At 39.6% G+C, this 142,465-nt stretch overlaps 9 protein-coding genes and 2 long non-coding RNA genes across 26 annotated transcripts; 8 read left to right on the forward strand and 3 right to left on the reverse strand.

Annotated features, from left to right (window-relative positions):
* The first annotated feature begins 4,379 nt into the window (after window positions 1-4,379).
* plac8.2 (placenta associated 8, tandem duplicate 2) lies at window positions 4,380-9,726 on the forward strand. 2 transcript variants are annotated; one of them, XM_044012032.1, is made up of 5 exons: window positions 4,380-4,499; window positions 4,744-4,836; window positions 6,958-7,082; window positions 9,393-9,501; window positions 9,615-9,726. In XM_044012032.1, exons 2-4 carry the CDS (start codon window positions 4,746-4,748, stop codon window positions 9,495-9,497), a joined length of 321 nt encoding a protein of 106 aa, XP_043867967.1. In that variant the 5' UTR covers window positions 4,380-4,499; window positions 4,744-4,745; the 3' UTR covers window positions 9,498-9,501; window positions 9,615-9,726. The 2 variants fall into 2 exon arrangements, with proteins under 2 accessions (XP_043867967.1, XP_043867966.1); XM_044012031.1 differs by having other exon boundaries at window positions 4,381-4,499; window positions 4,737-4,836.
* A 335-nt stretch (window positions 9,727-10,061) lies between these two features.
* On the reverse strand, window positions 10,062-17,631 carry cops4 (COP9 constitutive photomorphogenic homolog subunit 4 (Arabidopsis)). 2 transcript variants are annotated; one of them, XM_044012029.1, is made up of 10 exons: window positions 17,487-17,631; window positions 16,540-16,619; window positions 16,284-16,435; window positions 16,061-16,164; window positions 15,824-15,977; window positions 15,160-15,310; window positions 13,898-14,068; window positions 12,932-13,047; window positions 12,742-12,826; window positions 10,062-11,013 (listed from the first exon to the last, which is right to left on the reverse strand). In XM_044012029.1, the coding sequence occupies exons 1-10, from the start codon at window positions 17,558-17,560 to the stop codon at window positions 10,880-10,882; spliced, it is 1,221 nt and encodes a 406-aa protein (XP_043867964.1). In that variant the 5' UTR covers window positions 17,561-17,631; the 3' UTR covers window positions 10,062-10,879. The 2 variants fall into 2 exon arrangements, with proteins under 2 accessions (XP_043867964.1, XP_043867963.1); XM_044012028.1 differs by having other exon boundaries at window positions 12,932-13,053.
* Window positions 17,632-18,396: 765 nt separating this feature from the next.
* Window positions 18,397-29,510, forward strand: lin54 (lin-54 DREAM MuvB core complex component). 3 transcript variants are annotated; one of them, XM_044012025.1, is made up of 14 exons: window positions 18,397-18,522; window positions 20,745-21,508; window positions 22,256-22,367; window positions 22,469-22,611; window positions 23,321-23,476; window positions 23,688-23,889; window positions 24,461-24,534; window positions 24,615-24,803; window positions 24,896-24,984; window positions 25,496-25,567; window positions 26,278-26,380; window positions 26,462-26,599; window positions 27,169-27,371; window positions 27,658-29,510. In XM_044012025.1, exons 2-14 carry the CDS (start codon window positions 20,768-20,770, stop codon window positions 27,857-27,859), a joined length of 2,424 nt encoding a protein of 807 aa, XP_043867960.1. In that variant the 5' UTR covers window positions 18,397-18,522; window positions 20,745-20,767; the 3' UTR covers window positions 27,860-29,510. The 3 variants fall into 3 exon arrangements, with proteins under 3 accessions (XP_043867960.1, XP_043867962.1, XP_043867961.1); XM_044012027.1 differs by having other exon boundaries at window positions 22,481-22,611; XM_044012026.1 differs by having other exon boundaries at window positions 20,748-21,508.
* A 147-nt stretch (window positions 29,511-29,657) lies between these two features.
* On the forward strand, window positions 29,658-30,862 carry LOC122758470. The gene is made up of 3 exons (XR_006358152.1): window positions 29,658-30,114; window positions 30,533-30,576; window positions 30,786-30,862. It is a non-coding gene; the product is annotated as an uncharacterized LOC122758470 (long non-coding RNA).
* Window positions 30,863-31,715: 853 nt separating this feature from the next.
* Window positions 31,716-53,855, forward strand: sec31a (SEC31 homolog A, COPII coat complex component). 4 transcript variants are annotated; one of them, XM_044012390.1, is made up of 28 exons: window positions 31,716-31,915; window positions 33,271-33,350; window positions 33,801-33,924; window positions 34,361-34,559; window positions 34,653-34,748; window positions 35,739-35,879; window positions 35,979-36,121; window positions 36,722-36,821; window positions 37,236-37,397; window positions 38,061-38,213; window positions 38,314-38,544; window positions 38,653-38,727; window positions 38,823-38,864; window positions 40,097-40,396; window positions 40,638-40,773; window positions 40,893-41,071; window positions 41,730-41,856; window positions 41,992-42,137; window positions 42,688-42,861; window positions 43,277-43,528; window positions 44,445-44,549; window positions 45,562-45,664; window positions 47,672-48,028; window positions 49,033-49,088; window positions 49,250-49,522; window positions 50,477-50,596; window positions 50,696-50,767; window positions 51,218-53,855. In XM_044012390.1, the coding sequence occupies exons 2-28, from the start codon at window positions 33,272-33,274 to the stop codon at window positions 51,395-51,397; spliced, it is 4,125 nt and encodes a 1,374-aa protein (XP_043868325.1). In that variant the 5' UTR covers window positions 31,716-31,915; window position 33,271; the 3' UTR covers window positions 51,398-53,855. The 4 variants fall into 4 exon arrangements, with proteins under 4 accessions (XP_043868325.1, XP_043868326.1, XP_043868328.1 ...); XM_044012391.1 differs by having other exon boundaries at window positions 49,253-49,522; XM_044012393.1 differs by lacking the exon at window positions 47,672-48,028.
* Window positions 36,623-38,349, reverse strand: LOC122758336. Its single transcript, XR_006358143.1, has 3 exons — window positions 38,282-38,349; window positions 38,069-38,193; window positions 36,623-37,342 (listed from the first exon to the last, which is right to left on the reverse strand). It is a non-coding gene; the product is annotated as an uncharacterized LOC122758336 (long non-coding RNA).
* An 836-nt stretch (window positions 53,856-54,691) lies between the features above and the next one.
* Window positions 54,692-58,421, forward strand: tmem150c (transmembrane protein 150C). Of its 2 annotated transcripts, none has more exons than XM_044012436.1 (8): window positions 54,692-55,000; window positions 55,996-56,104; window positions 56,380-56,433; window positions 56,518-56,553; window positions 56,643-56,710; window positions 56,995-57,122; window positions 57,221-57,398; window positions 57,947-58,421. In XM_044012436.1, exons 2-8 carry the CDS (start codon window positions 56,028-56,030, stop codon window positions 58,141-58,143), a joined length of 738 nt encoding a protein of 245 aa, XP_043868371.1. In that variant the 5' UTR covers window positions 54,692-55,000; window positions 55,996-56,027; the 3' UTR covers window positions 58,144-58,421. The 2 variants fall into 2 exon arrangements, with proteins under 2 accessions (XP_043868371.1, XP_043868372.1); XM_044012437.1 differs by having other exon boundaries at window positions 55,999-56,104.
* Window positions 58,422-60,105: 1,684 nt separating this feature from the next.
* On the forward strand, window positions 60,106-64,486 carry si:ch73-234b20.5 (uncharacterized protein LOC449923 homolog). Of its 2 annotated transcripts, none has more exons than XM_044012439.1 (3): window positions 60,106-60,205; window positions 60,895-61,065; window positions 63,780-64,486. In XM_044012439.1, the coding sequence occupies exons 1-3, from the start codon at window positions 60,203-60,205 to the stop codon at window positions 63,915-63,917; spliced, it is 312 nt and encodes a 103-aa protein (XP_043868374.1). In that variant the 5' UTR covers window positions 60,106-60,202; the 3' UTR covers window positions 63,918-64,486. The 2 variants fall into 2 exon arrangements, with proteins under 2 accessions (XP_043868374.1, XP_043868373.1); XM_044012438.1 differs by lacking the exon at window positions 60,106-60,205 and adding an exon at window positions 60,223-60,516.
* Window positions 63,968-70,433, reverse strand: LOC122758330 (heterogeneous nuclear ribonucleoprotein D0-like). Of its 7 annotated transcripts, XR_006358142.1 has the most exons (9): window positions 69,758-70,432; window positions 69,445-69,613; window positions 69,113-69,274; window positions 68,808-68,939; window positions 68,624-68,723; window positions 68,013-68,168; window positions 66,053-66,155; window positions 65,578-65,679; window positions 63,968-64,776 (listed from the first exon to the last, which is right to left on the reverse strand). XR_006358142.1 is itself a non-coding variant. In XM_044012429.1 (8 exons), exons 1-7 carry the CDS (start codon window positions 69,922-69,924, stop codon window positions 66,082-66,084), a joined length of 960 nt encoding a protein of 319 aa, XP_043868364.1. In that variant the 5' UTR covers window positions 69,925-70,433; the 3' UTR covers window positions 63,968-64,776; window positions 66,057-66,081. The 7 variants fall into 7 exon arrangements, 6 of the variants coding, with proteins under 6 accessions (XP_043868364.1, XP_043868362.1, XP_043868363.1 ...); XM_044012429.1 differs by lacking the exon at window positions 65,578-65,679 and having other exon boundaries at window positions 66,057-66,155; window positions 69,758-70,433; XM_044012427.1 differs by having other exon boundaries at window positions 63,968-65,679; window positions 66,057-66,155; window positions 69,758-70,433.
* Window positions 70,434-71,230: 797 nt separating this feature from the next.
* Window positions 71,231-76,184, forward strand: enoph1 (enolase-phosphatase 1). The gene is made up of 6 exons (XM_044012434.1): window positions 71,231-71,652; window positions 72,724-72,825; window positions 73,104-73,306; window positions 73,780-73,912; window positions 74,038-74,161; window positions 75,264-76,184. Exons 1-6 carry the CDS (start codon window positions 71,569-71,571, stop codon window positions 75,401-75,403), a joined length of 786 nt encoding a protein of 261 aa, XP_043868369.1. The 5' UTR covers window positions 71,231-71,568; the 3' UTR covers window positions 75,404-76,184.
* Window positions 76,185-78,866: 2,682 nt separating this feature from the next.
* On the forward strand, window positions 78,867-103,365 carry LOC122758316 (aryl hydrocarbon receptor-like). Its single transcript, XM_044012406.1, has 11 exons — window positions 78,867-79,381; window positions 85,727-85,905; window positions 94,572-94,675; window positions 94,773-94,862; window positions 94,971-95,067; window positions 95,541-95,680; window positions 96,448-96,650; window positions 97,400-97,509; window positions 97,594-97,735; window positions 98,044-99,568; window positions 100,024-103,365. Exons 1-11 carry the CDS (start codon window positions 79,323-79,325, stop codon window positions 100,123-100,125), a joined length of 2,751 nt encoding a protein of 916 aa, XP_043868341.1. The 5' UTR covers window positions 78,867-79,322; the 3' UTR covers window positions 100,126-103,365.
* The last annotated feature ends 39,100 nt before the right edge of the window (window positions 103,366-142,465 follow it).

Raw genomic sequence — 142,465 nt, forward strand, 5'->3', positions numbered from 1 at the left:
GCCTACGCTAATGGCAACCCCATGCTTTTTGGTATAATTTAGCCCTCGTCTATCTTTAGTCTGTCGGAAATTGGAAATCATGCCTATTCCTGAGCTGCAGTTACAGCTGCTCATTATGTAGTAGCCTATATCATTACAGTCAGGTCATCATTACTGCTGCTGCTGCTGCACAGACTGCAGAGGGCGGCAGTCAGACGGTGGGAAGCGGCGCCGCCGAGTGTCTGACAGGAGCACTGCAGGGCCGTGTATGTTTTGTTTTTTTATATGTCTTTTTTAAAGAGAATCACGAGCATATTAACACTCATTTACATTTAATTAGTGTAAAATGGAATGTCTCTTCAGATTACCTGCAGTATTCTATGCTGCTAGGAACCGGGTCATGGTGTTACAGCCACATAAACTTGATGTTTTATGAGTCTTTATATGTACAATAAAATGGGCATAAACACACAGCGAGAGAGAGAGAGTCACATCTATGTTTTTCTGTCAGAAAAGTGTCAAGGAGACTACCACAGAAAAACAAGAAGGCTGCAAACACAAAGAAGCGCCCGCAAAAAGTTTCACAAGTGAGTTCTACTGCGGGGAAAACCCAGACGAGATAAATGCTTCTTTTCAAATGAAGCACGCAGCATACAAATAATCCATCCATCCATCTTCTACCGCTTTATCCTCCACATGAGGGTCGCGGGAGGTGCAGTGCTAATCTCAGCTGACATAGAGCGATAGGCGGGGTCACACGTAAGGACACATATAGAGACAAACAGCCATTCACTCACACACTCACACCTAATTATTGTGTCTAATTTACCTAATCCCCATATTGCATGTTTTTAGACTGTGGGAGGAAACCGGGAAACCCGGAGAAAACTCACACACACACACACACACGGGGAGAACATGCAAACTCCATGCAGAAAGGCCCTTGCCCCGACAACCCGGGTCTTCTTGCTGCAAAGGCAAGAGTCATTCAAATAATGTTAAATAATATTTCTGTTCACAGAGACCAAGCAGAGGCATCAACAACAACCTAAGGTTACTAACTACAGCTTTAACAAAAGGCTTGTTATTATACCACACTCGCATGTCAGCAGCATTTTAATGTCGTCAAAGATAAGGATGATTCTGACAGGTGTGCAGGTGTACAGCACAGGTGTAAATAATCAAGTAAATGATGGCTACTCTTTGGCTCTTTAGCTTCCTCATTGTCAGGGCACACGCTGGCTCGTACCCTGGCTCACTGGCTGCATTCAAACCGTCAGATTAGCTTCAGAAGCTTCCTGACTGAGTGACATGAGCAGCATCAGTTTTAGCTAAAACAAGAGCTGTCCAAATGCTACATACATGTGCGACTTCCTAACGAAAGGACAATTATCTAATGCACTTTACGAAAATGAAAAAACAACAAAAGGGCGGCTAAACTAGACGGCAGTATAAAATATTATCTGCTTACTATGCATTTTCTATCTTTTGTCATTTTCTAATATGATCAAAATCTGGTCACTCAATTATTATTGCCTGGCTTTATGAGGAATAATTGGATTTCAGTCACAGTTGATGACACCGTTCCCTTAACACACACACACGAGGAGACATATTTCAACATATTTGTAATTTAAGAGTTATATTAGTGTTGTATTTACTTATTATTGATGGTTGTTGTTCAGAGATGTTCTGTCTCTAATTGGAATTCATATCGATAAATAATGTGATTTTTAATTTCAACTGCAACCGGGATTTTTATGTCACATTTTCACTGTGTTACAGCCCACGTGAAACAACACGGAAAAAGACCTCACAGGCCTCTTTGTAAGTCCATCGTCAGAACCTTGAAGGTTCAGTTGGAATTATTGAGTGTGAGTTAAGAGAGCAGATTACCTTAACACCTCATTTGTCTTTTAAGGAACCATCTCTTCATCTTTCCATGACCTCATGACATTTTTCCAGGAAGTCAAAGCCAGTCGTGCCACATACAACGTGAACAGTGTCATCGTTCATTTTATCCGTAACACCTGTGCTTTTCCTGCTAAAACACGTGTCACAAAGTACGCTGTGTGTGTGTGGGAATAATCTATGAAATAAAAACGCTGAAGTATTGCACCTGTCCTAAAACACATATGATGGAAAAATACACCTTTACCTTTAAAAACAAGGCATAAGAAAACAATAACAGCAGTGCATTTATATTTATTTTGTATTTTTTTTTGGATTTTGTACATTTTCTATGATATATTTTGTAAGTGGGCCAAATGGTTGGTGTAGTGGTTAGCACTCATGCCTTTGCAGCAAGAAGTCCTGGGTTTGAATGGTGTGCGACAGATGATTTCAATTATCAGGCGTTTCTTTGTTTCAATCATCTTCAATTGCATCAATTTCATAAAGAATTCAGAGCCTTTATTCTGACAAAATGTTAACTAACTCAAAGAGATTCTGTTGCTAGAATTGACATTTAACTGACAAATTGATCACCAGTACAAAAAGGAAAACTAGAGTTTGTTAAGAGATTTTTTTTTGACATTTTATTCTCCGCATCTCACACACATTTGAAGACAGCAACGTCCACATTATCACCAGGAGTATATTGGTTTTTGTCTCTGACTTTAAGACATTTTAAGACATTTTTGTTTAATAAATCGTTTTATTTAGAACAAGATTGATTACTTGAGTTAAGATAAGATATTCAATTGCTGACCCCTGGTGTATGTGGCATGTCATATGTCAGCAACTGGTGGCCCGTGGACCAAAACTAGCCCGCCAGTATCAGTATCTGGTTTCAAAAATCATAATAAATCATATGTTTGGTTTAAAAGACAAAAATTAAACACTGCTGTTGTAGGAAAGGTTGGAGAGTAAATGTCTGTAAAATAACTATAAGCATTATGTTGGAATTCAAAGATACAATGTTGTGGCCCAAAATACATTTGAAAAAGATATTTTAATACTCTAGCAACGTTTAAATATCTCAGAAATGTACTTACAGTAAATTGACTGTAATTACCCTTCAATGCTGCCTGACTTCAGTCAGTGTGGAGTTCTTCCTTTCTTTCTTTCTTTCTTTCTTTCTTTCTTTCTTTCTTTCATTCTTTCTTTCTTTCTTTCTTTCTTTCTTTCTTTCTTTCTTTCTTTCTTTCATTCTTTCTTTCCAGCAGCCATTCAGGCACGTTTCAGCAGGAAAAGCACAGGTGTCACTGATCAAACGAATGACGGCTAAATGGAGGGCGCTTGTTTATTCGATTATTTACACCTGTGTTTATCCTCCTGTCAAAATGTCTGCCATGAGAAAGACGCATCAGGTCAACTGAAGTAAACAAAGAAAACGAATGGAGTTACTGTGCATCCATGACTGATTATATCACACTGTGCAGTTACTGTCAGTGTCATTAGTGTTTTTTTTTCCCCCTATTATGACCTGTCACAGTGTCTGCAATCATTAAAGTCTGTTGTGTTTCCATGAATAGGGTACACAATCCCACGGGAAGCCATGCCCAGTGTGCTACATCCAACATAAAAAAAACATCCTTGCCAAATGAAACATCGAGAAAATGGATGTTGTATATAAAGAAATGAACGAATGGATTGGTAAGCAGGAAGCTAAATAAATAAAATTATGTAAATTATGTTGAGTTGTGGAAATTGGGGTGGGAATAAATAAGTTGAAACTTCCTGCCACTCCTTTTTGAACATGTAAACCGATAGATTTTGTGTACCAATGAGGTGGAATGCGTATTTGCATTTGTTTTCTTTTGTATGTTTTGTTTTTACATGTTCGAAATAAACGAATAAATACTAAGTATGATGATCATCCACTGGTGCGACACCTATATATGGAAGTGTATTAGGGGGAAAAAAATCTAATAAAGCAGCATGAATTCTGAGATTTAAAAAAAAAAGTCAGAATTCTGATTTTCCTCTTTCTTTCAATTTGTGTGGCTCTCAGTGATGTGGCACTAGTACACTTCCGTACAAAACAAATACAGCAGCATCATAATGATTTTAAGTTTATTCTTCACTTGACCACGTGGGAAAAAAACGGCTGTTACTTGTTTTTTCTCTTTCATTTGTGTATATTTTCATTTTGATTTGACATGTTTTGTTTATAATTCATCAATACAGAGCTGTTTCACTCCAATTTCCCCTGTTGTTTGTGTGTGTGTGTTTTAGTCCGCTTTATTGATGAGTTATACATACATTTATTTGTCTGTCTATGTTTTGTGTTGACTGTTGCCCAAAGAGAGAGAGCAGGTGTTAGTCATATGAACAAAGGGTGCAGTTGAAGTTTATTGCAGTAGTTGTGGGTTGGGTGTAGGTGTGTGTTTGTGTATGTGTGTGTGTGACCTCTATGCTGAGACTATCTGCACAATAAAGCATTGATAAGGTCTACACAGCCACATTAGTCACTGGCTTTGATCACGTATAAAGACTCTTGCTGCCTCCTGGTCTCAATCTGTTGTCCAGGAGCCTCCGCTGTCGGCCGCACCGTCCTTCAACTCTACGACCATCTGGTAAGATTTACCTCGTAAGCACTTGGCTGGGAATCCCAAATGGATGGCTTTACTGCATGTTCCTTTTCCACGTTGTTTGATGTTCGAAAAAGAGGTGTAATTTATGGTTATCTCTGCTGGGGGAACACACAGAAGTAATGAGCTCAAAACAGACCTCAGCTCCTCAGCAGTTGACCCAAGATCAGCGATAAGAACTAATACTAGGGATAAAAAAACAAACAAAAAAAACCTTTTCAGTTCACAGAAATGGCCTTCACTGTGACTGTCCAACCTGGGAAATACCAACCCTCTGAGTTCCAGACCAGCCTGTGCAACGTCTGCAGTGACTGTTCAACCTGTAAGTATTCAACAATACCAACAATTACTCTATCGTTCACATTTTCCTCTTTTTTATGTAAGAGAACAACTGACGTACATTCAGCGATAGATGAAAAATTACAACTTTTGATGGGGGGGCGCAATAGAGCGCGGGTCCTTGCACACATGTTCACATGTTCACCACACCTGAAGTTTCCAAAGCTTTTATGCATACGAATAATAATAATCTGAAGAAAAAGTTCAGACTAAGAACCGTTTTGGCCCTGGCTCTCATGTGCACGGCCCTGCATTTCATGATTTAATCAGTGACATGACGTCAGTAAACGTTTTCCTGATCTCTCAATGGTCTCAGTCAGATTTTCTTATTACAATTAGTCAGCCCTATAGATTTATCATGTGTTGGTTAACTGCACACAGGAAACACTGGAACACACAATATGTCTGTGTGTTTTAATCACTGTGAGTGATTTATGATTTCATTTTCCGAGGGCTGGGCGATACGGGAAAAAAATCTTACCATGATATCGGTGTCTGTGAGTGTTTGATATCACAATATCGAGATATAACCCGATTTTTGTCAAGCTTAAAGCTGGGCGATACAACTTATGAAATAATATCTCCGTATTTTTAGGCTATATCTCGATATATAGAGAGAGATATGTGCGTATAAAGCTGCACACAGGTTGTTGCTCAACATTTGTGCCAGTGACAATACACTGTAAATACAGTTGAAACCAGAAGTTTGCATACACTATATAAAAAGACACATATGCTTTTTTTCCTCACTGTCTGACATGAAATCAGACAATCCCTTTTCCTGTTTTAGGTCCGTTAGGATTACCAAAATTATTTCTATTTGCTAAATGCCAGAATAATGAGAGAAGGATTTTTTTAGACAATTTTTTATTACTTTCTTCAAAGTCAGAAGTTTACATACACGAAGATTATTATGCCTTTAAACAATTTGGGAAAGCCCAAATGAAGATGTCATGTCTTTGGAAGCTTCTGATGGGTTTATTGACAACATCTGAGTTAATTAGAGACACACCTGTGGATGTATTTTAAGGCACACCTGAAACACACTGCTTCTTTGTGTAACATCATGGGAAAATCAAAAGAAATCAGCCAAGATATCAGGAAGAGAACTGTGGACTTGCACAAGTCTGGTTCATCCTTGGGTGCAATATCCAGATGCCTGAAGGTGCCGCGTTTATCTGTTCAAACAATTAGACGCAAGTATAAACACCATGGGAATGTCCAGCCATCATACCGATGAGGAAGGAGACGGGTTCTGAAATGTGCATACATTGTGAAGATGCTGGCTGAAGCTGGTAAGAGTGTGTGGTTATCCACAGTGAAACGAGTACTGTACCGACATGGGCTGAAAGGCCACACTGCAAAAGAAACATAGGGGAAAAGGGGGAAGCTTGCAAGCCTGAGAACACCATCCCAACTGTGAAATACGGGGGTGGCAGCATCATGTTGTGGGGTTGTTTTGCTGCAGGAGGGACTGGTGCACTTCACAACATAGATGGCATCATGAGGAAAGAACATTATGTGGAAATACTGAAGCAACATCTCAAGACATCAGCCAGGAAGTTGAAGCTTGGGCGGAAATTGCACGCAAGGATGAACCAGACTTGTGCAAGTCCAAAATTCTCTACCTGATATCATCAATATCCATCCATCCATCCATGTTCTACCACTTGTTTCCTCCATGTGATGGTCGAGATCGTCCAGATCGCAAGTCCATCACAGGGCCACATAAAGACAAACAACCATCCACTCTCACTCTCACACTCAATTTAGAGTGTCCCCAAATCTGCATGGTTTTGGACTGTGGGAGAAAACCCATGCACACACGGGGAGAACATGCAAACTCCATGCAGAAAGACCCTCAAGATAAGATTATTTATGCCTCAAAGGGGAAATTGACTTCACAGCAGCAAAAAGAAAACAGTTAAGACAGACGTGTGCAGACATAATATGATGATGATCAATGCAACAGCATTAAAAAAAAAGAAAATCATCACAGATACTCACGATATGACGATATCCAAAACTATATATAAAGATATGATATACATGTATTGTTCGGCCCTAACATAGTGTGTATATAACTCCTCCACCTTTGCCTCAGGCTGCTATGGTTTCTGGTGCTTCCCTTGCCTGGGCTGCAGCATCGCCAGTGCCATGGACGAGTGCTGCATGTGTGGCAACACCATGGCCATGCGCAGCGTCTACAGGACCAAGTACAACATCAAAGTAAGTTTACAGAAAACAACCTGAACCTGAAAGTGTTTTATTCTTCCTAGATTTAGTCTCTGACAGAAACAAAATGGATAATCTTGTCAATCTGAGCTGTTAAATGACTGGTTGTGAGCTCAAGAATCTTCTCGTCTTGTTGTTAAATGCTTGGGGTTAACAAGCTCTAATCGTTAAGTGTGTGGGGAAAAATAAGTGAACATACATTCATATACCTAAATAGTGTTCATCTTAAGGGAATTGGTTTTATTTTGCATGTAAAGCAATGTATACAGAACTTTATGTCTGATTAACAGGTCTCTGAAACATAGCTGTGACGATACGGTGATCTGAGTGTTTTATTTTGAAAACCGGATGTCAATGTCCTTCAAAATCAACTTGACTGCAGGGTTTTTACCATAAATCGCTTTGAAAATCAGAGTAAGATAGTTTGACTACAGAGAAATGAATGTCAGATAGTCAGACGCGGCTCCTCCTGCATGTGATTTGGGTTTTTGCTCTGCGTTTGCTCCTTGTCGGCCACCGTAGTTACATTTGTGTTAATAATAGTCAAGCACATGATGTGTCCAAGGTTGTATAATAATTCAGCTTAGGGCCCCACAAAGGCTTGGGCTGGCCCTGGTCAAGGTCCTATAAAAGGTCACCAAATAAAGATAAGATAATATTTTATTTGTACCAGTATTGTCATATTATCCCTGGTTATGCATGTGAGAACAAAGAAAAACTTCCACAGACCCTGGAAGAGTACAAGGAAGGAAAGAAAATAAACAAAGGTTGGGGGGGAGGGGGAAGAAAAATGTACACACCCATGGGAGTGGTTTATCCTTTTAATTTGAGTCAAACAACCTTTTCTTTCCATGTCCCTTCCTCACGGGCCTCTGTATTGTTGTGAAATAACTGCACTTGACCCTGAAACGATGAATTTTTAAAGAATCCCTTTGTCATGAAGTGTTCTGTCAAACTTATTCAGGTTCCTGCATGAGCAGCCACAGTCCCGATCATACCGGTCATTAAAAGTTAGGTTTACATCAAGAAAACAAACAAAGGAGTGAAAAACGTGTCTGAATCATTCTTGTCGTGGCTTCTCGTGAGGATTATATACAGAAGCACTTTACATAATTATCCCTTATCTTTTGTGTCATACTGAATATTGACACAAAACTGACGTGGTTTACGACCCACTATGCCGGCGTTACCTCAGCACACATACACGTATATATACATACACTGATCAGCTTAGAACACAGAGCATTCCAGCTGTTTTTTTCCATTTCTATGTTTAAACATACAGTAAATACAGAGGCTATAAGAATGTGCAATATAGAGTGTCTTATATCCTTATCTCCTGCACAACCTAGGCAATCTGATGACAAAAAAAAGAATTTTCACCAACTCTATAAACACAGCTGAGCAAAAAGTACTGAAAATGTTTAAAACCGGGTTGAATTTATGAAATATGAAAATACATCAAAGTTCACTTGGCTCGTTTTTTTATGAACAAAAAGAAAAAGAAAGCGCCTGATTTTGTGACTTCTGCACAATTATTGCTAATTTATATCCCTACTAAAAACGCGATATAAAATGAATCATAACTTTGACTCAATAATACTCATTTTAAAGCCTTAATATGTGACCTATAAACACACACCACACAGGATGTCCATATAAGGAGTTGAGTATTATTCCCAGAGTTAAAACTGGTTTCTGGCTTAATATGAATATCTGCATCTTGTTTCTAATGAATTTATTTTGAATAATGTGATATACAAAATGGGTAAGAAAAGTAAAAAAAAAATGCAGGACAAAACAAGGACAGAAAAAATTATAGGAATTCTTAAGATAATGATTCTAGGAATTTAAAATCCTTTGTGATCAAGTGGGCACAGATCTTATGTTGACATGAAATACTGTGGTTTTTGTATAACAGTTATAACTCAAATCCAAGGATGGATTACTGAACAGGCCTGAGGGGCCCAAGGCCTCAGGGGGCCCTGAATCCCAAGCCTCTGCCCATACAATACCAAAAGTCTATCAATTCTTACACATGTGTAAGACTTGATATTGTTTTGAATTAGTATATGAATTATTTGATTCATTAAATGTCAACGGCATGTTATTTAAAACGTATAAATCTTTTTCAAAAATTGAAAATGCTAATTTGTTTGCGGACCCTCTGTGTGCCCCAGACCCAGTCTTTGGGAGTCACAGCTCTTGTTCAAATGGAAACACATACTCTCCACTGACCTGTGTTAAACGGTGTGAATGAGAACACGGCTGCACCTTCTAAGATAACCTTTTTTCTCTTCCTAGGGTTCAATGTGTAACGACTTTATGGTCTCCTGGTGTTGTCAATGGTGCTCAAGCTGCCAACTGATGAGAGATATCGACCGCAGAAAGGAGCAAGGCATTTTCTGAGTGGGTAAGCATCTGGGAAATTGAAACACATCCACACAAGCGAAACTCGTAGAGAATAACCGTACACACTCTCGTCATGAACTTGAAATTCACACATTTCCTTTACGCCTTCTCCAGATGCTGTTGTGCCACTGCGGAAACACCTAGAGTGCGATTCCTTCATTCAATCCACTGCCTCTGATCCATAATCACACAGTGTATTATTCAAATAAATCAATCTGTAATTGAATGTTTCTGTGAACTTTTTATTTTAATTTTTTTACTTTTTTATTTTTATATTTATATTTTTTCCTTGAGGTCATATATGGTCGTATCTTAAATCCGGTTAGACATTAACTGGCGGTGACACACCATGATGATGGAAAACAATTTCATTATTTATGATCACAATAAAATGTCATTGCATCCATCTTTCCCGGAAGAGTTGACTTTTGGCTCTGAAAGTCAAAGTGTGCGGCATTGCCATGAGTTTGACCTCCGACATGAATGTGTCATGATCCGTTTTTCCCTTCTGCTTTGGTAATACCTTATACAAATGGAAAATATGAATTACATGAAACCCAATTAACTTCTGTGTTGTACCTTTAATAAAAACCTCAAATAGAAGTACAGGTAGATCTTTGTTTTCTTCATCTACATCAGGGGTCTGCAGGTACGTTTGACCTAATTGAATACTGGGCCTAAACCAGAAATCCTATCTTTCTCGGGCAAAACCTTTCCACAAGGTGGCAGCAGTACTAAATTACTTTGAAATGAAAAAAAAAGCATTATATATATTTATATATTTATATAAGAATGCCCCAAAACAGATGCTGATAATTTACATAACAATTTAATTAGTTTAAGTAAAAACTGAACGTAAATAACAACCATGCGGCTGAACTACTTCTCTCAGCTTTGAATTTAATTCCATACCCATGGAGTGAGAAGTGTACAAATGCAAAAAAAACAACAAAACCAGAACAAAACAAATATCAACTATACAAATATTGTCATTTCATTATGATGCATTGAAAAAAATAATAATAATCTGATGGAACGCAAAAGCTTTAACAGGCCAAAAGCTTGTATATTTTTTAATTCAATAACATGACATGACAGTATTTGAAGACTCATATCCAAATTCCCAGTCCAAGTTTATGTAACACCTCGTCTGTCACAGATTTTAAATATAAAGACACACTGAACTGTTGTGTGGGAAAAGGTGAAAAACATTAGCGCTCTCAGATGAGTGATGGCGACGCCGCAGAGTTTGCCGTGGTCACTTCTGTTGCTGGGACTCGAAGTGGTGACGTGGTCGAGCAGGCAGACAAAACTTCCGGACAGGTTGAAAGAGCAGGGGATTGTTGATGGGTTTTTTTTTGTTTTTTTTTTGGAAATGTTTATTGGGTCATCTGGGATTCCATAGCCTGCGCGGCCCACTCCGGAGCAGCCGTACGAATCTTTTCTAGGAGGTTGTTGACTTGGAAACACAGAGACTGGATCTGTTTGTCCCAGGTGGGGAGGGGTTCACGTGCTGTCAGGGTTTAAAAAAACAATAAAAAAACAAATCAGGAGAAAGGGAAACCAGTGGAACAACACATTTGACCACAATGACCACACTCCATCACAGCACAGCAACTTATTTCTTTACCGCTCATGCTTGAAGAGGTTGCCCCCTACTGGCTGCACATAGGTATGCAGTTGGTTTAATGACTCAAATAAGAGCATACACACAGATAAAGTTATAATTTACAGCTCGACAAGCCCTGATTTACGACAACATATTTATTTCTATTATATCTTATGATGTCAAAATCCAAGGACACCACACATGCCGATTCCTCATTTTAATCGACGTCCACTGATAATAAAGATCATTTATACTGATAATAAAGCTCTAGTCAGGAAATGAAAAAAAGAGACACAGAAATGAAACAACTTGCGAACAAGAAGCCACACACTGAGGGCTCATATCTATAAACGGTCATTTGGACTGGAATAAAATGAGTCATCTGGAGTAAACAAAACACAGCTTAAGATGGCAGGGCAACTCGGGGCAAATTTAATTGATTTGCAGCAGATTCTGCATCTGGACGAGTGATTGTCCTTGGGATCTTGGGCAAAGTCAGTCTTTGTCATTTTCTTTAGTGAGCCAGATGTCTTGGAATTTGCATTTCCCAAGCATCACATAATTGCTTAACGTTACTCGCTCATTGTTCTGTACGGAATCTCACGTCAATGGCGGAGAGAGGGAGAGAGTCCACAACAGCGCTAGTAATTACAACTTGATGTTTCTTCTGTGTAGGTCTCGTCTACAGTAGGAAACAGTAGGTGGTGTCTTAACAAACGAGAGAGACATTAACACAAAATTCAAGCAATTTCAATGACCCATGTCTATTAAGTTCAAGAGCCTTGAAAAGCAAAATATTTAAAATTTGCACAATTTCAAGATATATATCGCAAGATTATTTTCTATACTATCGATAAAAGTTTAGAATTATACATTGTGCAAACAATTTGAGAAATAACGCATATTTGGCATTAATTTTAAATTACATTTGTAGACCAAAAATCACACATAACCTAGTTTCTACAACCAAACGTAATCCGTTGTCAAGGAAACCAGGAAATACTCACATTTAAGAAGCTGTAAATCTAAGCTAAGCTCATTTTAAACCAAATAGAGTGAGTGGCTTTGCATGTTGTCATCATGAGGTGGGAGACAGAAATCCCATGAAGTTTGCAGGAATTATGATTACACCATTTTTGTGTTACCACTAGGTGGTGCTTTTCCGAAGAAAAAAAACCCAACAAAAAAAACTAATTTTATTAAAAAATTAATTTGTAAATGACACAAAAATAATGCAAGAAAATGTTGGAATTTCATTTGTTGTAACAGTGAATTTTGCCATTCTGCATGGAGTTTGTATGTTCTCCTCTGTGTGTGCATGGGTTTTATCTGGATAATCCAAAAACATGCCGATATGGGGATTAGGCAAATTGGACACTCTAAATCGATCATAAGTGTGAATGTGAGAGTGGATGGTTGTTTGTCTATATGTGGCCGTGTGATGGACTAGCAATTTGCCCGTGGTGTACCTCGCCTTTCCTATATCAGCTGGATAGTCACCCAGTGGAAGATGAAGCGTTAGAAGATGAGTAAGTGAGTGAATAACAGTGAATTTTACTAAAACTATGATAATTTGATGCACTACTCAAATTCTGATCATGAACGTTAAAAACACTGGTTCTCATTACTCACTCTCAAAGTGTACAATGCTGTCTATCTGGTCAATGAAGCCGTTCATGCGTCCTTCAGTGATCATCTGGGAAGCAATCTTTTCAGCCTAAAGACAAAGAAAAAGACAGAAGAGTTCATTCTAGATCCAACTAACTCTTCCAAAGAACTGGTTTGGGTGCTTTAATCTGTTAATCTCATCCATGCTTCTCACCTTTGCAGGAGGGATTTCCAACAGTGCTCCGAGCTCTTCAAAGGTAATGTTGTTGTAGAGTTTACTGGCAGACAGCAGGTTGTGCTCAATCACGGCACGGTCGAGGATACTGGAGCCTGAGCCAGAAGATCGTGAAAGGAGGAGAACAAATTTATTTCACAGATAAACGTTTCCCGTCTCGTTTCAGACACATTGTGCCATTTACTCATTAAAGTGTGTCCTGCTGCATTTTGACAAATACTGGTGAAGATCACGCAAACAATGGGAAAGCTCTTCAAAGTGTGGCTCGTTGTATAACACACTGCATTTCCAACTAACAGCTTTTCCAGTCTTGCACATGTGAAAGTGTTGTGAAGCCATAATTGAGACACCAACTATGTACTGACCATAAATGGGAGGCCCATTTAGTTGTACTTTGGCGAACTTCTCCGGCATCTGCTCTGGTGATCTTGCACCACTCCCATAATTAATTCCAACTCCAGAATTGACAATAGCATGAGATTGTATCTTTACTACTGTAAACTGCATCTACGAATTGTCTGTAATATCATTTAGATCCTTGCTTCAACATAAAAAAACACTGGTGAACACTGTCAACAGTAGCTGATGCCTTTGTGATCTATGTTACTATTTATTATGTTATGTCAGATTTGTATCAAACATAGAGAAAAGCTGTATGTGGCTTCTGTGTCTGCTGCTTGTAAAGGATTAACACGACAAACAGGGTAAAATTTGTTTTTTTAAGAAAACACTTTTGGTTCACACACAGAATTTGGGCTGATAATTACGATTTGATTTACAAATCGTAATTACTAATAATTGGATGGATCAAAAACAAGATGGAGCCTTACAATATGATTACAACAACGTTTTTGTTGTTTTCACGTGTATTTTGTTTAATCAATATCTCAAGTCATTACTATAAGATGGACACACGTGTGAAGCCATTCATTTATCTCCACTCACCATCTGCCGTAGTGGCCTTCTGGTGAGGCATCAGCATGGCAGCAAACTCCTGCAGCTGATTTCCTCTGATAATACGGTCCAGATACATCTTCTCCAGAATACCATAGGCTGCCAGCTGCTGACAGCGCTCGTCCTTAAAGAGCGTGGCCAACATACGGGAGCGTTGCTGACCTGCAAAAAAAGGGGCATACTCGGTATGGGAACACATCTTTTAATTAACACCAGACATGTCCAACGTCCGGCCCGCTGGTCAATCACGGCCCTCGGTCAGATTTTGTACAGCCCGCAGCTTTGGTTTTATAATGGATTAATTATGGCTAGGGTTGGAGTGGGACAGAAAATCGGCCCCTGTCATGTGTCATCCCCATTTGTATTGCAGTTGCTGCCTTCCTGTTTTTATTGAACTATGATGTGTGCTGCTGCCTTTCTTGGCCAGGTCGCCCTTGTGAAAGAGATCTTGATCTCAATGGGTCTTTTATCTGGTAAATAAAGGAGAAATAAAAAATAAAAAAATTACCTCAGCTGATGAGGAGTCCCAGCTATGTGTGCATATGTGTGACAGACACATATGCATTCATCTCCCATTATGCTATCTGACTCCAGATGTGCAAGAACGGCAGAATTGTTTTAATTTGATATGGATTTTTTTTGGAAGATTGTTTACAAACTTGTCATAATGGGATGTGGTTAGTAGCATGTGAGGTGACAATTTAAATGTCCATTATGACATATAATGGTAAGACTGCAGTGGACTCAACAAAGGACTCCTTTGCTCAACCCTCCCTCTCCCAACCACGTCAGAACTATGGCTCACATTTGCACAGCACAAAGGATGTCTGTCTTAATGAACGACATTGTTGTCAAAGCGTCTGCTTTAAAACACAAAATGCATGCTCTGACTGGTTTGTCAGTTCCAGCTGCTGTCAAAACATGATGGTGGTGCAAAATGGTGGCTTCTTTTCTAAAGCAACGAAAACCTAAATTTATTTTATTTTAAAGCATTTCTACACCTAAATTCAATCCCTGTCAATAACCTTCATAAATGTTACACACTGGACCTCTAAGTTGTTTTGGATTTCATGCTACAAATCAACCTTGTGTTGTAGTAACTTTTTACTTCCTGTAATTAACCTTAGATGTTATACAATATATGATCTGTGGTTGTTTGAATATACAACTTATTTTGATTTCATTTAATGACTGAATGGTGCATTTAAAAAAAAAAAAAAACATGAATCTCGGCACATTAGCCTTGACAGTACCTGCGGAGGCCAGTATGGTGCAGTTAAGGGCATGCTTCAGTGCTTCTAGTCGTTCACTCTCATGTACAATGGACTTATAGGACAGCTCGTTGTATCTCTGTGCAGCTTCGATGAACTTCCTCCTGAAGTCTAGGACTCTTGCGTAGCACACCTAAAAAAGAAAGCAGGAGGAAGAATTTATATACACACATAGAGACATTGTTTACTGAAAGGTCCCCATTGTGTTGTTCACAACTGCAGCAGCTACAGTAATATAAGATATATTATATGACCAGGTGTATGTACAAAGCCCATACAGACAGCTCCACTGCACCCACACACATAAGATATGACTATCAAAAGAGCCACTTCCACTCGGCTAAAGCATGGCTTTACAGTGTGTACAGTGTTATTCTATACTGCATTGGAAAATATATTGTTATAATATAAAAACTTGGTATTCTGCCCAGCTCTATCTTCTTCTTTTCCTTTCGGCTGCTCCCTTCAGGGGTCGCCACAGCTATGTCCTCTTTCACTACATCCATAAACCTTCTCTTTGGTCTTCCTCTAGACCTCCTGCCTGGCAGTTCCAAACCCAGCATCCTTCTACCAATATTCTACAAAATACCAATATATATTCTACCCAGCTCTATAAGTGACCATAATATAATTACGGCGATTGTACCTTATAGTGAATCTGTAGCTGTTCATTAGAGGACTCATTTTGAAGCAATGAGGCTCTGTTGATGTAGGCTTCTGCCTGTACTGGATCATCATCTTCTAAGTACAATCGGGCAATTTTCAGGTACGTATCCAACTTATAATCAACATTGTATTGCCTAAGGAGAGACACAAAGGGGAGTTTAAAGATGCCGGATTAGAAAAATAAATAAATCTATAAATCAGTCAGTAGCACACTTACTTCTGTCCTGTTTCCAGGGGAATACCAACTAAAACCTGAGCAGCGTTCCTCCAGTCTCCCTCCTTTTCATAAATGGTTGCTAAGTGCTGTCTTATAGATGCTACCTGGAAATATGTTAAAAAAAAATAAAGTCATCACACAATTCAATCGCTTAATGTTTACATTAACTTTCACTGAGTAATCAGCTCTCATCAGGGCTGTGAGATAGTGCAGGAGTGTTCACCTGTTCCTCAAAAGAGATAACCCTTGGCTGAATCTTCTCCAAGGTGAAGTGATACACTGCCTTAGCTGTGGCATCAGGCAGGTTTGGCAGGTGTGTGCAGAAATCTGTGAGCAGTTGCCTCGAGATGACAAGGCTGACGTTTTCATTGACCACTGTCGACAAAAGAAATGCTGTGACAAGACATCCTTCTACTGTCCAAATGTACCAAACATGCAGGAAATGCATATTACATAAAAGAACATAGGGCAGAGCATACTTGCTTCAACAAAGGCCTTCAGCGATTCCAGCTGATCTGCATCTGTGAAGTGAATGGCCTTCTCCAAAATTTGTCGATATCTGCAGAAGATTATACAGGTTTCTTAATGACTGCTTTCTTTTTACTGACAAATTAAAGTTTATGCCAATCAAATATCAAACTCCTTAAGTCAAACAAATAATAATCGAATAAGAAACGAGGCATTGCATTTTACAGTATACACAATCATAAAAGACAACACAAACAAATATCGGGAATATAGAGAATTTAAAATTAGGAAAACATTTTCTTTCATAAAATGTCTTGTGCACTGTAAACTGTTTCTAAATAAACATTGTATTTGTCAATGTAACCAATAAAATGACAAATACATATGACAGGTGATTTTTTTTTACCTGCCAAATGGGCTGTAACACATATTAGCAAACTAAAAACACAAATTAAGCAGCAGCATTGATGTTTAATTGGATTGATTATTCATTGATAATACTGCATGTGCCGTGGTAGGATCTTTTGGTCAAATAACAGTTTGACACAACAACATTTTAACTGACCGGATGTATAGAGACTGGTCCACTACAGCAATATTGGTGTTTAGCATCAACTGTGTGGCTACAGAGCTACATTATATATGCTAACATGTCAAAATACTAGAGCAAAGTAATAATGGAGTGAACGCTACCATATGTGCTGATACAATCTATATATTAGTGTAAATAGATTTACGAGGTCATTGTGTTTTCACGCACACTTGCGGTTCGTGACTGAATATCAAACGTTAACCAGTCGACATGACTAATGAAGCTAGGCGGCTTGCTAAAGTTAGCATGGCTTGCTCTCACACAGCTATCGCTCTGCTACCTACTATAACGTTGATACCTGGATTTCGATAAGCCTAGGGCTATAATCAACAGGCAATGTGTCGCAGTATAATTTGTGCTACATACTTGGCAGCGAGATCTTTGTGGGATCCACTTGAATTCATCAGCTGTGCAAGCTCCTGCCTCACTTCGGTCGCCATTTTCGCCAACGAAGTGTCAACAAGAAGCCGCTTCCTCTGCCAAGAGCGGCGAGAGGCTTCCCAATCGTATGGTCCTCCAGACAGACAGACAGACAGACACACACACACAGTACAGCCCGCCTGCTGCAACATACATACACAAAAAAACTGGACGAACGCTAGTTCAAGATAAATTAATACATTAGGTCTGTAACTAACACTTATTTTCACAACTGTCTTTTCTTGATTAATCGAATACATCTTTGGTCCAGACAATGTAGAAATGATTTATTGTTTGTTTATTATACTGAGCAAAGACACTAGACAATATTCACTTTTGAGAAGCAGAAAAATCAGAAGGCTTGTTTAAATTTTTGTAATAATAATAATGATAATTGATTTTGGGTGTCTTGTACAGAGTCATGAATACCAATAAACAAGTCATCAGAAATGAAAATATTTTTTGGAATCATATGTTTTAATGCACTTCTCATTGCCCTTTTCCAATGCAATAGATTGGTTACAAAAGGTTCAAAAATTTTAATGGATTATTTTCATGTGAATTCTTCGGTAGAAATCCACAAAGAAAGTGTCAAAGAGGATAATATTAATGTTAATCATCAGCTAAAGCCCAATGGAGTAGATGTACCTAATAAATGGGATAAAGATTCAGCAACTTACATTTGTTGTCAATATCTAAGAATTTGGGAGAGAGCAAATTGGTTGGATATCGTGTCGAATTTTGACACGTACTTCCCTTTACTTCCCTGTGTTGTTAATACGGAATCTGTGCGGCAAGAGCGATGTTGTACTTTTCATGTGGCCTGTGCCTTTAAAAATTGCGTACCTGTGACGTAAGGCTCGGAGGGCGTGGCCGGCCTGTGAAATGTCAGGGAGGAATGGCGCTCGGCGCGGTATTTTGAACAATCGCCCTTTCCTTTCCTCGTTTTTTCTCGAAACGTTGCCCTGCGCAAGATCCTCCGGTAAGCACGACTGACTCATGCCGCGCTCCGGAGTCCGCCACGCGGTATTCAGTGGGACGCTGCGCACTTGAGAATGTGTATGAATGTTGAGGTATAATGTTGGAGCTAGCTAGCTCAGGGTTAGCAAGCTCAGCAAGTTTGCTAGTACAGTTGTCCTGCCCGCTGGCGCTGGGCTGCTGGTTTGGAAGCTTCTAAAGATGGTGTTTTCGATGGTGATGATGATAAAGATGATGGGAAGCTAACGTTAGACGCCTGAGGAGCACAGGGGCCCAGATATTCCCTACAATTGAGTACATGTGACACAGTGTATGTAGAAACAAAGTTTCCTAATAAAAAGGTGGTGAACTCATTGAAAGTGTAAAGTAAAACCCTAGTTAGCTGAACACATAGTTGTTTTGATTGGACTACTGCACAGTACTCGTGCTTGTGTGCGCTGTCAAAAATTGTACCAGCACAGGTCACCACATACCTTCATTTCTAGCTTTCATTGCATAGGTACAAATGTGATGTGTTTTATCTGGGTCAAATAGACGCTGATAATATGTTTAATTGAAGCGTGTTATATATATATATATATATATACACATATTTATATTTAAACGGGTCAGGCCACACTGACTATAAGAAATAGCCCCTCTACATTCCGCTGGGAAATATAAAGGTGCAGTTGTGTTAAATGTTTCAGACCAAGTGTACATCTAAAGTGACAGGGAATATATTGAACGCTAGCATTGTTTACGTTGCCAGAGTTTAGTGTTTGCTTATACTTCTCATTTAGCAGCAACTGTTCCTCTAAGCTATTGTGTGACTGCTTTGTTTGATATAATTGCGTGCGGATGGCATTGCCCACTGAAAATAAGGCTAAAATGCAACGCCTCATCCTTTACAGCTCAGCGTTAGCCGGGGAGCTAACTGAGCTGATGACGAGGTAAAAATGGCGGATCTTTCGAAATCCAACCCCAGCCTGAAATAGAAACGCAGCCAGCAAACAGCTTGTCGTATTTTCCTCACCCTTTGACCCCATCGGCACTGGTTGTATGGTGTTTTAATGAATATGAATGCGTGCAGCAACGTTTTCTAATGGACGTGAAAACAATAGGACCAGCTTGCTGTTCGTGTGTGCGTGTGTTTACAATAGGGTGGGTAGTGTTCATACGTGTGTTTCGGTGGATTAATGTTGAGTGGAGTGCAGCAGGACAAAGATACGCCGTGGCCTAGTGAACCCACGATCAGCTGTCAGCTCCCGTCAAAATCACTAGGAGTTTAATGTTACTCACGCACAGCAAACTTATGTATTGATTAAGTCTCATGTGACTGTTGAAAACTTATTCACAGATGTCAATAAACCGCAGTGTTTTGTTTTTCTGTGGCCATGGCTAACTCGCTACCTGTTTACATTTTTTTTTATTTTAATTCATGTAATGTTGTTTTTTGTCTTTGTAGTCTCTTTTTACTGATTGTACACATGTATATAACAGTAAATGTGCAGGGAAACATTATTTATTTCCCCAACTCGCTCAAAATATTCCCACCAACTCAACCAAGAACTAGTGAAAGCATTCAGATAGCTCAAATTAGCATGGAATAGAGCTGCAACAATTATTCGATTAGTTGATTATCGATTGAGTGTTTTTTCAATTAATAAAACAAGCTTTCTGATTTTCAGGTTTGTGGACAAAACGAGATATTTGAGAATTAATGTGATTATTTCCAGGTTTCATAAATGCCGATCAACATTTTCAGATACTTTACGAATCAATCCAGTACTTGAATCATTGAGAAAATAATTGACAGATTAATCAATTATGAAATTAATCGTTAGTTGCAGCCCTAGTATGGATCAAGATCTGTAGTTCCTCCATACTACACAGTAACTGACGTATGTGGTAGTATTGCACTACTGACATTTATAGTACAGTTATTAACAAAAACATGAAAAACTCCCCTACTTTACATGATTAACAACCAGTAAAATCCTGACTGTACATATCTGTATCGCTGTTTACATTAAAACTTCGCTTATTAAGAAAACACACATTAGGTTTATTAGGACATCAGGTAGTCGATTATTGTTATTACCCAATAATTGGGCCAGAAAAATATTGACTACACAAATCTATTTTAATTAATTTACTTTTTTTTTTTTTTACAAAAAGCTTAAGCAGATTTGCTAAATTTTACAGTGACTTTAAAAAATAATTGTGTTTCTCCTTCATGACTAGTAGAGAGCTGAGACGTTGCAAGCATGGATGTGGTGTCACCAGAGCTCAACAGCCTCCTGCCTGATGAGATCATGGATACTGAGTCCATAGAGGAGGTCCCCCAACCTAACACCACCACAGTTCAGTCAGAGACCAGTGATGACACATCGGTCCCAATGGAAACGGATACACCCATGGCTGCAGAGAAGCTGAGTATATGTTCAGGTGCTGCTTCATCGGAACAGACTCGGTCTCTGACCACCACCTCCACAGACTCTATACTTGGCAGCAGCTCAGAGGGTCAAATCTTAATTTCCAGTTCACCACCATCCCTTCTTACCCTCAAATCAGCCCTGGCTACATCCACAGCCTCTACCAAGACTACAGACAGTGTGACCAGTACAACCAGCGTCTCTACAAGTGGATTACAGAAGCTCACAGCTCCCTTCACCATCTCTCCCGCAAACCACCAGATCATACTCAACAAAGTGGCCTCGTCTCAAGCCACAGAAGCGGCAAAGACTGCAGGCACACTGCCCCAAGTCATCAAGCAGGATGGACAAAAACTCTTGGTCACAACAATAGGAAAGACAGGGCAGCCTATAGTGCTGCAGCTGCCTCACATGGGCAACAGGCCTGGTGGTTCACAGACTTCAGGAGATGTGAAGTCTCAAGCTCCACAGTTTAAAGTGGTGACCATTGGTGGAAAAGAGCTAAAGCCAATGGTGAGCACTCCTGGAAACCAGTTGACCACTTTGCAGGCCCAGCAGCTGAAGACGGTACAGGTACTGCTCAGTTTGTATTACACTTTAAATTGATGCATTGTATGTTCATATAATTTTATAATTTCAATTTAACTTTATTGGCATTTTGTCACGAATAACAGAATGAAAGACTATCTTTGGTGTCCAATACAAAATAAATGTCATAGATAAACATATCAAATGTTTTGAACACTTGTCTGCCGGACTGGTGGAGAAGGGTTGGGCACAGATTGTATCATAGCATTAACTTTGTAATATATGATACTGATTAAAAAGGTAGTAAATGTAAGTCACTCCCTCATGCACCATTGTGAACTTAGCTTGCTAATAACAATTGGATGATATGTGGTCAAATTAGTCTTCATCCTTGTGTTAACACATATTGTCCAGAATGGTCCATATTAATAAGTAATTCAATAATAATGAATTTTCATTTGGCTAAATGTAACCAGTTGACATTAAATACAGTTTTAGTTACTGTAGTCATATGATTTGAAAACAAAATGTCTGTTTTAAAACAGAACAGATTTAATTTATTATTGTATAAAAATAATAATTGTGCTTTTTTTTGCTTGTAATGTGACTCAATTGAAAAGGTTGAATATTTTGTTCATTGGCAAATCAAATCTTTGTCTTCAAAGACCTTAGCAATAAGAACATGTCAGTGGAAATAATTTAGTTATCAAGATTTTACTTGACCCTGGAAGGAAGTGAATTAAAACGGTTGAATTAGTAGATCAGTATTGATTTTACTGACTGTTTCCACAGATAGCGAAGAAATCACCAGCATCGTCAGCTGCACCAATTAAGTTGTTCATCACAAAAACTGTCAACAGCAAAGGCCTGACACCACAGACGACAGTTCCTGCTGGTTTTGCTGGTGAGGATGTTTGAATCATTTTTGCATCATAATTGAACTCTGCTTTTTTTTTGTCTTTTAGCAAGACTTCTTTTTTCTATTTTTAAGTACTGAAATGTCAGCTGTTGTTACAGGACGAGTTGTGACACAGACTACCCCAGTGATGCCCCCGAGGACCATCACTCTGTCTGACACCCACAGCGCGAGTATACAGAGCATTCCTGGCAAAAAAATAGCTATTTCACCCCTCAAGACTCCCAGCAAGGTTAATTTTACACCATTCTCTTTTTTCCATCATATTCACAGTAAATTAAATTTATATAAATTTAATAGATTTTTCTGTAATGTTGGTGAAATTAAATTGAAAGTTTTCAGAACACAACTGAAACTTCTACCGCAGTTTATGATTACAGTACAGTGCATGTCATGGCCCTGCACCTGATAAAACGATGCATTTCAGTCCATTTCTGCAAAACTACTCTTTAATCATTGTTTAATATCTATAATATAAAAGTGAAGGACAATAAATCATTGTCGTATGAAACCAGCAGTTTGAAAAGTTGAAATTAAAGGCTTCAGTGTTTAGCATTATGGATTATGCGGCATCTCTGACTACTACTGTCAATACATATTCATGTGTCTTTCTTTTAAGTTGGCATCCTTGCATTAGAGTGTAGAGTAGCTTTGGTGATGCCATTTCTATTGGCACATTAAATATGGAACTGAAGCTGGACTCAAAAAAAATATTTTGAAAATCAAATTGTAGTATCCTTCAAATAAATCTCAAGTATCCCCAAATAATTCAGCCTTATTTTCAGAAACCAGCTAAATGCAGTACAGCATCTACATTTCAGCAGGTCACTCACTGATACGTAGTGTATAAGTGAAACCCAGAAGTCTCAAGGGAATATTCATGAGATATTTTATGTGTTTAATAATTGATGAGATGATCCTACTTTTCTCCTCTCTACCAGGTAACTGTGGTATCTGTGGCCTCGCCGACCTCCAGCTCCTCTCTGAAGTCGGTGACGTTGCCTGTCAACGTAGCAATCAACCAGCAGATCCTTGCAGTCCAGCAATCCACGTCTGTTTCTCCGGTCAAGGTGGCCACCAGTCAGGCGACTGTACAGGTACATGCCTGTGTTGTCCACGTCAGTTTGAAGACATCAGCTCTGGAATAGAAATAGACTTCACAATCTGCTAAAGCCACAGTAGTGAAAGACGAGACACAAAAAACATCCACTTGCATGTCTGTAAATGTCAGTGTGTTCAATGCTCAGTGATCTTTTGCCATTTACACTTAAAGGTGGCTTTTTTTCCTCCCAATGTGGACATTTTCAGAATATTAAACCAGTGCAGTCTGTGTCTGTGGGGGGAGTCGCAGCCTCCCAGTTCAAGACACTCATCCCACTGGCCACCCAGACGAATGTTCAGCAGATCCAGGTGCCAGGAAGCAGGTTTCACTACGTCCGCCTGGTCACGGCAACCACAGCGAGCAGCACAGGACAGCCCAGTGGTCCCAGCACCAGCTCCATACAGACAGGTAAAAAACAAATCTCTGATAATAAGGCCATGTGGCACTTCATGTTGTTTAGCAAAGGCACATGTTGAAGCACCGCTGTGGCAGCATATGATGATTTACATCAAAGTGCCGTTTAATGAAAATCTTTCCACTTGGCAGCCATCTTGGGAACATATCCAGACAGCTATTTCAGACTGACGAGACCAAACTCAGGTCATGTAATTGTCGTCGGGAGCATAAAAACTATTTATATGCTATAATCAGTCAAATTTGAAAGAAATGCATAAATACATGAACGACTTTGCCACATAATAAGGTTTTAAACACCTTTATTTTCCACAAGTAATACTCTTACACTTTCAGCTCTCCCACCACAACATTTGAGCATATTTGTGCATAATATAAATATACTTTTTACAACATTTATGTGTCACCAAATATTATTTTGAATTGGTAAACCAGCCATTTCCAAGTGACATCTGTTTGATAAATAAATATCATTCATTGAATCTTGAATCCTGGAGATATTTCTTACCTGTGACCCACTCTCTGGGAATGATTCCTCTATAATTTCTCTGTTGACATCCCACAGCTAAACCTATGGGGGTCAGTACAGGAGCAGTGAGGATGTCTGTCCCTATCGTCCCAGCACAGACCATGAAACAGGTACCATTTTAACAGCATTTGTCATTAATGTTGACTGAAATGTTCCTTGAACTGCATTCATGGATCAAACTCCCCCATAGGTGGCACCTAAACCAGCAGCACAAGTAGTAACCACCACTCAGACCCAGCAACGCCTCATTATGCCTGCAACTCCACTACCCCAGATCCAGCCCAACTTCACTAACCTCCCTCCAGGAACCGTCCTGGCACCAGCTCCTGGGGGTGGGAACGTGGGCTATGCAGTAGTGCCGGCACAATACGTCACACAGGTTAGGGGGTCCTTTTGGTGTGTTGTTTGTAAATTAGATATACACTATGCATGTGTGAGGCCTTTACCATTGTGTCCTCTGCCCTCCTGTAGCTCCAGCAGTCACCGTATGTGACCCTCGCCAGCACTGGTTTCCCAGCGTCCAATGCTGTCCAGACTCAGGCCAGACTGCCACTTAATGGGTAAGAAAGGGGATGGACAATGATATCACTTGACTTCAAATTAAAAAGGAAATGAAACTCAAAATAGCATGTACTTCCTAATTGGTAAAGAAACAAAAAACTATTTTGGCTATGTGAAAACCTGCCACAATGTTTTTGAAGGCCCCTCTAGGGACAGGGCTATGGAAATAAGCAGCAGCTATAAATGCAGTCATGCATCACATTGGAGTGTTGTTGTGCAGTTCTGTGTATTTTATCCGTCTACCAAAATAAATTGGCTTAATGTTCAAGCATATGCCAAATAAAAATAGCTGTTCAGTTACATTATGTGTTGGCAGTGTCACATAAACCACAGTAAAACTGAGGACGTCCCCCACGTGTGATGACTGCCCAACAGTTAATTTTCCAGAAAGGTCCAACTGTAACAGATGAAACAAATCTCAGTGAAGCCGACACTACACTAACTTATCATTCATCATTCCTTACCAGTTGAACATAATGTGCTCTAATTAGCATTTTTGTTGGCCCATAGCATGTCAACAGCTGAGTCAACCTCAAGACCAAGGAAACCGTGCAACTGCACCAAGTCACAGTGTCTCAAATTGTGAGTATGACTCTGTGTTTTTCAAATGGTTGGAGATCAAGCTTGACTGTTTAATGAATACATGTGTAACCAAATCAAGAGTTATTTGAGTAAGTAAGCATAATTTTCTTTAAATTTCTGTCATAGCAAATATTTAAATTTATGAAGCTGCAAATTCGGAGATCTTGTTTTACTGATATAAAAAAAGCACTTCAGTTTAGACATATTAGAAAGCTGTCAATGAGTTCATACAATTGGATATATGTGATGCTCAAGTAAGTCTTGAATAAACCTGGTGTAATAGACCGTTTAACAGTTTATATTTGGCAACATGAAATAGATCAGGTTACTGGTTTTACCAGTAATCTCAAGTCCGATTCCACTCCAGATTTGAAAGAGCCAGGGTGATGTTTCTTGTTAGAAACTACCAAGCCAATAAAAATAACATTTATAGACTTGGTTAGGCTAAATTTGTGTATGCTGAAAACTACTTGCCTCTTTTCCCCAAGCCATGACCCAATTGAGACCATCATCTTGTTCTGTTTGCCGATAGCGCACACTGACATTTTTAACTTCTATACTAACTTTTGTTGTATCCTACGGTTCACTAGTCATCATCTTACAGTTAACGCACATTATACTTGATGTCTTGGCCGATCTTTTAAGATTACTTAAATCAGAAGGCAATGCTGAAGAAACTTCATGAAGCAAGTGTGTTTTTCTTTCTCTAGATACTGCGACTGCTTTGCAAATGGTGAATTCTGCAATAATTGTAACTGCAACAACTGCTTCAACAACCTGGAGCATGAAACAGAGCGTCTCAAAGCTATAAAGGTGAGGAGGAGGTTCATCGTGAAGACAGTTTGATTGCAGACAGGTGGATTAGTATCTGATGATGAATATTGGCTTTCACAGACATGTCTGGAACGAAATCCAGAGGCCTTCAAACCTAAAATTGGTAAAGGCAAAGAAGGAGAGTCAGAACGTCGGCACAGCAAGGGCTGCAACTGCAAAAGATCGGGTTGTCTGAAGAACTACTGCGAGTGCTATGAGGTGGGTTTTCACTCTGTGATCGTTTTCACACGTAATAGTCCGCAAGACTCGGTGCGATTTGGAACTCTGTTCAGTTGGGGGTTGCAGCATTCAGCCGGTCTGAGTTTGTTTTCACACTTTTGCACGTTAGTGAAACGAACCAAACCTTTTGAATAATGTATTCCCCTCTTCGCCTGAGGTGGTGCTGCATCAAGAATTACTGAAGGAGAAGCCACGACAAGACAAACAATGAACAAGAAAATTCGCTCATCCCTTGGTTAATGCTATCATTCTACACGTATGTTTTGGTTGTGTTGTACCCACGCCCTGTGTTGTAGTCCACTTCCTGTGCTTGGTTCACTTGAGGCGAACTGAGACTTGTGTTTTTAGGCGTACCAGAGTTTGCTCCTTTGATGTGCATAAGAGTTTGGTTGTGCTGTCACACCTCCCCAAACAAACAAACTAGGGTTTGTGTGAATGTACCCTGAGTTGTTTTGCAGCAAAGTATAAATGTATTTCCTTTCTTTGTTTCTCCCTTCCAACTTGCACCATTATTGACATTGTGTATATTCCTTTTGTTTCAACTGAAGGCGAAGATCATGTGCTCGTCTATTTGTAAATGCATCGGCTGTAAGAACTTCGAGGAGAGCCCGGAGAGGAAGACGCTGATGCACTTGGCGGATGCGGCAGAAGTGCGAGTGCAGCAGCAGACTGCAGCCAAGACCAAACTGTCCTCACAGATCTCAGACCTCCTCACACGGACGACGCCGGTTATATCAAGTGGAAGTGGAAGGTACTGTAACACATTTACAGCTCATATGAGATAGAGGAGCAACTCGGTCCCACTTACACTAACAAGCTAAAAAAGGTTTTTTTTTTTGGCCTCTAGTGGAACGGAGGCAGGACACACTTAACTCAATAAATGTATTCCCCACTAGTGCTAGACAGTGTTCCTACTGAATGGCGTTGAGGTGCTGTGCATGGATACGTGCTGGTGTCACCAACTCTGCTACTGGCTGATGACATGTTTGTCTTATGATGTATTTTCTCCCTAAGACTTTATTTTGGTTTCTCCACAGGCTGCCATATACTTTTGTAACAAAGGAGGTGCTGGAGGCTACGTGCGAGTGTCTGCTGGAACAGGCCAAAAAGGCTGAACAGACTCACCAGCCTCAGGCTGAAGCAGAGAGGCTGATCCTGGAGGAGTTTGGACACTGCCTCATGAGAATAATTAGTTCTGCGGGGAAAGCAAAAGCAGACTGTGCCTCCATTAACTGCTAGGCAGAGTGTTCCTGAGACCTTCCACTCTCTAACCCAGCCCTGTGGTGGCCACGGGAGACTCTGCACTCTGTCTCCGACCGCTGGTGTTTCTCTCCTGCAGTAGGAACAGGTCGTCTCCCTCATCAGAAGGCAGAACAATGACCTGAAAGTAAACAAATGTGTTTGCCTGGGCCAAGCTAAGGCCAGCTGGAATAATAAACACAGAACAGTTGTTTGCGCTGTTCTTAACTGAAGGACAAATGGACGCCACCTGTGGTGGCTCTGCCTTCAAAAACTGCTCCTCACACTCGTTCACCTGTCTGTGACAGACAGATATGACTGACCAGCCTAGTGCTGAGAAGAATAAACACATCTCTTCACTTTATTTTCCCTACAAGGCCATAAAAAAGCAAGTTTTTCACACCTCTGTTCTTCCTTTTATATTCTGTTTTTCCTTTTCTGTTCTCATGTTGATATTTTTTTTTTGAAAAGAATGCTTGTGATTTTTAATGTAATCAGTATTTTTGCCTTTTATGTAGACGAGCAGAACCTGTACCCTTTTGATATTTATTTTGACATGTATTTGTATTCAATCGAGAGCTAATATTGTGTGGCGTATAGTGCTACATACTGTTAATCATTAACCACAGCTAGGCTAAATTGTTTCAAAGAAAATAAGTAGCGGCAGTCTGGGGTTTTATCCTAAATGCAGTCGTGAAATGCACACACAATGCATTATATACACACATACACAGCACCGCTCACAATAGTTGACTTGAGTGGCAGAGGCACACACTGGTGCTGTTTTCCTGTTTTATTAGTCCCATGCTTTCTGGACATTAAAAAAAAACATCAACTCGGAAAATAACTGGTTAAGTGTTGTTTCTGATACTTCATCAAAACGAGAGACAACAAAGAGGTGAACTGCAGAACTACACAGATGAAAACATTTCTGCGCTGGGAAAGAACATGAGCGGGGATGATTATTATTTACTCATCATTTACGTTTGTCTTCATCAAACTCTCTACTGTCTGTTTGCGATACATTCAGGTGCCAGCTGTGTGTCATGCATCAAATGATAATTTTACATCAGTGATTTATTAATTTGCCCATTATTTTCTCAATTCTGTGAAAGAAATGCCCAAATGTTGCATCTTTAGATGCTTTGTTTTGTCTTTTTTTGTATTAATGTTATTATTATTGTAACGGGCTACTGCTGTCAATCAAATCCAATCAAACCAAACCACGTGATCATAAAGTCTAGAGATGCACAATATTATGAGCATGATATCAGTATCTTAGTCAAATATTGGCAAACATGCAAAAGGTCCCCTGATATGACTATGGACTAAAACAGCAGGGTAAATAATAGGCTGCTACCTAATTGACTTCTATACTTTTCTGGTTCTTTATTTTGCACAATGAAGAAGATCCATGTCTACATCTGTATGATATGCAAGATATTATGTTAATTTCACTAAATAGAAAGATGTGTGTATACCTGTGTATATATCGGTACAGGTCATCAGCCCGAGCGCCCCCAATACATTGGCATATCAGCTAAAAGTCCAATATTGTGTATCCCTAACACAGTCCTGATCAAATCAGATGTTCTTGATTTTTTGAAACCTCAAAATAATAAATAACTCTTAAAAGGTTAGTGTTACAGAAGGAAATATTTGTTATATTTATTTCTATCAACCTTTTTTTTAGTTATAGTGTTATTTTAATAGTCATTTAAAAACAAGAATTACAAATGTTTATTGGTTAAAGCTGCTCCATGGGTTACTAATGTAAAGCTTAATCAAGAAAATAAGAATTTTAGCTTCATCCAACTTAAATTATGGTTCATTAAAAAAAATATCTGTCAGGATTGTAAGGGTGTTCAAACACATTTGATAGAGTGATAAATAACTTGATTTGGTTGCACCTGAACATGGTCCAGACTGGTTCACACAGGGTTTGCCTCAAGTTGCCATTTAGGAAAGTCCATGTTTCTTTGTATTTCCACATTGTCTTCATATTTCAATTGTGGAGATTGTTGCTCAGTGACGGTAACACATTTATCTAAAGCTGCCAGTGAGAGAGAAGGATGAGCGTTTTTTCTTTGACAAAGAATGTTTGATATTCTTGTCCACACTCCTTACCAGTTGGTGGCGGTAGTGTACCATTATGTTGTCTGTTAACTGCCAATAAGAGTCCAACAAGAAAAGGAGAAAGACAAGTTTCTGTGCCGTATGACGTCGTTGTCGTATGCTGAGGACTTGACCTACAAGTAAGTTTCTGATAAGACACGTAAAACATTTACTCAGAAACGTGTTAAAGACATATTTTCATCAACCAAGTTACTAGTTGCTAACGACTAGCTAGCTTCGTAGCCCTACTTTACATTGAGGATGATTTTCGAACGAGGTTGGATCAGTAACGTTAGCTACATTTCTGAACACGTGGAGGTTGCAAAGGAAATAACTACTAGTTTATGCTGTTAATGTTGCGAAACCAGCACAATTGCTGCGTTACCACACTGAAGTCAAGACTTCGGCTAAATAACGGCACTTTTTTTGAAGTTTTATTAGTATTTAGTACAATTAAAATGTTTGCGTTTTGTGCAATATTAAGCAGTAGGGTAGTTTTCCACTATGTAAATGCACATTTAGTTAACATCTCACTCTTATAACGTCTTATTTTGACAGGTTGGCTGAAGGAAATTGCTTCCAGCTTGTGGACCAGACATTGTGTATGTATTGCAGTCATTTAGTCAATAACTTGAGCGAATTGCCATGAATCCCAATGATTATGTCAATCACTACCCATCTGACCCATGCCTATGTCTGGGGAAGATTATCTTTAAACTTCTGAATGAGGGTTTGGCATTGATGGAGCCTGCTGCTGGTGTTCAGTGTCTCTGATGTGGATCTAACTATGTTTCACTTTATCACATTTCAGGGGCGACCTGCTGAATTGACTACAGATGCCATTGTGACTGTCATACCAGTCTTGAGGTGGTGTGATTCCCCACACACACACACTTTTTTCAAAATAAAAGCAAACCATCTAGATGACAGTTGTTGTGTGTTTATTGCGTGGTTGGGTTGGACAATCTGTTTCATTTCTTTTTCTTACTATCTGTATTTAATCCCCTCAATGACAATGGGTGGCAGTTGTAAAGTGAAATAATTGTGCATTTTACTTATGTAGTGTACTTTGACTCAATATAGTGATGCCTTTAGTTTAAGAAGGAAATATGACATAACAATTTTTCAAGGCTATTGTTACTTTTCATATTAATGAATATTTGATATTTTCAAGTTCAGTGCAGGGAAAGTCGAAGTCCTTTTAAACTACATAAAAGTATACTCATGCAGATTGGTTTGTTTGCCAATAAGGTATTTTAATTCTATTATAATTATCAATGTGTAAACATGCTGGGGGTGTGATCGAACAGTTATTATTACTGTAGGGTTAGATACTGTACTATTTTATGGGAAATAAATGTCCAAGTCATGTATTATAAAATGCTGAAATACAGTGGATTATTAATGTAGATCACAGAGTTCAAAGGGTTATACTGTACTTAAACTACGTTTAATTAAAAAAATAATAATTCAATTAAAAAGAAATCAGCGATGGACTGGCGAACTGTCCAGGGTGTACCCCGCCTATCGCCCTATGGCAACTGAGATTGGCACAGCACCCCCGCGACCCTCTGGTGCAGGATAAAGCGGTAGATGATGGATGGATGAAATAAGTCATTTAATTTAATGTAAATTGTACTTTTCCCCTCAAATGTTGCCACTTTAATGTCTGAATTTTTTTTTACTGTGAACATGGACGTCCCCCGGAAGTTGTTCTTCTTCGTGGGTATGAGGAGGCGGTTACTTACGTTATGCCACGTTGATGGAGACCAGTGGGGACGTGGAAGTCCGTCTGCAGTACGCAACCGGTACCCGGTAGACTTGTGTTCGTGTTTTTTCCTCAACATTTAGTCTTTAAAGAAGAGCCGAAGAGGGAATTGTGTCCAGTGTTTTTGTTTGCTTAATGTGTACGTTCATGTAAGAGGGAGCAAACAATACAAGGTAAGCCGGTCTACTCAAGTAATGAGCTCTATTTACACAGGCAGCTAACGGGCTACAAACCGTAGTAAATACATGCATTGGTAGCATGTACTAGTTCACCCAGTACCATGTCCACAAAGTGACAATACATTTATTTACATTTGTCCAGCTGCTGTGGCTGTTAGCTTCATGCTAACTCACTGTATTGTATGCGACACGCAGTTTCTTTACAATATATATCGTTTTATAATATACACCTGAGAAACATACAATGTAAATTAAAAAAAACAGAAGTTGATACGTGATTTTAAATAGCCTGTGCTGGTTTTTACAAAGACTAAAATTGAATTTACAAGGTAAACTATGTTAATTAGGAAATATTTCCTTGGCAGAGAATTCCTCAGTGCTATTGTTGCTGACCTCTGACCCCTGCTTGCATCGTTATTTTATTTTATCTTTTTTAAATAGGGTCATTCATCTATTCATTTTCTGTTGAATAGATGAATGACTATGTCTATGTCATTTTGACCCCACAACACGATACATAACGACCCTATTTATTATTATCATCCTTATATTGTTGTTGATATATTCCATATATTTGATATCATCGCAGTAAGACTGGTTTAAAATGTGTTGCAGAAACTCTAGCTGTCTTTCAGCTGCAGCAGAACCATGTGACAATTAGTGTCAGTCAAAGTTTGTACTGGCTGTAACTGTGTAACTATTGTGTTTATTACAGTACAGCACAATAGAGGGAAAACAGCTAAATATTGTCTCGTAAAAAGAGTCCCACACTTGTAATAACATTATATATACCTTTGACTTGTGCCTTTTAACATACTCTTACCTTTCATAGAATATTTTGACATTATTTCATATTGTAGTCAACTGAAAACATACATGCCCATTATATACATTGAATGAATGAGTCAGTGGTTGCTGAGAGTGTCCCCACTGTCCACACCTGTTGTTCGGGGATCCACTTTGGACACATGAATCAAGTAAAAGTGATGGGGGACAGATTGTAGTCCCTGTTTTGTGTTTGAATCAGTTTTACTTAGTTGCAGAGTTGTAGTCCTGTTATGAGCCATACTGAAGAGATCGTGACCTCAGGAAAGAAATTCAGGGAAAGAAAAAGCTTCTGAAAAGAGTTCCATGCTCAGTAGAGACTGTCGGGTTTGTCCACAAAAATATGGCCGTGTACAAAATCACATGCAAGATTTTACAAGCAGACTTGGAAAATAAAGTGTTCAAGAGATTACGATAAAAAAAAGTGTATGGTCGTCCTTAATGATTTCTCTCGTGTATCTTTCATCGTGTTTTGTTCAGGTATCACTGCACAATGATTAACATCTGCTCTGTTTTTTTTCCAGAATGAAACTCAAAGAGATCAGCCGCACAGCCATCCAGAGCTGGAGTCCTGCTCAGCACCATCCTATCTACCTGGCTACAGGTATGAGCATGCAGAGCGCACCTGCACAGACGTGCTGCTGCTGACATGACAAATGACAGAAAATTATGCTGCATCATTTCCAACATCATCCTATTTAATTTATTTTATATTAAGAGATCAAATCATGTTCTGCAACTGTCCAGCATTGTCATTTTCAAATAATCTTCTTGTTATTTTCTCAGATAATTGATTGTTTAACAATAGAATGTGTGTAAATAATTACTGGTCTGACAAGTCTGAAACACACAAACATTCCGTTTATTATAATGTATGAAAAAAGCAGCAAATCCTGAAATAAAATTCTCATATTTCAGTTACCGTAATCATCAAGTTTTAGGTTTTTGTTTGATTGCAAAATGACCTAAATAATTATTAATATAGATGCCAGTAAATGGTTAATAAAGCAGCTCTAGACCTAAAGCTTCATGTGCTCTGTATTTCTCTTTGCAGGAACATCAGCCCAGCAGCTGGATGCCTCCTTCAGCACCAATGCTTCCTTGGAGTTTTTCGAGCTGGACTTGGCTGATCCGTCTATGGAAATGAAGTCATGTGGCAGCTTCTCATCTACTCACAGGTTTTTAAAAGCTGCTCAATACATTGTTGTCGACCTCACTTTTTTGTAACTTATTTGAACCATAATAACCAGCAGTTGAGAGCATGTCAGTTGAGTTAAGCTGAAAAGCTAAAATCAGAAATGTTGCTGTTTTCCATAAAATTGAAGTAAGAAGTAATTAACTGTCAGGTTGTCTAAATTAAATAGCAACTATTTTTGATAATTGAGTGTTTTTTAGTTCTTAGATCTTTTAGCTCCTTAAATGTCAATATTTTCTGGTTAAATATAACAAATTAATCACCAAAACGGAATAATTTTGCTTTGCGGAGAAAACAAGGCATTTGAGAACATTATTTTTCACTGTTGTCTGACATTTTATGGGCCAAACAACATTTGTCAGTGGTTTAAGTTTTTTTGTGTACTGCTGTTCATGTTCTTTTTGCTTTCTTCCCCACAGATATAACAAACTGGTGTGGGGTCCCTACGGAATGGATGACACCAGTCACCCGTCTGGTGTCCTAATCGCAGGAGGCGATAATGGCAACGTCATCCTGTACGACCCAGCAAAGATCATGGCCGGGGAGAGTGACGTGATCATTGCTGAGAGTGACAAACACACGGGGCCAGTGAGGGCTCTGGACGTCAACCCGTTCCAAGTATGTCCCATTTGGACCACTGTCAGTGAAGTTAACATGCTTTCTCTTTCAAACTGTGACCTCATGTTGTGTTTTGTTGTCTCTTTGTTGCAGACAAACCTTTTTGCATCAGGTGGAAATGAGTCTGAAATCTATATCTGGGACATGAATAACTTTGGTTCTCCCATGACACCTGGACCTAAAACTCAGGTAGATTCTTTTTTGTCAGTTACACTTTAAATATGTTTATACTTTGTAAGCCTTAATCATTCATTTAAATGTACTTGCATGTCCTTATGTTGTCAATATGTGAGGATTTCTTACAGGTGGAAATGGACAAAAGCAGATTACCTTGTGACCAACTTTGTATTTGAATGAATTAATTGTTTTATCAATATTGTAGACTAGAGGTAATCCTTATTAATGTTAATGTTGACATCGTTCATTCTGTGCTTAGGTTAATCGCTGCATTAATGACCTTATTTAATTAGGTATAGTCACAAAATCATATTTATTATTGTCCCTAAATTGTATACATATATTTATACTACAACAATTATTTTTTGCAACTATTTTTTAAGGATAAATATATGCTGTTTATAAAACAGGTTAAATGTAGATGTATGTTAGAGTGCAATAATAATGACGTAAATGCAGTGATAATGGCTCAGCAGTCTATACTTTCAAAAATGGATGGATGTCTGTTTTGAGGCAAACCTGCGAAAAGACACAGCCAGGTGATTGGTACAAAGAAAGGGTATTAGTTAAGTTGTGAAAACTCTAACCCTGTCACAGCAGAGAAAGTAGAAGTGGAAAAGTGAAATTCAATGACAGGCTTTAAAGGTTGATGGTACAAAATGTCTCTGTAATCAAGTGTCAGTAATACATTTGACATAGCAGTCGTTATTTATGTTTTTTTAAAAGACTGAAAGCCTTTTTTTTTTCTTTAGAATGACGGTCTTGATTTATTTTCCTTTTTGAAAGAAGCTCAAGCCCAAGACAGAACAGAACATTTGGAGACTGTGCTTAAAGTGTTAAATAACAAGAACTTGGTTTTGTGTGCATTTAAAACAAGTCTATAAACAAGGAAACATCAAAATATATTTGGAAATGTGTGATAGTTGGGGTTTGATTGCCATATAAATGCTGTGTTCTTTGCTAAGATGTTGATGAATAAACGCTTCTGGTTTTGTCTTGTAGCCTCTGGAGGACATCGGCTGTGTGTCGTGGAACAGACAGGTCCAACACATCCTTGCCTCTGCCAGTCCGAGTGGCCGAGCTTCAGTGTGGGACCTACGCAAGAATGACCTCATTATTAAAGTCAGCGACCACAGCAACAGAGTATGTTGTTCTTTTTTTGTTCTTATATAAGTCTGACTCGTCACAATCCTCTGGTGCTTTTTACTCAAATATTTGTGTCTGTGTTTGCGTGGTTTTTAGATGCACTGCTCCGGACTGGCCTGGAACCCAGAAGTGGCCACTCAGCTGGTCGTGTCCTCGGAGGATGATCGGATGCCAGTCATCCAGATGTGGGACTTACGTTTCGCTACCTCTCCTCTCAAGATTTTCGAGAATCACACAAGGTAAATAGATCTTTTGAGTTTGCGTAAATGTTTCCGCCTTCCTTTGCCATCTTTAAATGTACATACCGATGTTTTATATTCTCTTATCGTCAACAAATCCCATACAACACCTAAGGCAACAATGAAAGTTTTGTTTGTAGATGCTGAAATCCTATCTTATCTCTGACTAAAACCTAAATACATAATCCTCCTGCATTGAATACTCACTCAAGCAGCCATGCTGCATTGGGACCCATAAATGTGTCTTTCAATAACACATACATACATACAAAGGGCCAATTTACCTTTTCAAGATATTATTAGTTGTTACAGAAATAGCAGTAAAAAATGTTACGTTGTACGATGCACAAAATTCGTATTTTCACAATTCTGAATTCAGTTGTCATGTTGAGTCACTCTGCACTACAGTTGTCCCAGTATGCAATATTTCTTCTTGTTCATAGCTGTTCAAGTAATATGTGCACTGAATATACTCAAGTATAGAGACGCCGACTAACATGATTTTGTTTTTGGTCATTTAATGGGACTTGATGACAGGAAGAAAATATTATATATCAACAGCTTTTTTTTTGACATAACGGTGCCGGTCTTTATGTCCAGGGGTGTGCTCGCCATCTCTTGGAGCTTGGCTGATCCTGAGCTGCTCCTGAGCTGTGGGAAGGACAGCAGGATCCTGTGCTGGAATCCAAACACAGCAGAGGTAAAATTTGACTGTAAATGTCTCAAATGCCCCATTTAATCTTATGTTTTTAATGGGTTTTTGACCAGTGGGAATGTGTTTGATTCGTATCCTCTACTGGGTCAAATGACTCTGCAATGCACATGTTTTTTTCATTGGCTTCAGCTCTGATCAGCATTGGTGGGAACACTGGGTGAACACACTGATTTCTTCTTCATTTTTGGCAGTGATGCATATTCCTACATCATTTCTGACACAACACTATGATGTGCATTTATCATTAAGGCATTAGAAGAGCTGTTTACCACAAAGGATTGTAGCAAACATTACTTTTTACAGCTCAGTATTTTTTTATTTCATCATCTGGATTCTTTGAAAGATGGGTTACAAGAGACCCCAAAGTATGACAGTAAGTAATCATCCTGCTTAACTTAGGTGCTGTACGAGTTGCCCACCAGCAGCCAGTGGTGCTTTGACATCCAGTGGTGTCCCAGGAACCCTGCAGTGCTGTCGGCCGCAAGCTTCGACGGACACATCGGCATCTATTCCATCATGGGGGGCAGCAAAGAGTCGCAGAGTCAGAGGCATGCTGACCAGGTAAGATTACGTCATCAAAGACAAAACATGTGTGTCTAAACAAAGACAAGAGTTCTCCAACAGGATCAGTATGCTAATCTAATCAGAATGTTTTGGGATATACTGTATGTTGTATGTGAATATAAAAATATGATAATATAGCAGAAATAGCAGAAAAATGCATCTGATCAATTTCACTTTTTATTATGCGTAATCTAGTATTCTGTGACTGATTCATTTGAGTTAATATTAAGGTCATTCTTCCTCCAACAAAACCGAAATCATGTATTTTAATCTTTTTTTTTAAAACCCATAATCATAAGTAATATTGTGTAATTATACGATACCCGTATCAAATTCAGAGCTCACATGAGTTAACACTAAACATAAGTTCTTGTGTTTTATTTTTTTACTCCAGTAAGGTCCATGTGTAAAATATAGATTAATTTATTTTCAATTGATAGAAATTTAATATAAAATGTTTTTTCTTAATTCAAAACAAAAGTGTACAATCAGATGACTGTATGAATTCATTATTCCGGAATGAGCCTTTTTATATTTATATCAGGAGCTGGGTCAGTTCTACAGAGGCTGCTATTTTGGCCTTTAGCATTTAGTTTCTGCTAATGTCGTCATTGTGTGACCCTCTTGTTTTCTGACACGTCATGCTCATCTCTGTAACAGATTAGTACCTCGTTTGGGAACATGGATCCTTTTGGGACAGGACAAACGTTGCCCCCGCTTCAGCTGCCTCAGTCCACTGCCCCTCCAGCTGCAGTAAACCCCTTGAAGAAGCCACCCAAGTGGATCCGCAGACCTGTCGGAGCCTCATTTGCTGTGAGTCTGGTTTCTTTTACCTTTCATTACTATCACAGTTTGTTTTTTTCACTGTGTGAAGCACTTACTATCTGTGCGGTTTTGGTTTGTTTACCCACAGTTTGGTGGGAAGCTGGTATCCTTGGAGAACTCAAAGCCTAACGCTCAACAACTCCAGCAGCCCACTTCACACGTTGTACATGTCAGTCAGGTCATCACAGAAACGGCGTTTTTGAAGCGCTCCGATCAGCTGCAGGCCACTCTGAGCTCAGGCAGCTTTGTGGATTTCTGCCAAGAAAAGATCAGCACTGCGGAAAACGAGTTTGAAAAGACTATATGGTCGTTCCTCAAGGTATGAAAATCAGGAAGAACTCTTAAAATCACAGGCAGCTTGGATATGTACAGTATAATTTTCTATCACTTTTACATTTTATTGTATGTGAATATTTTGTTTTTTCAGGCTAATTTTGAGGGCGATATCCGCAGCAAGTTTTTGGAACTTCTGGGATACAACAAAGAGGAGTTGGCCTTAAAGGTGAAAACCTTTTTTAGGCTTTATATTGTTTTTTTAATTACATTTTTCCAGTTAATTAATGTGTATGTTGTGATCAATGTGAATTTCTTTGTCAGATTTCGGCAGCACTAGAAGAAAAACCTGCTGATCCCCCGAAGGTAAGATTGAACACAGACACAGTCAGGGAGCAGCATTCTGCAGCTGAACAGTTTCCTTTTTACTGAATTGAGATTCCTTTAACTTGCCCATCTCTACGCTCCACATTCTTTCTCTGGCACTACTACAAAACTAAACAAATCAAAGTTGGCAGCGATTAGTACCTCACTTTTTGGCTGAAATACTGTAAACTGAATTTATCTGTCTTTCTGTAATAGGGAAGTGTTGCAAGTGTCCATTATGATGAAGCCTTATTTTACTTCCCTTTTTGAAACGACTCAGAGGAAGCTGGAAGAACATGCACAGGCACTGTCACTTATATTTGACTCTCTCTTTCATCTGAAGGGTTTTTGTAAACCGGTTTTCTCGACCATTTCTAGAGAAAAACTAGAGAAGTTTACAGTGCTTTTCCAGTTTCAGAGTTTACAGTTCTTCCTGGAGATCTAAAAATCTTGTTAATCTCACTCACCTACCACTATATCCTCCACATGAGGGTCGCAGGAGCTGCGGGTGCCTATCCCAGCTGACTCAGGGCGATAGGTGGGGTCACACCCTGGACAGTTCAGCAGTCCATTACAGGGCCACATATAGAGACAAACAACCATCCACTCTCACACTCGGTCAATTTAGAGTGTCCAAATTACCTAATCCTCAAATCTGCATGCTTTTGGGCTGTGGGATGAAACTGGAGAACCTGGAGAAAAGTGTGGTAACCACTACACCAAGCTTGGTAATCTGTTCTAGTAAAATATAAATGCTTACCATTATTGACAAAGAGACTGGCAGAAAGACAGTATTTCTGTAGCCAGTGTTTGTTTAGAGCTTTTTTTTCTCACTACCACAACCGTTTTAGTTGGAAGGTGTCATCTTTCATTTGGTCTGTCAGAGATATGTCCGAGCTTGAGGGATATTCCAACACTAGAACCCAGTGTTTTTAATAGATTTGTTGCTACGTCCTTTCACAACAACTGAATACAGGGACATGTCCAAAAAATATGGGTACAGTTGACCATGAGCCCTCCAGCAGCTGATCCTGAGCTATAGTTTTCCACGTGTGAATTAAATAGAAATGAGATAAAAAAAAACAACAACACATTCCCTCCTTGCACCTGTTACCTTATATATTATGAAATATCTGTGTTCATCATGAAGTCAATTCCTCTTTTTTTTTTACTACATTGGAAGTTCAGCTTTCATTCCTGACTCAGAACCGGTGTTTTCCTTCATCATATAGCTGGAGGCACCTGCTCCGGTCAACCCGCAACCATTACCAAACCTCAGCTTCTTGCCCCCTGTGGACACTCCTGAGGCAGCGTTTGACATGATCGCTGCTGCAAACCTTCAGCCGGCTGCCACACTGGATTCCACTCCCAAATCAGAGAGTGAGAAATCAGAAGCTGAAGATCTAGAGGACGATCTTCTAAATAGTGAGCCAGAAGAAATTGTAGATCAGTCTCTTCCTGAGGAGGGGAAGGAGGGGAAGGAAGAAGAAGAGGAGATCCTATTAGAGGAGGAGGAGGTCCCATTGGAAGAGGTATAACTGTATCTTTTTATTTATTTTTGGAGATGCTGTCCCATAGTCAAATTAACAAATTGCTGGTGAACTGAACTTTGCATTTCTGTGAGCTTGCTAACAGAGAAGGACTATAGGAATCAGATTGTAGGCTTCACAGAGCTGCTATCATAGCTGTATAATATAACATCCTGCTGCACATTGGGGAGGGGATGAATAAATAGAGTATGAAGCATTTTTTGAACGTCTTTTGGTGTTTCAGGAGATGGCACCACCGGTGGAGGAGGAGGAGGAGGAGAAGGCGGCCATTCCAGCTTCAACCTTGTCTCCATCTCAGGAGGCCACTCAAGCCCCAGCTCCAGCTGCTTCTGAAGGAGTCAGCCTCGGTGTCAGTCAAGGTAACAAGCCTGTCTTTTAAAGTCTGGTGTGTGTAGAAGATAAGCTGGCAAAGGCCAGTTTCTGTGGCTGTTTTGTTTAGTTCTTGTAAAACAATTAAACATCTTGTTTCCCCTGCCAGATGTGGACGGGCTGATTATGCAGGCTCTGCTAACGGGAGACTTCGAAGGAGCTGTGGACCTCTGTCTCCATGACAACAGGATGGCGGACAGCATCATCCTGGCTGTCGCTGGAGGAGCCGAGCTCTTGGAGAAAACCCAGAAGAAGTATTTTACAAAAACACACAGCAAGATAACTAAGGTATGTAACAAATAGAGGGGTTTTAACAGTGCTTTTGTGGTTGGAGAAGTTTTTTGTCAGTAGTATTAGATTTTAACCTTTGGATAAATGTGCCCAATAAAACACATGATAATCAATTTCCATAGGTCACAGCCTAGTAATACACACACTGTAATTCAGGAGAAGGGTGTGAAGATTTTCCTCACTATAAACAGTTTGGAGTCATGATAAATAATTCATTGTTTTGATCCGAAGACTGATGCTGTTCATAAAAAAAAAAGTCCAGCAGCGGCTCTTTTTTTAAGAATTAATTCAATGTAAGCAATCCTTCAATGACCAGTAAAAACAGGCTAACAAAGCTTGTCAAAGTAGAGAGTCAGGTGATAGGGGTTCAGCAAGTCCAGCTGTCAAATTGGTCAACAAATACTTGACTGTCCTGACCACATGCTTTTAAGGAGTCACTTATTTTAACTATTGCTACTGTTGCCACTGTACATCCGTTTATATGACATGAGTTGGCAATGTATTTCATTATCGCTACAATGTTTTTTTTTAACGCTTTACAGTTTCTGGTTCAGTGTTCAGTGTGGGAGGAGTATCTTTGTTGTCTTGCAGATCAAATTTGCTTTGTGCTAGTGGTAAAAGTTGAAAGTTGATGTAACTGTGCTTTGTCCTGCAGCTGATCAGTGCAGTGGTGATGAAAGATTGGCATGACATCCTGAAGACATGCGACCTGGAGAACTGGAAGGAGGCTCTGGCTGCTGTCATGACCTACGCTAAGCCGGAGGAGTTCTCTACCCTCTGTGGTTAGTTTACCTACTTTATGTTGTTTCCTGATTCTGTGTTCAGGTGTTATCAGTTTCTTATGTATCTCCTTTAATTCATTTTTATTCTCTCAGCCATGAATTTCTACCTTCTCACTGAGCTTCTCTGTTTGTTAGATCTTCTCGGGGGCAGACTGGAAACAGCAGAGGTCGCTCAGCTGCAAGCCCAGGCCTGTCTGTGTTACATATGTGCTGGCAACGTAGAGAAACTGGTTTCTTGTTGGACCAAAGCTCAGAACGGACACTGCCCACTGTCCCTCCAGGTGTGTTGACGAACTCTGGAACTTGTAATACCAATACGTTTCTGTTTTTTGGTCACTAGGTAATATTAATAATACATTTTATTTATATGGCACTTATAAAGACTTATAAAGACACTTTACAATTTAAAACCAAAGAAAAAGGAATGCATACATAAGAGTGCAAAGAAAACACAACAACAATATAGCGCAAAAGGTTAGTGCAAAAGAAAAATTGTTATAGGTTAAAGTCGGATTTGAAAAGGTGGGTTTTGAGGAGTGATTTGAAGGTGGATGGGTTAAATTATTCTCATTATTAAAATATCACCATCTACATTGTTTACATCTATATTTACAAAACAAAACCATCATTCATCAGGAGCTGTGTTCATGACTTTGGCCAATATTCTAATATTCACTCTCTGTTTGCTCTATATTTGGTCTCCACCATCTCCTGAAAAACATGTCTAGCTCTTGAGCTTCTGACTGCTTCATGACATTCACCAGCTGACTGACAGTGGACTGAATCTTTACCTTAACTATGTTAATGTGCTGCTGTGTTTCCGTCTCTCAGGACCTGGTGGAGAAAGTGGTGGTGCTGCGTCATGCAGTAGAGCAGACTCAGCGTGCAGGTCCCACTGCTGTTGGCATCCTACTGGCTGAGAGGATGAGCCAGTATGCCAATCTGCTGGCTTCTCAGGGCAGCCTGTCCACTGCCATCACCTACCTGCCTGACAATACCAACCAGGTATGAAGCACAGTCTAGTGCACCTGAACTGTTATATTATGGCACTTTTCCACTACAGTTTCAGCATGGCTTGACTACTTGTTGTTTTCGTTTTTTTTGCTTTTCCATTACTGATAGTAACTGGCACTTTTTTAGTACCTGCTCTTGTGAGGTTCCAAGCAAGCTGAGCTGATACTAAATGTGATGTCAACAGACTGCCGGCCACTTATTGGCAAAGTGTTGGCACTGATATGTTATTATATCATTCATTCATATGTTACAGAATTACCTCCCCTTTTTTGAATGATAGGACTGGACAATTTGAACTTATCAGTTTTGTCTGTTGCTCAAAGTTAATTTGAGTACAAGAGGCTGTTTACAGATTGTTAGAATGAGTCACATTTCACATTACATTTCCCTCCTCGTGTCCATGCAGGTTGCCGTACAGCAGCTCCGTGACCGTCTCAGTCGTGCTCTGGGACTGCAGGCGGCAGCTCCCACAGCTCCTGTACAAACCCAGAGAGTTCACACTCGGCTCCCGGCTCCTCGAGCTCAACCCAGCTCTGCGCTGCCCCGCCATCCCTTCACCCCGCTCCAGCCTGCCATGGTGCCGCAGCCCACTGCAGCAGCTCCAGTGCCCATGCTCACAACTGCCTCTGCACCTGCCCAGCCGCACTTTTACCAGCCCGTATGTTCCAGCACATTTACACTGTCACACTTATTTGAAGTTTCATGATTCTTAATCTGTTTTTGTCAGATATTTAAAGACACAGCCACTCACCAGCAAAGGCATAATTTCCACTACCACTATTAATATAATAAAACGTGTAAGATAATGGTTTAATATACATATCCTTAGATTAAATTATTCAGATAGATCACACTTATTATTTTGTTATTTAACACAAAAGCAGATACATACAGTAACTAAGTACATCTGTATGCACATATACATACACACAAATGTGCCTTTGACATTTACAGAAAGTAATGTAAACACTGGATAAGAAAAAACAAGATTTGAGAAATCTATTGTTCCATCCTTATTGTAATAATCTATTAACACTTTGTGCCTTTTAGAAAAATTGGCAAATGATAATGCACAAATTAATTTATTAAAATCCAAAGAGAAGTATTAAAAAGTTCTTCAAGACGCATACGTTTGCAAGTTTATGTATGAATACAGTATACGGTCAATGATAATCAGTGAAAATGAGAGGTTGTGTCTCATCTTTGTGTTAAATCTTTAAATCCTATTACTAGATACCCTGTTCTTCCTCTGACAGTGACCTCATCTCCTCGCTAAATAACCACCTGTCTGCCTGGTGAAGTTCTCAGTGTGCTGTAATCATTTCATTGTCTGAAATTCCGTTCTGGCCAGGGTTTAAATCACAAGTATTTATGATAAATGTGCTTATTGCACCACCAAAGGATTTATTTTTTGTTTCAGTTGATTGTGTTCCTGTAATTTGAATCCTGGCTAATCTTAAACCCTCTGTCATTCTCGCTGGTTCAGTGCTCGCGCACTGTGTGTCGTTTGGTGTTTTCCTTCCCCGTGCCACGGCCATCATTTGGCATGTGCCGTGTGTCTTTGTGTGCTTTAGGCCAGGGTTGCTTCCACTGTCACCTCCTGGAGTAACCAAGCTCCCACAGCTCTCCCCAATGTCCCTCCTACTCCTCTTCAAGTAGGCAACGCCTCAGACCAGCAGGTACACGCACTGACCTCTACCCATTCAGCCTGTGTTCTTGCACACAGAATACCTTTTATATACCTTGTTTTTGATAATAGGTCCATTGCCTGATATGCTATGTCTGTGGTAATGCCTCAACACCTGAACTGCTCTTCTCCACTCCACTTCCTGCTGATAATATGACCATTTCCTGTGTCTCCTTGGATGCATGTGCTTCCCTTAGGAAGAAGTAATTTTCCTATAGTAATTGCACCTGCTATTCATGTAAATCTGGTCTACTATAGCCTTGAAAAACAATGCTGTCTCTGTTTTAGTTTTAAGGCTCGTGCAACATAATCTTTAAAAACAATGATGCATTTACCCACATTTACTTCTCCTGGTTGGATTTACTTTCTCTGTAAAGCAGTGTTTGGATTTCATGTTGCCGGGCGAGATTCCCGTGCTGCACGCAGGAAGTGATTTTTTTTATGTCAAGACCGATGGATGAAACAGTAACATTGAATATGATACAAAGAAGTGCCAAAGTTTCAGAAGTGAATTATATTGTTCAGAAATCATCATGCCTTAGTTTAACACTTCTTGTCCCCACCTGCACCGGCTATGCTGCTGTATAAACAAAAGCTCCCTCAGTCAGGTCTAAATAATCTCATCAACAACAACAAAAATCACAGTAAATCTTTAACACTTAACAACAAAAATGTTTTTCCTCGTTAGTAGTACTTTCTGACATATTTCTACATATGATATACTGTACATTTCCAGGTTTGTCTGAAAACGGCATTATCAAATGAAAACATAGTAGTATGGATGTCGCCTCACTCTATTTGTTTCTCTGGCAGCCCCATTACTAACGTAATGTGACTCGCATAGTTTTTTATAAATTACAAACAATGTTTTAAATCAAAAAAGGGCAGAAATGTCCCTCTGTCAGCATCAAAACACTCTCTCTGATTCCATCTCTTTACAGACCTCTTTTGTTTTGAGGGATAGTTTCTGAATTACTTTTCTCTCTGTATTTTTCTTTCCCCAGGTAGAGCCGTCAAACTCCATGTACGGGATGCCAGCCTCTGGCGCAGCTGCTGGTCCTCCAGCCTCCTCCACTCCTGCGTACATGTACTCCCATCAGTACCAGCGTAAGTGTTTTACAGCTCATGGAAGCAGAAGAGTTTGCTCTGTATAAAACTAGGGTCGTTGAATGTCTTCTATAATTGAAGTTTGCATAATATGTAACTTAAAATAGAATTAGCTACTTTGCAGTTCCTGTTTGTACAGTAGTCATGATATACAGGCAAGTATCGATTAATTACTTCACAAAGAAAACATAAAAATGTGGTTATTATGCAGCCTCCACATTTATGCAGGAAATGCATTGATAGCTGTCTGCGCTTCCATGAGTATTTTGCAAACAGCAGCTAGTAAAATATTGAGTGCATTTTTAATGTAACATTATTGTTTTATTACCTTGGCAGATAGGTGTGTTAGCAATTAGCTCCACCAAGAATGTTGTGTTTTTGCTGATGTTTGTCTGTTTGTGAGCATCATAACCCCAAAAGTACAGAACAGATATTGATGTAATTTTCTGGGGGTGTACTGTAGGTTATGTTCCAGTGAAGAAAATATTAGATTTTGGTGGCGATCCAGACATGAAAACTGAGTGGTCTTGGCAGAGGTTTGTGCTCTCTGAGTGCTCACTCTGGTTGAAGTTTTTCTTTCGACTACCCTATATCTCTGTGCTTTTATTATAAGTCCACTGCAGTTTCAATGACAACTTAAAACCAGATTAAGAATACTTTGATTGCAATTGATTTCTCTCACCTGATAAAGTCAGGCCAGGACCTGGATAGATGTAACAAAGATATGTAAGCATTAAGGCATACTATGGTCACATACTATGTAAGCATTAAGGCACACATGCAGTTGTGTGTGGACTGAGCTCAAAGTGAACAAGTATCCTGATCCATATCAGTGTATATGCTCTGTTATTCTATCACTGGACTTCTCTTGAACTGATTTGCATTTAATCTCATGTTGACAAATCTGGCAGAAGAGGAGCTCAAAGCATCAATACATTAGACCAGAGCTTTCCAAACCTCCCAAGGCTTCACTCCTCAAAAACTTTCTTGCCCACATTCAGATTTGTACAAGAATGTAGCCTAACTCTCTGCAGTCAAATGATAACACTGGAAATACAATATTTGGTCTGTATTATCAATAATCATCATAAACGACCATGATCTCAATATTGATCAGAAATAATTATGATTACCAACTATTATAACTATAACTATAGACGGTGCTTAAAAAATGTATTAGACCACCGTCCAATGAAAGGTTTATGCCACAGATGCCCTAAATTAACAGCATTAATTTAAATGTTTTTAATGTTAAACTACAATCATTGTTTTCCATGAATTTTCACATTTACAACAGAAAAAAACAATAAAGTTCATCATTATTTCATTATTGATTAAGATGTCAAATTATAGTTATTTACTTGTATTCCTGAACAGAAAATTTTTTTTTAATGGTTGAATGTTATGCTTGATTCGTTTCTGAAGCCAAGTGAGTTCACCAAATAAACAACATTTTTAGTTTTAAACAAGTATTTGGAAGGTTATCTAAAATATTGTTTTCTCATTTTTATGACTGGTGGTTTAATAAATTTGTTAAGCACTGTATATACTGTACTGCGAAAGAAAACGTGGAATTATGTAGCATTATAAAAAGTGTTGAACACAATATTTTAGATTTAAACTTTGACTTCTGCCACCTCTGGCATCCATACACACGACAGGTTTGCATCAGAAGGTGGCACATAAGCACAACACACAGCTTTTCTCCTCTCATCTTTAAAACACTTGCAAACATTTCCCCGTCGGAAAATGTTTGACTGTTGTGTGCTGTTGTTTTTTTAGTATTAGTCACTAACAGAAAATAATATAACCGTGTGTCTATCGCTTGGCATGTTGTGTCTTGAGTCTTATGTATGTCTTACAAGCTAAACAAACAGCATGTTAGCATGCATTGCACTGTATCTACTCTTCATCTGTTTTTTTTTGGTCCGTCATGCATGATAGAGTTTGTTTAACATGCAGCAGTTTTTCTCTAATAGCATCTATTGTTTCCTGTGTGACTCTCAGCCTACCCCCAGGTCAACCAGTACCCACCTGGAGCTGGGGGGGCATCCATCTATCAGCCACTGCCCTACCCCTCCTCTCTTTCTGCAGAGCCCTCCTCCCCTCCTCACCCCCCCGGCTTCCTGTCTCAGTACACTCAGTCAGTCCCCTCTCAGCCAGTGCCTCTATTCTATCCTGGACAGACTCCCATCAGCCACTGCCTGTCCTCATCTCCACCCTCCCATCCTCCTTTCTTTCCCTCTGCTGCCTCTTCTGCCTCCTCCTTCTCTGCTCCTCCATCCTCCGGAGCATCTTTCCAGCATGGTGGGCCAGGATCTCCTGTGTCGTACATGCCTCCTCCTCCACCGACTGGAGTCTCAGGTACACAAATTGACCCTGAACCCAAACTGAGCCCCACTTCTCAGAAGATGTCTGCATGGCTCCGCCCTTTCCTCAGGAGCATCTTCTACTCACGGCTTCGAATTAAACTCCTGAAGATATAAACACAGACTGTGTATACAAAAGGACATAGTCTTCCAGGTTAAAATGTGAAGCCTGGGAAGTAGCAGTTAGCCATCAGGGGGCAACTCTGCTGGTTCCAAAAAGACCTCCATTTAAATGGAAATCTATGTGAAAATGAGTCTAGTTCTCACTTGATTTATATCGGTAAACAGTTTTCTGAGGAGTTTATAGTCTCAGTCAGTAGTTTCAGCTTAGCTCATGATGTCAGTTTTATAGATTATGTTCCCATTTAGAGGAAAATAGATGATAAAGCATGGCACATGAGTCAAATTGGTGCCTGTGAATGCCCTGTTTCAAAAACTGCTGTGACACCGATCAAATCCCACGTCTGGAGGCTTCAAAACGGAAGACTACTTTCATTTTTTTTATATGCAAAACATTCTGTGGATACTAAACCAATCAGTCAGGCCATGATTTCCTTATTCCATATTTACTATATGATCACATATGATTATGATTTAATATTTCAACCAATCAATTCAACCAATCTGTGGAGTAGATCTGAGGTGGGTCTTTAATTACAGTTGATTTCCAGTTCATGATCAAAGGCAGTATGTTGTGTTCATTATCGATTAATCACTCCATCTGATCTCCACTGATGAGTTGTTTGGCCCAGAAAATGGTGAAAAATGTCATGTCATTGTTTTCTAAACCTCAAATGTCTTGTTTTGTCTACAAACCAAAGGTAGTTAGTTTTTTATTTGTTTTTGTGTGGTGTAAAGAAACCAGAACACATTTACATTTTTGAAACATTCAATCTGCTAAATTATGGAAATAATTGGTGATCAATTCGGTAATGGATTAAATGTTACACTCCTACAGCAGTGAGACTGAGAGTCACCTGGTTTTTTTGTGATCTGCAGGACCTCAAAATGGCTGGAATGACCCTCCAGCTCTGAACAGGGCACCAAAGAAAAAGGTAACTCAAGTGTACTGTATAACAGTATGCATTCTATACGTGCATATATATATACACACACTGCAAATATCTGTACAGTGTATCAAACTGTTGTTCATCTCCGTCTATGTAAGGAACAGACAGTGTTTGCATGTTTTAAGTGCAGTCTATTCATTATTCAGCAGGTTCTTGAGAACTACACTCCGCCTACACCTATCACGGCTCCCATCATGCCTCAGCCAGGCTCTGACCCTCAGGTGCAGTCTATGCCCACTGCAGGTCCTCAGGCTGTGGTCCAGGGACAACATGGTGCCCAGATCCCCTACTCTGGTCTGCAACAGCAACAGCAGCAGCAGCAGCAGCAGCAGCAGTTCCCCCCACCATCCATGAACCCCGCAATGCCCAAGACCAGTACGGAGGGGGCGCCAGGGGCACCAACTGGAGATGTCATACAGGTACATGCAGAATATAATACTTCCAGATTGCATAGTGTGTCCATAGACTGGACATAAACATTTACTATAATGGCATCATTATCTATTGATGAAGGCCTGCAGCTAATGATGGAGACCATTAGCTCCTCAGGAAAGGTTTTTACAGTTGTTATAAATCAAGTGAGAAGTAGAAGCTCCTTTTCCACCACAGACTTTCATTCAAATGGGTTTCTTTCTGCCACCAGAGTGTGATTCTGTGCACATATTTTGAATATTATTATTATTATACTATTATCACATCAACAAACACAGGTACGACTGCAACAAAGATGGTCTCTTAAAGATGCAGTGTGTAAAATGTATTTTAAATATTAATTGTTAATAAATATTAAACTCGAAAGATGTTTAGTTGTTCGTTGTGGACTGTTGTAAAAACATGGTGGTCCAAAATGGCAGCCTCTGCAGAGCTGATCCAGCTCCTGATATAAATTTAAAAGTCTCATTCTGGGGTCATGAAAAACAACAATTCATACAAACCGGTGATTTTATATTAGTATTATCTTCAATTTCTGCCAATTGAAAATAATTTCACCAAAATGTTACTCTTTGGTCCTGTAAGTACATCACTGTCATCCTTTCTGCTTTTTATTCTGCTTTAACTCAAGCCAAATGAGATGAATAAAATTAATGAATAATCTCAGGTGTGATTAAATAAGAGGCGGTGGCAAAAGCCTGGATTTAAAAGAACTCAGTATATTCCTTTAACACAAAGCATTTATTCACACTGATGTGACGTCTTAATAGCACGATTAACTGACAAAAACACCCAAAGGGTTTTTTTCCTGAACATGTTTAGTCTTATTTAATTTAAGCTAATCTTCTTTCATAGTGAGTAGTCAGGAGGGAATAAGTGAGTGAACAACTTTGGTAAAGGAATATAAGATTAGCCACGCTCACTCCGTTTGATCCCCTCAGCCTCTGCAGTCCATCCCTGCTGAGAAGATCATGAAGAAGCCGATCCCTGATGAGCACATGGTCCTGAAGACCACGTTTGAGGGGCTCATCCAGAAGTGTTTGGCTGTAGCCAAGGACCCTGTGAGTCTGTCTGATGAGAACGACACTGTTTATCTCTGCTCCAACAAAGTGCTTTGACAAATATTTAGCCGGACTCGTTTTCTCTTTTTTTTTTAACAGCAAACTAGGAGGAAACTTGATGAGGCAAACAAACGTTTGGAAGCGCTTTATGACAAACTCAGAGAGCAGACGGTGAGTATTGGGCTCGGTTGGGTTTTTTGCACCATGGAAGAGGAAATTGAGCAAAAACCAAATGAATTGGTTGTATCATTTTATTTCAGTGACGCAATACTGTATGTCAGAATCTCACAACACACACTCAAAAAAACAACTGAAATATGCCTTTTAAATGAATTGGTTATAAGTGGTTCATTTTGCCATACATGTTGCTTCTCCTTGTCCACATATTTAAAAATTAATTATCAAATGAGAAGTAGTCAAGTGTTATACACAGCTGTGAAGGAACAGTAAAAATCCCGATAAATAACTGTATGGTTCCATTGCTATTATTCAGACTTAGTCAGGTATTGTTTATCTATTTACTTATTTATTTTCCTCCAGCAAAGCAACTGTTTCTGAAAAAGTCTTCAAGTCAAGAGCCCCCTCCCCTGACCTTTCACCTTCTGCTTTTGTTCCCTACAGCTCTCTCCAGCCATCGTAGGAGGACTGCACAACATAGCCAGGACCATCGAGTCCCGATCCTACACCGAGGGCCTCAACATCCATACCCATATAGTCAGTAACAGCAACTTCAGCGAGACATCAGCGTTTATGCCCGTACTCAAGGTGGTGCTGACACAGGCCAACAAACTCGGGGTCTGATCTGGCCAAAAAAAAAAAGTACATCCCACCTTCAAACTCCTCAAGAGTGGAGAGTGACCAGTCAGGGGATCGACCGGCGTTTTAAATTGTTAGTCGCTTGATTCGCAGGGAGTTCCTTTAGACTCGAATTGCAAATGATGAAGAATTCAAAGACGTATGGAAAAAACTACTGTAAAATTCTTCTGTGTGCCATTCACATTTTTCTCACACAACAACACAAGTCATGTTACAAATCGGTCGCACGCAGCGGAGCAAAAACAGAGCCCGGTGCAAAATGGATGCACGCAACAGTTTAAGGGCTAGAGTTTTATTAAAGGACCACCGTGATCTGCCAGAAATCCACACTAAATATTAGTTTTTGATTCACACATGTTGTCATAATGTTTTCAAATGTAGATGAATAATCAGTCTTGCCTTTGGTGAGCAAAATGTAAGGAATGCAACGTTAAAGCATGTTTGGTCATGGACACTAATGTTGGATACAAAGGAATTTAAGGTAAATTAGGAAAAGCAACAGGAGATTCAGGAATTTTTAAGGGCATTTTATCTACTCGTTTAAAAACCAATGACATTTTAGTCAATTAAAAATATAATAATAATTATATCCTGCCTTTATTAGTTTGGCTTCAGCAGCAAACTGCAGTGCAGCATGGTTTTGTGCACACGACAAATCATGAATTAAATATTAGCTTGTTCCATTTTTGTAGTCTTTTAATATTTGTGCAATACAGTAAAGCTCCGAAACCCCTTTTTTAATCTATAAACAAGTCATTTTTAAAAGTGCAATCGCTCGCTTCATGTTTTATCATGTAACCGTGTAATGGTCGGCATGCTTTTCGCAGTAGATCTGCAAAACAGGAGAGAGGTGGAATAGAGAAGCTTTTGTTTTTACTGCAGAACACAGAAAATTGATTAAAAGCAGGTCATTACTTTAAATTAGGGATGGATCAGTACCACGTTTTTTGTGTCTAATACCAATATGAAAATTGTCTTTTAAACAACTCGACTGTTAATAACACAGTCGTGCTAATGCATTTACCAACCATTTCAAAAACATACTCGAAGTGTGTAACAAATATTTTGCTCCTTCCTTGCCAACAGCATAAAAGTTAATGGGCCAGTTAATAAGAATTAGTCACGTCTAATACCTTCATATACCAGATAGTCATTATTCTTATGGCCCTGGTATACTTCCGTGCAAATGCCATGTGTGTCACATATTGCGGACCCTGGTATACTCTTGCATCAGGTTCCTGTAGTATCTGACTTCACCATCGGGTGGCAGTACAAGTCTGGACACAGGGAATAGGAAATTCATCAGCTGAAAGGTCCATCGAGCAGGGGCTGGTTTCGAGGGTCACCAGGTTAGTGGCTCGGATGAATATCCTCAACTTCATCTGTTGTTAAAATATTTTTCTGCTTGGTGAGCGGGGCTTAATACTCCACCTGCTGGTGGGGCAGAAATTCAGTTCACGCATGTGCTGTCCATGCACGGTTACAAAATCTGAGCTGATTAAACTGCGTCATTTGCATGATGCGGGTGGGGTCCGCGTGCACTGTGCATGGAAGTATACCAGGGCCTTAATCTGCTATAGTGAGCTTCTGCTTCAAAATACAAAACACACACACTCTGGCTGGTTTGTCCATTCAGGGCTGCTGTAGAAACATGACGGTGCAAGTTTGCAGCTTCTGTAAAGCAAGGCTCTTTGATAAAGTACATATAAAAGCGTTATCTTAAGGCTATGAAAACTTAAGACGGTACTTTGATTAATTTTTTTGCATTCTGGTCACATGATGGTGGTGGCACACATCTCTCCTTCATAATGTAGAGTCTATGGAACATCAGATTCAACGTTTTGTCTTTTTGACCACCAGTATCGGATCGATTCATCCCTACTTTAAACCATTCGTCTCCTTTATATGCATTCAAAATAACGTTAATCGTTTTTATGGACTTAATCTGACATTTGCTTGTACTCTAATCCCGCATCTAATGACTTCCTGTCACCATTGGTGTCACTACATTCAACACATTGGACCAAGATTTTGTCATTGTGTCCGATGCATCGATGCAAAACAGGTGCAGTCCCACCTGTTGAGGACATTCGATGATGTTTGTTTTACTTTTGCTGTCTTATTTCTTTCCTCACATCTAATGTGTAATCACAAGTCTAAGCAGAGTGCAATGAACATCTCCGCTTTTAAGGAATTTTAAAAAATATGCATGCTTCAACACGCTAAAAGTCGTCTTAAACGGCATTGGAGGTAATTATCTGCTAATTAATTCAGGCCTCAGAAGGAATCTAGAAACAGTCTTTGTGCTTGATTTTCATTCCGACGCCAATGAGGGCTGCAGTCTGAGTGGTCAACCTCACTTTGTGTTGTTAATAAAAGGAAACAAGTCTTTGTTTTAGACTGACTACATGCAATATTTTCAATAAATAGTATTTATTTACAATGTGGTGTCACCTTCTTCTGATTTCACTCACTTTCTCTTTTTTGCTGATCATGGTTAGGGTTAGACAAACAGTTGTCTGACGTTTTGAAACTCAACTCGTAATCTTTAAACAAATTATATTCAAACTCAATATTTAAACAGACAAACTGGTGAACTTTACTTCAATGCTGTCTAAAAGTGTTTAGTTATACCTGGCTAAACCTTACGCAGCCTGGTACTTAAAGGAGGATTCAGTTTGTGTTCTAACTATATATTTTAGATTCTGTAATTTATGGTACTGCTGAACTATTTGTTCTGTGCAGCCAGGGATTAGCGGAAGAGTGGGTCGTCTTGACACTGGAAGATTTGGGTTCGATCCTCGTCTCTGTAAGTTTACATTCTTTTTGTTTTGAATGTGTATGACAGGTGTTTTTGAGTGGCTATCAAGACTAAAAAAACATTTAATATAGACCATGTTTATAGTTGTGTTCAGTAGCGTGTGCAGACATTTCAGGGGGGCAGGGACTTAAGTGAAAAAGGGGCACCCCCTGTAGAAATGTTAGTGTTAAATCTTGTACTTACATATTTATTTATTCCAATAGCCACATACCCATGCGGATGTTAAATAAAAATAAAAAACAACTGCTGTCTGAATGTTTGGTCCTTATACATTTGACAGTTGATGCCACATTAAAGGATAAACATACAATTAATGATATGTTATACCTCCAGGGACAATAATGTCCACACAGACAACTGTGAAAAGAGGTATACCACTAAAGCTTTTAACACGACTTTTGTTTTGAAGGACGGACGCCCACACCGGACGTTGCGCCCTTAATAAACACCATAGTCGCTTTCGCTTGACAAATTACCTGGTTAATGTTAGCTTAAGGTTTGACCGGAACCAGTGTGCTTATTGTGAATGGGTTTGTTCTACCGGGCACGGAGCTAACGGTGCTGCATTTTAAGACACAATGATAACTCATAGAAAATGTATGTGGTTAGAGTAGCAGAATGTGAGAGCAGCGGCTCTTGGTGAACGTTATGGGTCTGAAGAGCAACCGAGTAAGTAAGCCGTCTTTGCACTCATTCACCGGGAGTTCCGTCCTAGTCTTCAACCAGGCGACGACGCTCTGTGCGACTTCCATCCACCGAACAAACGGGTAAAAGTCGACTCTTGTGTTCAATTTACAACTAATTCCCTTCCCTTTAGTAAATACCTGTGTTACGCCAACGCAAACACTCACTTCCGGGCATGCTTTCATGTTGATGCAAGACAAGTTACTGAAGACCCGCCCATACTGTGCGTCTGATGGGGTATAACAAATCAGTAGTCCTCATAAAGGTTATAATAGTTTTGTATTTAGTTTTGACTTTGTATTTAAAATTAGTTTTATTTAGTTTTTAGAAAGGGTTTGTAGTTTTTATTTTTTGTAAATGCTCAGTTTTTATTAGTTTAAATTGTTTTGTAATATGGAGTATTTGCCAGGTGCAAAATCCAAAATGGTCATAAGTATTGTGCCATAGAAACCCAGCAAAAGATGCCTTTTTACAAATGTATTAGGACAATGAACAACCATCTCTGCATCATAAGAAAATGTGCATAATACTGCTGAGGTTGGATGCTGTTAGTGTGAAAGGTCTGTTGGCTATATTTTTTTACCTTATTATTATAATAATAATAATAATAATAATAATAAATAACCCTCATAAGACACATCACGTTGCCTGTGAGCCAGGAGTCTCAGGGGTTTGATTCACTTAGATCAGCCTCTCTCTCTAGGGGCCGCGAGCAACCCCTAGAGGTCCGCAAGGAAAAAACATGTAAAGCATAATTACTTCATATGTAAGTAGGTATGTGTTTGTATGTTGTAATTGGTGGTAATTTGTAAGAAGAAACTCTGAGCAGTGCTGCAGTTAAATGTCACTAATGCATACACACGAGACCTGTAATGGTTAATAAATCATTTTCTGGTAACAGTAGTGGATCATGAGAGGATTTCTGGACTGGCCAACAGAAAATGACTATCATAAATATGTTTTTATTATGACAGTTATTTTGACATTTTGTCTGACTGACCGGACTGGATGTTCTGAACCCTCTATACATGGTATCTTGGTGAAATGCATCTGCCTTTTAATGTCCATTTCTCTCCAGCAGTCAACACCTTCTGGGGTGTTAGAGCAGACATGATTCGTAACTGGAGTGCGTGGGCTCTTCTGCCTCCCATCTACTCTGTGTTCACGGCAGCTGGACTGTGGCTGGTGTGAGTTCAGCTAATAAGTTTCATCACCTGGTCTTTTCTCCAAGGGATTCATTAATAAATGGGTCTATATATGTATATGTATACATACATGTGTATATATATGTATATACCTGTATATGTGCGTGTGTGTATATATATATATATATATATATGTATATATATATATATATATATATATACACATGTGTATGTGTGTATATATATATATATATATATATATATATATATGTGTATGTATATATTATCTTTTAATGTGTTTTGATGTATTTTAACAGATACTTTGTGGCCATCATGAATGGACAGATGGCGCACCTGGGCACACAGCACAGGTGAGATTTCCAATCAATATTATTGACTGTCATTTTTCTTGTTCTTCTGGAATAACATCTTTTTTTTTTGTCAATATTTTTTAGGAGAAGAAATGGATCCCTTTATCCTCCATACATCAGGTATACATGGTGACACTCGTCATTTCCTTTTCCACAATAAAAGCTCAGCTACTGCTAATGAAGTAAAACACACTTTTGTTTTTCCTCAGTATTGCAGGCAACTTCCCACCGGCCAGCTGCATCTTCAGTGAGGTCATGAACCTGGCTGCGTTTGTGGGTAAGAGTGGTGATTCATGTTGACACACCGTAGTTACATCAGAATTCAGAAAGCCGCAAACATTTATCTGTCTGACTTCCCGTCTCTATCTGATTGGAGTCATATTATAGTCATAATATGAATGTGTCTGCAACCTGTTTTCTCTTGAATGGCCACTAGGGGTAAAGAAAACATTTTTCTGAGGCGTTAATGGTCTCAACCACTACTTTTCAAGCCTCCAAAGTATTCATAACATATTAGGATATATAAATTATCCATGATTAAAGGTTCCTTCTCTCCTCCAGGTTTCTTTATTGCTCTACTCAGATACCTCCAGCTGAAACGCACCTCAGTCAAGCCATGGTTGAATTTTGTCTCTCTAGCGGCTTTTACTGTTGGCTGCTTTGGAATGACACTCATAGGAAACTTCCAGGTGACACACTACGGCAGCAGAGATGCACATATTTAAGTATGTAAGAGTCCATGTGGTAACTTCAGCAGACTTGATTTTTTTTTTATTTTTGGTTTCAGGTCTTAAATGAGCTGGAGATTCACAACGTGGGCACACTCATGACGTTTGGACTGGGAATACTGTTCTGCTGGATACAGTCCTACATCACCATGAGTGTTAACCTAAGAGGCGAGGGGAGGAGGATCGCTATCCTCCGCTACCTGTTGTCAGGAACTGTCACTGTCTCCTTGATAGTCTGTATCCTTTAATTAATGTGACTAATAATACCCATCGAAATTTCCACTGTCAAAAAGACCCATAGTGAGCAATGGATACACCGAGGAAGAGTTTGTGATGCCGCTCGCTGGTCGCGATCAGCAGTGCTGTCGCTAAATACACCAGACTCCTGTTAAATATTGAGATTTTAGACATTTCCCTGGTAATTGTTGGAGATTAATCCACGTTTTTAGGATTGTTAAGTCTTTTTAACTGATCTACAGTTCGGCATTGTTCGGCTTGATTCTTGTGTTGGACGTCTTGCTCATGCCTCATCCTGTGACGGCACTCTGACCAATCAGTGGGCGACGTGAGTCTGGACCAGGTACTATCGCTAATGGAAATGGAAAATAATTGAGTTGAATGGAGTCGAGTAGAGCTAGTGGAAACGCGTCATTAGAGACTCTCAAATGGGTCAAAAACACACCGGACCGTTTAGAAATGTACACATATTTCCTCAAAGTGGACAGCTGTGTGTGAATTTGAATTTGGTCTTGTCTACATTTTATTCTTAACTCAACCCGGTCCAGATCAGGCGTTGATGATGCTGGGCCACCACGTGAATGCCGCTCAGGGCCAGTGGGCGCTGGTCATGTTCTTCCTCATGTTCCTCGGCACGTTTGCCGTCGAGTTTCGTCACAGCAGCTTCGACATTGTGTGCACAGAGATCTCTGGCCGGTCTGAAACCTACACTGACGTGTTCGAGAGTGAACTGGACCAGCAGTGATGACGCATGTGTCGATCACTTTCACACGCCTGAGGTGTTAGAAACAGCTGTTTTACTCCAGTTTTAATGTAACGGACACGTGAGCATCACTTCTGACACACGTGCAAAATTGAATATCTTTTTTTAAAAATTGTTTTACCGGGATGATTACCTGGGAATACACTTAAATCAAAACACTATTAGCTTTTGGAGTGGGGCATGAATATGTGTACCCGTGGATGGTGTGAGGCATGTTTGCAAAGTAAACAATCAGTTTCAATAAAAATCATTCATGTGCAGGGTTTTTTTTGTTTGTTTTCTTACCTTATTATAAGCCTTCTATATGTTCTTTAGGCAACGGCCTCACTTTATGGCATTTTGGGTGTTCCAACTGTAGCCAGTACAGACAAACCAGCCACAGTTAAAGAAGAGAATGACACTTGCACCAAAGTCAATAGAGAAAATCTCTATTTTTAGTTTGAGGGACAACAACAGTGACTGCTGGTCAATTGTTGCCTTCTTTACTCCGTTTGTGAACGTGAACAAAGCATTTCACCGACCGAAGTTGCGAGATAACATGTTTAAACTGACGGAGGCAGTGGTGGATGAAAACTCCTGAATGCCATGATGTAAAATCACTGATTTTTCCTTCTCTAATGAAGAAGGATGACGTTGTTTCTGGTATCTGAAGGCTATTGCAGTTTGCCAGAATATGCAGACTCATTCCCTGCAGGAGTCTAATCTTCTTTCTGTTCTTCTTTTCTACTTCCTCCCCTCATCTTTTTTTTGAAAGGGCACTTTTAATAAAGTGGCATCGAGCACATTTTTAAGGCAAAGTCATCTCAGCTCGCTCGCAAACCAAAGTCAGTCCTGTAGAAGCTATAACGTCCGTTCTTTCTGTGCTGAATCCTGTTATATTTTGAAATCTTAACATTCTTCTCTTGCTGTAGACTAGTGTACTTCCTCCATTACATGCCCCGCCCTCATTACTTTCACCTATCTTTTATTAGCCACGCCTGCTGTATATAGTCTTCCCTTCATTAGTCAGTCTCTGCCAGTTCATCTTGTCCTTGAACAACTACTAACAACTCCCTCTCATATAAAAACTCTCTTCTACACATTGACCCGTCTCTAATATTAGTGGCTTTCTCCAAATGTCCATACGCAAACCTACGCCCTTGAAAACAGTATTTCTGATTGTCCTCCAAGTACCACCAGAGGAAGCTTGCGTACCACTGGTGGTACGCGTACCACAGTTTGAGAACCCATGGTTTTATAGTGACAGTGCTCTGTGGATTCAAATTGCTCCTTTAACTTGAGTAAATGAGCGTCAGTGTTGTATAAAATACCTTAAAGGGAGTAAGTAATGTTACCAGGAAATGACTTTGGAAGACGTTGAAGTCAGTTTTTTATAATAGTACTTAAGTAAAAGTCTTGAAAGTATACGACATTTACTGTTCTGAAAATGTAGTTTTAGAAGTAAGAAAGTGAGGAATTACGATTGATGGCTCACGGTGGCTCAGTGGTAGGACAAGTTGGAAGGTTGTGGGTTAAATTCCTGGCTCTGCTGGTCTATATGGGTCCTTGAGCAAGACACTTAACCCCATGTCGAAGCATGTGAATGGGTGAAAACTGTAGTGTAAAGCAGTTCATCAAGACTAGAAAAGCTGTATATAAATACAGACCATAATACCAACTCTGATTTTATTTGTAACAAAGAGAGTAAAGGGGAAATGTAGTGGAGTACAAGTAAAAAGTTGCTAAACAATATAAATAAAGTAAAGTACATATATGTGGATTTTGTACTTGACACTGATGAGCTTAAACACTGCAGCCTCCACTGTTATTAACACAGATTAGAGTTTACCGGCAGGCAGCTTACACACACATCTATGGTCTCTGCCCCTTCACAACTTTATGGGGAATTAAAAGAGTCGATAGTGAACGAGAGCTGTTGCAAACTGCTGAGGTAACGCCGAATCAGGAAATGAAGTGAGGCAACTTTGCCCTTTACTGCCTTCACAGAAAGCACGGACATATCAGCTCAGTGTTGGCCTGCATCCTGCTGCTCTCACCGACCATGGTATGTAAATCACACGCAGAAGTAGGACGAACAGGGAAGTGGAGATGATATTCATGTTCTGACTCAAAGCGACTTGTTCTGTGGCGGCAGTCGTGACTGTCTCTGGTTAGTTAAGCTGATGACACTTTGATTGAGGCAACAACAGGTCGTGAGTTAATGTGTAACGGGGCAGAGAGGGGCAGACGTTTGCTCGGCTCTCGCTGAACGACTCAGTCACAAGACAACACAACACCTCTGGATATCGGCACTTCTTTTTTGTTGTTGCTTATGAGTTGTTTTGTCCGTTGCGCTTGAGAAACAGAGCTGCTATGGTGAGTGTTGTCTTTACCACAGTCTTTCTGGTTCTACACTGTGTTTTTAACCATCTTTAAGTCTTTATGTGTTGTGGAATAATTCAGTATATTCTGACTCTTGTTTACCGTGTAACTGCAGTGTAGGGGAGTGGGGTGTTTTCACGGAGACAAACAGGCCTCGGTAAAAGTGACTCACAAGTGATAGCCCTGCTTCCTGTTGACACAGTGGCAGGAAGTGAGGGCCGGTCATGAAATATGGAGATTACGCAGGTTATTGTTGTTGGGATATTTGACAGCCCGGAATCTGATTCGTGTGGATTTCTTTTGCAAATTTGAGAATGATGGAGCCTTAAAATGGACCCTTCCTGTCTCTCTGTCTGTCCATTGTTTCCACAGGCTGACACAAACGCCCAGTCGCCCGCCACCAGCTCACCCAGCAGGATGGACCAAGTGCAAGGCCAGGTCAATGAGGTCAAAGTTATCCTGAAAGACAACATCAACAAAGTGCTGGAGAGAGGCGACAGAATAGATGATCTGATTGGGAAAACTGATGACCTACAGGCGTCGGTGAGTATGTCCTTCATCGTGACGGTGCGCGATGACGAGGTTACTTTTGTTTACATCGGACAGTGACTACATTTACATGGACAGAGATCTCCTCGCGCTAATCTGATTATAAGATGATTATAAGACAATCGCATAGATGAGACCGTGTAAACGACATTTAATCTCATTACCTTCAGCAGACTGAGGTCAGAGTCGTACTAGCAATAATCAAATAAGATGGAAATAATACACAACTCCTTATATGGACATCCTGGGGGTGTGTGTGTTTACAGGTCGCGTATTCAGGCTTTAAAAACACAGTTTAGTATGTTTTATCATTACTGCAGTCATTGTAGCACGGCTGCACTAAACTGCTGCGACTTTATTTTGCACACGACACAAACACGCAAACGTGTGACTTTTTAAAGCAGTTGTTTTCAGTGTAGCTGAATCATTAGAACGCACGCGTACACGTAATCTACAACTGAATAGAATCGGTGAAATTTTGATCGTGCCTGCTTCCTGCTGCCAATTGGAGTGGATTGAACCTTTAAAACTTGAAGTACTCAGAAAGGAGTCAACCTTAAAAACAAGCCCCTCCCCCTCCCTGTGTCCCCTCCTCCCAACTGTCTAACTGTCCAAAACCAGTAAAAAACAGAGAACGGTTGATGATAGAGATTACCTGTTTGGTTTGTGAGCATCAGGAGGCTTTCAGGAGCTACCACATTTAAATTTGTAAAAAAAACGTGTGTGAATTGACAGAGAAATGACAGTTTTAATATCACCCTCGTCTTCATTTGAAAAAAAACAACAGAGTTTTAACATGGGGGTCAATGGGAGCTTTGACCAGAACTCTCTGTGCTTTTAGGTGATTTTAAGAAAAACTGCAAGGCATATGAAAATGAGAACAACACACAGGGTTAGACAACAATCATAGCAACGTTTTTATGTAAAAATCATCTGTGTTGGTTGGAAATTGTGGGCAGGAGAAGAGTTTGTTTAGAGATTTTTGTGATTATTTTCATGGACCTCAGCTGATTTTATAATCTGTTTTCAGATTATAAAATACGCCGAACAATAACAATAGATGATTGCTTTCCACTGCAAACTAATGGAGAACACATTGGTGTGTGTTGCTAAGCAGGCACTCTAATAAACAACTAAAATGAAGAAGCATGACCTGTGAGGCACAATAGAAAATATTATTATAGAATTATTGGATATCAGCAAACACGCCAAGTTCCCCCGAAGGACTAAAACATCTGTCATCGTCATTTATTTTGTACAGTGAATCATCTGCAACATCATTTTGTAAAATATTATGTTGATTTCACCACAGAAGAGAGACTATGTGGCCTCTGCATTTGGTCACAGCGAAGAATTTAATTGGTGTCGGTTATCGGTTTGAGCACAAAGTCCAGCATCATGGATCTCTTATTGCTGCAGTGCAGTACAATCAGATTCAAGTGTTCCAAACTAGTAATAGTAATAAAAGAACTGAATTCATGTAGCACTTAAAGTGGGATGAGTGGGGCAGACTTTTTTGCTTCCCTCATCAGTGTCTGCTCCGCCCTAATGTGATTCACCAGTGTCTTTTTTTTTTTTATTACCATTGTGTTTATTCAGTTACAAAACAATAGGTCTGTCACACAGGCGTCATCACAGTTCTGCTAAGGGCCCCATAAATGCTTTGGCTGGCCCTTTAGTGAGGTGAATCAATGTTGCAAAAGTTTACGCACTGTACCTTTCAAAACAATTAACCCTTTAACATCTAAGCCTCAAAATGTCCGTCTGGACTTTTTTTGTTTGCTTATTTTAACCATAAAAGGGTCAGAGAATAAGTGCTTTTGCCCATTTTTCTTTATAACTTTCAACATCTGGCAGTTATTTACAACTTACTACATGTTAAAATAGTGTTGTTTTTTTTAGAAATAGCACTGTAGTAGTAGTACAATTTGAAATTTGAACAGTTTAAAACGTTTAAAATAACATTTCATGGCTGAAATGCAAAACATATAACGTATAAAGCAGCTCATAAAGACTAGAAACGCTCTTTATAAATACAGACCATAATACCAACTCTTCTTCTTCTGATTTTATTAGGTAGTAACGAGTAACAAAGACAGTTAATAGGAAATGTAGTGGAGTAAAAGTTGCTAGAAATATAAATAACAAAGTAAAGCACAGACACTACTTGTACTTTGTTACAACACTGGTAAATACAACAAAAAACCTGGAGCAGAAGCCTAATTAATGTCATTGATAACACCTGTGTTTGTCCTACTGATTTATGTTGAGACAGATCTGCTGTGAAAAGGTCAGATTACAGGTCAGAGTTCTTCGAGACACGCTTGATACAGGTCAACTCGTGTCACCTACGTTGTACTTTGGTCTGTTTTGTTTCATTAATATGATTTTCACTCGTGATATTCATCTTGGTTGGAGAAAAAAACAACAACAGGAGTATTTCTTGTATTTTTGTGCAGTTCTCTCACTTCAATGGGCACTTCTTTTTTTTTTAATTGATTCAACAGAAACAGTTAGATCCTTAATTCAACATAGACAATCCTCCGTGTCAAAACCTGACACTGATATTACGCAACTACTACTACTACAGCTACTACAGCTGGGATTGTTTGCACTAGTTCTCAAAGTAATCCGAGTGTGAGCACTTCTTTCATCGCTGCCAGTACTTTAACAAGGTTTGTTTGTACTTTTCTTCTTTTTTTTTGCAGGCCGACTCGTTCCAGAGGACGTCCACGCGGGTGGCCAGGAAATACTGGTGGAAGAACGTCAAACTGATGATCATTATTGGCATCGTCGTGCTGATCATAATAATCCTCATCATCCTCTTTGCCACCAAAGTTATTTAACCCTTTAAACCCGACTCAGGACTGAAAGCAATGAAGAGAGCGCATAAAAGTTCACGTTTGTACAGTCGACTTTTATTGAGCAGTTTGGGGCGTTTTCATTTCAAAACAAGGCGCTGCTTTGTGTGCAGGTAAAAATCTAAATGGTATTGATTTAATTTTCTATCATTATTGTTATTATTATAAAGTGTATTGATTAGTTTTCTTGGGAAGATTAACAACATTGACTGAGCTATATCCTAAAACACTCCAAGTCCATGAACATGTGACGTCACACCACAGGGTCGCAAATCCAAAATTAAGAGTTTATTCTTGACACATTTCTTGATGTCAATGCACTGTGTGTATGTATATATACATATATATATATACACTGTATGTTTATGACTGTAATAACATGTATATTTTGACTGATGGATAAAGAAGAGAGTAGATTATAGCGATGCATATTCTTTGCTGCCACAGTACTTGTTTTTTTAAATATATATATCTATATATATATGTATATGCATGACTTGTATCAAACAATCTAACGCTTCAGTTATGGAATAAAATCAAGCAATTTCACAAAACGAGCAATAACTGAAAACAGTAAATACAAAAAAACAAGACGGGGACGAGGGACTGCTAAAACTCTGCAGTGATCTAAATAAATGCAAAAACATGACAAAACGTTTTTTAAGATACAACAAATACTCTGGGAAAGAGCGAGAGAGAGAATGTGTACTGTAGGTCACTGTGTTCTTCTTTTACTTTTCTTACAATCAGCTAATTGGCCTTTGCTGGATACCATCATCTCTTTCTCCAACTGTGAGTTCACTGCAGACTCTCATCATCATCATCATCATCATCACACTGAAACCTATGGAAAACAAACAAACACAAATCAGCTATAGACAAACAACACAATAGTTAAGTCACAATTAAATAGGAATCCCCTGTGTCTATATTGTCCAATGTCAAAAGAAAAAAGGGAAATATTTAACATATTACAGTTACGAAAAAAAAAAGTTAGTCCATAAGCTAGAAATCCTGTGGTGTGATAAATTCGACAGGTCAAAGCCCAAATACTTAAACGGAAGAAGCCTTCGACTGTGGTCAAAAGTACACATTAAAGACAGCAGTTACATGCAAATGTCTGCAAATGTAGTGACTCTTGATTTACAAAAAGGTTATTAGAGGAAGATTTTTGTTACAGGAAAAATTGAGAAAAGAGGAGTTCTTTTTCCTTCGCTGTCAGTAAAAAAAAAAACAGAACAATACATGTACACAAAAGTAAAAGCACTTTATCCCCCAACACAGTAGAGTCCAAATACGAACCAGGATTTAGCTCATGGACTACAGGCTACAAGAGCTAAATAAAGAAAACAAGCATTTTAGGTAAAAGATTAGGAATGCATATATTAACATTTAGGAACTGGAAAGTCCAGAGAAAGCTGTACGTATCCTTTGAAAAGCAAATAGTTATTTTCTCATATTTATAAATCATTACTTGTGGGGGAGTAAGGGCCTGTAAAAAATGACAATTACATGTGTATAATTTTACTTTTACATTACATACAGTTGCAAAGAAATTCAAAAATGGAAAGAAAGGTGACAAAGCTGGACGTGTCCCATATTGTTTAGTTTAGAAATGCGGATACAGGATGTTGGAAGACCATACCAAATGGCAGCATTCGAGAGCGTATGCTTCTCGTACCCAGTCCGCATTGAGCGGGCCCTGAGAGTATCTGGGAGTCAGCTCATGGCCTGCAAGGAAGCTCCGCTGGCAGGTACAAACAAGGTATGTCAGAGTTAGGAGACAACATACTTCCTTTTCTGTTTCCTTGCACATCCTTAACTTTGGCATCCATTTACTGTAGTAGCAGTACTTTACCTGTTAACTTTACAGTTTAAAAAAAAAAAAAAGAGAAAGAAAGAAGGTGCAAAAAGAGGCAGCAGAAGGCCGGCTGTTACAATAATCGCCACAAACAGTGTAGCCTCTATGTTACCACTACTGTAAAGCACTTGACGGTGCTGAGAAAAAGACATTTATAAAAAAACAAAAAGGGAAATTATTCATAATGTTACCAAACAGCAAAATTAATTTAACTATTTTAAAAATGACAAGTGTGTGGTATAAATTTGTTGATGCATACCTACTTGATGGTGAGGGTTTGATTCCCCTTTAATATGGCTTGTAACTGTTGGTGTGACCACCACGCCGTGGCGACTTGCCATATCCGCCCGATTGATCTTCACATGTAGTTGGAAAAAACAAAAGTATTTTAGATATTTTTGTATCATTTCAACCACTGTTCATTTTGTCAGTTGAGGTGAGACTCTTTTTTTTTTTTTCACGACTGAAGCTGGGGACACACTACAAAAGTTTTTACCCACGATTCACAGCACTATTTGGGGACAGTGGGCATGGTGTGTGAGGGTAACAGACCCGACTTGACCTCAGTTGGACACAATCGGGTAGTGTGTACAGATTACTGACCCAAATGCAAACATGTTGCCAACAGACAATGGAAAAAAACGGTAGGTGAGACACAGGAAACAGCATCAGAAGACAAAGATGACAGGAAGTAGCGGGAAATATCAAAACAACGATGGCGACGTAATGTAATGTAATGTACTTTATTTATATAGCCCTTTACAACAACCCACAGGTGACCAAAGAGCTTCACAAAATAACAACATTACAGACACAAAGCAATAAAAATACACAGTATATATAAAAAAAAATTTCATGAAACATAAACCGAAGGACAAAAAAACAAAACAAAACAAAATAATAACAAGTGAAATAAAAGAATAAAAAGTGTACCAAACTAAAGCCATTCTGGATAATTGTCTAGATTTGAAAAGACCCAGGTCAGTGATAACACAACAACCAAGGCTCTGTTACAATTTCTGTTAAATAGGCCGAGGCAAGGCCGTTTAGAACTTTAAAACAAACATTAAAAGTTTGAAATCAATTCTAATACGCACTGGTAGAACAGTAGAGCCAGCGTAGCTAACATAAAGTGCATAGCAATAGTGCGGCCTTGAACTAATTAACATCAAGTTTGTGGCTTGGCTTTGGCAAGCAGAGGCAATTGATTCATTTACCCTCACAGAAAACACAGAGGTTTCGAACAGTCGAGTTGAACTGCAAAGACAGGGCACCCAAGCCAGCTGTTCCACTTTCTCCAAACACAATGTACTCTGTCTTTGTTTCATTTAAATGAAGAACACTTTGGCTCAGTCACCGCTTGACGCGAGAAATACAGTCAAGGAAAATGTTTTATGAGACGCTTTGGTCTGGTGAAACAGTCGCTCTCGTAGACGTGGTTGCTCTAGCAAGAGTTTGCTGCGTTCAGTTGGCTTCAGTTGGTTTGACAAATCATGTAGTTTGTCATCCCTCATCAGGCGCAGTTGTGTTAAATGTGTGATCCCCAGTCTTTCATTCGTCATAAAAAAAAGAAAAGAGTAAATGCTGAACCAGTTAGTGTGTACTCCGAGTCTTTTAAAATTCGCTAACAACTGTGAAGGTTGTGCAGTGTGTCCCCAGCTTAAGACGACACGATGCAGAGACTGCACCGATGTCCTAAAACACTGACTTAAGATGATATTTACAAGCATTATTGTTGACGAAAAAAGCGAAAATAAAAAACTAAGATAAAATAAAAATTAAAAATTAAGTGCAGCAGCTTTATTTCCGACAACACTTTTAGTCGACTAAAAAAGACTACAAAAATTTGAAACTGGGTGACAAAATTAACGCTACTTTCAGCAGTGAGGGGAAAATCAATTGAACTTGAGCTGCAACTAATGATTATTTATATAATGAATTAATCAATCTGTTGATTATCTACTCAATTCGTTCTTTGGTCCATAAAATGTCAGAAAATTCTTCAATCCTTTTCCCAAACACAAGATGATGATGATGTTCTCAAATGTCTTGTTTTGTCCACAAAGGAAAATGATTCAGTTTGGATCATTTCTTTGTTATATGGAGCAAGGAAACAGGAAAATATTCACATTTCAGATGATGTTTAGTTATTAAAAAACCCATCATCACCATAGTTGGCAATTCATTTAGTTATCGGAACAGCAGGGGAGTCTACTTACTGTCATAGTCACCATATCCATAATAGTTGTTGTAACCAGAGTAATCATAGCCACCATATCCTCCATATCCTTGATTACTGTATCCATAATTGCCATAGTTTCCATAACCTTGATTCCAGTAGTTGCCATAGCCCTGGTTCCAATTTTGATTGGGACCTGCAATAATAACACAAAAAAAGCATAACATTTAATCATACATATAAAGAGAAATGTTTAAAAGAGCTGTTTTTCTAAATGAATGAGATCATTTAACCAGTGAAGTTAATTTGAAAGTAGTAATTTCAACTTAATTTAATGAATTTTTTGTATTGCTTTAGCGAAACTACAGTGTTAGCACAGTGTTACAGATATATAACATGTAAAAGTAAGTTATAATAAGTAGAAACTGATCAGTAATTGACCTATTGTTTCTGTTCAGAATTGGGGTTTATTATTAATAACAGGAAAGTGAAGGCACACAGGCTATTAAATCCTTCCATGGTGGATTTTATCCTTTTTGCCTATGTCTGAAAAAAGGCTTGACTATTCCAAAGTTTTTTGTTGTTTTTTTTCAAGGAATTTTAAGTTGTGAATGTATATCTTATTTTATCATAAATGTATTCTCCACTCACCACCACCTCTTCCTCGAGACCTGGATGAGTATCCACCTCTGCCTCCCCAGTACTGCTGCTGTTGGTACTGTTCTTTAGACATCGCCACCTTTATTTCACACTTAAAAAAAAAAAAAGGGATTGACATTTATGTAGTGATCATGGATCCGATGTAAACTCTATGTAAACCAAGTTGAACCTGTACCTTGCTGAGTCCAATGTTGTGGTACTTTTTCTCCATGATCTTCTTCACTGGTTCCTCTTCTTTGAATGTGATGAAGCAGAAGCCTCTCCTTTTGTTTGTTTTGTTCTCCATGGGCAGTTCAATAGAGTCCACCTGTTGTTTTGTTTTTTTTTTAAAAACAACAACACATGCATCAATGGCTTTACATGAAAAGCACTTTAACTAATTCAGTAGTCTATGATCAGGGGTTATGGTCATTTCTAGTTCACGACTGCATTGATTGTCTTGCAGAATAGATTAAATAAAAATATTCACAATGCACCCACCTCTCCAAAGGCACCAAAGTACTCTCTGACTTTCTCCTCAGGGGTGTCTGGAGAGAGACCGCCCACAAATATCTTCTTCACTGGCTCCTTGCTTTTCATGGCCTTGGCCTTTTTGGGGTCAATCACTTTACCATTGAGTTTATGCTCCTTTTGTGAAGCAACCTTCAAAACAAAATAATCAAATGACAGAAGGGGTTCATCATGGCCAACAAACGATAACAACAACAACTGCTGTCAGCTGACTATCGTAGGTGGAGCCAGTCTAGCTCCACCTTGACATTATCATACCATTTTATTCTGGTACTCCAAGGGAAGGGTGTCAAAAGATGTACCTTGTCAACACTTTCTGATTCTTTGAAGAGCACAAAGCCAAAACCTCTTGAACGTCCAGTGATGGGGTCCAGTTTTAATGTGCAGTCCACGACCTCCCCAAACTTTGAGAAGTAATCTTTCAGATCTTTCTTGGTCGTGTCCCAGCTGAGCCCTCCTACAAACATCTTCCTGTGCGTGGACAAAACAAAACATACACCTCAGGAGGACACACTACAAACTACAGACACCTGTTAAATCATTCTTAAGCAGCTTTGGTGAAATGTGAGGAGACTATTGAGAGCATCGAGATGCGGTTCGCCCATGCCACAGTACCCTTCATCCTCCTCGTTTTTACTGGCGTCAATCCTGGATCCCTCGGCCTCGCCCCCCACCAGGCCACTGTCCCCGGCCGCTGACATCGGGTCGTCACAGTTCCCCTCTCCGTCCTCCTCCATTTTCATCATGGCAGCGTCGTCGCTGAATTCGTAATTATCCGACATGTTTGGAGCAGTTTAAACAAAAAATATTTATAACTGCAGACCACCGAAAATAATGCTGCGTCGTAACCCCAAACGGGAGCGCAGTTAGCTGTGAGCTAACGATAGGCAAAGGCTAAATAAGCTAATATTTGGATATTAAATACCGTTGTCTGAAAATATTGTCGCTGAGAAGAGCAAGCTAGCGAGTGTTTCTGGGTGGTAATGTCAGTGTGTGGAGGCAAAATGTTTTTTTCTGTTAGGCTAAAGTATTATTAGTCGCTATAATTTAAAGGATGAGTGTTTTGTAGCTGTTTGTTTTATTCGTAGCCTCGTTCTTCTTCGTACGATAAGAAACCTGGCGGTTAGACCTAGCTTAGGCACAACACTGCCCCCTTAGGTCATATAGCATTAAGACCATTTATCATTTATCTGTTATCTGTTGTGGCTATAGTCCATATTCAGCAAGACATTTCTTATCCTACTTGACAATATTGTGTGGATACATTTTCTAATAAAACACACCAGGGACTTTAATTTGTGTTTCTTTTTAATCTCCCTTTAGACTCAAAGACTTGTCATAATTTTATGTGAGTTATAAAAATGCAAACAAATGTAAATATGTTGTTGTTTTTGTCCATCTGTACATCACTCTAGATTTTGGTATAGCTATACTGTGTGTTCATTTCACAAGCATCACCAAAACCAAGGGTCAAAATATTTTTTTATGCACAAACATACTTGGCCAAGAAAATTAACGTTGGAAAACGATTTGTCTTAACATAGAATGATAGATTAGTTCTAAAATAAATAAAATGAATCCAGTAGTTTGGAAGACTGTATATAGAGACATGGTTCTCAAACTGTGGTATGTGTACCACCAGTGGTCCGTGAGTTTCCTCTGTTGGTACTTGGAGGCAAATCAGAAATACTGTTTATTGTATATACCAGGGTATGTGATTGGAGTGGAACTGAGGAATTTTGTCTGGAGGTCAAAGAAAATGAAGCAAATGACAATAATAAGAGAGAGTCACCTTATCTCTTGCCCCATCTTAATCTATTTTGGCTACACCAGTGTCTGACATATATGAAAGGAAGAGAAAATGACCATCATTCATTTGATTATTACACCAGTGCCTTTCCTTCTGTGACCTGTACAAATGTCTGCCACAAAAATGCTATTTACTTCTTTTTATAGCAATTTATGTAGTTACATATTCTTATGAATTTGTATATTGAATTTCTTGTTATGTTATTTTATCAATACATCAATTGTGTGTGATTATAAAATTATAAAAATTTATCTAAATAACTCCCTACCAGAAGGTGGCGATGACGCACCGATCTCAATCCAGAATTTGCGGCCGCTGTAGCGATCAGTGTGAGTGGCGCCACCCTCCGAGCTGGCGGCTAAACTGCAGAAGCGACACCTGAACATGTGGGCTACACAACAGTGTTACAAGCACGTCAAATCTTCAGGTGATGGCAAAGACAGGTAGGTAGTGGCGAACGACCAACTGGGTGTCGCACACATTTTTCCCCCCGAGGTCCTCTCTTTACTCCACCTGCTCAGTTCTGCTGGAGACCCAGAACCGGTGACTGGCTTTGTCACCGCGCCGCTGCTATTTGAGCTAACGTCGGCTAACCAGCTGCTGCAGCCTTCTAAATATGGCCACTGTTCCCATTCCTGCTGGAACCAGTGCACTCTTACTGGATATTGAAGGCACCACCACACCAATTACGTTTGTAAAGGTAAGTTATTATAGTATGCGTTGGTGTTATTTCGTATTACATGTGTAATGATTTAATAAGCTAACTATTATGTAGCCAACGTTACCACAGCCGGGCTAATAGGCGGCTGTCATCGGCTAATAAAGCAGAGCTAATCAACGCTGTGTGATTGTCGTGGACTTGATCATCAGCTTCAGCGTTTCTTTTTCTGTTGTTAAATATTCAATTTTCTTCAGTTTTAAAATATAAATAAATAAAAGCAGCTCGTTTGATTGCGCATATATGATACATGCAGGTCTGCTTCAAAGTTAAATACGAACACTGAATTTAGTTTTCGCAACATGCAAAACAATACGAACGTAGCACTAAATTGAAGAATGCATGGCCTAAAAAAGAAGTCAAAAATGAATGACTAAATCTTTGCCTTCACCAAACAATGGAGAAATATTGAATAAATGTCACTCAAGAAAAAAAACAAAAAACATACACGTCTTTGTTATTCTTCATTTTCATCTACCCCTCAAAAGACATTTCATAATCTATCACATTTAGACTAATTGGTTTAAAAGGCAGAAAGTGAGTGAAATTTGTATAAGGATAATAAATATTAGCCACTAATTTTGTCTTTTTAGTTGCAATCTTACCCTTATATCAGTTATATTTTAGTGATTATGTTGGGCCTCCTACTTGGAAATAACTTGTCAACATACTAGTCACAGTTATGGGTGTGGGAAGTCACTGTCATAGAGTGAATTTCTCTCTTAAGAGCCACTCCACCTTTCAACCGGTTCTCCAAGCAACAACTATTTTGAAATGCAAATGAATGATTGGCTTGTTCTATACAATGCAAAGTAGTGGTAAATGTTAATTATCAGTTTGTGTAGAAATTCCTTTTAAACATGTCATAATGTTTTTTTTACATGTTGGTAGTTATAATGGAGTATGTGGAGAGAAAAAAAAACATGTTTATTTAAACAGTGACGTAGGAGGAGAAAACTGTGATTATATTAGTCATCCTCTCTCTATTGTTTGTGTATGACTATGAACCAGTATATTTTGTGACTCCTGAGGCTCTCATTTTGTCATTGTTAGGATATCTTATTTCCGTACATCAGGGAGCATCTTGAGGATCACCTGTCTACTCACTGGGAAGAAGATGAGTGCAAACAAGATGTACATCTCCTTAAGAAACAGGTAAATGTGTGAGGAGTTGCCATGTGGGATTTGTCAACTGAGTGGAAAACACTTTATCAGGGTTTATTATTTTACTCTCTGGTTTCATTAGTTTGTATAGTGTTGTCATATAAATAAACCATTTAGTTTCATCATATGGAAATTAATAATCTGGCCAATTCTTGTGTAATTTATTGAAATTGAAAAATTAATTTGCAACCAAGTGCTGTGATATGAAGGTTTTTAACTTCCTCCGTCTATAAATGTTTGCTTAACCAAAAGCTTCAATGTCATGACAGATCGAAGAGGACATGAAACAGAACCGAGCGTGTCCCATCCACGCTGTGGACCAGACGGTTCACACAGATGAGGAGAAGGCCATCAGAGAAGTGGTGGATAATGTCCTGTGGCAGATGGCAGCTGACAGGAAGTCAACAGCCCTCAAACAGCTCCAAGGTCACATGTGGCGGTCAGCGTATTCTTCGGGGAGAATCAAAGGCGAGTAAGTACACTGCTCATTTTCTTATTCCAGAATTCACACCATGTACAGAAGGTCTGTCAACAGAGATGATCAATATGATCACTACATGTTTCTAAACTAAATCACTCCAGACTCTAAAACCTGTTTTATTCATTATTATTGAACAATTTTGCTCAAGCTACTTGTGAGTGTCAGTTTTCTCCAGTTTTGTGAGTTGATGTCCAATACAAAATGTTATTTCTTTCTGGGAACCACTTGCATCTGAAATGAAAACTCAAGTCTCCCATTAACTAAATCCCTGGAATATGATTTTTGATGAATTGTTAAAGCCAAGTCTATTAGCAAATGGGGGATTTGCTCCTTTTCTTTGTCTTTTGTAACAAAACCTGCCCATTTACACACAAATACACAGATGATAGCTAGGTCATAGAAAAAACTTTTTTAAAGTAAATTAAAAGGGCTGTTTCTTTTAACATGGGGCATGTTGCCAACAGGATTTATCAAGACGTGATCCCGTCCATTAAAAGATGGAGATCTCAGGGTCTTAAAGTGTACATTTACTCCTCTGGAAGCGTGGAGGCACAGAAACTTCTGTTTGGATACTCTGTGGAAGGAGACGTCTTAGAGGTAAGTAGAAAACGTTTGTGTCACTTTCTTTTTTAATAATTATTTGGTTAAAAGCAGTTGTAAAACGTCTGTTAGTGTTGCTGGTTATGTTGTGGCTGATGAAGTTTTGTTTGTAATCTTTGCAGTTATTCGATGGTCACTTTGACACCAGTATAGGCCCTAAAGTGGAAGGGAAAAGCTACGAAAGGATCACAGAGAGAATTGGCTGTCGACCAGAGGAAATAATGTTCTTAACGGACGTCACACGAGGTGAGTATGTTGACAGGTTGGGTTTAGTTAAGGTTTACACAGCAGTTCTTCACACATGGTCTCCTCCTCCTTAAACTGACAACTAGATCAACAAAATGGAGACATGTGGACCATCTAGACATCCCATTTTCGTCAGGAGGCCAGGCAACAGCAGTAGGTCTCTTAATCACTCAAGAAGGCCTTACTGCCTATATGATCATCACAAATCAGAGCTTTAGATCAGAGTGTTTTTTGTCAATACATAATAAATACAAATTTTTTCAGCTTTCAGCTGTAAATATTGCCTGGGTTATTTGCTCAATATAACAAAGAAATCACTAAAACTAACTAATTCATTTGAATAATATTTGTTTGTAGAAAAAAACAAGACCTGATCGATCATCAGGTCACACGAGTAGCATTTTTTCATGTGAGAAAAATTGCAAAAATCAGACCAATCCTTTCATTGAAAGATGCTGCAACTCTCATCCATGCTTTGGTTAGATCCAGGCTGGACTGGTCCTATGGTCCAAAATGCAGCTTGGGTTTTGACTGCAGGCAGCTTAATATGAGCGTATTGGTCCTGTGCCGGCCTCTCTTCACTGGCTCCTTGTCTAGACCAGGGTTGATTTTAAAGTGCTATTCCTCATACAATTTTAAATGGTCTTGCACCCTCATATTTGTCATATTTGCGATCTCGGGACAGTGGCCGCCTGGTTTTCCCACTTGTTTTTTTTTTCTGTGCTTCTACATCATGGAACAGTCTTCCTCTTGATGTCAGGTGACAAATGTTGCCCTGTATTAGTATTGTAGTTTGTTTTTTCCTTGCTTGATGCTTTTCCAGTATTTTTAGTGTATCTGTAATTTTATTAGCACAGCATATTTTTACATTATGTTTATTTTTACTTTGCCAACTATGAAGCACTTTAATGGAAATAAATGTATTGTTTTTATTATTATTGTTATTATCATTTCAAGGTTTGGGAAACACCTGTTAGCTGACATTAAATCAAGCTCTTAAGGAGCAAATGATAGAGCATCCTGTTTAAACTATAATTGTCATATATGATTTGGGAAAAACAGATTAAATAAACGTATTTAAGTCATCATTTTGTGGTTGCAGAGGCTAAAGCAGCTGAAGAGGCCGGGATGAATGTGTTGGTGGTGGTGAGGCCTGGAAACATGGAGCTGACAGACGAGGAGCGGGCCCAATATCACCTCATCACATCATTCAACCAACTTGAAGTGACTGGACGAGCTTAACACCGGACTTAGAGGAAGAAGAAAAGACCTCTCTTCTCTGACCTTTTCCTTCTCTTCTTTAGCTCCACCCCTCCTCCTTTAACCCTGAGTATCACCCTTTTTACATCTGATTATTTTTGTTTAGCTATATTTAAAGGTCCACAAGAGTAGAGGCTGCTGCTGCTTTGGCTAACATTAGCGACCAGTTTTTAATTATTTTTATCTTTCCAGTTTCTTTTAATGACTCTTTTGTTTGTGGAAAAGTATACGGACATAATAGTAACTGAAATGGAAAATGGCTGTTATTGGATCCTCTTTTTGTTGACTGGGTGGAAGATAGAGAAGCTGTAGATATGACGTGTGAGGTTACCCTACCTTTTTACCTTTTTTAGATGAACCATGTGTGATTGACAGTCCTAAGCCTCATCAGTGTTAAATGTTCCAACCGTTTGTTTGTGCAGGTTATGCGTCGGCGTTGTGTATACATTTCCCCCACTCTTTTCCTCGTCTACATTTACACATGTTGCAGTGGTTAAACTAATGTTATAGAAGGTAGAACCACAGTGTAGTTGCACTGAGCTGAAAAAGTCTTCATTTCAAACTGTTTGTATCTTTAATAATTAGTCCTCTCACAAGTGAATGGTGTCAATTTAAATGTGCCATCCTCATGGGTCTTGTGTAACAGGGGTCACTCTCTGGAAAGTTCCCTTAAAACGGCAAAGTCTATAACTTAATGTGTGAAACATAGTTGGTATTATTCAGGAAAAGTTTGCTTCCAATAAAAAAAATGCCTTGTCTCACACGGAAGTCTTCCTCATTTAGCTCTAATGTTCAAAACACTGAATTATTATTATTTTATTAAACCTTTATTTAACCAGGATAAGACAGGCCACAGCACAATTTACAGGTTACAGACATTAACAACATCAAAACCACACCATAATCAGCATACATGTAAGAAATAAATAGATGAAAGTACACATGCTCAACAAATGTAGGCTTAGTGACATTAAAATCAGTGAAAAACATCTACAGTCAGAGGTTTGTCTCCGATTCTCTGATTCATTCTGTAGCCCTTTAAAAGTGTTAAGTGAGACCAGATCCACCAAACAAACAAAAACTACATTTGCTTCACCCGGAAACAAGAGGAGTCAACTCCCCATCTCTGAGCAGAATTGTGTAATATCACCAGTGTTGGCCTGAACCTTTAGGGGACCCTAAGCAGAATTTGATTTGGCCCCCCCACCCCCCTCCCACCAAAAAAATGTTTTGGGGCTCCCCTCTAGACTTCTGGCCCTTGGTCAACCCCTGTATTAATATAGTCGTTATTTATACCAATCCAGACACCTTTTAACCTGAGAGTGCACTTAGATCACAGATTTAAGTTAAGTTAAGATTTAAGTTAAATTGAAAAATAATAAAATACAACAGCATTTGTATTTGTAAACAAGTATATCAGTTTAATGATTTGTTTTTCCACAAATCTTTGAACAGATTTGTAGATGTGCATTAAGCAAGCAATCTTCAAGCAAACAAAGCAGCCGCTTAGTTCGCCTATACCTCTGGTCGGCCCTGAATGTCACTGTCCGTAATCATATGTTTGTTGCCATTTCTCTGCAAGCGACGTCCCCTAAAAAATATGTAGGAAATATGGGTGGCAGTGGCAGAAGCAGTCAACTGTGACTGATATGTTACCTTAACCACCCTACTCTGCAAGATCAGCTTCACTGAAAACACATCTGTTTTCCAAAATTCCAATTCCACCTGCAAGTTCACAAGATGATGTGACCTTCTGCCAAGAGATAGCAAAGCATTTAAAGCACTTAAAGCATTTAAAGCATCGCGGGGCCATGGCTTAAGCAGATCTTTTTTGAAAACAAGTAAATAAAACAATCACACTGTTACACTCTTCATGTGCCCTTTGCACAGCAAGAAGGTAACAGTAGGAAAAGAACAAATATAAAACTTCGAATCGTATTATGTTGAAATTCCACATTAGAATGGTCTGATATTTTGTGAGGGCCACCCTGAGGTGGTCTACTATCACAATCCTACAATTTCAGAAGACCTTTATTTTGAAATGCCACATCAGTTTGGCTGGATATTTTGTGATATATGGTGGAAACAGGTTGTTTTCTTTTTACTGTGTAGCAATCTGAATTTACATGGAAAATAGATAAATACTGCAATTTTAGGGGGCTTGCCTTTTTAACTTTTATTGTCTTATTTTGAAATTGCACACTCTTACCATAATGTCTAGTATCTCTAGATAAGCAAAGTGTGGTCCCAAATCTTATAACCGGTTAAGGCCTAACGCCAACCTTAACCGAACCACAATTCAAATATTAGTCCTAAACTTAAACAGATCCTCAGAAAGGAGGTTCTGAGGTTTTCGTTGATGAGGACTACTGGTCCTGACAAGGTCAGTGGCAGAAAGTATCCTCAAGAGGTAAGAAACACACATTATCATTAAATGACATTTGGTAATGTCATTTAATAATAATAATGTGACTTGTGTTAATATTTTTTGTCAATTTGTCCTCTAACATATGCTGTTAAATCAAAAAACGTTTGCAGTGATAAGTGAGCCATAGTGATAGGAATCAAAACTTTTTTTGAGGTTAGAATGCCACCTACTGGCTACATTTCCACATTTCTCTCAAAGTGTAAATGAACTCTGACCCCACGGGTCACTTGCAAGTCAAATTCCAGTATTGTCTGCTATTAAAAAAAACTATGGTATACACATGGTAATACTAGTGCATCATCATTTCAACATTACATAAGGAACACAACAGAAATTTACAGACTAAAACCTCAGAACTAGGGAAAGAGAGAGAGAAAGAACTAGATAAAAGGAAGGAAAGGGTAGTAAAAGGAAGAGAAAAAGGACCCAACTGTGACTCGGTCGTGCTGAGAAAAAAGGGATATAAGTCACTCTATATTGCATATTTGTATAGCCTCTGTATATACTGTAACTAAACTCCTATAAGCTGACTCAGAGGGATGTCCACAGAGTAGAGTGTTCATGTTTTTTTTATTCCTAGCGATTCATAGAGATATTGAGGTTTTTTATGGTTAATATTATTGTCTAAATAAAGAAAACTGATATGACAGAAGGCAAGGCCACTCTATTTATAGAGCACTTATCATAAACAAAAAGCAGATTCATTTAAAAACAAAAAACTAATACGTAAATAATTACAGGGACAGAATAGAAAGAAATCAATACAAATGTAAAACATTACAATCATCACAAAATGTCAAAAAACAAACTAAATAGTTCAAATTGGTAAGTGGAGCAAACAAATAATAATAATTACAGAAGAAAAAAACATATTTTAAAAAGAAAAACCTAATGTATATAAAAATGTAAAAGGGAATTACCAATGTTTGAAAAGCACAAAAAATGAAAGTTTACAAAAGCTCAAACATCTTAACACAAATATTTCTTTCCGCTTCAGCTGCTTAGTTTATATATGGAAGGTAGACAATCGGTAAAGGTTTGGACGAATCAGAGACACTGAGACACAGGACAGGTGTTACAGAGCAGCTGATTGGATGAGGCTGGGTGGAAGCAGACAGGGGCGTGGCAACGGCGGAACCACTTCCCTTCGTTCCGTAAAAGTTCGTCACAGTTGTTTTTAAGGACTCATTGACCCACAGAGAAACTACGACATGCCTCCTCACCTCACTCTGTTGGATAATTTCTCTCTCGGGTCGGAGTGACTTAAAACTACCGGAAAATAACCTGGAATATTTGCAGGCGCCTGGCGCAGAAGCAGTGGGGGAAGAAACCTCAGGGTGACTTTTCTGAGACGTGGGGGGAGAAAAAAAAAGGAAAACTAAACCATTCCTTAAATGCTGGTTTTGTGCCTGAATTGTTTGTCTTTGAAGTGAAAGGTATAGTTTTGCTGTGGCCTCAGCACCTGTCGCCGTCATGCAGGGCAACGGTGGAGTGTACGCGGTGAAGAATAGGAGGAAGCCTCTTCAGAAAAAGTAGGTTTTAATGTCTCATGACGTCATCACCCTTCATATCTCCATCATTACTGTAACCCAGCATGTCTGATCTGTATCTTCTTTTAAAACACAATTTTTAAACACAATTGTAGGTGTTCATTTTTATTATTGTTGCTTTTTTACAATTCGTGTATTCGGCATTGTTTTAAAAGCTGCTTGTAAATCAAGTTTTTATCATACTTATAATAATTGTTATTATCAACATTGATCAACCAATGACTCATTATGTAGTTATGATTGGTAGAAATTATCTTACGAACACTAGGATGGACGGTATGGGCAAAAATGTTAAAAAGATAAAACTAACTAAGTGAATGTCGAAGAAATCATCTTTTTAATTTTTATTCATTTATTCATTTGGGGAAAGACATAAAGAACATCAACATGTTAACATGTCAGATTATAGCCACTGGCTAAGTCACATCTGTGATACCCAGGATGATAGGATAAGACAACATACTTAAGTTCAAAAACAAGAATGAATCAATGTAAAACTACATTACTAAACCAGGAAGTAGGGACCCCAAGTTTCAATGTGATTAAGGGACATAAGCATAAAGTTCTCAAGCTAAAATGCTTGTTGTTTATTTTTTGTACTGCACACTGACAGATTGATTGTGAATTACACATTGCATTCAAATGGTCTTAAACAACCGGCAATAGTTAAACACAGAAAAAAAGGTTGTCTTAATATGAATATATTGACCTTCATATTGATATTGAATAGGGATTTCTTGATTTTACTTTACTTCTGATATTGATAACAATATAATTCTTTTAAACTACAAAGCCTTTAACCTTTAAGGCATAATTCTCCAAGCTGACAACATGACTCAGCTAACATGTTGTTGCTGATATTTTGCAATATCATATTATTGCCCTACATTTGTGTCCATCAAATGCAGAAAATTGTGTGAAATATCAGTCTGTTTTCCAAACCTCAAACTGACGACATCCTGAAATGTTGTTGTTTTCTTAACCACAAGCCAAAGATATTTAGTTTACTGCCCTAGAGGAGCAAAACACCCCAGAACATATTCACATTCAAAAGCTGAAATCAGAGATAAAACTGTCGAACAAATTGTGCAATTAATAAATTAGTTTGGATGATTTGTAATAGTGGGTCTCGCCTTGCAGTGAGAAGACCCGGGTTCGAGCCCCGGTTGGAACATTTGCGTGTTCTTCCCGTGTGTGCGTGGGTTCTCTCTGGGTTCACCGGCTTCCTCCCACAGTCCAAAAACATGCAGTGTGGGGATTAGGTGAATTGGACACTCTAAATTGACCGTGAGAGTGAATGGTTGTTTGTCTCTAGCTGTGTGTGGCCCTGCGATGGACTGGCGAACTGTCCAGGGTGTACCCCGCCTATCACCCGATGTAGCTGAGATTGGCACAGCACCCCCCCGTGACCCTCTGGTGGAGGATAAAGCGGTAGATGATGACTGACTGACTGATTTGTAATAGCCATTTTGGTGATGATAAGCTTTATTATAAGCTTTATTATGTGTGTATAAAGAAACTAGTGGGCCAAGGATTTTTGGCCATATACAACCATGAAAAACAACAAAGATTTACTTGTTAAAGCTTATAACAGTAGAAGTGAAGGAATCTTACTTTTAAAACTAGTGTGCAGCTTTTTCTCTTGACTGAACACGTGTGGTTTTTGAAGTATAAGTTAAAACAACACTGGAGACACTTTGCTGGGAGCTGTTTGTAGCTCATTGGATTATTAATAAAGGTGTCGTTCCGCTTAGCTGCGATCCCTGATGTTGTTGCATCAACACAACTTGGCAGATTGCTCTCATGTCTGAGCCAACGCTCTGAAAACAAAGACGGGCACTGTAACTAGCTGCTTTAAATTTTAAAAGTTAAAGCAACAATAAAACATGTCCTCCACCGCACGTCCCTGTGACTTTGTATGAAAGAGCAGTGTGCCACGTTACAATCAAAAGCACATAATCTGCACATGTAACCTGACTCGCCTGAGACTGGCAGCTCTGCCTTCAGAGCCAAATCAAACTCTGCTCCAGAGCTGTAAAATAAGAGTTCCCAGCGTAGCTTTCCTCAAACTTACAAGTCAGTTTTATCTGAAATCTTTGCAGACTGTATTTACCAGAAGATTTAAAGAGGAATTTCAGAACTAAACAATCTAGGTTTCAAATGAGATGATCAGAATGTATAAGGTTCTTTGTCCAAACCCCAAAGTTTATTATAACCAGTGCAGTGCCCGTGCAAAATCTGTTTTTGTGTGTGTTTTTAGTTATTGTTGGTTTGGTGTGTTTGAGTGCTCATTGTTACTGTTACAGTTATTTATGGTATGGTCTATGGTAGAAAGCAAATACTGATACTCACATAATGGCATACAGTAAAATATGAAACATTTTAGTACATGGTTGCATAACAGTTCGTTGGTTGTCACCGGGATGCAGAGCTAGAGTTCAGTAGGGTGACAGCTGCAGGAAAGAAGCTTCCTCTGAACTTCTCCCGGAGGGGAGTGGGGTGAACAGTAGAGCCGCAACTAACGATTATTTTCATAATCGATTAATCTGTCAATTATTTTCTCGATTATCAAAATAGTTGTCCATTAATTTAGTAATCGATTAAGAATCAATTATTCGATTCATTGTTTCAGCTCTAGTGAACAGTCTGTAGTTGGGGCCATTGCATTCGTTTTCTCCCTCAGCTTCACGGCGCCTTGTCGGCCGTGCAGTGTCACTTGTCAGTCGAGCACTGCGTTCGTCATATGCCTCAGCTTGATGGTGCCTTGTCTCACTCACAGTGCTGTGTGAGTGAGAGGGGGAGTGGCTACAGTAGAGCGGTGAAAGCCAATGTGTGCTTCTTTTACCGATATATTAACAGATATCGTATGCATTACTTATTCGAACAACGTCAAACTTACTTGTGCCCGTAGCAAGACACCAAGTTTGAAATCAATCGGACCATCGGTTCGAGAGATATGCGAATAACACACACACAGACACACAGACAGACAGACTTTCCTGGAATTTATACATAGATTTACAACAAACAAAAGCATAAAATGTGACATTTTAAAGCAGAAACTGGCAAGAGTTCCACACTCCTGCTTTGCTAATATGATTCTTTGTTTACTCATGTAATAGGTAACTCAATGAATGTGCAATTGGCAAATTTTTGTAAATTACAAAAAGGTCAAAGTTCAAGATAGCTAGGGATGAGCTGATGTGGGACTCTAGTGATGCATCGGTCTGATATTGGCCAAAATCAATGGATTGGTTATCAGTAAAAGAAAAAAGTATCTGATAAGTCTGACCCTAAATATAAGTGCAGGCAACATGCTTTCAAGAGAGATGTCATCCACCACTGTCATGTGACCATCACATGATTGAGGTCTGCTCCTCAGTTAAAGCATGATGTTCTCGAACGCCTTATTAATAGCTAAGCTGTTTAAAAGACTGTGTCTGACTGATGTCGGTATTAATAGAATTTCAAGGCAGTGACGTCAGTATCGAACCAAGTGGTATACAGTCATACCTCAAGAAAACAAGCTAACTTCATATGATGTACTTAAGCAGAAGATTCTACATATTCTTCTGAAAGGAAAATCAAATAATTGCAGATTAGCTCACAGTCCATGGAATCAGTGCAGCTTTGTAGCACAGATTCTCACGATTTGTTGTGGATACACCGACTTAATTTACTACCCGGGGCATTTTTTTTTCTCTGACTGCTTCACAGACACATTCTGTAGCTGTGATTGCTACATCCGCTCCACTTCAAGCATGGCTTTAATGCAGTTGTCAACCAGCGGGGTATTGTAGGCGTTGTGACTGTGTGTGCATTTTTGTTTTGGATCGTGTGAGCTCTATCCACCACCTCCCCCATCCCGCACTTTGTCGCGTTGAATATCTTCATTCGCACATCCTGCTTTCTTCCCGCCTCTTCCCTGCGTCTCGTGTGTGTCAGGGCTGTGTGTTGTGTGAGGGTGGGATGGCACACAGGGCGGCTGCGTGTGCTGACATGTTGGGGAGGAATTACCTCGTGGTGATCTGTGGTAAAATTTGGCACAGGGAAGAGCAGCGGACGCATATTACTGTATCACATAATATGATGTAACCGTATCTGACCTGATAAGAGTTTTTCTCTTCCACTCCACATATCAGTATTTATCTATTCATTTATTCGGTTCAGACTGGAGTATCTCAACAACCATCGCATGGTTTGGCATGAAATCACTTACAGATGTTCATGTTCCCCAGAGGAAGATTCACGACTTTTCTTCTAGAGAAGCTGCAGTGGGTAGGTTTGTTAGTAAAGTAGAATAACTCATTTTTGAGTTCCATCCACATTTTGTGGTAGTGCAGGGCTCCAGACTACCTTTTTTATTAGGAAACAGTGGCCTCTAACTAAAGATTTTAAGAAAGCAAGCAGTACTGTATCTCACTGTATCTCACTGTAATACTTTGGACATTTTATTGTTCACCTTTGAAGAAGCAACATAAACGTAAGAGACATAAAATATACACACCGTACCATCACGGTCATTACAGTATTAACAAATATGAAGCTATGATTATATATGTACACACAGTATGTACTCTGTAACCTTCCTGTCATTTCACAGTACAAAGAACATGTCACATTTTTATAATTTCAGACTAGCATTGTGTTTGATCAATGTGTCGTCTTTTAACTGTGCGGTACCAGCATTATCTGTAAATTCCGTTGTTCTCCACATGCTGCGGGTATCAACAGCAGCATTTGCACCTCATGGGGCAAGGTTCTTTGGAGTACCTCAGCCTCAGATTCATCCTCTAGGTCAGGATTTGCCTCTGGCACACTAGGCTCTACCAGGGAGAAAGTATGTGTCGACGGTTCGCTTAGCCATTGTTCAGAGTCACTGTTTTACATGCATGGTATATAAAAGTGAAACCTCCTCCTCCATTTGATTAATTCCAGGACCCTCCCAACCCTGCCAACTGATTTACCCCTTCCACGTTTCTCCAGTGTTGATAGTTTTGTTCATAAAATATGACCATTTGGTCACAGTCTGGAGCCATAGTGTCTCTCTGTCCATAACCCCTCCCGCCAGATGAGCATAGACAAAAACACATGCGCTTCATACACTACACATGACATTTGACAATTGTTATATAGCGTTTATTGTCAGTAGTAATTCTCTTTGCATTTAATAAATCTCGTTGTTTATTCCACACAAATTCAAACTCTGTATCTCTCTGTGTGAGCTTTCCCCTAATCTTGGAATCGTAATACAGACTATGGGCCTCACTCTCATCCTGTTTCACAGAGAAAAAGTTGAAGCTTTGTTTTGATGTGGTTTATTCTGGACTTAACGTCTGACGCTGACACACACGATGACATTTTCCATTATCATGAACAGGAAGAGTCTGCTACATACACACACTTTGAGGCTCAGTGTAGAACCCAAAAAATGTTTGTAAAAGTGTGTTTGTAAAACATTTAGGAGGCTTTACTGGCAGAAATTCAATATATACATTGAATATATATATATATATATATATATATATATATATATATATATATATATATATACATATATACATATATACATATAAGTAAAACTAATTAAACTAATTTAAGAAGTTAGTTACATTTTTGGAGCAATGATGAATCCATTACATTGTGTGTGGTTTTTTTTTTCAATAATTAAAACAAGCTTCATGATTTTTCAGATTCTTAAATGTGAACATTTTCTGGTTTCTCTGACCACATCACAAAGAAATGATTAAAAATGATGAAATGATTTAGTTTTGAAGACAAAGTAAGACATTTGAGAACATCACCATCATCATTTCCCAACATTTTTCAACATTTTCTGACATTTTATGGACCAAACAGTTACTTGATTGATTGAAACAATAATAAACAGATTAATCGATTATGACAATAATTATGAGTTGTAGCTCTAATTTAGTGTCATACCCAATTTCCCCAATATCTTATATATACATATTATAATATAATAATAATAATAATAATATAATAATAATATAATAATATACATATTAATTTGATTTCTTGTGTATCCCTTCAGTTATTATGAGTTCATTTGTTTTCTTGAGTCTTCAGGTCATGTTTCATTTACTATATGCATAAACAGTATATTCACATTTCTTTTTATTTCTCTTGTGTGCAATAATAAAATAAAATAATGACATAATGTAATTTCTGATATGCCTGAACACCAGCGTAGTTCCCTGATACGCTTGGGAACGGGAGTGGTTTTCATTCTTACACACTGGACCTTTTAAGTTGTACTCTGTTCCACTGTAAACATGTCCTCCTGTCTCCTGTGTCTTCTTGTAGTGTAAAACCTCCACCAGTGAAGACCAATCCATCCAAACGCCACCGGGACCGTCTGAATGTGGAGCTGGACCATCTGACCAGCCTGCTGCCTTTCTCTGAGGAGGTCAGAGGGCGTCTGGACAAACTGTCAGTGCTCCGCCTCAGCGTGGGTTACCTGAAGGCGCAGAGCTACTTCCATGGTCAGTGAGTTGCACACACACTTACACAGCTGTGGTGACTGAGAGTAACAGGGATACACTTGTGAAATTTGCACACATGTGTGTGAAAGTGTGAAACTTTATGTGTGTGTCTGTAAGTGTTCTCCAGACATTTCTGTGGCTGAGCCCTGAGAGTTTAAGGCGTCAGAATAGGAAGTCTATGATACTTTGTGAATAATGAATAGCTTCCCTGCTGGGAGGGAAATGGGAGACAGAGTGTACTGTGGGGCAGATGGAGTCTGTGGAGGCGAACATGAGACTGGTACAGTAGGTTCTTATTCTGACACTGATCAAACCCATCCATTCAAAGGTGGCATTCGGTTTCCTCTGTCATCAGTACACAAAGAACATGCTGGTACAGTTGGCTACTAAAAGTCTGGGCGCGCCTTCATACTAAAAAAAATGGTTTGCGTAACCTTTTTTTCCCCAAGTGATGAAGATGACAACACAACCCCACATAAGAGAGATTTTTAAAAATTAGCATTTTCTTCAGCTGTTTGGGACTGCATTGATTAATTAAGGCTGCAGTGCATAACCTTTTGTGTTTTTATTCTGCTTCTGTTTGGTCCTTGTGAACAGAAACAACGTCAAATTATTTGTATGCTGCATCCTTCGTCTCAAAACAAGCTCTGTTAAGCAAAACTATCAAACTTGACTGAGGGAACATTTGTATATATACAGCAGCAGGGAAAGGGCAAGCAGGAACAAGAAGCATTGATCCCAGCAAACTGCTGAACAATCAGGTTCTCTGAACAGTAGAATTCACTTCTGAAACTTGTGTAAACTCATTTGCCAATGGTTTGAATGTAACGGACAATCTTTCATTTTTAATTGTTACATACCACAGTTAGAATGTAATCAGTCTATAAATGAACCAAGAGCTTTTTGACAATCAGTTTGATCTTTTTTCTCTTTGTTTTCAGCGTCTTAAACGTGAATATGTTCTGGTTTCTTTACTCCTCTATGACAGTAAATGAATATCTTTGGTTTAGGGACAAAACAAAACAAGGCGTTTTAAGGATGACATCATTTTGAGGTTTGGGTAACACTGATTCTGGGCAACACTAGCATTTTTCCTAATATTTTGGATGAAACAACAGATCAATCAATATTGAGGCAGATCTTCTGCTGTTATTGTTAGGGCTGAGCACATAACAACAACAAAGCTGGTGGTGCTCTAAGACTTTTGCACAGTACTGTATGTCTAATCTGAGATAACCCAGTAACAGATTCATACAATGTATACAATCTCATATCCCGATATAGGTTAATTAAACAAAGGCATATTGACACCCATTTGGATATATATTCTACTATGTAAATTCAATGATTGAGTTGTTAATGCTAATACAGTGACACTGACATATACATATATATATATATATGTATATATGTATGTATATATATATGTATATATATATATGTGTGTATATATATATATATATATATATATATATATATATATATATATTGATGCTCACATGCAAGATATGAACGCATTCATACGAGAAAAGTAACCCTCCTTTCTCGTACTCCGACATTTGAGGTTTGATTTCAACAACATTACAACAAAGTGGTGCAGCTCAGGTCTGGCACCTGAAGCCTCTCCTCTGCCTTTGTGCGTCTGTGGCTCTGCTATCAGCGGCTGCTATCATCACTGCTGTTGATGGAAAAGAAGGGGGCTGCAGAGGGAGCAGACACAGTGGCACGACATGAGGGCTCCATGTAGGAGGATGCTGTCAGTGAATGGAGACTTATGAACAACCAACACAGTTGGTGCAGCTGCAGCTGCACTGAAAATCACTGCAAAATGAATGTGTATTATAATATATGTACAATGTTTTGGAGCAGAAAGTGAGCTGGCCTGTGTTATAGTGAACACACGGAAGTGAGGCAGGTCATGGTCTTAACAGATTGTGTCTACAGTACACCAGCACGTTGTGCCGTCATACTCTGAACACCTTATCTGTTCTCAACTTTGATGTTAGTGCAGACTGACGACACACACACACACACACACACACAGTCCTCTGCATTGATTGAGGGCAAAACCCTGGACAATAACCCTTGAATTAGCTTAAAGCTCCTGTGTGTAACATCTGTCGCCAAATTAAAAAGACTTACCCTACTCCTCAAGATCTAAATACCAGCTGTTCTCTTTTAACAAATTTATTTCAGTATCTCACTCTCTTACTAATGTTTCAGAGAACTTGGGATGAATTATTAACCTAAAATTTGCTACCGTCTCATTTTATTAGCGTATTAGCTGTTAAGTTTCTGCTTTCCATTAATGAAGTCGTCAAAAGGTGTCGCTCTGTGTTACCACAGAAACAAAAACACTGCTATACTGAGAAACACAGTTCCTACATCATCACTTCCAGGGAAGCTGGGCTTCCACAACAGAGGATGTGGGGTGGGCGGGTGCAGACTTACAGGCTTCTGCATGATGATTGGAGGAACTGTCTGAAAGGCGGAACCAGTTTTTGATTGACAGCGTTGCAGGAACATATATGACAGCTGAGCCTTTTCGGTCTCAGTCCTGTGTGGATTTCGTGAGAGAAGTCTGTAGACAAATAACTGGTTGTTGTGTGTTATTTGCTCACCAATGCAGACTGTAAATAAAAACACTATCATAGAATTTCAGTTTTACATAATTATTATTATTTTACATAATTATTATCATGTATAAATACCTGGGCCTGAAATGAGCTTCCCCTGTTTCAAAGACCAGCAACTGCCACTGGTTTGAATGTAGTGGGTATTTGATTAAAGTTAAACATTACAGCTTTAAAGTTTAAAAAAACAAACAAAAAAACCCTCACTGAACAAGTTTTCTCTAATGAAACATCTGCAAATTCCTTAAATTCACTGACTACCTGCTCTTGCCAGTTATTATGTTGAGGAATATAAGGACTCACCTGCTTGAGACCATAAAATATAGGCAGTCCATGCACTAGTTGTTTTAAAACTTGCTACAAAAATAGTGGACGGATGGACTGACCATCGTCACCAGCGTTGCTTACTGTGCTGTTGTTGATTGTGTATTGTTCAGGATGAAAAAGCCTGTTGCACTTGCTTGTCCTCAGAGACGAGGTCTCCCCGTGGCCTCCTGAATCTCTGCTGCCTCACCAGCTAATCTTCCACAGCAGCTTCCTCTGATTGTGGAGGATGTTTGTTCAGGCCTGAATAATGCTGAATACTGTCATACACGACTCACGCAATCATTGATGTCTACAGTGCCATTGATATGTGTTTGGATTCTTCTAATGTGGTTTTACATGAAGAAGAGGTAATGATCACAGACAGCGTCTGTTATAATGTGCTTTGTTATGCTTCACGATCCTGAATCACTGCTGTCAACAGTATTTCTTATTTTGGTCAATTATCTTTTACTTGTGAAGGTTTCACACAAATCTCTCAAAGATAATCAGTTTTTTTTTTAACCATGGCCTCTTCATAAAACTGCTTTTAGCTCAGTAAATACTCATGTAACATGTGTTCATGATTTCAAACTTGTTTTAAACCCAGACAAAACAAAGCTCATATTGTTCCCAAATCCAAAATCAGGGAACCTGCCATTGATCACCATTTTTTTTAAGGTTTACAGATTGAGTCTGTATTTCAATACAGGCTGAAGCAGGAACTGGGTTTTTATTTTTTTACTGTCTTTAGAGGCCAAAACGAGGCTTGTTGCTGCAACATTTTATGTCTGTGCTGTACTATGGTGGTGTGTTCTATAAACATACTTCCTCTCAAAGCTTATTATGCTCTGGATTCTCTTCACAACAGTGCGTTGAGGTTCATTTCAGACTTGAAAGCACTGATACATCATTGTTGGTTGCATGCTGACTTTTAAAAGTGGTTTTAAATGACTTGGAGGCACAACCATCTAACTAAAGATGTCTCTTGTCCATTGCACTTTATATTGATTTTGTTGAAAACTTGCTGACAATGTGATTTTATATTGTATTCTTTGAACTGCATGTTTCAGTAGTTGCCACCATGTCTATATACTGTTGCCTGTCTTCGCCAGGACACTCTTGCAAAACAGAGTTCTATTTATTATTTAAAACAAGTTTTATTGCTGGTTGAATTTAAAAAAGTTACATTTCAGTAAGTGTAACATTTACTGAACTGGGATTTTGAAATAGACTTGATCATCGGCGAAAGGTTCATGGACAATAAGTTCAATCTCTGAGGAGCATATTGATTGCGCTGAGTTGATTTCTTGGTGTCCTGCCTCTGGACACTGTGGGAACATTTTTTGGCTGGAAACCCATCAGATTGACCTAACCTAAGGCAACAATCCCTGGGCTCTGTGTTACATTAAGTGAACTGGACATTGTGCAAATCTGCCCAATTGGAACACACATTTACTCATTTGATTATGATGTACACTTCCACATGGTATCACTATCTCTGATGTCCATCACAGATAAAACCTTCCACCAATCACACTTTTACAGCACGTGTTACAGTGGCCATGCTAAAAACCCTGTAGCCACGGTAACTATGCTCCAGCTGCTGCTGTACCGGTTTGAGCCGACTACCCAGTAGGCAGTCACGTTACTTTTTTTATTTGTTGAATTAGACAGTTTATGGAAAAAGGCAAGAGCAAATGTTTTGGAACAGAAATTGCAATATTAATATATACACTTTTTTTCTACGTTCCATGCCTACTGAAAATGTAATACTCAAGACTACATATTGAAGACAATTCTTGTATTTGTCATGTGTGCATTAGAGTATAGCAGTAAATAGTTTCATAGTTTCTCATGTGCAATGATCCATTCTTTTTTAAATGTACAACACAGTTAATATTGAACTGTAGCTTGACTTTAAGGTGCACTGTGTTAAATTCAAATCCTTGTTAAATGACTCCACACAGTGCTACGACTCTCTGTGACCTGTGAGAATGCCTGCAAACAAGATGAAGAAGTGTCCACGAAATGTTGTGCATCTTATTGTTCAAAAAACTTTAGACACTTCCCACCAATCATTAAGCCCTTCACACTAGGGATGGGCAGTAGTATTTGATTATATGCGGGGTTATAAAAAGACAGTCAGTTGCAGTGACCATCCGTAATATATTAAAAAGTTACAAAACAAATGTTTTATCAATCAGTGCATTTATCAAAACAAATCTTTCTCCCCCAGTGAGTACCCAAGTTGTGGCACAGCTTTTATGACACAGTGGCATCAGTAGCAGCAAGCATTTAGTTTATGGACTTTTTATTTGTGTTTGCAGAAGAGATGGAGGTTACTTGAAATCATCTTAAAGCTGCTACTCTTTCTGCTAAAATTCCCATCACCAACTTTCTCACTCTCCTCTGTATCACAGAACATTTATTTCACATTTGAAGTTCTAGTTCCCATGAGCCTTTGTTCAGACCAGAACATCAACTGATGAAATAATACATGACGAATCTGAGTGAGAGCAGTGTGCAGAATATTTGCACAATAAAACACACACAATTATCACATAGGAAGTGTAATTAATGGATCTGAGGCCACTGGTTTTATGTTTGCATTAATACACTCATGCAGAGTGAACAGACTCTTCAGCATAGACTCGTCTGCTGTTTCCTGCTCTGAATTGGTCCCAGGCGATAGTGTGTCTGCCCTCACCAGGTGTGTTTGTTGCCAGGGTGAACTTTTGTCACCATAGCAGTGGAGTTTAAACTACTCAGGATGTCTGACACAGCAAGTTTGCCTCGTTTGGTTGGCAATTGCTCAAGTCTGCTTCCTGTGTTTGTGGATGGCGAGGGGTGAGCGAGGTTGTGGAGAGGTCAGTCGGAGGGTTAGCTCGGCCTGCGGCTGCATTTTCCTGCAGGATAAATCTGCCGCGTCTGCTCCATAAACACAGCTGACATGCTGGGCTCTGAATACAAGCAGTTTCAGGTTAAACACTGCACATTTATCATGGACTGTACTTAAGGTTACATGACCATTATAAATATAATGGGTGTAGTAATTTAAGATGCTCTTAAATATGAAGTGAGTGTAGATGAAGGACTGCTTCCTATGTTGTAGTTTCAGAGGCTGAAAATGTGTGTGTATATATATGTGTGTGTGTATATATATATGTATATATATGTGTATATATGTATATATATGTGTATGTATATATATATACACATATATATGTATATACTGTATATATGTATATGTGTATATATAAAAACATTTATATATGTATGTATATACATATGTGTATGTATATATATATATATATACATATATGTGTGTATATATGTATATTTACAGTATATATGTTATATTTTATTTATATGTACCATTTTTATGTATGTTATTATTTTGTGAGTGTAGAATATTCACTTCATCTGTTGTGTTTTTTCTTACCTTAAAATGAACAAACAAGTGAAGTAAATCTTGTAACTATATACAGTGTATATATAGTTTCAATGTTATACTTTATACCTACTTCTGCTCAAATAAATAACTGCAGTGCCACTGTGAATGTTAAATCAGACATTGAAGTTACATACATATACACAGTACAAAGATATGTGTGTATATGCTCTATGTACATAGTACATTATATCCAAAATACAGTATATACAGTAATATGATGTTTTAAGTCACTGCTTACAGTATTTAGTGATGCAGCAGAATAATTAGCAGAAAGATACTCTCTGTCACCTTTGAAATCTTGTTTTCTGCACAGTACTGTAGTTGCAGCATTTTGCTTTTTTAATGGCTGATTATGGCTAGATAGTAAATCAGTGTTGTTAAACTTTGGTCGATACTCATATTTGTGTTAAGTTGTGAAAAATGGTATCAATCCTTCTCTAGATTTAAAATGTTGACATTAATCTATCCCAACCATAAAATGTGTCTCACTATTAGCCAATACGTTGCCCATTTTCCAACTGAAAAGTGTATATTTGTCTGTTTTGGAGTTGTTCAGGTGTTTTCACTGCAGACAGAGGTCAGATTCATGCACAGCCATCTGTTGGTCTTTCAGTAGTCTTTGTTTAGTCTATCACGTCTTCTGCACGTGTTGCGTACGGTTTGTAATTCTTGGTGTCACGCTGAGCTTACTGCTTGCAGACATTTTGACGTATTACACTACTTGGAGCAGATCCCCCTGAGCTGGTTAGAGTGGGTGCAGTAATAACAAACCCAGGATTCCTTCAGCTAGGCATCTTAAGTCTACTCTGTCAAAAGCTACTCCTGGCTGAGACGTCAGGGCAGATTCCCGGGGTTGTGAAGTGGAGACGAGAGGCAGATCCAGTGGGTTTGTTTTAAATAAGGGGAGGAGGGAAGTTTGTTAGCGTGCCACAGAGTCATTACTGTAAGGAAAGGAAAGGAGGCTTTGCTTAGCTGACTGAATGCCAGCGATAACAGATTAGATTACACCAAATTTTTGTTGGAGCTTAAAAAAAATGAAGTCCTTTTTGCTTTTTGACACAAAAGGAAAAGGGGAAAAAAGCTGATTGGTCAAACTGAAACTAACTGGTGCTGACCAAGGTTTTCAGGATGCCTCAACTTTATTAATTTGCAGAAAGGACAAATGCAATGAGTTGTGGATGTACAGCGTCGATGCCCAACAGTATTGTGCTTCTATTACCTTTTAACTTGAATGGTGTATATGTTTCCTGTCAAGTTTGAGCAATGAATCATTTTCAAATTAATATTAGAATTAGCTATTTACACATCGCAAATGCTGCATTTTACAGATGTTACTCAGGGTTTTTAGGACTGTTAATGGTTTCATTATTGGTCATTCATATCCTTAGGTCCTAATACTTGCATTAGAATATACAGTCATGGTTAATATTTTGATATGTACTGTGGTAATGTTCCACATTTATTGCAAAGTGAATATTGAATAATGGCAAGACATGGTCTAGTGGAAAGGAAACTAGGTTTGAAGATTGCCGGTTCAAATCCCCTCATGTCAGGGTCTGCGGTAAAAACCTCTATTAAATCTTACCAAAATCATTCCCCAGAGAAGTTTGAGGCTCAAGAAGACAAACCAAAGAGACTGTGGCACTTTTGTAAAGTAGCAGAACAGCTCATCTTAGTTTTGGGTCTCCTGGGCTAAATATATGGCTCTTTAGTTGCTGAGTGCTCCAATTTGTTCAGCAGCTGGTCCAAGTTGTGTCTGTCGGCTAAAAAGCAGATCCCTTGTATTATTTGTTGTTATTCAGTATAGCAGCTTGAACAATCTGGTTAAATGTAGCATGAGTTCAAGCAGCAATTGACAATCCATTGAGAACAGCAACTGCTTGTAGGAATTCCCAGTTGAAATCCATATGGCTTTAGAACTTAACTCCCAGAGCTGCAACAGCGTTAAAGGGAGAGTTGAAACAAAGAATAATAATATTAATAATAATAAGAATAATAAAAGAGATGGTATTAGAAGTGAAAACCTATCTAGAATAAATACTAACATACTGACGATACTAGTGGAACTAAGAAAACTGTGGCTGCAGATAATCACTGATAATCAAAGCCTTGTGATTTATTGACTAAGAAAAGAAAAATGTATTGTTTGTAATTTGAGTGATGTCACCCATTAAGTAATTTTAACTCTGAGTACCTGGAAATGAATCTGAAATTCAAATGTTGTGTGTACAAGTGGCTGACCTTCTGACTGAATTCTTTGTTGTTTCTTGCAGCAACGCCAAGTGCTAATGTAAAGTCGGCTCCTGCAAACGGCAAAAATGGAGAGACTATGTCTCTGGATGGAGTCGGTTTCTCAGAAGGAGAATTCCTGCTTCAGGTTCACACACAAAACACACAGTAGAATCGCACACGTGCACCAGTATTTGCCTGAGCTACAGTGTGTTTGTGTGCGTTTGCTTTCATTGTATCAACAGGCTCTGAATGGTTTTGTGTTGGTTGTGACGACTACTGGCGTCATCTTCTATGCGTCCCCGACTATCCTGGACTTCCTGGGCTTCCATCAGGTAAAACTATGACTGACGCCAACCACAGTGTCATCTTTGTGTTTAAATATAGTATGCAGAAAAAGTACTGAAAAATAAACACGCACAAACTCCTGTGTTTGTCATCAGTCTGACGTCCTCCATCAGAGAGTGTACGATCTGGTTCACGTGGATGACAGAGAGATGTTCAAATGTCAGCTTCACTTTGCCCTCAACCCCGGTGAAGGTAACACAAACAAGAGAGCAGAAAGTAAACACCTTGCACTATATGTAAGATTTTACTCAACAGAGACTAAAATGTGCATCTTAAAAGTCCACTTGGAAATCCCTAATTTGCATTATTTATGTTCAGTTCAGACCACATTTTGTTTTTCCAAAGAGCTTCTTTTCTTTTTCTTGTGTGACAGTAAACTTAATGCATTTTCATAATATTCTGATGTCTTATAAACAGTTCATGGAGAAAATAATCAAAGATGAGACATTTCTCTTTTGATGTACTTTCAGTTTTCAAAATCAATGTTTTTGAGGGTGCTATCCAGAGTGTGTGATGCTAATGATACAAGAAGGCAAATGCATTCCAATATATATATGTATATATACAGTATATATACACACACACATATATATATATATACATATGTATACATATGTGTGTGTGTGTGTGTGTATGATTTGATCTGAATATCTATCTCTCTGCAGATGGACAGTCTGGATGTAAAAGTTTGTGCAGCTCTCAGAGCTTCCTGCCTCAGTACCTCCCTCCTGAGAACTCCTCGTTTCTGGAAAGGAGCTTCTGCTGCCGCCTGCGATGCCTCAAGGACAACACTTCTGGATTCCTGGTAACAAAACCAAACCACAGCGGTGCTTTGAGTCAGAACGTTTATACTCAGTAGACATAGTGGACAGGGAATAACTAAACTCACCATCTGATCCTTAAGAGGATTGATCATTCTAAGGTGTGTACCAATATTGTTTGTTTAAATGATTTAAATGAAATCTCACAAGATGAAGTTGACAGGAAAGTAAGGACACATCTTTGGAAGTTTTTTTTTAATTGATATTGAATTGATAATATAATTTAGTTGTTTGGAAACATTTTTTTTACAGTTTGATAATTTGACCTCTTGTTGGTGACAAATTAAAGTGCATATATTTTTTAGAAATATATGAAATACATTTACATCCTGGAGTCATGTGCGGTTTTGATTTTGTTCCTTATCTCAAGAATCCTAAATTGATGAGAAAGACACACTGCAACATAATAACTTTATTAACATTTTAAACAGGTCTGGTCTCATATTTGCTCATTTGCATTTTGGCAGGAGAATCAAATAATTACTTTAAACCACTAATCTCTGCCAAAAATGTGACACAAAAAGAAAAAATTTGTCTGGGAACATTTAACAGCAATTAATGGCAAAATAGTATTTAATAGTATAGCCATTCTCTTTATTAGCATTCATGTTGATGTCTCACTGTGGGATACGCCCCCTCGCATATTCACAGAAGCACTTATGACCGTTACGCCCTTAGTGGCTGACAGTCAAGATTAGAAACCTTAGTAGAACTTAGTCGAGCTTAAATGTTGCTGTCTCATCCTTTGCAGGCTCTAAACTTCAATGGACGCCTCAAGTACCTGCATTTACAGGGAGGCACCGGTGCTGATGGGAATGCGGCTCCTCCTCAGCTTGCTCTGTTTGCCATTGCCACACCTGTGCAGTCTCCGTCTGTCATGGAGATCCGCACCAAGACCATCATCTTCCAGACCAAACACAGAATGGACTTTGCTCCTCTGGGCATAGACACCAGGTACTGCAGATCTTAAGCTTGGTTTCTACCTTCTGCCTCGTGTCAGACTTCCTCTAAAAGTTGTTGCAATGCTATGTCATGTACAGTAACTCGGAATATTTGTAACTTACACACATGCTGCGTGCGCACCGGTATGTCCGTGGGAAATCTGGCCAACTAGATTTACGTGTACAAGCAGCATCATAAAAGGATTACATAGTTCTGGAGTGTTGAATTGGAGTTTTTAGGTGTTTTATTAACATGTAAGCCGTATGAAACACTGTGTGCGACACAAAGACTTCCCACACCTCTTTTACTGCTGATGTAGCTTATCAGAGATGTGAGGTGTGAAAACAAAACAAACAAAAATGTGTAACAAAGAGAAGCTTACAGTTGTCTGAAAAATACTCATTTATTCTAATTTTACCACTGTATGCATCCGCAGATGTTATCTCATCGACTTCCTGTTTATCCACACTAGTTTCTTTGTATGCTACACCACCTCTGGTGCTGCTTAAAGGGTGTTTGTGCCTCACACAGAATATAAATATGGCTCTCTCGTTTTTTTGTACTTAGATTTTCCCGAACTGTTCAAAGCCTCTATTCATGAGGATGCAAATGTACACAAGTATCCGCAAAAGCAACAACAACTTCCAGAGTGTTTTTTGTAATCGACATATGTCAGATACCACCTACTCAAAATAGACATTGAACCAGAAAGTGATATTTATCTCCTCTTACACTTGTCCTGTGTTTATTTCTCTTTGCAGAGGGAAACTGGTTTTAGGTTACACAGAGGTGGAATTGGTCACAACAGGCTCGGGTTATCAGTTCATTCATGCTGGCGACATGATGTACTGCGCTGACAACCACCTCAGGAGTGAGTTGTGCTTCTCTGTGCTGTTTTTAGTCCACCTACCTGTTTTTTCTCAATTGTTTTTAACCGTGCATTTTTGTTTGTTAGTGATGAAAACTGGAGACAGCGGCTTCACGTTCTTCAGGCTGCTGACGAAAACACGACAGTGGCTCTGGGTTCAAGCCTCTGCCAGGTTAGTCTTCAAGGACGGGAGACCAGACTTCATCATCGCTCGCCAGAAAGCGCTCACGTAAGTGCTACAGTGTTATCATCCGTATATTTTAGGCTTTATGTCCTATCTGTCTCCAGTGCTGCCAGACTCTTTTAGGAGGGGTTTAATGATAACCTCAAGTATGACAAATATGTTGCTTTTCCTCTGAGGGCTTCTCACTGTCCAAAGTGTGAATTCATCTTGTGCTCAAGCGAGTTTTTCATTCCTGATGAATTGATCATCTTTGGCTGAGACAGCGTAACAATGACATAGATTGAATGTGTTTTTATAAACGTAGTGAAAATATGTTTATAAAAAACCTTTGCTTGTTGCCTCCTGTTCTCCAGAAATGAAGAAGGAGAGGAACACCTGCGTCAGAGGCGACAGCAGCTTCCCTTCAACGTTGCCACCGGCGAAGGTGTCCTGTACGATTTTTCTTTGGATGTCTTTTCCACCGATGGTCCTTCTGGCTCCGACGCACCAGGCACCTCCGAGTCCGCACCAGAGAAACCTCTGGACCCCGCCTCACTCTTGGGATCCCTTCGCCGCCAGGACCACTCTGTTTACATGCAGCCAGAGAGGCCCAGTCCCCAGCTCCCAGTCTTCTCCCAGACAGAGGACACTGATTATGAGCAAACCCAACCGTCCTTGGAGCAGGCGTTTCTGGACAGCCATGCTCTGCTCAGTGTGCCCGGTGAGGGCCAGGCTCTGCAGAAGAGACTGAGCACAGTGGACCTCACATCTGACGCCATGATTGAGTCTTTGGAGCAGATTTTGGGAGATTTTGGGGATGGAGGGATCGAGGGCTTTGATGTGGATGAGATAGAGCTGAGGGACTGGGAGAACACCCTCATCAGGATGAATAAAGAGAGAGAGGATGCAGAGAGGGAACTGAATCGCACCCTGGCGAATGATGTGTTCACATACGTGGAGGAGGCTCTGCAGAGAGAGAGCAGTGGGTTTGTTATTCAGCGATCAGATGTCGCTGGGTGTAACGTTTCTGGTATGATCAACAATTTATCCATTCAAGGTGAAAATCATGGGTTTGTGGATAATGAGCCACAGTGGCAGCAAATGATGGACATTACTTCTACGCAGACTATATTTGGAGGAGAAGGAAATATTCTCGCTGATGTTTTTAATTCAACTGCACAGAAAGATGCTTCAAAGATCTCCCATGGCACGATAAGTTCACTAACACCCACTCAGTGTTTTAACACTCAACAGGGACACACCTCTTCTTTGTGGCCTCCGAGGAGCAGCAGCAGCAGCAGCAGCAATCACAACTGTAGCAGTGACTTGATTTCAACACAGCCGTGGCTTCCTGCCACACGGAACGCCAACAATATTCCCAGCAGCTTTGAGATGATGGACCAGGGTGTGCAATATTCACTAACCCACACTGGTGCACAGCAGACTTCCGTGGGCCCACAGCGTTCACAGCCACAGGGCCTTTCAGAGTGGCAACATCAACAGCAGCAGCAACAGCTGCCACCACAAACCTTTCATCACACTTTTTCACATTCCTCGAACACAGCGGTCAACGTGAACTCAGCAGCTCACCCACACACACAGACATTTTCTGGCAGCTGCATGTATGAAAACAGAGATGGTCGCGCACGTCCTCGTCTGGGACCCGCGTTCTCCAGTGGAGCCACGCGTTCTGCAGAGAACCCAGCGAACACGGCGGCGGCCATCACTCTGCCACATCTGGACGTGACTGTTTCAGGCAGCCAACACGGGGCAGTGTCCAGTTCCAGCTCTCACACAGTGAGTGGAAACAATGCAAACGTAGGGATGAACCTACCTGGATATTCCACTGCAAATGGGTCGTTGCAGCCACCATTCGTGTGTTGGAACAGTGAAGCTCAGGTAAGATGAGTAGTCGTTATTATTTTTGAGAGAAGAAAAGCACTTGAGCATGTACAGTATTCATTAACTGGGTTAGATTTCAGGATTAGTCGTACAGTCACCCCCAAGCTCCTCATCCAGATGGTTCTAATTTGTCGGGAAAACAGGAACAGTTCTGATGAACCCCTCTTTCAGGTTGTAAGTAAGAGGAGTTATGTTATGGACATCCTGGAGTCCCAATCCTTTTCTGCCCAGACAAATTGAACTGAATTTGTCCGAAAAGTGCATCTAAGATCTAAGATCCCCTTTTGGGACAAAATGTAAGAAAAAGTATCACAATTGAGAAACGGGATGGAAACCAACACCTTATTCCACACCACATTTCTCCTCCTTCAAAGACTAGATGAATAAATTGGTCTGAACCTTGGTTTTAGTGTTCATGTCATCACAGCCTCTTCTACACTTTTCCTCCACAGACTCCCAGAGTTCCCTTGAATGGTGGTGTCGACCCGTTTGCCTTCCCGGTCCGTCCTCCTGCGGGGAGCATCAACCTTTCCAAAAACATGGGACCATCATGACTTTTTTGCACTGAGCATCAGTGACTCAGTAAGAACCTCAGAGATCATTCCTACATGGATAGGAAATCAGTGTATTTTAAACTCGTCATGACATATGGACCATCTCATTTCAAACTTAAGAAGAAAAAAAAAAAGAACCTTACAGCATTTTTCTGATATAGTGTCTCCACAGCGCTGTGTCAGCACCAGACAATGTTTCTGGTTACACACGTGATCAATCTGTGGATGGAAAAAGATGCTCTGGTTTGTTTGTATTACTAAAAAAAAAAAAGAAATCCTCTTAGGTGGTGCTAAGCCATTGATGCAGTAACTGGGTGCGCCATGTGTCCTCCATTTTCACAGCAAAACAAACAAAACAAGGCAATCAGAGACGGCAGACTTCACCCCATTCACCCAACAAGCCTCTGTTGGTCATATTGGCAAGTGCGAAAAAAACACAAACAGACAGACAGACAAACAGAGCCACTAAAAACAATACTTCACTCCCACAACGAGGGAGGAGGAGCCAATCACAGCTGACAGGGTGAGAGACGGAGGCGCAGCCTGGAAAGGTCACCTGTCCATCACAGGGGCCAACAACCTAACACCACTGTGTTATTTTTCCTGATGGGCCAAAAGCGGCATCCAGCGCCCTCTCCTAGATCACACAGTACACAGTACTACAAACAGTCTGATTTTCTAGGCTGTGCATTTGGAAATACTGTTTTTTTAGGTTTGAGTTAGAACATATGTCCATCCACCCATCCATCCTGCTTATCCTATAATTGGAAGCTGGTTACCTGAACCAGAATTTAAACGAAAAATCTTACTCTGAAGACCCTGGTATACAGATTTTGGAAAGAGTGCGTTGGGTGCGCACAGACAGCGCATGCGCAAACTGAATTTCCACACCACTGGTAGGTGGAGTATTACGCCCCGCTCACCAAGCAGAAATAACATTTCAACAACAGAAGAAGTAGTCGCCAAGGACAGTCATCCAAGCCTCGACGTGTCCGAGGGAGCTGTAGCATCATTCTCTTCTTCTTTTGGAAGGACTGTGTCCTGTTCCCGGCGTCCAGACTTGTACCGCCACTCGATGGTGAAGTCAGACACTACATGACCCTGACACGCACCCTGAGTACACCAGGGTCCGCAATATGTGAAAGTATACCAGGGCCTTGAGGCATCAGAAGAAAAGTCATCCTTGCAAAGAAAACTACCACAGTAAAAGACGTGTATCGGTTGTTTTTCGGATGATTTCCTGTTTTTTTTCTCCTAGCAAATGGGATTTTGAATGTGGTAACAGACTACAAGTGAAAATAGAAGCCTAACTAACAGTCCTATATCCACAGTGTACAGCTGATCACTAGTTTATCAGTCAGCTTCACTAGAACAGTTGTTAAAAGAAGCGTAAGTAAACAAAGATGGCCTTCAGGTGCTGACACACCCTCTACTTACAGCAGTTGTTACGCCAACTATGTCTACTAGCGATACACGTCTTTATAATACAAATTAAATTTTGTACTATTATTTCCAGTGGCAACAACGTCAAGTGCTGTTATTACTACACCAACTACTTTTGTAGTTCTGTACACCTACGAAGCAGCATGGAAGTGTGATTTGAAATGCACTTAAAAGAAAAAAAAGTTGACTTATTTATTCAAAATATTCACTAGTGCGGTGCTGTGACATCAGAGCTCTGGGTTTGGATTTTGATCCTCGTTGTGTTGTTAGGCTGAGTCTCTGACCCCTACGATCTAATGAGTTAGCGTTCTGGACAACAGTCAGAGAAACTAAATGAAACACGTGTTCATTATGTTTATTTACAACCTATTTGCTGATGAAACATACATGTGTATATTTTTTTTAAACTCTATATCCTCATGAAAGCGAATGAGTCCGTAAATCAGTCTGTATACTTCTTTGGTGCCTTTCTTTACCAGATCTTAAACACTTTGTCTTACTGAACAGATTTAGCTTTTAAGTGGTGACAATTGGACGACAGCAGCTGTCAATCACCCTGGTGTCCACTCCACTCAGTCTACGTTAAGCATCCTTCAAACCTTCCTACTGTACTTAAAGGTGCAGTGTGTCAAAATGAGTGACATCTAATGGTGAGACTGCAGAATTGCAAAAAGAAGCGCTTTACCAAGTGAGTCAGGGAACTACGGTGGCCTCCATGTACCAGAAAGGACTGAAACACTCTTATTTAACTCTCTCTGCTGTCTCTGCCATTTCCTCCGTCTTCTTTTTTTGTTTTTTGCATAACAAGCTGCTTCAAGCTGCTGCAGAAACGCGCCTTAAGTACATAAAAGGCTTATTCATAGGCTACAAAGAAGAGCAAAAAAATATTTTAGAGCAAATTAGATTTCTTTTGCGCCGAATAAGGCATGAAAATATGCAAAAAAAAAACAAAACACTAGGGTATGTGCAGATTATTGATAATAGTGTTATTTCATATTCGTGGAAACATATTGAGCTTCTCATGTTTGATTCTCGAGCTGAAAAAAAATACGTCTGAGCTTTCAGTCGACCGTTTTCTCAGCTGTCGGAGAGAGAGAAGAGAAAAAAACCAACGTAAAACGTTAATAAAATTGCGATTTTATTACAGCGGTTACAGATGCTTCACATGTGGAATATCTTAAAATATCAAAAACGTTTGTTGCACTAATAAAAAAATCATCAAAAACAGCTGCATCACAATTTTTCTCATGAAACATTCAGTAGTTTTTAAGGCACAGATTATAATTCCTTAGCACTCAAAGAGTGAATGGTTGTTCCAACAGGCTGTTAAAAATGGCACTAATAGATGTTTCAATAAGAGACATCGTTTTTGATATAATTTTTGTAAAATTAAACAAATATTTAAAAAAAAATAGGTAAGAGAGGTAAAATGAGCTTTAACTTCAGCCTGCACTCTACTCTGTGGTCATCTCCTCACATTATAATTTGGGACATGGGAGAAGAAACGGCAGCTCGAGTTCTCACTGGGAGAAAAAAAATGCAAATAATGCTGTAAATGCTCTCACATTACATCATTCAGCTCTTTGAACAAAGGACTGTTCTGTTAGTTTTTGTCAAGTCATATTCATACGCTTTAGTTTTGCCTGTAGGAGATGACCGCCGTGTCATTCTGGGTCGGTAATGTTACCCTCTGTAGCTGCTTTGTATTCCGTGTGTACAAAATATAACCACTGGAGCCTCGTCTCGTTTTATTTTCTTTCTTTTTTTTTTTGCCATTAAAGATTTGTAACCCCCTCAGTTGGTCTGATATGACATGTTCATTCCAGGGCCTCCCGTGAAGTGCTCCCCCCTCTGGAGGGTTCATGCGAGGACGTGGTGTGATTACATTTAAACTGGGTCATGTGACGACTTCACGGCTAAGTATTCGCTCTCGTGTCGCGTCTGTGGGCATTGTGTCACTCGCTCTGTACTTGTTGCCGTCGTGTTGCCCTCCTGAGGCACCGGCTGCTCCCACAAGACGTTATGATGTAACTCCTCTTACACAGCATGTTCCCAGCAGTGTCCCCACTGTCTCCTCTGGGGACAACCACGTCTTTTAATTGGATCTAAAAACTAAAAAAAGAAGAAGAAAATATAACATCATAATAAACAAGTATGAACTTGACATGTATGATATGTGAAGTTTAAGGTGAACAGTTTGGATAGAATGCTTAACTGTGGTCCTCACACACACCTTTTACAACTTAAAGGGATACTTGAGTAAATGAGAAGTGGAAGTCACTTTCTATATTATTACTTAAGTAAAAGTAAGTAAAAGTAAGTTAAGTAGCTATGGCCACATGTAAAAAAAAAAAAAAAATTGAAAGAAAGAAAATGAAAGGTCCACAAATGCAACTCATCTACAAACGGACACAACAACGGGGGGAAAAAAGCATCTTAAATACAAATAAAGGCAAAATGACACAACATCTGGAAGAGTTGCATGCAGATAATGACATTTTATGAAACAAAGAAACTGAAAAATACACAAAATGTCCTCAATAATGAAGCAGAAAAACTACTGCAGACACTGAAACTCTTTAAACAGATGAAAACAAGAGACTTCAAACAGAGACAAAACATCAGGAAAGTGATGTCACACAACTACAAACGGAGGCAAAAAACGAGAAACACAATATCTGGATTAGATTAAGACTAAATTATACAAAACAAAGACAAAGAAATCATTTTCAGCCAAAGAAGCAAACATCACCACACACTCACGTGCCGTGTTGGGTTGTGCTTCGCGTTCATAAGCTTTCATTCATGTATGCAAGGTATCATTATGTCATAATCTAAGAATAGCATGTCAAGGTGGTTCAGGATATTTTTTATAATGTAGAAGCTGTCATTCATTCATTCATTCATTCATTCATTCATTCATTCTTAAGATTGAACAAGACACGTTTGAAAGTTACTGGAAAAACTGGATAAACTATAATGCAACTTAAAGTTTGGACTCCATTAATCTGGTTTTGTTGAAACCAGATACATCTCCAGCAATTATACTATTCTTAGTCAAAGCTATACATGTATGTGCAAATGATCTATTTATTTAATTTATTATATCATTTGTGTTGTTGATAGTGTTCACAGGAGAAGTCATGGATAGTGGAAAGTGCATGGGGTAGATAAACTTCTCTGCTTTAATTTATCTACTGCTATATTTGTATCATATATCTCATTCTCTCTTTATTTTTTATTATTTTTTACTTTTTTATTTTTCTCTCCTTATCTGTTTGGAGGATAAGAAAGTTAAGAGCGACACACTAACCCACCTAACCTCCATGTTCTCTGCATGTGTGTGTGTGGGTTTCCTCCCACAGTCCAAAAACATGCAATATGGGGATTAGGTCAATTGGACACTCTTGTTTATCTCTATATTTGTCCCTAAAATAACGTGGGTTAGGGTATAAAATAACGTTATCACTGCCTTTATCTTATAGTTGGTACCTGGCTAGGTTGTGTGTGTGTGTGTGTGTAAAGCAGTGTGTGTTTCTTGCGAGACCTGTGACCTCCTGACCTCCCGAGACTCCAGAAAAACAATGTTTTTTTAGGGCAACATTACAAATAATGAATCTTTTTTTACCATCTACAGTAATGTAAGAATAGTGTTTGTTTTCTTCTCAGTGTTTGTGGTGGGACCACTGGCTGAGCCACTAAGGGGTTGCTTTGGGGCCACATGTGGTCCACAGGCCACCATTTGAGTAGGCTGGGCGTATAGTGTATGTGAAGGTACCAGTGATGCAGAGGTTTGCTTTGGAATCGTACGCTCCTATCAGGATAACATCTTTCCCTAGCGTTTAAATCTATAAATAATAATAATAATTTACAACTACTTCTGTTGTTTATGGGCTGAAAGAGAACAGGATGGCGTTCCCGTTTGTGTCGCGTGAGTTCTCCCTCAAACACGCAGCCGTGTTTTGCTAATAGAGCAATCACCAAACGCAACACTAAACCATCACTTAAAAAAAAAAAACATGCTTTAGATTTCTATTTTCACCGTTTTCAGAGCAGAACTTTTTACGGTCCCGCTCTGAAATCTTAGCCGCCCCCAAAGAAAAGGCTGACTGTTCTGTATGAATGAGGGATTAAACACAAGGAAAAATAACGTAACCTAATATCACAGTCAACCACAGCCAACATGACGTTCTCACGCGAGGAATCTGATGCTCTGTTCAGGACAAACAGCAAGAGAGGAAGAAGACGAGGGAGGGAGGGAGAGAGGGAGGGAGGGAGGGAGGGCAGAGAGAGGAAATAGTGGCTCCCAGAACAAATGACTACTCTGGGAGTTGATTCATAAAAAGCCACAGAAAGAGCAGCTCAGCTTTAGTTCAAGAAGGAGATCAGGAAATGATCCAAAATACATGAGTGTGTGTGTGTGTGTGTGTCTTTTCTTTTGTTCATAAAAGAATATTTCACAAATTCAATCCGATTTTAAACATTTCAAGTACTTTTTTCTTATAGCCTCTGTGTATACTGTATGAATTTTTTTTATATAGTGTGTGTGTTTATATATATATATATATATATATATATATATATATATATATACATTTGCCTGGTCAAAAAAAAAGAGTCACACGCTCTAATAGCCTTTAGCTTTGCGTATAGCACTCATTCGCTGTGGCATTGTTTGGATAAGCTTCTGCAAGGTCACAAGATTTATTTCCGTCCAGTTTTGCATTCATTTTCCACCAAGATCTTGTATTGATGATGGGAAAGTGGGACCACTGCGCCAAGCCTCCTCCGGCACATCCCAAAGATTGTCAATAACCCCACTCTGTGGTGAAAATGATGTCTCATGCTCCCTGAACCACTCTTTCACAATTTCAGCCCGATAATTCCTGCCATTGTCATCTTGGAATACGAGGTATATTTTATATACGATTAAAAAATCCATCCATGGAATAATCTGGTCATTCAGACCAATTTTTGGCCAGGCAGTATAAATATACATACATATGTATATATATATATATATATATATATATATATATATATATGTGTATATATATATATATATATATATATATATATATATATATACTGTGTATGCATTGGACTGGCACCAGTGTGCAACACCTACTTTGTTACTTTGGCTCCATCATGTGGCTTGGAAAGGACCTAGAGTTACTGCACATGGAAATATCCAGTATATATAGTATATACACCAGTGTTTCACAATATATGAATCACTGTCATTGCAATGCAGATTAATCAGATTAAAGTCACAATTCTGACTTTTTTTTCCCTCAGAATTCATGCTGTTTTATTTTTTTATTTTTACACATGTGGCCCTAATTCTCCTCCGTGGGTTCCTGATTCTGATTCTGCTTGTACTGACAGGTGATGACCTGAGGGTGGAGCTGTTGTGTCATGGGAGGGATCAGCTCTGACCTTCCTGTGGTTCTTGTGTATAGAAATATAGAAATATATACCCAAGAGTCAATTATTTTCCACAGTCAGAGCAAAAACATGTCATATACAGTATAAATATATACTATATATGTATATATATATATATATATATATATATATACATAATACACGTGTGTGTGAACTACTGACTGAGGTGATAATGTTGTCATGTTTCACTCCAGAGACAGGGATGACAGCAGTCTGCTAATGCTTTGTGATTTGCTAACGTGGCGTTCCATCACAAACAAGGCTGCTTTTTAACTTGTTTAACATATCTAGATGTAAGTATTCTGAAATACTGTACGTTTAAAAATAATAATGGAAAAATGCTCTCTGTTCTTTTGCTGTGTCGGTGATTCATCAGTTTAACAGTAATTGAATTTTGATACGGGCAATTATTCATCATTTAAGGGTTATTTGCATTAATTTGAAATATTAATGGATTCTTTTTTGGATGAGTGAGAAGATGAGTATTTGGTCACAGAGGAGCTGTACCACCCCGGGCATTTCCCAGCATCCTCTGCTCTGTCTGCACGCCAGGCACAGGTCAAAAGAAGAGTCGGCAGATTTTCTTTCATTTCTTTCATTCTTTTTTTTTTTTTTTTTTTAAAAAGAAAGTGCAGAGCTTAAGTAAATCCTTTAATGTGTGTTGAAAGTGTTTCATCCAAATTAGAATTGCAAATTGCAAAAGTCCAGTGTACTCATTTAATCCTGTCTGCTGTATATGCTGTCAACTCATGAGCACACGCGTGTTGTCATAGTAACAGAAATTGCCCATCAAATAGTTTTTCAGTCTTTTTTTGTTTCTATAGGCTCAGAAGTTATTTTCATCAACTTGTACAAAAGGCATGAAACAAAAACAATGTCTGCTGTGTTTTTCATTTCTTAACTGTGCAAACATTCATGGTTTCTAGAGATGAGTCCTCATGACTTGAATGGATTTGAATTCAATTCTAGCTTCAACGACTGTTACATTTAGTACAGACTTTCAATATCTGGCAATTATTTACTATTTACTGCATGTTAAAATGGTGTATTAACAATTTGACTTTCATTTTAGAATTATGACTTTCTTCAATCTCATAATTATGACTTTTTCTTTAATCTCATAATTATGACTTTTTCTTTAATCTCAGAATTCTGATCTTTTCTATAATTCTATAATTTCAGAATTCTGACTTTAATCTCACAATTCTGACTTTTTCTTACATCGCAGAATACTGACTTCTTCTTTAATCTCAGACGTCTGACTTTAGTCTCACAATTCTGACTTCTTTAATCTCAGAAGTCTGACTTTAGTCTCACAATTCTGACTTCTTTAATTTCAGAATTCTGACTTTTTCTTTAAACTCAGAATTCTGACCTTTTATATAATTTCAGAATTCTGACTTTCATCTCAGAATTCTGACTTTCATCTCAGAATTCTGACTTTCATCTCAGAATTCTGACTTGGTTTTTTTTTTACATGCAGCCCGTATAATCTTCCATAGATATCCATGATCTTAAAATGATATCACAATATTTCATCATGAGGATATTTTGCATAATTTCAAAGTAAAAGTGTTTGTTTTGATAGAGAGCAAAAAACGGTGTAGTTCACAATGAGAGAACAAACATATTTATGATGCAAAATAAATCCATAAATATCACATAATATCACAACATAAAATTGTTCAGGGGCGGGCCCATGTGGCCTGTGGGCCACGGGTTTGAGACCTCTGTGTTAGCAGTTACCTGAGAACAGCCCTGTTCCTGACAGTGCTGCTGGCATCACTGCAGGCTGATTCCTCTTTCTTGATTCCCCCTCCTCATACCAGATTATAATAGGCAATCCCATAGTGTTGCATTTTCCCCTCAAATTTCCAGTCTAATGAGATTTTGGGGCTGAACTCAGAGGGAGGCAGAGGCTGTACCACAGGAGGAGGGAGAGCGTCTGTGAGGGTGGGAGATAAGAATAGATTAATAACGGGGAGAAGATGGTTTAGGATCGGGAATGAGCCGCTTTTCTGATTCAGCGCTCAGGGTGTCACATGTCACTGTCGAGATTGTTTTGACACCACATTGAGAAATTCAGGAGGAAGACGACCCAGCTCATGAAACTTGCAGATCCTGGCTGAATTTAGGATATTTCCATAAAAGCCATGAGGTATGAGATGGGGGTGGGGGGGGCGTGTTTAGTTCCCTTCCCAGCCTCTCTCCTCCTCTCCTCTAGGATTCAAGGGATGGAGGGGGGGTGGGGGGGGTCGACTCCTTCACCCATGGATGTACGTGACCTCTTACATCGAGCAGACAAACAGATATTGGATTTTTCTCACACGCTCTTTCTGTTTGGTCATGTTTGATTTTGCTCAGCCTCGGTCAGAGTGACAGGTCTCACAGCTGTCACTCTACTTAACTTACTGTACATACACCGACACAAAGACAATGATCGCTAACATCTTAATAAATGTAGGTTCAAACTGAAATTAATGAGTTTTGAATGTACAGTACTTTATCATTTAGGTCTGATGAGTCAGTGCATCTACATGCATGTTAAAAGTCTGACTCTAGTCAGACTAAGACAATTTGGTTTTCTTAACCCTTAGTGCTCACATGGTAAAATGCTGTGGGGAAAAAACTCCTCCTGGTTTATAGGTCACATATACAGGCTTTAAAAAAACGTGTTTTCTATGTGGTGTTGAGTCAAAGCTCAAAGTAATATAAAGTCTTTTTATTTTATTTGTTTTCATAAAAACGAGCCAAGTGAACTTTGAACTGTGACGTATTTCCGAATTTCACAAATTCAGTAGGATTTTAAACATGTCATGTATGTTTTGTTCAGATGTGTTTATACAGTTGGTGTAAATGAAAGATAAAATGTGCAGCTCATTTACTTAAGTTTTCCATGTTTTTATAAATGATTTTAGATCATTCCTATCGTCTTTGTCTTCTTCTTCTTCTTCGTGTGAGACTGGTGGGATGGCTCTCTAATGCCCTCTATGGACGGGCCGCTGCTGGTCATGTATTACATGAACTGGATAGAGTGCTGGCTTACGACTGTTTTTTCCCCAGTGGTCATTTGTGGTACTACAACAACAGATACTCAAGTGGCCCAAACAGACCAAAAACCCAAAGAGGGTCAGTCGTTGGAGCCAATTCCAGATGACAAAGGGCGAATTACAAGAAAACACACACACACACACACATGGGGAGGACATGTAAACACCATGCAGAAAGGCCCTTGTTCGAACCAGTTGATGAACCCAGGTCTTTTTGCTGCACGGCAACAGTGCTAGCCACTGCACCACCTAACATTCACATGCTAAATCTGCCATCCACACAAAGAAGTGGTTCATTCTCCACTGAGTGAAAAGTGTGGGCTAATTTGCAGGTTGGGGGTCTGGGAGCCTCTGCTTTCTCCTCCTTTTAACTTCTCTGCTTTAATGTATCACCTTGAAATCCACTGGGCATCCTCCCCAGAGTCTCTTTGTCTATGAATGCTAATGTGGTCTCTCTGTGTTAATAATAAATAGCCACTGATAAAATAATACATTTCCAATGTCCCTCTCAGACCTTCCGTCTCTTCCCCTTTCTCCTCCATATACGATTAGTTTATCAGCACTTTCGCCACCCCAAACACTTTGAGCTTAATTATTTAAAACGTCTGAAAAATTAATAGCCTTTTTTTTGGGGTGAAAAGCCATCGTTCAGCCTGTGAAAATTTGGGGAAAGAGGTGGAGGTGGAAGAGTGGGATGAAATATTTAGCAGCGTGCCGGCCCTTCAATTATTTTTTCACATGCATGAGTATTAAAAAACACATGCATAGTTAAATGAGCATTTTAAAAGCAGAATAATTCCTACAGCCATAAAAATTCTCCGTCAATTATTCAGTGTGAAATCTCCCCAACCGACCCTTTACACATTTGCGTTTAATCACATTCAGGGAATTTGGTTTCTATCACTTTTTCACCCCGAGGCGATGCAATTAAGTGCCAAAAAGGAGAAGTTGGACGATGTTTAATGCTGTCAAATAAAAAATACAATAAGTCGTGTCCATTTGGGAGCAGAGCACAGTTGTGTTGCTCGCAGGCTTCCGGTGCCTGTTTTCTTGATGGTCAAACGCTGCGCGCTGTCTCCGCCCCCGCTGTGTTTGCCTCCCGTCACTGTCTCACACACAACACATTTACAACCAAAAAAGATGTTTCTCTCCTCATCTGTAATTTAAGCTTTGTTCCTCTGTGTTGCTGCTGCCGCCCCTTCCTACACGCCACGCTTTTGTTTGCCGGCTGCCTTTGTGCTGTATTATTTAGAGGCAGAACAAACAGAAAGCCCTCGCCGTCTTCCTCCCCTCTTTCCCAATTCGTTTGAACGCGGGCTCCTCGGGCCTGTCAGTGCATCTACCACAGGGATCAATTTCACCAGTGCAAACCTGCTGGATAAGCTCAGATCGGGCACTCAAACACCCACGCTGTCTTTAGTGATGGTGGGTGTGCAGGCCTCTCTGAGGAGCAGGGTGAAATCTTCAGGGATTCCACGCTGAGAAGAGATTATTAAAAAAGTTTAACTTTCTGATAAACTTGTCAGTCAACTTGATAACAGTTTAAAAAACGTCTTACTGTTCCTTAATGGAGCTTTTCCACTACACAGCCCGGCATGGCTCCACTTGGCACAATTTTTGTTTTGCTTTTCCATTAGCGACGGTACCTGGAAAGAGTCGCGAGCGCGACGTCCGATACAAGAATCCAAGTGCCGAACTGTAGGTCAGTTAAAAAGACCTGAAAACATGTGATAATCTCCAACATTTAGCATGGATGCAGACAACCTCACAAACCCCTGCAACTGTATTTCAGTCCAGTGACTGTGACAGACGGAGTCCGTGCTCCAGTCATGGAGGAAGTATTGATTCTAATGATTCACTTACGCCGAAAACAACTGCTTTACGAGTCACTTGTCACAAGTTTGTGTGTGTCGCATGTAAAAAAAAACGAAGTCACAGCAGTTTCGTGCAGCTGTGCTATGATGACTCCGCCCACTTTGAGGAGGTACTATAGTCATGGAAAGCCACAGTGAACCGTGTAGAGCCGAGCCATACCGCACAGAGCCAAGGCGAGGCATGCCGGGACTATGTAGTGGGAAAAGAGACGGTCTAAGTCTGTTTAAGCAAAGCTTAAATTACAAATGTGGATAGAAAGTGACAAGTTGTTGTATCTGGAGGGACAGTCCAGAAGACACAGCCTTGGACAGAATAACAGAATCATTGACAGAGACCTGGGCCGAGACGGAGGAGAAAGTGGAGAAGGTCCTGGCTGAGAAGCTACACCTGCAGCAGGACATGGACATGGAGAGGACCCCTGGAGGCAACAGACCAGGGCTTATAGTGGTGAAATGTCTGAGATACAAGGACAAATCTGCCATTCTTCAGCGCACCAAGTCACTAAAATCTTCAGCAACGAAGACTTCACAGAGGCTGTGAGAAGTAGAAGGACCTGGAAGCCACAAGCAAGAGAGGGGATATTGCTGATCTGCACCATAACAAGCTGGTCATAAGAAACCAAAACCACCCAGTGACATATAACTGACATGCAGGTATGAACACATCATATAATCATTCTTCCAGATTCACGGTCTTCACCATGACAACAAAACACCTCTCGAACACGCTCTACACAGAGACCTGTTGAGGTATGGGATGAACTACATTTCATCACAATGACTACTATCAACGGGGAAACTGAAAATGACTATGATCTATCACAATCAAAACTGAACACCGTCAATAATCAAGAAATATCAGAAAACTTCACACTCCACACTATGACACAGCCTTTGAAATAGAAGGTTACTGAGTTGTACTCATTTTTGTGGATAAGAAACTTAACCCTTAGTGCTCATGCGCCATGGATCTGTGCCGCGGGTGCACACATGGTAATTTGCCGTGGGAATAATACGCCACTCCTTATATGGACATCCTGGGGGCGTGTGTTTATAGGTCACATATTCAGGCTATAAAAACTGTCGTCTTGTTATGTGTTGTTGAGTCAAAGTTATGAATCATTTTATATTGCAGTTTTAGTAGTATATAAAGTAGCAATAATTGTGCAACAACGAGCGTTTTTCTTTTCTTTTTGTTCATATAAAAAAAAGCCAAGTTAACTTTGAACTTCCAAATTTCACAAGTTCAATTCGATTTTAAACATATCTATCTATCTTTCTGTGCAGACTCTATCTCCTTTCAATCAGTGAAGTAGGAGCATGTGTGTCATATAGCACGCACGCTTCTGCAAACCACAGATATGAGTGAAATCATGTTTCTGAGCCAACATCGCATTACTAAAGACGTGCACAACGAGATGGTACTTTTTGGCTGTAATGGAGATACGAGGGTGAGGATTTCCTGAGCATGAATGTGGTTGGGTTTTAAGCACAAAAGCACCCAGTTTGAGGCAAGGGGAACATCACAGTGTTTCCTTGTCAACAACCTCTTGAAGAAAACAAGGTGTTTCTGGGTAAAAACACAGCGGGTGAACGTCTCACTGTGTCACACACCAAGCCCTTTCTCCTCCAGGTGACATCAAACACTTGAGAAGTAGGTCACTTTAGAAGTGGTGATACAGTACAATGTGTGTGACACCAAAGTGTGACTTTTGTACAGTTTTTGTACAGAATGTACAAATGTAAAATGTATTACATGGTTTGTAGAAAAGAGTGTGTTTATCCTGGGAGAAGAGCTGTGGTGGAACATAATGAATTACATTAGTAGGTTTTTTGTGTATTTCCAAATCCGTCTGGACTTCTTTTTTATTTATTTTAACCATAAAAGTGCCAGAAAATGTCCTGTAATGTAAGTCTTATCTTTCCATATCTGGCAGTTAAAATAGTGTATTAACAATTTAAAATAAAAAAAAATAAAAAATGTAATTATTAAACTTTTGCATGTTACATTTGAACAGTATAAAATATATTTACAATAAAAAAAATGTGTATCTTTGTCTCTTGATGTGATAAAAAAGGCCAAAAAATGGACAGTATGTGCAGGTGTTCTTCCCGCTCTCTAGCGACAAAGATGCTGATTTACCTGCTTCCTGAAACAGCGCAAGTTAAATTACTGTAACAACAACATGTTGGGAACTGGGAACTTCTCAGCGTTCAAAAACTGTTTACCAATTGCATGAATCGTTGCGTAATTACAGTTATGCAAAGTGCACTTGTTAACTTTCCCATAACAAATTTTGTTTCCCTAAACAGTGGATATATTTCATTGGATGAAGTTGGACAAACTTGCTTTTTTTACTGTGACATATTGTATAACTGGAGCTGAATGAAGACAAAGGCACCAGACATCATACAACACACACAGGAATGGAGACGCTCTGAGGGCTATAACTATAGAAAACATTAAATGTCTGCAGCAATGGTTACAAGTTGTGGGTACTCGTACAAAAAATGGTGATACATACAGTATTTGAGTGCAACACACAAGTGCACACACACACACACACATGCAGACATGACTTGTAATCCCTATGGACCCCGGAGGCTCTGCTCTCAGGCCCCTCAACTGGGTTACTAAGAACCTGACTCTGATTTATGGAAATGAATATGGAGATTTTATTATGCCTCCTTCTCACACACACACACACACACACACTCCTGGATGCAGGTAAAGAAAGGACAAAGAGGGTCAAACACTGCAAGAAACAAGAAACATCACAAATGATGTGTGTGTGTGTGTGTGTTCTTGTATTTGTTTGGACCGTTCTGGCATAAACACTGACCTTGTCAGAATGAGTAGGACCAGTAGTCCTCACGGAGACCAAAAACTGGTCCTAATGAGGCAGAACCTCATTTCTGAGGAAGGTCAGGGTTAGGCATTAGCTGCTAATGGTTACAGTTAGTATAGTATGTGTGTGTGTGTGTGTGTGTGTGTGTGTGTCCTACATACGTGTGTAGCCTACATACATGTGCATGTTGGGTCCGCGATAATTATAGGACAGTCTGATTGGTATAATTAACATGTGTGAGAACCATAATCTATTATGTATTGATATAAGCAGTCAGTAATTCATGCTCAGGTATGTGAGTCAACTGCATGTGTTCCTTTCTTTCTCTCTTTTTATTCTTTCTTTCTCTCTTTTTATTCTTTCTTTCTTTCTTTTTATTCTTTCTTTCTTTCTTTCTTTCTTTCTTTCATGTGGCGTAATGTAATCAATATTTCTGTAAATAGGCTAGTTTTCATCTGTAGTCCATGGCCTGGGGGTCAGAATGGCTACCTGTAGTATCTGACTTCACCATCGGGTGGCAGTATAAGTCTGGACGGCGGGAATAGGACGCATTCCTACCAAAGAAGAAGAGAACGATGCTATTGTGCACTAGTTGTAACGTGTTAACGTTCAATTCTAATACAGCTCAAATTATGTCATTATCTGAATTATCTTAACTAAATCTGTAACACCGAGCGTATCGCAGGCGACAACGTTTGTGCGAGCGCACTTTGCATCCCTGTAACTACGCAATCAATCGGAAAATTGAATTGACAAGTTGCACGTCAAAGACAACGTGTGGTTATTACGGTAATTTCACTCGCGCTGTCGCAGGAAGCTGGTGAATCAGCGTCTTTGTCGCCAGAGAGGAGACAGTTGGAAAAACGCCTGTACATAGTTTCCATTTGTTGACAAAAACTCAAACAAATGTCTATTTACATGTGTTGCACTGTTCAAATTTGAAATTTAACACGCAAAATCTGTTGCTTGTGTTCTATAGTGTTTTTCTCAATAAAACCTTTTTGTCATGTTAACATGCAGTAAACCAGGTATTGAAAGTTATTCTGGAAAAATTGACATTTTCTGGTTTATGTTTGGATTCATGGTTAAAATAAGAAATTTGTGCAGTTTCTCACGAACTGAGCCATAGGAAGCTGTTCTGTCATGACACAGTCTCAATTAAGACTGCAGTAAATTACCGCTCCATTAATATTAAAATAATCTCATTACAGTTTATGTAAGACACTCTGACAGCAGCCATGTGACAGCTCACACCATGGAGCTCCAAGTGAAACACTGACCATCAGAAACCCAGCTGATCATCCGAGAGCTGGATGATGGATGATTGAGGCGATTAATCATGTTTTATCATCTCAGGCTGCATATTAACTGTCAACTGACGGGACAGACATTCAGTCTGTGTCAAGTTCATGAGCCCGAAAGATTAGAAACCACTGGCTTCATCTTCAGTCATGTATATTTTTCAGGATTATGTTTGTATTTTATTCTTTTTTTTAAGAATACAATCTTAATCCAACTACCCAATGATAGTTTATTGTCACATAAAGTAGCATAGGCTACAACAGAAATGGTGTCGTATTGACAAACCGAATGTGCCGAGTAAACATGGTGCCATATTTCCCGGACACTGTCTTTTGTTTGCACAAGTTTGTGAGCATTTGTTCATAATTGTCCTTTGTCTGCACGACTCCCAGCCTAAGTGACGGCAAGATTTCGCACGTGCCCAACGGCACTGTTTATATTGGCAGCAAGAAAAAAAAAGGCAATAAAAAACTCAACCAAAGACGAGAATAAAAATTCGCAGCTCAGTTTATTGATTGCAGTTTCTGGGGGAGAGATGGAAATATGTGAGAAGTCCAAACGAGCTTGTGTTTTTACATCTGAATATTCATAACCCCCAATCATCATTTGTGTGAAGAGAAGGAGCACAGTGGGGGGTTGGTAAAGGTGTAAAAACCTGCTCGGTTTAGTTTAGAGGGAGAAGAGCAAAGAGAGAAGGTGAAGGGAAAAGGAAACAATAATACAGAAGCATGAGGGGGGGAAAAAGCTCAATTGGAAAAGGGAGAACAAAGCACACACACATTTCTGAGATTAAAACACATCATTCATGAAATGTCTGTCGGCTCCTTGAGACATGAATATCATTTCGATGCTCTTTACTATTCACTCTGTGCTTTCTTAATATCACTTCAATGTCTTTTTTCTCTCCCCCCACCATCCTCTCCGGAGTGCTCTTTATCCCCCCCAGTCCTCAGCAGTGTCTCCTCCTCCTCTCCCTCCCACCTTTCCGCCCCCCTCTCATCGCATCCCCGCCCCTCAGCGTTTAGTGATTAATGCGATTTTTAATTGTCATGCTCACTTTTATGCTCATTAAAGTGTATTATGCAGCAGTTAGGGTATTAAAGTTCAGTGAGAAATTTCATGCATACTGATGAGAATGCAAATGGGCCCAGCGTGAAAAGATACTATGGTTTGTGTTGTGTGTGTGTGTGTGTGTGCATGTGTGTGTCTGATTATCCCCAGGAGTGAGTGTCGAGTGTCATTATCACCCGTGCTAGCCATCTCAGCAGAGCGGAGAGAGGCCATCTATAGAATTCATGTTAATGGGAGTCTTAAAGCATTTCTTTATCCCTGTATTGTATAAAACATACCATGAGCTCTGTGTTAAAACACAGTTTTGCGACGTTTTAATCAGAACAACAACAACAAAATGACATACAGTATGTTGAATTTGTATAGTGTACTTTGAGCTAAATGATAATGTTTAGCAGCTGTATGTTTATCAACTTTATTTATTCAATCACTATGTTTAAAACATACAGTATATAAAGAGTGTCTTATATCCTTATCCATCCTAATAAACAAACCTGAGCAAAAAAGTACTCAAAATGTTTAGAATCAAATTGAATTTGTGAAATTTGGAAATACGTCACAGTTCAAAGTTCACTTGGCTCGTTTTTATGAACAAAAAGAAAAGAAAAACGCTCTATTTTTGTGACTTCTGCACAATTATTGCTACTTTATATCGCTACTAATAATGTGCTATAAAATTAATCAGAATAATTGACTCATAATTGACTCAACAACACAAAAAAAGCACATTTTTAAAGCCTGAATATGTGACCGAGCCGCGTGAGCACTAAGGGTTAATATCTGAAAACAAAGACATGTGCACTTGAAACTGCTGTAAATATCATGAGTTTAGTCAAAACCCCAATTATTGCACGGTTAAAGGTTTAACTTGATGATGCCAATGAATGAGTGAATATGAGATTGTGCATTAAAAAAAATGAAGCACGGGGATTTCAAATGACTTTTGGTGCTTTTCCACTACATGGTTCCGGCATGCCTCGCCTCGGCATGGCACAGCTTGACTCCATTACTATAGTACCTCCTCAACGTGGGACGTGAGTCATCATAGCACGGTGACACACAAACTAGTGACTAGTGACTCTTAAAGCAGTTGTTTTCAGGGTAAATGAATCATTAGAATCAGTAAATTAAAAAGATTTGTTCACAGAATCAGTGCTTCCTGCATGACTGGAGCACGGACTCTGACACGGCGGGGGCTGTGATTGCGGTTTTCGGCAAAATACACTAGACTCCTCAGTTAAATGTTGAGATTTTAGACATTTCCTTTGCTAAATGTTGGCGATTAACGCACGTTTTCAGGATTTCTAAGTCTTTTCAACTGATCTACAGTTCGGCATCGTTTGGTTTGATTCTCGTGTCGGACGTCGTGTTCACGACTCTTACTGTGACGGCAGTCTGGCAATATCACGTGGAGTATCAGCTCAGCTCGCTTGGAACCTCACCAGAGCAGGTATTAAAAAGGTACCAAGTACCAGGTACTATTGCTAATGGAAATGCAGAATAACTGTGCCGTGCCAAAGCGAGGCGTGTCAAGTCGTACTAGTGGAAACACTCCAGTACTGAATGATACCAGCTGTCTATTGAGTGGACAAAATTGGGACCAAAATTAAGCTTGGTGACTGTCTTTCAACTATCTGAGTTGAAAGATCTGAAGCGGGAATTTAATAAATCGGACTCCCCAATTCCCAGTGGAGAACACCTAAAGACATCGTCATGGTAATGACGCATTTGATGAAAAAGAAGGCAGGAGCCTCATTACCGTTACCATGCAGAGAAAGTGAAATGCCTTTTTAAAAAATGAAGCCAAACTCAGATGTTATAAGGTGATTCCATCTTGTTGAAGACGGTGTGTCTGTGCTGTTGTCTTCCTCTCTCAGCCCACCTGCTGTTACCACCATGCTGGGCGAATAGGCTCAGTCATTACTTTGCTTCTGCTGCACTGTCTTCCGGGTAAAATGAGACACTGGTAAAGATTTTTAACCGGGGGCCTAAATCATTTACACAGCATGGAGCAAGTGTGCTGAAATGAGACCGCTGATAACGCTATCCTGCAGGAGCAGCAGGTGGCACTGTAACCGGGAAATAATGGCAGGAAAAAAGAGACAGATCTAGTCATTACAGTGACAAACAATGTGTTTATGCACGAATAAAACTTTTCAAAAATCCAGCCTGAAACGTTCCCATGGTGCTGATCAAAAGGATATATCAGATATTATCTTCTGATGGGGCTGCTGGGGTGAGGATTTCTTTCTTTGTTTATCAATATCACAATCTTTAGCATGGCACATTTATACGTGTTCATACAATATACTGTACTGGTTGTTTTCTGATTTGATATTACATCTGGTACGTGGTTTTTATCCTTTAACACCTAAGTCTTTTGCTAAGTTTAACCATAAAAGGACAAGAAAATGTCTTGTGAGTAAATGCTTTAGCCCAATTTTCCATAATAACTTCCAATATGTGGCAGTTATTTACAATTTAATGCATTTTAAAATATCATTTTCATCATTTAATGAAGAAAAACAAAAAGGTTTATTTAGAAAAAAGAACCTGCAACAGATTTGCGTGTTCAATTTGACATTTGAACGGTATAAAACAGTATTTACAATAACATTTGAGTCTCTCAATGTTTCTTTGTCTCTCAATGTGCAAAAACAGGCCAAAAAATAGATACTATGTACAATGTACTATGTTGTTTTTGACCTGCAAACTGTCATTGTCATTTATTTTCTATAGCACGAACCGCCGTGTGCGCCTGCGCAAATGTGTCGTCAGCGATGCGCTTGATTTTAAAGGGTTAATGTTGCCACTGGTCAGTGTGAGCAAAAATGAACTGTACTCCAGTGTAGAAATCCTGAAGAATGGCCTCAGTGGTAGAGCAGGTCATCTTTCAACTGGGGGGTTGTGGGTTCAATTCCCAGCTCTACTTGTCTACATGCCAATGTTTCCTTGGGCAAGAGACTTTACCCCACATTGCTCCTGATGGCTTTGCTGGCAGTGTGTGAATGGGTATAAAAGATGTGTGACATAAAGTTATGCACCGTTTGAATTAAATAATGGTATTAAATCCATGGATAAGTTGTATTAGTACAGTGAAGATGCAAAGAGCAGAGGCAGTGAAAGTGGATGGGTTTAAATACCTGGAGTAGACCTCATCCAAAGCAATGGACAGTCACGAGAGGCAGGGTGGAGGTGGTGGAGACGAGTGTCTACAAGATGGTAGTGAGACCTGATGTGATGTATGACTTGGAGACAGTGATGCTGTCTAAGAGACAGGAGGCGGAGCTGGAGGTGCCAAGATTGTCAATGGGAGTGTCCAGGATGGGCAGGATTAGAAATGAGCATATTCGAGGGACAGCTCAAGTTGAACGGTTTGGAGACAAAGTCAGAGAGTCAAGGTTGAGATGGTTTGGTCACGTGCAGAGGAGGAATAACTGATTATATTGGACAGGGGATGCTGAAGATGGAGCTGCTGCGCAGGAGAAAAAGAGGAAAACCACAGAGAAGGTTCATGGATGTCGTGAAGGAAGACATGAGGACACTTGGTGTAACAGAAGAGGACACAAGGGAGAGGACAAGATGGAGGCAGATGATCTGCTGTGGTGACCCATAAAGGGAGGAGCTGATAGTAGAAGAAAATTAAAACCATAGATACTCTGATGTGTTAGCATTACATCAATGTTCTAGCTGCTTATAAAATGTATAATGTTTTTTTATTGGTGTGCATTATAGGTTCCAAAGAGGCTAGTGATAGTGTGCACATGTGTTGGCCACACCAACACTAAAACAGACAAACAGTCTAACATTACAAATGCATGAAGTTACTTAAAGGTCCTGTAGGAAAAGGGCTCTCTTTGGAATTGAATCTGGAAAGTTTCTTTAACTCCAACTACTTTATGCCATCTTGCTTTCTTTACTAACCCACTACTTCGGAGAGCTTAGGAGTAAATGGGTCGTGAAAATAAAGGGGAAGTGTTCAAAAGTGCTCATCTTATGAACACAGAAAACAGCCCCATTTGAACACAACATGTTTATACACAGGCTCCAGCAGTTCTAATAGGTACCAAAAATAGGGGCTGGTGAAAAACACACTGTCTCTGCTTCAGTACTTTACTACACGTTTTCACGAGTCATATTTGTTCCCTGACATGAAATAAAGTAGAATCTGGTTATTTATTGATAATATATAGTAAAAACTGCTAGAGTAAATGTAGCAACTGACTCTATTGTACTTCAAAAATACTGTTTTCTAAACAGATGGAGGCTATTTGTACACTCCTCAATACAATTGTAAAAAAAAACATGTTCATAGTGCACCTATTGTTTCATCTATAGACACCAGTTTGGGGACTGGTTGACACCTATAGGGTTCCTGGTAGAAACACAGCTGATAAAATACAAATCCAGCAGTTGGGCCCCTGAGGGCAACTGTGTTTCGAACAACGTGACTTTTGTCTATGATGACCTTGTCCTGAGTTAACTCATTTTCTTAAAAAAAATTAATTAGTTCAAAGACACAATTACAAATGTTGTTGTATAGCACACTATTACAATATGGGGAAACATTTCTCTTTGAAGGTAAAAAGATCCAACTGTCACAATCTCTACAGAGATATCTTCCCTTTTAAACCTCAAATTGTTTCTTTGTTTCATGGTTTTTTTTGATGAAACTATGAGAAAGATTTGAATGGAACATATCTTTTTTATCAATGTGTCAAATGAATGTGTTATTAATGTGTCAAATTAGTCTTCATCCGTACCACTTCCACGTGACTGTATTCAGGTACTAGGAACAGGGTTGCAAAATATTGCTTGACCTCTATTGTATGTACATGTCAGTTTCATGAATTCCAGAAGTGCCCAATAAAAAGTGGGAAAATGATTGACAGTTTGTTTTTAAAAAGTCACTTTTTATTAGCAAAACCAGAAAAGCGTGCATTTGTAAAGCAGAAGCATTCTATGCAAATGAAGAACAACATCCTTTCTGTATGGGAAGGCCACTTTAGTTACCATAAGGAGGGGTGAGTGGAATATTACATATTTTCTGTACTTTAAGTCCTTTAATCAAACCTTGTTGTAAATATTTTACAATACAAAAGTAGACTAATAAATGTATTGTTTTCATACTACATGATTAGGAGATTTCCTTGGGATATTTGACATTCTCACATGTACGAGTTTAAAGCCACCCTTTGTTTGTTATGAGCTTTTCACTGAATGTTCTCATGCTCACATACTGTACATAGTGTTGTGCTGTCTGTGTTCCCGATAACGAACTATGTTTCCTTCCAACGGACCCACATTCCAGCGGAACCTGAACGCCACACGGGAGGGCGGAGACGCATTCACTTCCCCCTCCCCCCAAACCACGAGGCTCCGGTGTTGACAGGCCAATCACCGCCCCCAGGCACGCAACGTTGGCTCTTCACCACTCAACCGCCGGACAAAGCGTCGCCTCTCCGCCGCTAATATCTGTGAACCTTCACCGGGTAAAACCACCGCCTGGAAGAAGAGACTCTTGTTATTTCAACTAACCCCCACTCCTCCTCCTCTCTCCGCTGTTTCGGGTCTTAAATGTGGCTCACAAAGGATTAGCGGCCGTGCGGGAATTCCGCCCTCGCGGAGCTATAACTGGACAAACCCCGCCTCCTCTTAATTTGTCAACAAAGGGGTTTGACAAGCTGGGAGAAGCCCTGCCTCCATGTTCCCTTAAAAGGATGATTTGGTCTTACACGGCCAACGACCGAGCCGTGAGTAGCCGTTTTCCCTTTCACATCCCCGTTCATATGGTGCGTTGACTTCCTCCGTCGCTGTTTTAAGCGGAGCTATCATGGCGGAGCGCGGACAGCAGCCCCCGGCCAAGCGGCTCTGCTGTCGACCGGGCTACAGCGCGACGTGTAGGCAAGGCCAGCGGGCCGCGTGGGCGACATGCGGCGGTTCGGCGTCCGCTCAGGGCGAGTCGAGCAAAACCCAGAGCCCGGAGTCTCTCCTGGACATCGCGGCGAGGAAAGTCGCGGAGAAGTGGCCGTTTCAGAGGGTAGAGGAGCGCTTTGAGCGGATTCCGGAGCCAGTTCAGAGACGGATAGTGTACTGGTCATTCCCCAGGAGCGAACGGGAGATCTGCATGTACTCGTCGTTCAACACGAGCGGGGAGGAGATCGGGAGTAGCGGGGAGAGCGGCGACGACACGCGGCTGCCCTTCCGACGGGGCATCGTTCTACTGGAGAGCGGCTGCGTGGACAACGTACTGCAAGTCGGTGAGTGATGTGACGGGACACCGAGCACAAATAAACAACTACACACTGCAACCCATCTCTCAGTAAACAACGACATCACTTGGAATAAACATGATTTTGTGAAGAACTGGAATAACGTGGGTAGATAAAGTGTCAGGATTTGACAACAAAGGGTGACAAACAGACCGACACTGAGAGGCTACAATAGAGCTTTAAAGCTGCTGCCTGCATGAATGGCACTGTGTGACTGGGGCATTTAAATCCTGTTTTGGCTTCGGGGCAGTTTGAATGTGAAATGCAGGGGAGCTGCAAATCCACTAATTGCATAGAAAATCAAGCTTGTGGCTTTATAACAAAGCAGGAGTCTTTCCTCATCACCACAATCCACTGACAAAGGTTCAGAGAGAGAAGATAAATAACACACTTTTACTGTTGGCTGCTGCTTTAGAGGCACACATGTGAAATCTAGCCAGTTTATTACAAAAAAAACGTGTTTTGTGGTCAGGTCATGTCATCAGAAATCACCTTTAAGTACATGATGCATCTTTACTGCCCATGTTATATTGACCTAAATAAGACAATCTCACAATCGCTAATCTGAACTGCTCAGAACCACTTAAAAATCTGTATTTCAATGATTACATAAAACTATTGAGTAATAGGGGAAGTATCCAGTGTTGGGTTGGGTCTCAACTGACAAACATTAGTTTTGAATGAGTTGTTCTGTTTGGCACGATTGACAGACTGTTGAATCATAATTATACTGGCATTGTGTGTGTGTGTGTCAGTTCGTTTGGAGTTTGATCAGCAGTTGCATTGTGATCTTTGTGATGGAGTCGCCAACGAACATGAACAACAGAATTGGAAAGAAGTCAAATATGCAGTCTGACATTTGTTGTTGTTGTAAGCCAGTGTGTTATTCGTGGAATTCATACAGAATGTGCTGTCTTTCTCTGGTGTGTATATCTGCTTTTTTATCCCACTGAACGTTGTGTTGTTTTACATTTGTGAGTCGATACACACTCGGTATCGTTATTGGTCGGACACTTATCAAAAGCACTGGAACTGTTATTGCGAAAAGACAAATCCTCAAGATACATGTAAATGTGTCACTGAGCACAGGCGACATGTTGTAGAGAGAGAGATGTTCTCTGCTGTCATGTGACCAGAACATGAGTGAGGGCTGCACATGTCTACCATGCTGTTTGAGCATTATGTTATGTTTTTGAAATGACTGGTGTTGGCTGTGTTGTTAATGCACCAGAACAACTCTGTTATTAACAGCTTAAGCCTCTTTCACACTAAAATTAGCAGGTTACCCAGGATTTGTGAACCCACCAAAAAAAGGTGATTAACACCATTCAAACTGTCAGTGGCTGTTTTGCCCTGTGGTGTTTTTTTCACCCATGTGTCAACTGTGCATGAAATGAGACGTCACAAACGTGCTGAAATCGAAATGAGTCAGAGAGGAAAACAACAACAACACAGTGGAGCTTGGTGAACGTTGTTGTTTTGTTTCTTTTACTACAGTCCTTGTTTGAAGACTCCATCCAAATGGAAATGGAACGAAATGTTAAAGTAAACACAGCATTGTTTCACGAAATGTCTTCATCTGCACGGAAACTCCGTAACGGCTCTAAACACTATAGTACATATGCCAGGCCTGTATGTGGTGCTGCTACAGAAATACACCAAAATCAAAGAAGACATTGAGCATGCGCATATACCATGTCTGCTGTGTACAAATATTTTTTTTATATCTATAAATATAGCTTTATTTATTTATTAAGTATGTGCAAACGGAGACAGAATGAAGAGACATAAAGTGAACAGACCCAACAAACTCCAAACACAAGAAGAGGAAAATAAGTGATACCGAATGTAGAAAGAGAGGGGCGGGGTTGTGATGTCATTGTTTTCCGTGAGTAGCATATTGGTTGGCTAACGTAGCGTTTCAGTTCATGTGGACAGTCCCTAAGTCTCTAATGAAATGATATAAAAATATTTATTGCTGTCTCAAGTTGTAAAAAGTAACGTTTCCATAAAAACATTCAAGGCTAGCTGCTATGCTAACAGCCAGATTATGAATATGTGTTGTACTGTTGCACTGGAAATGACGCTAGAATTTGCATCACTGCCGTTAATGAAGCCGATTATGAGGAAATTAGCGTGTTCACCTTGGGCTTGTGTTCATACTAATGCTGATTGGAGCCAAAGAAAAACAAACAAAGGCTGCATTGGAGAGTAATTTGACTGAATGCCACTCAATCACGTACCCACTGGTCCAAAACCAGTTTAAACTGTTTTTCTGCCAGTGGAAATGTGGTATTATTTGAAATGGGTAAAAGTAATAGACATCAAGTTGAGATCACAGTTGCTCAACAACAATCTGCTACTTAGCAGCAATTGATTTTATGTTATTTAATTGCACTCCAACCTCCCCCTTTTCTACATCCCCTTATTTTTTTATGTGCCTAAAAGAGCAAAGCCCTCTTTGAGATTTTAATCACTGGGCAGCACACATATCAAATACCCAGCATTCCCATTGTGAGTTTGGCACTTTGTTCCTATTTTCATGTTCATTTGTGTCTTTCAAGCTTCCTGTTGGAAGGGTCGGCAAACAAAAGCATCTTTTCACTCCTATGTTAAGTAGAATAGATTTGGAAGGAGGAAGCGTATTGAGCACAACGGTTCGTTTTAAAATGGGCCACGATTCACACCAGTCCACAGCCAATTGGTTCAGAGCTTTTTTGTGTGTGTCTGTAATTGAAAAAAAAACAACCAAAAAACAGATGATAGAGAAGTATGCTTGGCACTGAGAGAGAAGCAGATGTAGTGTTGAATTGAAGAGATAGCTCACTTTAATATAGACAGTCCTCAGTTTATGGGCTTTATCAGCACGTGGTCAGCCGGGAGAATTCTCTCTCTCTCTCCAAGTGTTGCAGCAGTCTGTCACCTGTGAGCTCAATGGACTCAGGACACCTTTTCACTAATACCACAAGGGCTGTAATCCCATTACTCTGCATACCTCATTTGAATTGTAATGCAGTCTGAACACAGGAGTTTCTGCACGGCCCGCCCCCTCTTTCCAGCCACTTTTTAAATTCAGGAGGTTCATGTGGGCTTTGTGTACTCACTGAAGGGCCACAGGGAATACACACACACACACACACTAACACACACAAACACACAGGCCTCTGTCCTGCCAAAGTGAGAGGTCTACAATATATTCCCACATATTGGGAAATGTTTCTGTTGGGAAGAAACTGAATCTGGGTTGTTATTCCACAGAACGAGGGGGGTGGGCACGCTTTCAAAGAGGAATCGCAGTAGTGCGCACACAAAGACACACACACACAGGGAGGGTTTCTTCTTGGCTGATTGCACACTAGCCTGGAATTTTCTGGAAAAATAGGGCCAAGGAGTGATAAATAAAAGATGTAATCTCCCCACGTGTGGGCTGTACCGGAGCAGGGAGGGTTTTCTCACTGCAGACCTTGAGGGAATGAATTGGCACACATTTGCTGTGTGGACTGTCCACAGCAAAGCCTCACTGTTCATCAGTGAACAGATAAAGAAGGTGATTTTTTTTTCTTTCTCTTAAGAGAAAGTACTACAGCTCCTTGAGTGTAGGCTTGAGGGCTTCTTTATTCCCCATTGGTTGATCTCACCATCTAAGTTTGTGCTGATAGAGTTGAGCCGTGAGCTGGATGAAGCTTTCGCGCCGACACCAAAGCAATAGAAGTGTGCTGCTCCTCCAAATGCACACCTTGCTGTTGGCAACTGCCCCAAAAATAAAAAATAAAGTCTCTTTGTTGGCCTGTTTTTGCCCAAAAATAACAAACTTTGTGAATGTGAGAAAATTGCGTGAGATTTTCCAGTGAAAATTGTTAATAATAGAGAAACTAACCTGTTTTGATAATGAAAACACTGGTTAGGTGTAATAACTGCAGGTTTTGCAGATCATAACCTTCACTATAATTGCTATAAGCGAACATAACAGTTAATCAAGCCAATAATTGAAAGTCTACAAGATAAGATAAAATAAGAACTTTTTTAGTTCTATCTATCTGCTATCACATTTAACACCTGGTGCAGTGAAATGTCTTGAACCATTTAAAATATTGGCAAAAAAAGTGTGCTAGGGTGCAACCAGTTCATGTCATAACAGAGACTGATCAAGGTTTACGGAGCTAAATATTTATTTAACAAGGCACAGAGAGGCAGCACCTTACAACAGATTCAACATGGAGCATCTACTGTCTCCATGACAGTAGAAAAATATTAATTATTGTGTTAGTTGACTTCAAATATACATGGGACACCTTAGTCCCGCTGAAACTGTACTAAATCAAATTTCAATCATGCCTGGTCATTCTGCGCATGTGCCATGGTTCCCAACCCCAGCTAATGCCTGTAAATAATGAAAGCCGGTTCACAGAAGAACAAAACAACAGCAAGAAAAAGCGCTGCAACATTTTTTTGGACTGACAAGGACACTTTTATTAAGGTAATGGGTGGTGCTCAATATGCTAACAATTAGCTGCATGCTAAACCGGAAACTGCCTACTACTAACAAGCTGAGTGTTTTGCCCTCTGTGGAGCAGATGCTGACACACTTAATTCAATAATCCAGTCAGAAACATGACTCTCTCTCTCTCTCTCTCAAACGTAGTCACTGTTTTCACCTATAATCAGGATTATTGACATTTGTTTTTACTTGAGGACGGGTTTCTTTTATCAGGACATTTGTAAAATTGTCCTGTGTCTATTCTAGGTCATGTTATCAATGTTGACAATTAAAACAGGGAAAACTTAATAATCAGTGTCACGTATTGCGCTATTTGGGCCCCAGCCAATGATTGTGTGTGATCGAGACTTTCATTTATTGACGTGTCAGCTGTTTATTTATCTGATTAGTTGTCAGGTACTTGTTGTCACTAAATAGTGTGTTTTCTACCTTGAGAATCAACAAATGATTGATTTCCTATCACATATTCAAGTCTTAAAAAAACAACAGCTGTAACAAGGCATTGTTTGTGATCAGCATTAGAGGCTGGGCTACTTATATTTCTGAAGTTTTATTTTAACCATAGCACTGAAAAGGCTAATAACCTCCAGTGCTGGCAGAAGAATTAGTTTGTGTCACGCCAGGGATGGCAGCAGCCCATCTCCGTTGCTGCACATCAACGCACTGGGGATGCTGATGTGTAGGTTTGAGCCGAAGTATAGGCTGCCACGACATGTTGAAGTATAGACTGCAGTGTTTACATGTGCACCCGAGCATGGTTATTTCAGTCGCAGGAGCTTCACCCGCACACGCAGTCAAAACAAGATGTTAACTCGCGTCTATATCATTACAGTTAGCAAAGAAATACGTGCTTTTCAATACATAGTGGGGAAACATAATATGATGTAATGTGTTTTTTGACTTACGCTACCTGGTTATTAGGTCACGTGGAACCTGCCTACACTTTACATGAGGTCATGAGGTTCATGGCCTTCTTGACTTAATCTCGTAAGTTTTTGTTAGGGCTGAACAATTAATCACATTTTTTTTTTAAATCATAACATGGCCTACTGCAAAATGTGTGTCAAAATGCCATTTTAGATTAAATATTGTCCTCACATTCTACAGACTGAAGAAAGTATCACACAGCAATGAAAATGAGCATAATTATGTAAAAATGATCATTCCCACTAATATTGTGAATCATATCGCAATTGCCTCGCTATTAGATATTTATTCAGGCCTTTTTGTTGTTACTCGTGAATCTGTTGTGTCAGGTTAAAAGTTAGCTGTTTAGCAGTCAGGCCTTTGTTGACTGTGAAGAAATGGGAATACTCCCTCTTCCTTCCTTTTTTTTTTTTTACTTCCCCAAACTGTGTGGAATGAAAGCAACCCAAGAGATGAAGGACCCAAGGATGCAACTAGTGATTAACATGCTCATTATTTTCTCAAGCAGTTAAAAGAACTAGGTTTTAAAATGTAAATATGTTCGATATGTAACTTTCTTATTTACTTGATAAAGTTTACCAGATGCCAAATGGTCAGAACTGCGTTTACGTCAGTGTGACAGTTATTTTGTAGGCTACGCTGAAGTGTAGAATTTAAGACTTTGTCCTCAGGTCCGTCACAGTCCTGCCGCTGCACCCGTGATCCTACGTTTCTGAGGTTTACCTCACATTTCATCATGTGATGCTCAAGCAAGTGCTCCTTTTCTGATTCTGTGGTGAGATGTGAGGTTGGCTTTGTTTGGCAGCTTTGAATAGTTTCACCACACAGTGAAATCTCACCAGGTCTCTCTGGTGCACATCTGTCATCAGTGGTATGAGATCGACCAGAGTCGAGCCAAAGCTTCACCTGTTCTGTTAAGGAACGTTTGAGTGATCATCCAGTCCTATGTAGGGGTACATCAATCTATCCATTAATTGTCTAATACTCACGATCACGAACTATTTGGAAAATAATTAATCTGTGTTTTTATAAAATAAAATAATAAAAAATAGCAGTCTAATTTCAGCTTTGTGTGCTTACATTTTGGATAAAGTGACTGCATTTCTTTTGCATAAAGAGCTAATTGGCTGAATAGTTTGCTTATTAGATGGACCTCACTTATATGTGTGACAGTAACTATTATAAAACACAATTTTGGTTGTCCACTGCTTTTATTTTGATAAAAATGAGTGAAATAATAATTTTGAGTATGTATATATTCACATTAATTTACCACAGCGGCAAAGTGCTGGAGAAGCCTGAAAAATAACCTTAAAAGTGTTTGAATTTGACCGGGGAAAAGGTGTTTGAACCATGTAAATATATATTTGAGTGGGTTTTTACTTATTTTTTCTAATTTCTGTGCTCCTCTAAGGACAGACATCATTCATCATTAGTATTAGGGAGAAACTAATCAATGCTAATCATCAAGAAAGATTATTGGACGATAAAAATAATCATTAGTTTCAGCTGTTACGTCTTTGTTAAGTGAATATCTTGCGCATGATCTGGAAGATGTCACAATGGGCTGAGAACATATTGACATTTATTACTTTTTTGCATTTTATTGACCAGAGTATTGATTTGAGTTGTTGATGAGATCGGCGCGCGCTCTTCAGCATCACAAACCTGCGAATCACAAACATTTATTCATTCAAAAGTTTAACATGGGCGGCGTGTGCCGATGTTGCGAGCATATCAAAGTACTAATCTGCATTAGCTCTCTGGCTCTCTCTCTCTCACACACACACACACACACATACACAGACTCACTGATGCTTACATGAAGCCTCAGGCGTCTTGTATACACTGATTACTGGCTGCTAGCGCTCTCTCATCTGCAATTTTATGAAGAATCAATGAATTGGTAGGAGGAATGCAGGAATGCTGAGAGTGCGCGCACATGCTCAGGCTTTTAGGCTGTTGATCAGCATTAATGGTGTATGCATAGCACCTCAATATGCTTCTGCTCTGCAAGATCGATTTTTATTGGTGCAACATCACGTACTCTTTGAGGCGAGTGCCCGCATGAGGCCAGCCTCTGGCGAAGCCTGCCACTTTGAAGTATGGTTTTCCACTACATTGACTCTACTTGTGTGGAATTATTTAAAAAATAAATAAATAAAAGGAGGAGTCTCACAGATTGAAACAGCGGTATTTGGTGTTTGTTCTACAACTGTGTGTGTTTTCCTGTAGATGTTACTGGTTTAAGTGTTCTGCCCTAGTATTTTCCTACTCCGTGTCAGATACGGCAAGGAATTTGGAAAGAAATCTGCCTGAAATTTGTAGGATTGTAACAAAGTCTGATAGTTGTATTGTTTTATAAAGTTTGGATGGTAGTTTTTAGCTTTGGAACACTGGGGACTATTTTCAGCAGCGGATTAATCCACATTTGTGGCTCTACTATGTAGTATATGGGGCAGCAGGTATGTAGTGTGTATAGGACTGCGTCAAAAAAAAAACAGTGTTTATGTTTACGGTAATTTATATTGGACTAGCATCACATCAATTGATAATCAATTACTATTCAAAAATATTTTATTTGTTTGTCTTAAGCCGTGTTTCTGTTTGGTACAGTACGGCATGTCATTCTTGTGCGTTTCCATTAGGAATAGTAACAAAATAACCAGCCCCAAAATTCAAGCTGGTCAAGCTGGAGTTTAACTGGCTCCACCCACAACAGTCAGCTGATTGGGTGACAGAAAAACCTCACCCCTCTACAACTGGTGTAAATATCCCATGGAAGTTGAGGCGAGTTTTAAATAGCACTCAAAAAAAGGAGACGATACCAGCAAACGGCAGCCAGCCATTCTTGTCTGTTGTGTCACATTCAATGTAGTCTTTAATGTCATCACGTCGGTACGACATCACGCTAAATATGTCGCTGACTTGGGCATCGGGCACAGCCCCACACCCGACCTACCATGTTCTCAGTTGAAACGCAAGCCTTTACCATTCCAAACTGTACCAGACTGTACCAAACTGAATCAACATCTTTAAAAGGTTTGGGTTTGGCCTTATAGTTCAGATGTGCACCTGGTCTCCCACCACAGCTGGCCCCCCCCCCGAATGTTTTTCCCCTCTTTCCACATCCATCCACGTCTCCCTGATCTGTATTCCTCTGCCATATATCCCTTCATCATTAACCTTCAACTGGAGGTAGAGGAGAAGCGGTGTAGCAGACAGGCAGATGGAGGAGGGGAGCAACTTGTTCTCCTCCGCCCGAGCGCAATTGTCTCGGTAAATCCTGTTTAGTTCTTATTGGCATGTAGCTTATATGACACATGTAGTATGGGCAGCTACTATTTTCATTATGGATTCATCTGTGAGATATCTTTCTCAATTTATTAGTTTGTAAAAAAAAAATCTGTGGATATTTTGATAGTCAAGTAATAGTTTGTCATCTTTTTCTGGGAAAATTGGCGTAAAATATGTTGTTTGAGCTGCTCAGTTGAATCTTCTGCTTTTCTTTGTCTTCTGTTACTTTTTACAGATTGACTTTGTTTTCCTGGTTGATCAAAAAAAACAAAAACAAGGAAATGTGACGACACTAAAACAAGCATTAAATCCAGTGTGATGTTTTGCTATGTATAGAATAAATGTTAATTCCTAGAGCTGTACTAATGAAGATGGAAGCTGACATGCAGAATATGTCTTAAATGTCTCTTTGTCATCTAATCAATTAGTATCAATAAATCAATTAATTAATATATATTTTTTTTTAAATCTTGAGGCAGTGAGTCAATGTGGTTTGGTCAAATAAAACAATATATTTCAATGAATCACTCTTCTTCACTAGTATGCCTTTTTTTGACATTTTACAGACCTAATAAGTATGTAGATGACAATATAATAGTTTTACTACGAATAAAAATGATTACTAGTCGCAGGTGCATTCAGATTTACTATCACAAGTCATACGAAACTTAACAAATTCCCACACGAGGAATTAAAAACATAGCTGCTGATTATTTTTGCTGCCGAGCAAATAAAAGATCAACACCCTCACCGCTGCACACCTTGGCCTCTCAGAGTTTGTAGAAACATTCTCTTTTCTTGGAGGCGTTTGGGGAGGTTTATTAAAGCCGGCGCTGTCATAGCAAGTCAAAGCCTGCCCCTGTCCTCACCTCTCTGAGAACCTGGGCCTCAGGAGGTGGTCTCTGCTGAGCAGCGCCCTTCGGACCTCTGCAAACAGAGCACTTTAGTTAACAGGTGAAGTGCTGGGAGCATTTCATCAGCACTTCATAAAAGCACAACTTCTCTGAAGTCACCGTGGCATCGGCAAACGCTGCGGAGAAGAGCCACTCACGATTGACATGTACAGTACGCTCAAAACAAACGGAACCATGGCATCATCCATCTCGCCATTCGCTGTTTATTTGTCTGGGATGTAAAAAAAAAAGAAGAGCAACAGGAAACTGAGTCAATAGCACTGACTTACAGAGGGATACAGAACCACCTATGGAGCCGGAGTCAGACGTACATGGTCAATGAATTGAATTTCTGCTTTGCATGTGTAATTGGACTCGGCTAACCTGTGAATGTAAACGTTGTGACTGTCACCTGGATTGAGTCGAGATGAAAGAGAGGCTACATCCAGCCTATTTCAGGCCATTTTCAGGTACACTGAACATGCACATTCTTCTCCTTTGCAGTTGTTTGCTTAGTGTCAGAAAGTAATACTAACACATATAGGTTTTTTTTATAAGACTGATGACAATGTGAAACTGAAACTCAGAGTAAATATTAAAGGAGCTTCTTGTTCACTGCTGATAGTTGAGTCACAGCTGATGGACACTAATCAGCAAATGTGGGTCGTTGTGTCCTAATTTCCAGAGGTCTCCCTTTTCAACTGTCCAGCACTTTTCAAACACAACGAGGCTCTAAACGGCGAGGGCAATGTAGACGATAGGCGTATCTGGAGCAGAATTTATGCCTTTTTAAACGAAAACAGAGTAGTATGGACAGAACCAGAGAGAGAGAGCAAAAAAGAAAAATGAGAATCAAAGTGTTTGCTGAAGGGCCTGACTGTGCTCAAGTGGTGCAGCCTGAATGAGAAGCACCAGCTTTTGTCATTGTGGATCACATGGCTCACCTTCCCAGCCCCAGTGTTAATCAGAAGCTGCTTATGAGCAATGCTCACCTTTTAATGGGAACTTAAAGGTGCCATCCATCAGACGCTGTTACCTCGTAGCTCAGTGCCAGACCATGTTTAATGAAGACTGATGGTCCTCTCCTCCCTCGTCTCTACAGGCTCCAGAAACACATATATCATAGCAGTTAGAGAAATGTACTGTATAAGGAGAACCATGTTGCTGTTAACAGTATGTACCCGCCGTGTTGGCTTGTGTCAAACCTGCAGGTATCAACTTTCACCTGGACTTATAGGACAATACAGTATGTTAACCCATAGCCTTCAATTAGGAGGGTTTATTGGCAGAAATCGACATTAGTCTCCATTGAGTGTAGTGATTTGTTTTGAGACTGTATATATTTTCAAACGCCCGCAGTTCATTCTCAAAGAAAGCTTGAAGTCACAAATCGAGCAGGTTGGCACGGCTCGACTCGACACGGTTTGGTTGGTTTTCCATCCCGTTGTTAATTCTTTTTAACTGATACAGTTTCGCCATTGCTTGCTTTGATTCTTGTGTCGGACATCTTGCTCACGCCTCTTCCTGTGACGGCACTTCTAATGACGTCACACATAGTATCGGCTCAGCTCAGCTCGCAGCTCGCTATCACTAAAGGAAAAGCAATATAACGAGGTGAGCCGGGCTAGTGGAAAAGGGGCTATGGACATGCTTGCTGGGAAGCAAGACATAGAACATATTTACAGCACAAATTTGGATTGTTTAGTGGTTTATGCTCACATAGCGGAATTCTTTCACAATTAATCACTGCATCTGCCTCTGGCTTCAGCTCGTTCCTCAGGAATCTCCTCTCTGCTTAAGTTTATCACTCTGCTGCTTGGCATGCTTTACCTTTTTAAATGGCCCATGTATCTGCAACAGCACGCAAATGATCTTGTTCTCCTGGTCCAACTGTAACTGCAGGCCATTCCCCAACCTCCAGCAGAGCATCTGACTCAGAGATGTGTTGCTGCTTTTGGGCGAGTGCCTTGATGTCTCAACGGGCACAGCATGTTAAAGTTTAGACAAGTAAAACCAGGTTTTTAAGACGCACCCGTTTGATCATGTATCCATTTTCCAAACACTTCCAGGCAAACTGTTGCACAACTCTGCTGCCACATGTGATAGATTCCCATGAATTTATGGTTTCATGGTTGTACAAATAGGTGACCGATTAAGTGATGATCCATTTATGTTTCTTCAGAAACAAAAGTGATACGAATCACTATGCTCCAGTTATGAGGAGTTTCTGCATTTTTTCTGGTTCGAGAAGTTCTACTCCCAATTCCCATTTTTATTTTTTACTCAAGATTACACCGTATTTACAAAATGACCTACGAGACAAATAAAACAATAACTATCATTAATAAATCATTAATAGTGAATCATTTTGCTTTGTGGACAAAACGAGACATTTGAGAACATCATCATTTCCAGATTTGACAAACATGATCAACATTTTTTAAGGTTTCCTGATAACGATTGATCGAGAAAATAATCGACAGATTAATCGATTATGAAAATAATCCTTAGTTGCAGCTCTACTTCAAATGAATTAACTTATTTTATATCAAAGTTCTCCACACGCCATGCTGAAATCCACCTTGGGGGTTGTAGTGCATTTGTTGCCTTTGAGTTGCTATGAGAGAACAAGATATTTTTGTTTCTGCTTGACCTTTTCATTGCTCACCTACAGAGTTTGACTCTGATTCAATCCAACCCTCAGCGTTAGCGTGTAACGTTGTACCATGACCCGTGGGAAAATTGAACGGGACTTGAGAAACGTTGATATTTCAGAACCACTGACTGTTTCACATGTTGAGTCAAACGTTCCATGACGAGTCAGCTCATATTGTCTTTACAGCTAGAATCAATATAATGAACCTTTTTGAATAAAGAAAACAATCAGCAGATAATCCGATAATGATCAAAAGTAATGACTGTGTATTTATTTGCTTAACTATCAGTTAATGTCGGGTAACCTGTTGCTCTACAAGGCACATACATTACAGCACACCTACCTCAGGCACAAGGTCTCACAAGCCTGGGAGATTAATCCGGTATGTTTCCACACATACAGTCAATGTTTTCATCTGTTAAACATGAGCAGTGTTGGTACAAGGTGAAACCCAGAACTGTATCAACTGGCCTTTTCATGCAGTGAAGTGAAGAGAGGATGATCAGATGAATTAAAATGAGGGGAGTAGAAAATGCTGAGACAAGTGGATGATTATTCAAAATAATTCTGAAAAAGGGGAACCTTAGATTGAAATACTATTATTTTTAATAATATTGGTGCTAATGCAGAAGTATCAGTGTTCCCCTGGCATTTTTGCAGCATATTCTGGGACCAGTGTGTATAGTTCACTAGTTCAGTCCATTTGTTTCCAACCAATGTTGAGCAATACACAACATTCAAATTTCTATCAATCCGATACCCTATTCTCACTGGTCCCAAAACCAGTTGTATGCTGGCTTTAAACAGGGTTTTTACTAGTTTTTTTTATCAGCTTGGGCTTCGTTTGCTATCCGGGGAAACACAAGACTAAGTGCTCGAGATGCTGCCATTTCCAGTACGTCACTACAACACACATTCATTGTATGGCCATTAGCTTAACAGTTAGTATTACTGTTTGTGGCAATCATTACTGTTTAAAACTTGATGCTTTTGCACTCGATATCAGATGTTTGGATTAAAATTCCAAGAGGTGCACATATCGAAAATGTTCTCATGCCAAGGTCTGCAACGTCATGATGTCTTACAAGTGTAGTTGTGGTTAGTGCTAAAGTGGTAATGACCAATATACTCATGTGCATCAGTGTCTGTGTGTAGTCAGCAACATCATTTCAAATCAAATTTAGTGCATTGAAATAATGTTTTCTTATAAGTGGATGGGTTATAGAAAGTTATTTTCTAATGTCAGTTGAAAAATAAAAGGGGCCTACAAAACAAAAAATGAATAATGCACATATACAAATAATTTAAAGGACCAAGATAAAATGTGTACATGAATTACACTAAATTACACAGATTAAAATTGTGTGTTTTTCCTTTTGTTACATGAAGATTTGATTTCATCTTGGTCCGATTTAGTCTTACTTAAAGGGGACATATTATACAAAATCAACTTTTTAACCATTTTAATACTTATATTTGGGACTCTGGAGGCCCTACCAGTCCCAAAGTGTGGAAAAAGAATACTCAGTCATGTTTTCGTGGTCCCGCTTAGTGTAAGTAAAGGCGATAAAACACTTAATGTTGAATTCCCTGCGCTTATGACGGCAGCATGCGCATTTCACCGCGAATGTTACCGCCCCCAGTGTAGGCGAGGGAGGAAAAGCAGTATTATGTCAACGCGGAGGGACAAGTGTGCTGTTGGTGGCTGCACAGTGGAGCACAGTGTTTTACAGAGGATTTTATATATGAAGCTAATGTGCCGGATAAAGTCAGCAAACGTGTGTTCGTGTGTTCGCACCACTTCGCATCAGACTGCGGCCAGCGGTCGCTGTATTTAGTCAGCGACCGTATTTCACCGACGTACAAACACACACATTGTTAAGAAAAGGTCACACAGAGCTCATAACTGACCATTCTGACGCGTCCTAATTAAAAATATTTGTTCAGTACGTTCTCCATGACCGGAGCACAGACTCAGTCACATACAGCAGCTGTTTATGCAGCTCGCCGCTGGCGATCAGCGGTGCTGCACTCTCTGTGAAAATCAGTGAAAAAGACATAGGGACAGCACCGCTGATCGCCAGCAGCGAGCGGCGAGCTGCCTAAACTGGCGCTGTGTGTGACTGATCGCCAGCTCCGGAGCATACAGTCACCGGTCTGATACAGTCGCATAGAGCGGCAGTTTATTCAGCCTGCCGCGCACCGCTGGCGATCAGCGGTGGCGATCAGCGGTGCTGTCCCTAAGTGTTTTTAACTGATTAACAGTTCGGCACTGTTCGGCTCAATCCTTATGTAGGACGTCTCTTCCTGTGACGGCACTCTCGCTGTTTTCTGCACATGCTGCCATGTTGATATTGTCAGAGAACTAGTGGAGGATGGGGGAGAGAAATGGAGCTGAGCGAGTGAGCGCTGTAAAGAGGACAAATCAGAAACCCCGCTGGAAGAAGTGGGTGTGTGTTTGCCTGTGTCTCATTTGCATATAAAGGGACCATGCACGAAAACCGAGCTTTCTGAAAGGGGCGGGTTTAGCAGGGTTATTGAACTGCTATGATGCTTCATCCTTATGGTATTTTGACCAAAGCATGTCACTGACATGTTCATTAGGACTCTAGGGAACTATTTTAATGGGGGAAATAGAGTATAATATGTCCACTTTAAATTTCACGTGTTCGTAGCTGATGTGTGTGAACTGTGTGGCCAGCTGCTGCCGGAGAGTGAGTAAGTCCCTCATACAGGCAAATTCTTAGGTTCCAAAGTCTGCAGTCAGCTATGGTACGAATGGACCCCTATGCGGACGTCCGTCTGCAGCCCGAAATTTGTGACTATGTGGAGCATATGTGTCAAATTGGAGTGGGATGTTAGGTCTGGAATGTCAGACCAACATGGACCCTGGTTTTAGTATGAATGGAACCATAGGCATGTATGTGTGAACTCGAGGCATATGTTACTCTGTGAACAAGGAACGTGGAAAGTATAGAGAGACTGCTTCTACATGTTTTAAATACCAAAGATTCAAAATGTGAGTGTCGAGGATTTGCACCTTTTCACATAGCAAAGAAAAAATGTTTTCCTCCATCTCATCAACCAGCATTGTGTTGTTTTGTTCGATTGAAAGCATAACTTTATTATAGCGTAAAACGAGGACAAACTGGGCATATTTCATCCGTCATAAAAGTCATCGCTGATTCATTTTATTTCAGTCTACTTACTTATTAATCAGCTTTTCTTGCAGCTCCTTTGGGGGCTTAGTCATGATTCTTGAGAATAAGCTGCATAGTCACATTATAGGTAGAACTGAAAAACCAGGATCCAGCTGAATAAGTATGTTAAATGTGTTTACTGATCTACTAATCCAGCGAAATACCCGAGGCCTGTTCTTGTCTCTGTGTGACTGCGATCAGCCGTTAAACTGTCAGTGCATCACCACAACGCCGTGCCTGTGATAGGAAAGAATACTTTCCTATAGCGTCACTGCGGAGGAGGGGCCCAATGCTCTTAAAACAGGATGCAGGTCACACCTTATCATGGCAGGCATCAAACCAGATTTACACACCCTCAACCTCCTTTTCTATTTAGGCTGAACAGACATTACAGCTTGTTCAACATTTCTGAGTGAGGAATGACTGCGCTTCAACAGCAGGTCTGACTGGACCAGAAGATACACAATACTACTACAGTTGTATTAAAATCACTCTACTTGGTCTCTGTCTGGACACGTTGATACTTTGGTTTCTGTCGTCCCACCTTATCTCTTCATTCTGTGTCAAAACCAACCGGCTCCTCCTTCTCCTCCCTCCGCATCTCATTCACCAGCTGGAGGTGCTTCACTGTTCAGCTGGGATGGGCTTCATCACGTCACCTTGCAGTTTATGTGCTCCTGAGCTTCTCAAGCGCACACCACACACACACACACGTTGTGTTTATGATTAACAGACTCGTATGTATAAATCCTCCTTTCTCATTCCACTGGTCAACCTAGAAATGAAATTGGCCAACTGTGTTAGATACAATGAATGACTAGACTAGACTTGACCCAGATTTAAATCTTTCTTAATTTACCTGAATGCAATAACAGTAAAGTAGTTAACTCTCTTGAGTATCTCTTTATATCAGCTCTGGCCTCAGTCGTATTTATATTTATGCAAATGTGGGATGTGAATAGTGAGATGTAAAAATATGCTCAGTGGGAAGGGTTGATCTTGTCTGATCTTTGTGGACAAATGTTAATGATAATTAACTGATAATATTTAGGTTCTAGACTGTTTGTTGGAATCAAAGTGCTATGAATGCATCAATAATCCCAGATGGTTTTAATACTTTCATCTATGACTACAAAATAATATTTGTGTTGTTGATTAATCTGTCAAATCACCTCTTGTAATACACATGTAGCCACACTGAGACTGTGGCAGAATACAGATGGAATCTCAGGAGATAGTGGTCCAGTGGAGGGAAATGGGGGCAATAAAAGGAAAAGGAAACGCAGAAAACAGCTGGAGCTACACCACCACAATCCCACATGAGCTGAAGGAGCAGCCAGGTTACTGAGTTAACTTCATCCACTCGGGGACCTGATCCTTCCCAACACATCTGTTCCCACAGTGAGCTTCTCCCATCGGCCTCGCGTTGGCCTGCTTCTCTGTTCTACTGCTGGTTCCCACATGAAGTTGTTTTTCTTTCTGGTTATTTTGGTCAGCTAATGTGATCATAAACATGGTGTACATAATTTAGAGGACGGAGTTTACCTTCATCTCTACCACTGACATTAGCTGCAATAATTCTTCACTTGTTTATTTTGTTATGTTCTGCTGGTAAACAACTTTTACCTGTCTGGGAATATGACATCATCGTTTTCCTAAAGTAGCATATTTGCTGTCTACATGAAAATGCGTTTTCAAAAAATACCATTTTAGGTCCCCGAACACACCTTTTCTGTGTGGACGGAATGCCTCTCTGACAAAAAAGCATGCATATAAACCTGTTTCTGTGTGGATGGCCCCTTAGTTTCTATGCTAAGCTAACCCATGCAGCTAGTAGCATAATTTTCATTTATTGCCAAATTAATCTTTTGTTTTTCATTGGACCTTTTTTTAATTTTAGTTGCAAGTATAAAATTATCCTCAACTCTCTCATATCAGTGAAGGCGGTGTAGTAAACAGCCAGTTAGCTTTGCTTAGTTTAGCATAAAGACTGCTTTGTTCTGTTCACGTCGTCTCATTGTAGCATTTTTGGCTTCTGTATTGATAAAATAAATCAGATGTTATTTGTAAAACCGTTAGCTTTACATGTTCAGATTTTTTTTCGCCACCTTTGATAGCTATTTACCCTTGTGGTGTCTTTATGCTAAGCTAGTATAATTCCCCTGGGGTCATTTATGACATATAAACTTGAGCAGTGCTATTTGCATCTTACTCTGAGCGAGAAAATGCCAAACTGTTCCCTTTAATGTGGATGATTCAGAGAATATTCACTAACTCCGATCACATCTTGAAGGAAGATTTAATAACCTAATGTAAGCAAACACTTAAAAGCTTTTATTTGATTTTTATTTGTCTTCATGGGATTCCTGGGCTCATTAGCAGCAGCGGTGCAGCTCAGGCAGGAAGTCTGTGGAGACTCTCTGTGGTGGATCTCAGGAGTGGAAACAAATGCATTTGGAGAGAGAGAGGCCCTGGCTGGCCCTGCTGATGGTCCTCCGAGGCTAAACAAATGACTTTCACTGAGCACACCAGGAACACGCAGCACTCAAACAAATGCTTTTAAATGGGAGGAAAGACGAGGAGGGGAAAATTCTCTTCAGTCCCTGTAGAAGGTGGTTGGCAAACCTCAGATGACTCTTATTAGTCCCACCAAAGACACAATGACGCAAAAAAGTTGTGAAATTGCTACTTGTTTGTCTGTCAGTATTATTATTACCGTCCCCTTTGATCAAGTCACTGCGTTTAAAGTATTTTAAACAAGTTTCGAGTCAAATGTGCTGCCTTATCTGTCAGTCCAGTTATCCCATTCTTGTGTATGCAAAATTAATGAATTAATTCATTTTCAGCCGTTTTATCCTCCACAATGAGGGTCGTAGGGTGGGGCCAACATATAGAGATGAGCTACTAATAATTCACTGTCACATTCAAACCTATGGGCAATTTAGAGTGTTCAGTTAAACTCTGCATGATTTTGGACCGTGAGAGAAAACTGGAGAATCCGTAGAAAAGCCTAACACATGGGCAGAACAAACTTACCTGGGTTTTTTGCTGCAAGGCATGGAATGTCTTGAGGAAATCCTTTCACATTTTGTCAAAAAATGTTTACTATGATACAAGAATTGCAAGCAGTGTGGTAAAATTAAGTATTAAGTAATTAAGTAAAATTCCCTCATTGAAAATGACACTTGCATTGTTTATTACACTCATCTCACAAGAAATTAACCATTCATTTATTCTTCTACCATTTTATCCTCCACATGAGGGTCGCGGGGGATGCTGCCAAGCCCAGCTAACATAGGGCAAAAGGCGGGTTACACCCTGGACAGGTCAGATCACAGAGCCACATAGAGACAAACAACCATCCACTCTCACAAATCCCACATACCCACAGGGAGCACAACAAAAAAACAGTGGAACAACCCAACTTACCTGCACCTGTAAGTGTTATTCAATATATAATAATTGCAGCACTTATTTAATTGCGTCACATGACACCTGCATTATATGACATTATATAAAACTTGCATATGACAGTGGGGTATGATCTCTAAGTGCACTGG

The sequence above is a fragment of the Solea senegalensis genome, linkage group LG21, assembly GCF_019176455.1.
Source record: "Solea senegalensis isolate Sse05_10M linkage group LG21, IFAPA_SoseM_1, whole genome shotgun sequence".
Taxonomy (NCBI): domain Eukaryota; kingdom Metazoa; phylum Chordata; class Actinopteri; order Pleuronectiformes; family Soleidae; genus Solea; species Solea senegalensis.

Excerpts from the sequence above, each read along its gene's own strand:
- plac8.2 (XM_044012032.1), top strand. The coding sequence starts at position 4,746 with ATGGCCTTCACTGTGACTGTCCAACCTGGGAAATACCAACCCTCTGAG. Across the intron at positions 4,837-6,957 it reads CTGCAGTGACTGTTCAACCT|GCTGCTATGGTTTCTGGTGC; the intron begins GTAAGTATTCAA and ends CCTTTGCCTCAG. Across the intron at positions 7,083-9,392 it reads GGACCAAGTACAACATCAAA|GGTTCAATGTGTAACGACTT; the intron begins GTAAGTTTACAG and ends TTCTCTTCCTAG.
- cops4 (XM_044012028.1), bottom strand. The coding sequence starts at position 17,560 with ATGGCGACCGAAGTGAGGCAGGAGCTTGCACAGCTGATGAATTCAAGT. Across the intron at positions 16,436-16,539 it reads GAAGGCCTTTGTTGAAGCAA|TGGTCAATGAAAACGTCAGC; the intron begins GTATGCTCTGCC and ends TTTTGTCGACAG. Across the intron at positions 16,165-16,283 it reads TTATCTCTTTTGAGGAACAG|GTAGCATCTATAAGACAGCA; the intron begins GTGAACACTCCT and ends ACATATTTCCAG.
- lin54 (XM_044012025.1), top strand. The coding sequence starts at position 20,768 with ATGGATGTGGTGTCACCAGAGCTCAACAGCCTCCTGCCTGATGAGATC. Across the intron at positions 23,477-23,687 it reads CCAGTCAGGCGACTGTACAG|AATATTAAACCAGTGCAGTC; the intron begins GTACATGCCTGT and ends GGACATTTTCAG. Across the intron at positions 23,890-24,460 it reads CACCAGCTCCATACAGACAG|CTAAACCTATGGGGGTCAGT; the intron begins GTAAAAAACAAA and ends GACATCCCACAG.
- sec31a (XM_044012390.1), top strand. The coding sequence starts at position 33,272 with ATGAAACTCAAAGAGATCAGCCGCACAGCCATCCAGAGCTGGAGTCCT. Across the intron at positions 42,138-42,687 it reads ACTGCCCACTGTCCCTCCAG|GACCTGGTGGAGAAAGTGGT; the intron begins GTGTGTTGACGA and ends TCCGTCTCTCAG. Across the intron at positions 50,768-51,217 it reads ACAAACTCAGAGAGCAGACG|CTCTCTCCAGCCATCGTAGG; the intron begins GTGAGTATTGGG and ends TGTTCCCTACAG.
- tmem150c (XM_044012436.1), top strand. The coding sequence starts at position 56,028 with ATGATTCGTAACTGGAGTGCGTGGGCTCTTCTGCCTCCCATCTACTCT. Across the intron at positions 56,105-56,379 it reads GCAGCTGGACTGTGGCTGGT|ATACTTTGTGGCCATCATGA; the intron begins GTGAGTTCAGCT and ends GTATTTTAACAG. Across the intron at positions 57,123-57,220 it reads CACTCATAGGAAACTTCCAG|GTCTTAAATGAGCTGGAGAT; the intron begins GTGACACACTAC and ends TTTTGGTTTCAG.
- si:ch73-234b20.5 (XM_044012439.1), top strand. Across the intron at positions 61,066-63,779 it reads CTGATGACCTACAGGCGTCG|GCCGACTCGTTCCAGAGGAC; the intron begins GTGAGTATGTCC and ends TTTTTTTTGCAG.
- LOC122758330 (XM_044012429.1), bottom strand. The coding sequence starts at position 69,924 with ATGTCGGATAATTACGAATTCAGCGACGACGCTGCCATGATGAAAATG. Across the intron at positions 68,940-69,112 it reads ACTTTGGTGCCTTTGGAGAG|GTGGACTCTATTGAACTGCC; the intron begins GTGGGTGCATTG and ends ACAAAACAACAG. Across the intron at positions 68,724-68,807 it reads ACAACATTGGACTCAGCAAG|TGTGAAATAAAGGTGGCGAT; the intron begins GTACAGGTTCAA and ends TTTTTTTTTAAG.
- enoph1 (XM_044012434.1), top strand. The coding sequence starts at position 71,569 with ATGGCCACTGTTCCCATTCCTGCTGGAACCAGTGCACTCTTACTGGAT. Across the intron at positions 72,826-73,103 it reads TACATCTCCTTAAGAAACAG|ATCGAAGAGGACATGAAACA; the intron begins GTAAATGTGTGA and ends ATGTCATGACAG. Across the intron at positions 74,162-75,263 it reads CTTAACGGACGTCACACGAG|AGGCTAAAGCAGCTGAAGAG; the intron begins GTGAGTATGTTG and ends TTGTGGTTGCAG.
- LOC122758316 (XM_044012406.1), top strand. The coding sequence starts at position 79,323 with ATGCAGGGCAACGGTGGAGTGTACGCGGTGAAGAATAGGAGGAAGCCT. Across the intron at positions 85,906-94,571 it reads GGCGCAGAGCTACTTCCATG|CAACGCCAAGTGCTAATGTA; the intron begins GTCAGTGAGTTG and ends TGTTTCTTGCAG. Across the intron at positions 97,510-97,593 it reads CGCTGACAACCACCTCAGGA|TGATGAAAACTGGAGACAGC; the intron begins GTGAGTTGTGCT and ends TTTGTTTGTTAG.